The 144179-nt window shown below is 34.5% G+C and overlaps 1 pseudogene across 1 annotated transcript; it reads right to left on the bottom strand.

Annotated features, from left to right (window-relative positions):
* Window positions 1-23629: 23629 nt before the first annotated feature.
* LOC309961102 (UBX domain-containing protein 6-like) lies at window positions 23630-142367 on the bottom strand (annotated as a pseudogene). The gene is made up of 3 exons: window positions 142206-142367; window positions 26430-26551; window positions 23630-24704 (listed from the first exon to the last, which is right to left on the bottom strand). The product of its transcript is annotated as a UBX domain-containing protein 6-like (transcript).
* Between the last annotated feature and the right edge of the window lie 1812 nt (window positions 142368-144179).

Here is a 144179-nt window from a genome sequence, read left to right as displayed (position 1 = left end):
TTGAAATGGACATGAGTTTGGTATGCTTAAGAAACAGAAAGAAGGCTATAGTGTTTGAGTCATTTTATAGAAAGAGCTTAGTTGGTGGAAAATGTGGGACTCTATAGATATCAAAAAGAATTTTGGATTTCAGTAAACCTATTATGGAAAGCCAGTGGAGAGGCTGAGACAAGACAATGACAACATTTGATTCATATTTTTAAGGGATTCTTCAGCCTATCTTATGGAAAATAGCTTTGACTGGGTAACAGTGCAAGCAAAGAGAACAGTTACATGACTTATAGAAAGAAAGGGTAGAATAAGTGGTTAGTCTAAAAATATATTTAAAAGTTAAGGTGTTAGTTTTCTATTACTGCTTTAAAAAATTGCAAACAGTGATTTAAAACAACACAAATCTATAATCTCACAGGTGTGGGTCAGATGTTTGACATGAGTCTCATTGGGCTAAAATCAATATGTCAGCAGAGGTGAGTTCGTTACTGGAGACTCTAGAATCTACTTCCATGCCCAGGCAGGTTATTGGCAGAATTCAATTCATTGTGGGTGTAGGACTCAGATCCTGATTTTCTTGCTGTCTGTCTGCCAGGCATTGTTCTTAGCTGCTAGAGACACCCTGCACATTTTTGGGCCTAGCTCCCTTTGTCTTCAAAGCCAGCAAAGATGGGTTGAGTTCTTCTCATGCCCTCTGTTCTCCTTTCACTTTTGCCACATATCTCTCTCTGACACTTGTGCCTTTCTCCTCTGGTTTTAAGGGCCTATAGCTTATATTGGGCCAAAGATAATTCAAGATAGTCTCATTTTAAGGTTCACTGATTAACAACTTTAATTCCATCTTAAAAGTCCTTTTGCTATGTAAAGTAACTCATTTAAGTATTTATAGTAGTAACACCAATGGGTAAAGGTCATGGAGCCAAAACGTCCTGTCTATCACATTCGATCTGACTGGCAACTACTTGCAGATATTTGAACTTCTTTTTTTTTTTTTTTTTTTTTTTTGCGATACACAGGCCTCTCACTGTTGTGGCCTCTCCTCTTGTGGAGTACAGGCTCCAGACGCACAGGCTCAGCGGCCATGGCTCACGGGCCCAGCCGCTCCATGGCATGTGGGATCTTCCTGGACCGGGGCACGAACCCATGTCCCCTGCATCGGCAGGCGGACTCTCAACCACTGCGCCATCAGGGAAGCCCTGAACTTCTTTTAACCTATAAAAATGGCAATTTTATGCAGTTTTATCTAATATTATTATATAACAATATTCAGAATATTTTTATGATCAATCTTTCTGAATACATATATATGATAAAGCCTCAACTTTTATTGATAGTAATAAGAAAAAGAAGTACTAGCAAAGAACCATAGTTTATATATATATATAAAATTGCTTCATAAATCCATTTAATTTTCAGAACAACCCTATGAAGTCAGTACTATTGTTTCCCTTGCTTAAATATTTTTGTCTATATGGAACAATAATATTCTCATTCAATTTTTTTCTTTTTTTCAAGTAGTATATGTAATACGCTCTCAATTTTTCCTGGACCAACACAAAATACACTTCTTTCACACCTACATCTGCACTCCCACACATATCTCCTAGACAAGATTACATATTTATTAACATTTTGCCCCTCCATCCACAGTGTAGCAATATGACCATGAAACAGCTGCTCAGTCAGATCCTACATTTCTCAGCCTGTGCATATTGGTGGGTCAGATGATGAGTTATTGCTAATAAGATGCAAGATGTTGTGAAATGAAACATTTCTAGGCTAAGGCACTTAATGTGTATGTGTGCTTTCACCTTGTTCTCTTTTTTGGCAGATTGCTTATTTTGACAGTGGTGGAGGAGCTATGACATGGAAGGAATCTGTTTCCCCCAATTGCCTTGTGGGGTAAAAGTAACTGCTGGCCAGGAACATCAGAGATAAATAACCTTCCATTGATATTTTCTTCACTGCAGAAGCTAGGGCTACACTAACACAGCAGTTGATTATTTAAAGGAATGGTCTCTAAAAAAAAAAAAATAACCTAAAGTAAGTGGCATTGTCATTGGCTAGGTAGCTGGGAGGCAGGCAACCAGAAATAGGTGGTCCTGCCTGGGATGATGTAGACCTATTTCCTCCATTACCTTGGAAGGCAAAACTGGTACCTACTGAGACTGTCTCTCTCTAGTGGTGATGGGAAAGCCAACATGTTAGTGTGCATTGTTTGGTCTTTACTGCTGATAACAAGTTATTACATGGAATAGATCAACTCATATGGCAATTATTCACTTTGCTAGAAAAGACTGAAAGGAAATAGAGTGCAGAATTTTAAGGTCTCAGTTTTCCAATCTTAAGGGTCTCTTTGCATATAATAGCAAGAAAGAATACTGTAATAGTTGTAAACCATAAGATCCACTAAAATGTATCCATTTAAAAAAGGGATCCAGCTTTGAGGCAAAGATGATAAGGTGTAATCTTTCTATGAAACCCTACTGCTTAATATACCTACAATTTGAAAAGGAGAGGGTCATGAAGAAAAGGAGCCAAGTAAGTTAGTAAATAAGTAAGTAAAAAAGTCAGACATTAGTATTATGTCTGGAGAAGAATTATAGGTGCTTAGTGACACATGAAATGGCCTTTTCCTTCTGCCATTCTTTTATTATTTTTGAACATAGTAATTTTAAGATTTATGTAGATGATAAAACATCTCTTTATATTACATGCCTATAAAATAGCAGTGCAACTACTCAGCACCATATTCAAAAATTATGACATGGTATAAACTTTCTAAAATAATTTCTACTTTATTCAGAGTCAATCCTTAATCATCTAATAATGATTTGGTTTTTAGAGGCTCTTAACTGGACAATCCTGACATCTACTCTTTAAATTTTGATAGAATATCTAAGAATTAGATAATCTGGAGTGTATAATATTATTACCATAAAGGATGGGAATGCCAGGTTCAGCAATCTGACCTCTCATATAGCTGACTCTGTTATTGTACTCTATCGTATACCTAGAACAAGCCGACCAAAAGTTAGCTGTGTATACCAAAGTTGATTGGAAAAATACATTCATAAAATCTGTCTAACACTAATTCACTGAAAATCACATGCAAATTTTGTAACCTCCCCAAAATAAACACAGTATACAATTTGGAGTCGTTCTGAACTATACAATGGACTTCTGATTTATAAGAAGTGTAACATGAGAATAGTACTGTCCTCCAAATTGTCGTTATTTGTTCCCAAACTCAGATCTGGTTAAAATTAATGTTAAACAGGAACTGTCACTGTAGAAAGAACCCTCAGTAATATAATCAGCAGAAAATGATGAAAACATAATCACAAAGTATATAGCCAGAGGAAAAAGATGTGACAAAGCTGACAAGCAAGTGGAATACAATGTAATTCTTCTCCGTGAGTGGCTTACTTCCAGACAGATAACAACCAAGGAATAACAATGTTACCGCCTCCCTTGAGCAATATCATTGTCTTGTGAGTAACAAGAATGACAGACATTGACTGTATTCACAGATACATGAGGCTGTAGCGTCTGCTATGTGTTTTGAAAGGACACAAATGTGTAACTGACAGCATATGAACACTATATATTTGAGGGGGCAAAGGTAGACAAGCTTGATAATATATTTGCCCAGACACTTTCATGGATAAAAGTGAGTAAAATCAAATAAGACAAATAGCATGATAAGTTACTGGGGAATAGTTATTTAAAACTCTTTTCCTTGTGCCCATGCACAAACTTCCATAATCATGAACATTATCTAAAATGCATAGGCAATATTAAATGATTAGAGAATGATTTGTTCCTGGAGACATAAGGAAGATATATAATTGTACTAAACATGAATAGGAGATCAGTTTCCCTAAGTTACACAAGTGTACTATTTTCTACAATAAATTTACTGTTTTCATGTGCTGATGCAAAAATAGAGGTACAAAATAGAGGTAGAGAGAATGAGAAAATTTTTAGAAAGTAGAAAGCCATAAAGATTCTTTGAATTTTACACTTCTTTAGAAATAAAGTTCAAGAAGAATGGTTGAGTGCTTTGTAAAAGTTTTAAAAACTAGATTTAATTGCAATAATTCATTGGTGAATTGATATAGCTGCTTTGAAAATAGTAATTTTTTTTCTAAAATAAAACCTTCATGCCACAATAATGTGTGTGTGTGTGCGCGCGCGTGCATGTTTGTGTGTAATTGTAATCATGGCACCCGACATATAACTTATTGTTAAATCTATTGACATATTCAAAAGTTAATTCAACAATTGATTTATTACTTCATATTTAGACCTGAGCTAACTTATAAGAATCTTCACGTGAGTGTCTGTTTGCTGTCACTAATAAAAAGCAGAGTAGTTAGAAGTCTGAGTTTTAGTGTCAGGTAGCTCTAGGTACAAATTCAGGCTGATCTTAAACTCATTTTGTTTTACTGGACAAGCTAGTTAATAAGTTTGAATAGATGTATCCTCATCTATGAAATGTCTCTAGTAATACTTATTTAGAAAACACATTGTGAGGATTAAACAAAATAATTTAAGATAAAATCCTTAGCATGTTTCCTGTCATAGAATTTACACTTCAAAGAATATGTTTTGAAAATGTATATAAAAGGTGAAGATTCTTCTGCTGTGGTAGATGAGATTTTGTCTCCCATGACCTTCACTGCCAGATGTTATGCATGTGAATATATCTTCCACTGGAAAAGAGACCTTGTAGACAAAATTAAGGTTACTACTGTACTTCTGACTTATAAAACAGTGAAATAATAAATTTATGTGTTTTTAAACCACTAAATTTGTGGTAATTTGTTCCAACAATAATAGCAAACTAAAACAGCTGCACTTACATGCATACCTATGTGTGTACAGATATATAATCCCATAAATATGTTTTTGTTTAATTCAAGTACATAATAAATGGTATCCTAGAGGACTGAAAAAGCTAATTCCTCTTTAATTATTTCTCTCAGAGAGTATATTGCATATTAGAATGTGATTTAATTTAAATATTTGAGGCTACTTACAGTTTCATTGTTCATTAGGGTAACTGACTTCACATCTTCTGATGCTCATTTTGCTCCAGAGATGGTGACTTTGCATTACTCATGATTGCCTGCATTTATCTACCTTATGAGAATTTCAGTAGCTCTGATGGTGCGTGTGCATGCGTGTGTGTGCGAGTGTGTGCACGCATGTCTGTAGTTTAATACTCTTCTCTGTTTAACTGTAGAGATTACTTTGGAAACAGAATGAATGAAAACATTTTATAAACCTCTCCACTTACAGTGACTACCAACTAAATTTGTGAAGTAGGAACCTAAGCTGAATTTTAAGTATATTCTTAGTAATTTGAGAATGTTCACTGATATCATATTACACATAGAGAAGTAGTGAAGTAATAGAAAGAGAAAATGACAGTTTTCAAATAAGGTGTCATGGCTGAATTACCAAAAAATTTAGAGAGCTGTTATAGCACATGGGGGATGGTTAGCAGAGGATATATACAGAAAGTTTCAGAAAGGTTGCAAATAGATAAATATAAATAAAACTTTAAAATGTATTTTATTCTAAAATTAGTGACTTTATTAACCAAAGAATACATTTCAAAATTTTATTATTGTTTTATTAATTAGTTAATTTGATTATGAGGTAAATTGATGAATTTTATTGAATAATTATGTGATTCAGTAAATACTTTGAATGAATTATATTATTTAATTCCACAATATTTTTGTGAGGTATTTTTTTCCTATTCTCTAGATAAAACATGAGCAACAGGAAGTTTAAAAATTCAATGTAAATAGCTAATAATTGATAGATTCAAGCCCTGGCACTATGAATTCAGAGCCCACAAGACTAGCATTTGCTAAAAAATAGAGTACTATGTAAGAATTTTGGCATAAAGAGGGTCATTTAGTAGGACTGTGATGCTTTTAACATAATTCTATAACATTTAATAAAGTGAAAAATATACCATATCTTAAGGTGAATGTGATAGAAATATATGAGTAGTTTATAAACATTCACAAGCTATATAAACAATAAGATCATACTTTTGAAAAAGTGTTGACCATAAAAATTCTAATGTAATAATATTATATGAACTATGACAGAGTATAAAAACTTATATTCAACATATTTAAATTTTAAAATCATGTAAATATATACAAATATACATTTGGAAAGATTAATTTAAAAGAAGAAGGAAATATACCAAATGTTAACAATGTTTACCAAATGTTTATACTGAATTGTGGGATAATTACTGATTCTTTTCATTATATATTTCTGTGTTTTCCAATATTTTACATTGAATAGAGAACTGCTTAAGAGGAAAAAAATCCTGCTTATAAATAAACAAATGCAAAGCTGACATAATGTCAGCCTGTAGTTATTGAATGATTATTATGTACCAGATGCTTTACTAAGCACTCTATACAACTCATCAAATTTCCACAATTCAGTTCCAGTTCTTTCAGACAACACAGTCTATCCCAGAGAGGTTCAGGGCTAGGGAAAGGGACACATACAGGGATGAGGATGGGGGGGTGGATACAGAGAGAAGAATCTTATAGACAATACTGTAACAATTGAAATCATGCAAAAATAATAAAATCATATATAACAAATTATAATCACTATATATGAAAACAGTTGAAATCCTCATTTAAAATAACTTTCCCACTCAATTCAAGATTCTTCTGGTAACCATGATTTCCAGCATTGTTCAAAAAGTTTTGTTTCCCAGAAAGACTCTGATTTCAAATGAGTGCCAAATTGCAATCCAAACCTTAGGTTTGTATATTCCCTTATTTTAACATGTTCCTTTTTCCTATACAGACAGTCAGATACAGGTTTCTTCTTTCTTTTCTTCTCCTCCTTTTCCTTTTCCCCCTTCCCCTGCCCTCCTCCTCCTCTTCCTCTTCCTTCTTCTTCCTTATTTTGAATATGTGTGTTTGGAATAAGTTAGAGCTAAGAGGAATACAGGGAAAATTTTGAATACAATATTTAAAAAAACATAAAATCAATAGCATCTTAGAGAAAATCTAAGCTACATCACTATAGATTATGTTATATAAATACTTCATTGGTATATTAGATTGGATCCTACGTATGTTGGGTTGAGCATCACATCAACTATTTTTTTCTTAAATGGTTGAGAATAACTATGGACCTATGAGCATATCTCCTGCCTTGGCCCCTCACAACTGTCTTTTCCTGTCAGTTATCTAAATATACATCAGCCACTTGGATGCTGCATGCTGGCTCCATCTTGTACTCTTGATAAGGCAGAGTTGAGTTTACTGCTTACTGTGGTGAAAGGGAGCACAACTTCAGAGGCTTAGTAGCTTCCTAGAGTGAAAAGTGCACAGTCTGCATATTTATGATAGTTGGTGGTTTGGCTTAAACTGAGTCTTTCAGTCCAAGGGCTTGATTGGCTTTGGATAAGGATCATGATATAATAGTTTAGAATAGATTGTTATAGCAAGTTTTGGGACAAGGAATTTGGAGCATCTTGGTGTGTAAACAGTCCTTTGATTCTCTCTCTTAAAAAGTTGACAGTCTTAAATGGCTTATCAGGAATTCCTTAAAGTAACAATTAAGTTATTTTCATCAGTTATTATCCTGGTAAAGAGTTCCCTAAAATAGTAATGTCATATAGGAAGACAGTGAACTAGGACAATCATGGTACTAATTATGCTAATAATCAAGTCATATGACTAATAAGGCCTGTCTGTGTGTTTGTGTGTGTGCGTGTGTGTGATTTTTTGGTTCTCAATGTGAACAGCTAACTCTGAATTTCAGATTGACTTTTCCCTATAATTCAGCTTAAGCCAAATAAAATTAAAAGTGTATAACTTAGGAGAAAATAAAAAAAGATAATTTGGAGGATGAAAAACATGTTAATCATCCATGCTAATAGATGTATGTAATCTCAGAAAAGGGAAAGTTTATTGCACTTTTAATAGGCATCATATAATTTCATGACTAATTCTAAGGGATTTCTTTACAGTGCTGAAGTTAGGAAGTATAACAATTGCTTAATACACTTAAAGGATTTCCAAAGATGCATTTATCTTGTAATAGTGCATAATGATTATTACATATGTGCATGTGTGTATGCCTATATACATATAAATATACCACATGCATATATTTATTCTAAAAGAGTAGGAAACCTGAAGAAATATGCTTACAATTAAATGTTGTCTGGAAAATATATACTCTGAACACAGAACGTCATGTCCCTCTTGTCAGCTCTGTTATTTTGCTCTATCAACACTTCTCCTTTGCCACTACTGTGATAGAGTATGTTCATACTCAGAACTAGAGCTTTTCACTTTTTACGATTCAGAGGCTATTTAATTTTAATTGCTCCCCAAGCATAGCCGAATTCATGATGGCAAGAGCAGAGCAAGAATCCTTCACAGATACTTTGAAGTTTGAAGAGCTGCTATTCACACTGCCTGAGGCTTCCATTCTCACATTTGTGTGAAAATGAAAGCAGCTGAATATCTCTGTCATACATGCCCAGTGTTACTCTGAAAATATCTTGTGCAGATTTGTTTAAGATTTTTAAGCTATCTATATAAAGTTTAAAATAAGGATATTAAACAGATGTTGTTTTGCTATACACATTTAAAATGGCCCTAAAAATGCATGACTATGAAATAATAACTGTGCTTGAAGTAATTAAGCTAAACCGAATATACACACTGAACATTGTGTGTGTGTGTGTCTGTGTATGTGAGAGAGACAGAGAGAGAGAGAGTTGGGGTGGTTAGGGGTGGTTAAAGAATTGTAAATCATCTCCCACACTAAAGAATAAAATCATTAACCGCACCTTATAACTTTGCCTATTTAATATATGCAAAAGTATACTAAATAGCACTGATCTTTTTTTAAAAGAAACAATAATTTCTTAAAGCATTCAATTTCATGGTTTTTGTATAACACATAAAAAATGTGAATTCATTAGCCCAGGTGTTTCAATGTAAAACAACATGTAAACCACTTTCACTCTGTATTTGTGGAAGGTAGAAGCTAAAAGTAGGTAAATCCCTTCTAGGGCATATTAGAATAATGATTATTATTATTTTCAAAATCCATTTAAAAATAATTCAACAGAGGAAATTTAGACCAAGAAACATGTTAGAGGAAAATCTTTTGAGCGGTATTCTTTATTAATTCTTTCATAAGTGATCATTTTCAAATGGGAGAGTTACACTTGAAATTTGAAGACAAATTTGAGTGTTGACCTGGGAAAAAACACACAGTGTAAGAGCTGTGAGTTGAGTTTATTCAGTATCTTACTGAGGAGGATAGCCCAGGAGACAGCCTTTCAGAGAACTCTGAGAAACTGTTCCAAAGAGTTGGCGAGAGGGAGAGGTGGGGAGGTCAGTATATGTATGATTTTGGCAAAGAGGTACTTGTTATCAAGCATACGTCTTGGTAGAAGGTTACTGCTGGTAATGAGGAATAGATATCTCAAGTAATGATTTTAGAGCTTTTCTAAGTATGGGAGGATGCAAGAATTCAGGTTCATTCAAATTTCTCCTAAAATATGTAACTATCTGAAGGCCTGTTCTGTCTGTTTTCCCAGAGCACAGAGTGCCTCTTCCTGATCTTCACCCTGAATTCCTTCAGGGTGTGTTGTATGTGATAAATGGAATATTGCCTGCCATATCAGTAAACAAAGGATGTCACAGTCATCAGTAAACAAAGGATTGCAGCCCTCCACCAAGAGCCTGTGAGCCCTGAGGAAACTCAGGATGTGAAAACACAGGATATCCCTGGCCCCAGGATATCCCTGGCCCCAGATAGCTGAGGTGCATATCAAAGGAATGATTTCAGTGAGCCCAGTCTCTTGCATCTTCCCATATAGAGGAAGGCGCTAAATTCCTTAACTTGATATATCTGGTTTTCTTTAATTAACAATAATCTTTTGATGTTATGACTACCTGTCCTTTGTTGCAAAAGTTCTATATAACCTGGCTCCCCGCTCACCTCCTCACAGCAGGTCTCTCAGGGTTACTTGAGATGCTGCCTCCCAGTCTTGAAGTCCTAAAAATTCCAGCCAAATAAAACATAACTCTCAACTTTTAGGTTGTGAATATTTTTTAAGTCGACATGTCAGCAACTGTAATGGCTAATGACTTGATTCTTGTAGAATTGGATGGTGGGCAACATTCTTTGTTTTGTAAGAGGATGACAAGGAACTTACCATAGTCATTAGAGATTTTCCCTTGACATTAAATTCTAAAATGGTTTCTTTGCATTTCCATCTAAAGGATAAACTGGGAAAAATGAATCTTTAATATGCATATAAAGTAGTCAAGTAAACTTATTAACTCTAAAACTGAATGCTCATTATACTTCTAAAATACTTATAGATTCAGAAGATTTTGATTGAACCTTGTGTTAACACCTTCCAAGAGCTTGAGTTATTCACTTTTGGTATGAGATAATTAGAGAATTTTTTGATTAAACTTTTCCCTCAGTAGGATTTTCCCAGGTTATAGTTAAAGTCTTTGATTTAGAGATATCTAAGGCACATTTTTCCTCTTCCAGATTATATTGCAATTGGATATTCTATTAATTTTCTACTTTTAAGTTTAAGGAATCAATAGATCAGCCACTTATATAATGTACCTTTATGCTGCTTTGTATTTCTCCTCCTGATTCCTCATCTCTGCTCCCTGGGACATCACTGAAATTAACCACCTCAATTCAAGTCCTCTCCTTATGTTTCTTTTGAGGAAACATGATCTAATAAAAGGGACTCTTCCTCTCCAAAGTCAGAAATTTAATTTAAAACATGCTATGGGACTTCCCTGGTGGTGCAGTGGTTGAGAGTCCACCTGCCGATGCAGGGGACACGGTTTTGTGCCCCGGTCCGGGAAGATCCCACATGCTGTGGAGCAGCTAGGCCCGTGAGCCATGGCCGCTGAGCCTGCATGTCTGGTGCCTGTGCTCTGCAACGGGAGAGGCCACAACAGTGAGAGGCCCACATGCTATGTATACCTGCTTCAATTTTGAAGGAGATTTTTGTTTTGCTTTCAGTGATATTTTGTTGTAAATAAATGCAGCATAGCTAGAAATAAAATAAAAATGTGTAGCATTCCTCAAGGCTGTTTTCTGACAACACAGAAAATATTTCTTGTCTTCATATTCTATTCTTTCCTGTTGCTGATTTTTCATTCAGTTCTTTATTGTGCAATCAATCTCTTACACACAAAATTGAAGGTAGAGTCTTGCCACACTTTCCTCATTACTCATTTTTTACCTTTGGTCAAGCCTGTTAAAAGCAACAATGGATTAAACACAGATATTGAAAGAAAAGAAAATAAAATTACTAGGTGATATATAAGAAAAACCCCATTAGAAACAGCAAGGAACTATCTCTGCATACAAAAATGGGAGAATTTGGTTGGGGGAGGGCTTACTTCTTAGGAGTGGACATGTTTGGGATGAAATGTGAAAGAAGAGACCATATATCCAAACATCACTATGGGGTGATAGAAAGTTCCTCATATTGTAAAATATTTGAATTTGGCTGAGATGCAAAATACTGTGTCCTCCTCCTCCCTTCACAAACAACCTTTTCTTTTTGATCCTTAGAGACAGTGTATGAGAAGGATACTGTATTCCTGATTGCATCACTATAAGGGAATCTTTTTAAAGATATATAAGAATAAAAAAATAAGAGGGAAACAAATGAGGCTGAACAGAGAATGAAAAAATAATAGGGCAGCACGTCATAGGCAGGAGGTAACTATGAAGATGGATGTTACCCAGCACCCAACTCTAAAAGCCCCAAGTGAAGTTATAGAAAGGAAGTAGGATAATGTTTGTGCATGGAATAATATTCAAATTGATTTTATCATGATTGTTTTTGACAGTGATACCCCAGCTGAAATCTGGGTTAATATGTACAACATTGCCCAAGATTATTTATATTCTAGGTTGTCCTATCTGCATTTCAGGTTAAACCCATACTCTGTACTCTGATTCAGACTTGGATCCTCATCTGAACTGCCAGAGAAATAAGGCATGATTCAAGGGAATACCATGTTTCTGTCCTGTGCTGCGTCTGCTTTTGGGATTTTTACCACAAAGTTAGAATGATGTGGAGGATGCTCAGAGAGCAAGCTTTAACCTTTAAAGGGATGTGTTGAGATTGGATTATTCAAACAAACAAATAAGCAAACAACAATTTACATGCAGCATTCTGTGCTAGGATTTGAGTGATTCAGCCTGAGAAATGCCCTTATAAAGAGCCATGTGAGAAAGAAATTTGGATATGTAATAACAATGAATCAACAAATTATCTGGGAATGAGCTACTAAGAACTATGAAACATTCCTGATAGTCATAAAATAATATTTGAAAGGCACATGCACTCCAGTGATTAAAATAGTAAACTAGAGCAAAACAAAACAAAAAACTAGAAACACAAGTGACTTATTAACTGAGGAGTGGGTAAAACATTGTAGACTGTTTATACCATGGAATTTGATACAGTCTTGAAAAAAAGATGAATACAACAACATGAATCTTAGAAACATAAAGCTCAGTGAAAAATAAGTTTCTACAGACTATGTATGAAACTATCATTATGTTTTTAATCTTAAATAATATATTTAGGATTACATATATAGATGATAATTTAGTTCAAAAACTATGCAAAGGAATAAACAACAAAACTTCAAAGTGTGGAGACATAAGAATGAGATTTGGGCAAAGAACATAGATAGCTTTGACTGTTTTCATTAGTTTCTGTTTTTGTCTTGTTCATTTTATTGTTGTGATTTATAGCTTATTGCTGCATTACATATATTTTATTTTGCATGTATAAAATATTACAATGTAAAAAACCCAAATCCAAGCAAACAGTAAAGCTGAACTTCAGTAAAGGAAAAAATCAGGGTAAGTGCAAAGTAAAAATACCAAAGTCCCACTATATGCATTAAAAAGAATGATAGACAAAGCTGATGAGTATATTGTGTGCTGAGAGCTTGTGCCATGGCATTCTCTAAGAAGCAAGTGCAAGAGGCCAAAGAAATGTGAAGAGTGAGAGAAATGTTATGAAAAGGAGAAGAGACTAGCTTTTTTCATAAACATCTAAAAGAAAATTCAAGAGAGGAGAAAAAATGATGGAAAGGAATCCCCTGTAAGAATAAATAACAATAGTACTAATAATAATACGTGCTCAGAACTGCCAAGGGCTAGAGGGATAAAGTTGGAGACATCAAATGCAAAAAAACAAAACAAAACAAAAAGTTAAAATAATAATAAAAAATTAAAAGTCCAGAGAGTTTTCAGAAAGAAGAAAATTGTCTGAAATGTATGAATAATTAGATTAGTACCAGCTCTTTTTTTAGTGACCAGGTGATAAAAGATAATGTCAATTTTCCAGAGGACACTCTTTTACAGAGAATTCAGTGTCAAGCAAACCAAGCACTCAAGTCAAAAGGCAAAATGTATATTCATCCAGGCAAAGATTCCAAAGTTTACCATGTAATCTGAAAGAATTATTCACAACTCTGATATAATAAAAATGAAAATTGATTCAAGAAAGAGAAAGTTGTGGAATATTTTTTAAATGATGTTTTCACATCAGGAAATACTTTTGTATAATTTATAATATTAAAATTTGATTATTATACAACATGTAATATAAATATATATTTTCCAGGTGCCCTCAAAATATACATTAAATATAATATTTATTTCCAATATTCACTCAAATAATTAGTTATCAAAAGAAATTTCTCTACTCTGATAAACAGTATTTACTAGAGTCCAAAATAAAAATTTAGTGAGGGGGGGAAAATATATAAATACCTCCACTAACTCAACAGAAAGATAAAAATCTTAGCCAAGGGAAAGGTAAAAATATATATATTTATCAGGAGTTGTGTTTATCACTATCAGGATGTTATTTTTATGGAGATAATGCAATTATTCATCTTAAAAAACCCAGGGTGATAATCATGAAAATTAATAAGATGATACATGTAGTATTGTTTTTACAGATCTTTATCGGGGTATAATTTCTTCACAATACTGTGTTAGTTTTTGTTGTACAACAAAGTGAATCAGCCAAATGCATACATATACCCCCATATCCACTCCCTCTTGAGCCTCCCTCCCACCCTCCCTATGCCACCCCTCTAGGTCATCACAAGCTGATCTGCCTGTGCTATGCTGCTGCTTCCCACTAACTATTTTATATGTGGTAGTGTGTATATGTTGATGCTACTCTCACTTCGCCCTCTCATGTCTGCAAGTCCATTCTCTATATCTACATCTTTATTCCTGCCCTGCCACTAGGTTCATCAGTAGAATTTTTTTTTTTTGCGGTACGTGGGCCTCTCACTGTTGTGGCTTCTCCTGTTGCGGAGCACAGGCTCCAGACGTGCAGGCTCAGCAGCCATGGCTCACGGGTCTAGCCGCTCCACGGCATGTAGGATCTTCCCGGACTGGGGCATGAACCCATGTCCCCTGCATCGGCAGGTGGACTCTCAACCACTGCACCACCAGGGAAGTCCCCTGCCCATTTTTTAATTGGATTGTTTATTTTTTTGATATTGAGCTCCATGAGCTCTTTGTATATTTTTGAGATTAATCCTTTGTACATTGTTTCATTTGTAACTATTTTCTCCCATTCTGTGGGTTGTCTTTTCGTCTTGTTTAGGGTTTCCTTTGCTGTGCAAAAGCTTTTAAGATTAATTAGGTCCCATTTCTTTATTTTTGTTTTTATTTTCATTACCCTAGGATGTAGATCAAAAAAGATCTTTCTGTGGTTTATGTCAAAGAGTGTTTTTCCTATGTTTTCCTCTAAGAGTTTTATAGTGTCTGGTCTTACATTTAGGTCTTTAATCCATTTTGAGTTTATTTTTGTATATGGTGTTAAGGAGTGTTCTAATTTCATTCTTTTACATGTAGCTCTCTAGCTTTTCCAGCACCACTTATTGAAGAGGCTGTCTTTTCTCCATTGTATGTTTTGACTCCTTTGTCATAAATTAGGTGAGTATATATGAGTGAGTTTATCTCTGGGCTTTTTATCCTGTACCATTGATCTATATTTCTGTTTTTGTGCCAGTACCATACTGTCTTGATTACTGTAGCTTTGTAGCATAGTTTGAAGTCTGGGAGCCTGACTCTGCCAGCTCCATTTTTCTTTCTCAAGATTGCTTTGGCTATTCGGGGTCTTCTGTGTTTCCATACGAATTGAAAAATATTTCATTCTAATTCTGTGAAGAATACCATTGGTAATTTGATAAGGATTGCATTGACTCTGTAGATTGCTTTGGGTAGTATAGTCATTTTCACAATATTGATACTTCTAATCCAAGAACCTGGTATATTTTTTCATCTCTTTATGTCATCTTTGATTTCTTTCATCAGTATTTTATAGTTTTCTGAGTACAAGTCTTTCACCTCCTTAGGTAGGTTTATTCCTAGGTGTTTTATTTTTTTATTGCGATGGTAAATGGTATTGTTTCCTTAATTTCTCTTTCTGATCTTTTGTTGCTAGTGTATAGGAATGGCAGGGATTTCTGTGTATTAATTTTGTATCCTGAAACATTACCAAATTCATTAGTTCTGTTAGTTTTCTGGTAGCGTCTTTAGGATTTTCTATGTATAGTATCACGTAATCTGCAAACAGTGACAGCTTTACTTCTTTTCCAATTGGTATTCCTTTTATTTCTTTTTATTCTGTGATTGCCATAGCTAGGATTTCCAAAACTATGTTGAATAAGTGTGGTGAGAGTGGGCATCCTTGTCTTTTTCCTGATCTTAGTAAAAATGCTTTCAGTTTTTCACCATTGAGTATGATGTTTACTGTGGGTTTGTCATATACGGCCTTTATTATGTTGAGATAGGTTCCCTCTATGCCCATTTTCTGGAGAGTTTTTATCATAAATGGGTGTTGAATTTTGTCAAAAGCTTTTTCTGCATCTATTGAGATGATCATATGTTTTATTTTTCCCTTAATTTGTTAATATGGTGTATCACATGGATTGATTTTCATATATTGAAGAATCCTTGCATCCCTGGGATAAATCCCACTTGATCATGGTGTATAATCCTTTTAATGTGATGTTGGATCCTGTTTGCTAGTATTTTGTTCAGGATTTTTGCATCTATGTTCATCAGTAATATTGATCTATAATTTTCTTTTCTTGTGACATCTTTTTCTGGTTTTGGTATCAGGGTGATTGTGTCTTCTTAGAATGAATTTGGGAGTGTTCCTCCCTCTGTATTTTTTGGAAGAGTTTGAGAAGAATAGGTGTTAGCTTTTCTCTAAATGATTGATAGATTTCGTCTATGAAGTCATCTAGTTCTGGACTTTTGTTTGTTGTATGATTTTTAATTACAGTTTCAATTTTGTTACTTGTGATAGGTCTGTTTATATTTTCTAATTCTTCCTGGTTCTGTCTTAGAAAACTGTACCTTTCCAAGAATTTGTCTATTTCTTCATAGTTGTTTGTTTTATTGGCGTATAGTTGTTTGTAGTAGTCTATTATAATCCATTGTATTTCTGTGGTGTCAGTTGTGACTTCTCCTTTTTCATTTCTAATTTTATTGATTTGCATCCTCTCCCTTTTTTTCTTGATGAGTCTGGCTAAGGGTTATCAATTTTGTTTATCTTCTCAAAGAACTAGCTTTTAGTTTTATTGATCTTTGCTATTGTTTTCTTCATTTTTATTTCATTTATTTCTGCTCTGATTTTTATAATTTCTTTCCCTTTACTGACTTTGGGTTTTCTTTTTTCTTCTTTCTCTAGTTGCTTTAGGTGTAGGGTTAGATTGTTAATCTGAGATTTTTCTAGTTTCTTGAGGTGAGATTTTATTGCTATAAACTTCCCTCTTAGAACTGCTTTTATGTTTCCCATAGGTTTTGGGTCATCATGTTTTCATTGTCATTTGTTTCTATGTATTTTTTTATTTCTTCTTTGATTTCTTCAGTGACCTCTTGCTTATTTAATAGCACACTGTTTAGCCTCCATGTTTTTGTGTTTTTTACAGTGTTTTTGCTGTAATTGATTTCCAATCTCAAGTGTTGTGGTCAGAAATGATGCTTGATACCATTTCAATTTTCTCAAATTTTCCAAGGCTTGATTTGTGACAGATGTGATCTATCCTAGAGAATGTTCCATGTGCACTTGAGAAGAAAGTGTATTCTGCCATTTTGAGTGGAATGTTCTATAAATGTCAGTTAAATCTATCTGGTCTATTGTGTCATTTAAAATTTGCATTTCCTGTTTTATTTTCTGTTTGGATGATCTGTCCATTGGTGTAAGTGGGGAGTTAAAGTCCCCTACTATTATTGTGCTACTGTTGATTTCCCCTTTCATGGTTGTTAGCATTTGCCTTATGTATTGAGGTGCTCCTATGTTGGGTTCATTAACATTTATAGTTGTTATATCTTCTTCTTGGATTGATCCATTGATCATTATGTAGAGTCCTTCCTTGTCCTTGTAACAGTCTTTATTTTTTTATTTTATTTTTTTTAAAGAGTCCTTTAAAGAAGATGTTGGGGGTAGGAGTTAATTAATTAATTATTGCTGTGTTGGGACTTCATTTCTGTGTGAGGGCTTTCTCTAGTTGTGGCAAGCAGGGGCCACTCTTCATCACAGTGTGCAGGCCTCTTACTGTTGCGGCCTCTCTTGTTGCAGAGCACAGGCTCCAGATGCGCAGGCTCAGTAGTTGTGGCTCACAGGCCCAGTTGCTCCACAGCATGTGGCATCCTCCCAGACCAGGGCTCGAACCCATGTCCCCTGCATTGGCAGGCAGCTTCTCAACCACTGCACCACCAGGGAAGCCCAACAGTCTTTATTTTAAAGTCTATTTTATCTGATGCAAATACTGCTACTCCAGCTTTCTTTTGATTTCCATTTGCATGCAATATATTTTTCCATCCCTTCACTTTCAGTTTGCATGTGTCCCTAGGTCTGAAGTGGGTCTCTTGTAGACAGCATATATATGGGTCTTGTTTGTGTATCCATTCAGCCAGTCTGTGTTTTGGTTGGGGCATTTAATCCATTTACATTCAAGTTATTATTGATATGTATGTTCCTATTACAATTTTCCTAATTGCTAGTATTTTTCTTCTCTTGTGTTTCCCGCCTAGAGAAGTTTTTTTTAGCATTTGTTGCAAAGCTGGTTTGGTGGTGCTGAATTCTCTTAGCTTTTCTTTGTCTGAAAAGATTTTGATTTCTCCATCAAATCTGAATGAGATTCTTGCTGGGTAGAGTAATCTTGGTTGTAGGTTTTTCTCTTTCATCAGTTTAAGTATATCCTGCCAATCCCTTTTGTCCTGCAGAGTTTCTGCTGAAAAATCAGCTGATAACCTTATGGGGATTCCTTTGTGTGTTATTTTTTTGTTTTACCCTTGCTGCTTTTAATATTTTTTCTTTGAAGTTAATTTGTTAGTTTGATTAATATGTGTCTATTTTCTCCTTGGGTTTATCCTGTATTGGACTCTCTGTGCTTCCTGGATTTGGATGGTTATTTCCTTTCCCATGTTAAGGAATTGTTCAACTATACTCTCTTCAAATATTTTCTCAGACCCTTTCTTTTTCTCTTCTTCTTCTGGAACCCCTATAATTTGAATGTCAATGCACTTAGTGTTGTCCCAGTGGTCTTTGAGATTTTCTTCTATTCTTTTCATTCTTTTTTCTTTATTCTACTCCTCGGCAGTTATTTCTACCAGTTTGTCTTCCAGCTCACTTATTTGCTCTTCTGCCTCAGTTATTCTTTTATTGATTCCTTCTAGTGTATTTTTCATTTCAGTTATTGTGTTGTTCATCTCTACTTCTTTGTTCTTTAGTTCTTCTAGATCTTTGTTAAACATTTCTTGTATTTTCTCAATCCATGCCTCCATTCTATTTCAGAGATTTGGATCATCTTTACTATCATTACTCTGAATTCTTTTTCAGGTAGATTGCTTATTTCTTCTTCATTTATTTGGTTTTGTAGGTTTTTACCTTTCCCCTTCATCTGTGACATATTTTTTGCCATCTCTTTTTTTTTTTTTTTTTTGATGAGTGGGATTGTGTTCCTGTTTTACTAGTTGTTTGGCCTGAGGCTTCCAACACTGGAGTTTGTAGGCTGTTAGGTAGAGCAGAGTCTTGGTGCTGAGATGAGGACCGTTGGGAGACCTCATTCCGATGAATATTCCCTGGGGTCTGAGTTTCTCTGTTAGTCCAGTGGTTTGGACTCAGAGCTCCCACCACAGGGTCTTCAGCTTAATCTCTAGCTCATGAACCAAGATCCCACAAGCCATGTGGGAGGCAAAAAATAAATAAATAAATAAAGGAGAACAATAACAAAGTAAAAAATAAAATTAGTCTAGGAAACTAACAGATATTTTAGAAAGAATATACAAATAAAAATATAAATGAAACAACAATCAGAAGGTAAAACAGAATCACAATAGTAAAAAAAAGAGGAGGAGAAAAAAAAAAGAAAGGTGGAAAAGGCCTTGGTTATGAAGGGCAGGGCCTAAGCAAGGTGATGTTTGGGTGGTGGACAGGACCTATGCTTAGGACCCACAGGGCTGGAAAAGGCCCTGGGGGGTGTGGGGGCATTGGGCTTAGGATCAGTGGAACAGAAGGGGTCAAGGTGTGCCTCCTGCCTCTGGTCTCAGAGAGTAGGAGACCCCACCTGGGGGCCCAGCAGGCTTCTCTAGCTGAGTGGGTTGGGCAAATGCTCTCTGCTCCTCTCCTGTTCCTCTGGTCCCAGAGGGCCCCTCCTTCCTGCCTCTCCTTCTCTCTTCCAGCCTCCCTCCTATGTCCCCAGGACCTATGTGGTCTGGAGGGGGGTTTGGAGGGCAGGGGGACCCAGCCTGGGAGCTCAGCAGACTTCCCTGCAAATGTCCTCTGCTCCTCTTCTGCCCCTCCCATCCTGGAGGGCCCCTCCACCTGCTTCTCCTGCTCTCCCCCAGCCTCCCTCCTATGCCCCCAGAACCACGTGGCCTGGATGGGGCTTTGGATGGTGGGGGACCAGGCTGAGAGCTCAGTAGGTACCCGGGCTCGAGTGGGTAAGTCAAACGCCCTCTGCTCCTTCTGCTGCTCCTCTGATCCTGGAGGTCCTCTCCCACCTGCTTCTTCTGTTCTGCCCTGCCCTCCCTCCTATGCTCCCAGGACCAACACAGCCCAGAGCGGGTCTCTGAGGGCATAGGACATGGCCCAGAGCTGGGCAGACTTCCCCGGCCAACTTGGCAGAGGATATGCTGGGCATGCTCCCCCCTGATCTGAGCCCCTGAGGGTCCCTCCAGGCATAAGAACCCCTCGCCCCCTCAGCCACCCCTCAGGGGCTCCAGTCCTGTTCACCTCCACTTCTCTTCCTCCTTCAGTCCCCCCACATCCTACTGGTTTGCTTGGGGGTTCCTCTCGACCTCTTGGTTTTTGAGGTCTCCCACCATTGTTCTGCAGCATTCCTATTTGTGGGGAGATGTAAACCCCACATCTTCCCACACCACCATCTTGACTCCACCTACATGTAGTATTTTGGTTGCATAGAAAACAAACACATAATAAAAAAATTTAATGAATAATATAATGTTAAAAACTTAAGGATGAACTATGATGGATTTATAAGTGAAAGAATTATTATAAAAATTTTAATCATATAGAATTTCCTAATACATTAAGAAATATATCATACCCAAAATGGCAATATTTTCAAATTAATTTATAACATAATTAAATTCCAATAAACATGATTATTCTAAAATATATGAAACATACATTGGAACACAGCTAACTTCTTGAAATTTTCATCAGTAAAGAAAAATATAGCAGAAAAGTTAATATCTTTTTGAATAAAGGAATGAATGATAGGATACATGCCATACTGTACCATAAGTCCAAAATAATAATAAAAAAACATATCATAGACATAAAGAAAAGTGAATAATCAAGTGCAAAAGATTTGAAACCTAACAGCAGATGTTAATATATAAATATATTTATGTATTTCATATATGCTATAGAATGCAAAATACTCATATAAAAAAGTGGCATTGTATATAATAACATTGAATTTTAATGTAGTGGGGAAAAGAAGTGGTTTTAACACGCCTTAAAGATAACTGGCTAATTATTGGGGAAAAAAGTCAAGTTAGATATTTAATGTACACCAAGTATAAAAAACATTTTTCAGGTTTAAAATAGAAAAATATGTAAAATGTACATTTCTGGAAAGAGAAGAATATATTTCTGTAATTTTAAGATGGTAAAAATTGTGCAGATTAGTGCTGTACAATGAAACTCTCTGCAATTATGAAAAGGTACTATATGAATATCATTTGGGAAGTCTCTCATCATCTTCACACCCAATCTACCAGCTTACTTTCATCTATATATATATATCCTCTGCTTTCAGCTCTTTTACTACAGATTTGTGCTCCTGCTCCTGTCAACAACATCTGTTTTGCCTGAACTCTTGATCAAATCTATTTTTGCCTTCTCAGTTTATGCCCTCCGATTATTCTCTCTCATGCATTCTTGATTTCTCCCCCTCCATGCCATAATTTCCATCAGCATACAAATATGTACTAGAATCTCCAATTAAGATAAAAATATCTTCTGGCCTTATGTTTCCCTTCAGCTTTGACCCTATTTTTTCCACTCTACTTCTTAGCTGAAATTATTTAAATAATTGTCCATATTTGGCATCCTCATTTCCCCACCCCATATTCGATTTATGATTTATTCCAAAAGTCTTCCACTGACAGCACTCCATTTAAACTGTCAAGATTGTGGACCCCAGCTTCATCTTTTAAATACTTCCTTCTCTTGGCTTCCTGATGCCTTATTTTTCTTTCTCTGTCAGCCTCCCTTAATATCTGATTTTGGTACTTAGTCATCTGCTCAACTTCTGAATATTATTATTTGATCTTGGCTCAGTCTTGAACATTCTACTTATCTATACATTTCCTTAGTGATTCTATCCAATTGCCTAATATTAAATGCTATCTATATGCTGTTTCCTCAGACTGTATCTCCAATCTCATCTTTTCCAGAAAAATATAAACTCATAAATTCAACTACTTAATTGATATTGCAATTTTGACCCCTTTCAGTAGCTTAAAGGTAACTTGGCCATAGCAGAAATATTGATAATTCTCTAAATCTGCTCTTACTATGTCTTCCATATTCGTAAATGGCACCACTTTCCATCACTCAAGGCAAACATCTTGGAGCTATGCTTGAATTTAATTTCCTCACATCACAGTCCCTTTTTTAACGCTAGCATTAGTGACTCTTCTTAAAGCTACCATTAGAATAGAACCACTTTCAGAGAGATTCCTACTTCTCTCTGCCTTTCATATGGTCTTGGTCTGAGTCACCATCTGTTCTCACCTAAACTCTTTCAATTGTTTTCAATGCTAAGGGACTGAATTCTGTTTGGTGCCTTCACCCCACTCCCACACTTATCCTGTCCCAGTCATATTTTGAAGCCCTAACCCTCAATGTAATGATATTTAGTGATGAGGTCTTTGGGAGATAATTTGGTTTAGAAGATATCATGAGGGTGGAGCCCTCATAATGGGATTAGTGCCCTTATAAGAAGAGACACCAGAGAAGTTGCTCTCTCTCTCCTCTCTCATCCAGATAAAGAAACAGCTAGAAGAGGGCTGTCTGCAAGCCACAGAGAGCTCTCACCAGAACCAGACCATGCTGGCAACTAATCTTGCATTTCTCAGCCCCTAGAACTTTGAGAAATAAATCTCTGTTGTTTAAGCCACCCAGTCTACAGCACTTTGTTATGGCAGCCCAAGTTAATATACATTTTAATTGTATTTTCTTTTTTCCACTTTTGATTTCCTATTACCTTTCCTTTGCTTAGCAGCCAGGGTGATAATTTAAATGCCTATATTATACTTTGTATAAAACATTTCCAATGGCTTTCTTACCTTTAGAATAAAATTCAAACTTGTTATCCTGATCTTGTTCATATTTACCTTTCTGATCTCACGTTGCACTATATTATTCTCCCACTTTTCCACTATGTTTCAGCCACACTGGCCTTCTTATCACATCTTTAACATGGATACTGTCTCAGTGAGTTCAAACCAAAAATATTCCTCCTCTGATCTTTGCTTCATTGGCTCCTTTCTAGGAGCCCAGCAATTTAAGTTAGCCACTATCTCACTCTAAATTGTGAGACCTTATTTTAATTATTTTCTTTTTGTACATGATATATATTCTTATTTATTTAGCTTGTATGTTGTCCATCACTGCCTAAAATAAGGTAAACTTGATTCTTCCTTGTCCAACAATCTTTTTCAGTGCTTACTATAGTAAGAAATAAATATTCAGTAAAACAATAAAGTTTTGTGTAGAAATTAAATATGATGTTAATACCCACTGTTGCAATAGCGTCTGATAATCTTTTTTTGAGACTGTAAAACTGGCATTATCTGACAAGATTTAAAATGGAAATGCCCTTGAACTACTAATTCTACTTCTTTCAATCTGTCTACTTGCTTAAATCTATCCTTCAGTTATGGTCTCATAATGAATATATATATATATATATATATATATATATATATATAATTTTTGGGGGTATGTCAAGCCAACCCTGCTTTTATTTCAAGAGATTTTCTCCATGGCTGACAGGAGCTCAGGTTTAAGGATACAGGAGTTCTGCTCGGCGCCCACAGCCTTGAAGTCCTCTAGAAAGGCCACCCCCACATGAAAGTCAGGAGGGCTGAGGGCATCAGCCAACACTCTTTCAAGGCCAGGTTCCCATCCTCCAATAACTTGTGTGCTCTGGAAGCCAGCAGCTCCAATGCAGCCAGTCACTCTGCAAGGCCTCCAGGATGAATTCATGTAGTACCGTGAGCTCCCTGATGTGCCGTGATCTTAGAAGGTCCACTGGAGGAGGCAGTGGTCTGGGGAGCTGACTCATAGCAGCGTGTAGGTGTATTTTGCATCTCTCTAGCTCCTCCTTCTGCACTGCCTTGGTGCACACCACGCTCAGCCCCTCCTTAGCCTCAAACCTGAGCCTCTGCTCTGACTTGATCTTCTCTGCTGTGAGGTTGAAGAAGACCCAGCAGGTAGAACTGAGAGGCCAGGGGTGAGCACGGGAAGGTCCGGCACTGTGGGTCAGTGCTCCACACCGGCTCTGGGTGCAGCAGCTGCTTCTGGTGCCTCTCCAATTTCCAGGGCTGGAACAGGGCGGCCTTGCTCAGCATGCAGAACTCTTCAGGGCACTCTTGATTGGAAGCTGGAAGCATTGCCTTCTGGAAGCCACCAGCCTCAAAAACTTATGGGTCCTTTCCAGGCTGTAAATGCATTCCTGAAATGCCTTGTTCTATAGCTTGATCTCCTGGTACTTCTCCTCTGGATGCAGAAGGATATTGTCCAGGTATTGGCGATTCTGTCCATACCCAGCTTCACCCTGTTGCACAATTACTGGGTCAGTGAAAAAGTGTAGAGAGAATGATCCATTTGATGTGAGCATCCCTCTGGTCCTTCCTCACAGTGATCCCTGTGAGTGGGCAGGTGAAGTACACTCCAGGCTCAGCCATTGGTAGAGGATTCTTTGGGCTCAAGCACCATGTTGGTGCCTGGGGCCTCCAGCCTCCCATTCAGAGTTCCTTCAGCTCTAAGTTCCTTTCTCACCTGACTCTGAATGGAATCCTGTGTTGGGGGTCTCAGGGCCCTGAGTTACTTATGCTCAAGTCGACTACAGCAGCTGCTGCCACCATCTGCGCCTTATCGGTGGGTCCCCGGCTGGAGACTATAAAAGAAATGTGTACTAATGATATATCATTTATAGCATCATTGGTAATTGTGAAAAACTGGAAACAAACTAAAAATTCAGCAAAAATATAGTGATTAACCATACACTACTTGTGTCGCATTGCATAGAAGACATCAAACAAATGACACTGCTGATCATAAGTCATACCATTATATTTATAACATCAAGGGGAAAAGAAGCTCTAACCAATTACAATTATAAAATAAAATCAATTATAGATCATAAATAAACTTCAGAGATATAAAACACAAAAAATCTATATCTTAGAAACAATTAAATATAGTTTACCAGAGGAGACTTTAAAATACTGAATTGTTTCATGTATTTTGCAGTTGTTCTAAAATAGTTGGGTGTGTACATGCATGTGGGTGTGTGTGCACATATATGTATAACAAGTTGTGTGCTGCTAAAATTTTGAGAACTGACTTTTCCCCTGCAATGACCACCCCCCAAATCCCTATTTATAGTGTTTGTCAATTTCATAGTGTATATATTTCCACTATGCCTTATTTCAAGCTACCAACATGATGTGACTTATGGGGATTTGGGAAAAGATGCACACAGTTGGCTTTTGTAAGCCAGTATGAGACAGCTCCAGCATACTACTGCAAATAGTTATGGATACAGTCCAGGGCCTTTTTAATTTTCTATGAATGTATCTATGTATCTATCTACATGCATATATCTGTGTGTATTTATATATGTATGTCTAAATATGCATATGTATTTTTTAGAAAAAGTCTGTATATATGTTATGGAAGTTGGTATAAATTTGGAGTTGTTTTCTTGACAGATCTCTGTTTAACAGGCACAACACGCTAGGATGTCCCCTTTTCATCCATAAAATATATTGACCGTGGTTGCCCAAGGCAGCCTGAAAATTAGTGATTAGTAGGTTTCTCTCAATTATGGTCATGAACTTCTCCTCCCACCAAAAGAGTTGGGTACTTAACAACATTCTATTGTTCCCAAATCTGTTTAAACTGGTGGCACATTTTCTTATAATTGGTTCATTTATTTAACAATCAGACATGCTTATAAAATGTGAATGAAAAAGAAACAGCATTGTTGTTTCTCTGAAAACAAAATTAAGTAATTTTATGTAATCTAATGATGTCAAATTAAAAAAAAATCATTGCTCTCATTTTGGGAGGAGACAAAAATAAATAAAATTTGGGTATATATATATATATATATATATAAAATGCATATACATTATATGCATATATAAAAGTCTAACAAGATTCTGCATTCAAATTATTTTTAAAGGGTTCTTAAGTACTCACTTCCCTTACATCAGAAATGGAAGTCAAAGAAAATGTGCTTCATTCAAGAAAGTAATGATGTTAAGAACATAATAATAATCTCAAAGAAAAGACCTTGATTGTATATGGTGGCTTTGTAAAGTGTCAATGGAGTGCCAGGCTGTACTTGGTTCCTCAGAGTTCCCTTTCCAGTATGTTTCTGGTTAAGGTAGCCCACAAGAGACATTTGTGCACTAGGTTTAGAGGATTGAAGTAAAGCAGCAGCCATATATATATATTTTTTTATGCTCAGAAGTTTGGGTCAGTGTCATCAGGTACTTTTATAGCTGACTCAAATTGTCAGTCATTTGATGCTTACCTTGTCAGCATGGGGTTGCTGCTGATCCTACAGCTGTTCCAGATGTACTTTGATCCTCCTTCAGATTCTGACTCTTGAGTCAAGGGTGGGGTTAGCTCCAAGATGAAGGATGCCAGCTTCTCCTGAAGGACACCCACATCAGCAAGGTTAAACTTAGTGAGAACTGACATGGCCTCCAATCCTTAGGTGAATTCCTGTATATGCTTGTAGGGTTCCTATTGTTCACACTTATCTTCTGTTTCCAACAGCCTGCCTTGAAGAAGTCAAGTCCCAGAGTTAGACATGAAGACAACTGGTATACTGTATTTCTAAATATGATATAACAAACTCAATTTATTTACCTATGATTCCCATTTTAACTGTTTTTTTGTCTTATTTAACTGAAAACCACTGATCATTACGACACCAGATAACACAGCTTCTATATATACTCTAATACTCAATAAGGGTCATGTCAAGTTGGAAAAAAAAAGCTTCACTATTACAAAGCTGAAGATTGTACAAATTTTATTGAGAAAAAAAAACTTTTATAACACCAATTTGGCAGCATATATCTTATCTTCAGTCTTAAAAAAACTGTATCCTAAAATCTAACACATTTCCACTATTTAACCTAAAAGGATAGTAATGCACCTAAAGATGTGTGATTTAGGATGTTCGTTACATTACCCTCAATTAAAAAAAAAATAGAAACATCTATATTTCTGATAAAATAAGAAAATAGTTAAGTAAATTAGGATAAGCCTGTATGATAAAATATTTAGAATTTTTTTTTGCGGTATGCAGGCCTCTCACTGCTGTGGCCTCTCCCGTTGTGTAGCACAGGCTCCGGACGCGCAGGCTCAGTGGCCATGGCTCACGGGCCCAGCCGCTCCGCGGCATGTGGGATCTTCCCGGACTGGGGCACGAACCCGTGTCCCCTGCATTGGCAGGCGAACTCTCAACCACTGCGCCCCCAGGGAAGCCCAGAAATTATTAAAAGAAGTGTCTAAACTGTAGGAAAATATCAGTGATATAATTTAATTAAATCATTAATTTAATATTTTAAATGTCAGTACTATGATCATTTAAAGAAGGATATCAAACTGCATTTATGGATATAATAACAATTTGTATATATATGTGCACTTCTGGGTTTAAGTTTGTGAATGAATAAAAGGCTAAAAGAAAAATATTTCATAATATCAAGATAATTTTATCTGTGAATGAGGAGATAATAGGTGATACTGTTGTATGTAAATTCTTCATTTTGTAATTTTTTAAATTTTCCAATTCTATATCTCTATTGTGTTTACGATAAAATGTGTCAAACAATTTTTCAAAATATACTAGAATAAAAGATACAACATAGAGATAATTTTTTGTTTGTTTTATAACAAACCACTGTCATGTGTGACACAAAATTATTTTATTATTTCTTCAGGCCTAGGAAGTATTATGAAATGTGGATAGTTTAGCATCTCGACAACCTCATTTTTTGTTGTTGTTTTTTTTTTTTTTTTTTTTTTTTTTTTGCGGTACGCAGGCCTCTCACTGTTGTGGCCTCTCCCGTTGTGGAGCACAGGCTCCGGACGCGCAGGCTCAGCGGCCACGGCTCACGGGCCCAGCCGCTCTGCGGTATGTGGGATCTTCCCAGACCGGGGCACGAACCCGTGTCCCTTGCATCAGCAGGCGGATTCTCAACCACTGCACCACCAGGGAAGCCCAGCCTCATTATTTTTTATTCATACTTATAATTATTGTCCTAGGAGTATACTTCTTTGTAAATTCACAGGAAAGATAAAATACCCTCAATTTATTAATCTACATATTTTTTTAAACTCTGGATTAGTCATCCCTCCATAGAATTTTGGCACATCTCTCTAATCTCTAATCATCCCTGCCTTAACGCAAAAAAAATCTATGCCTCGTGTAACACTGCATCAGTGAAGTGCGCTTCCTCTCTTCATAATCATGCACTGTGATGGCTAGACCATGTACCTCAAACTCAAAACACTTGAACTTCCAAATTGCATTTTTCAGTCATATTCTCTTTTTCCTATGCTCTGAATCCAAATAGGTCAGATATTAGGTCATACCATTTTCTCATAGTCTACTGAGACCTTTTGGTTTTATGCATTTTCTTTTCTACAGTAAGACCCATGATGCACCACTTCAATATTAGTTTGGCAATATTTTGCCCCCTCTTCTTCATGCGTTTTCTACTCAGACTATAGGTCAAGTAAATCATCTTATCTCTCTGAAACTGTACCTAAATCATTCATCCTGATGCCTCCATTCTACCCATCCTGCAATGCAAATATATTAGCCCTAATTTCTGTCTTGCCATTAGCACTTCCTGACAATTATTTCTCTTGTCTGTAGTTTGATCATTCCCAAATTCTCTTCAAATTTCTTTTACTCAATGTCAAATTAATTGTTTAAGCAGAAGGGCTTTATCTCCTATTTTCTCAAGAAAATATAATCAACAAAGTATAATCTCAAACTCAACCTCCAAATTAATAATAGTCTACATTCCTCTCATCTCAGGAAACAAATACCACATCTCTTAACCAAGACCAATCTGACCAATACTCTTGCTTCCCCTATAAGCTCATAACTACACAAATGTATTGCTAAATGTCCATCTCTCCCCATCTCTACCAATAATTTATCACTTCAAAACTTAACCACTTATAACAACACACTTTTATTGTCTTGGTTTTTGTGGTTCAGAAATCCAGTGTGACTTGACTAGGTGCCTCTTGCTCAGAGTATCTTGTGAGGCTGTAGTCCAACAACAGTAGAGCTTTATTTATCTCCAGGCTGGATTGAGTGAAGATTGGCTTCCGAGCTCACCCTGCTTTCTGAGTTATTGGTTTTGCTCTCAGAACCATTTTTTCTTTCTCATAAAAAGATGCATTTGACACTGAGTAGTTTTCCCAGCCTGCATTCTGACTGTAGAAGTTTTGGGGGTCCCAAATGTCTTTTTTTCAGTTCAATTGGGTGGTGATGTTTCTGTATATAAATAAGTGTTTAAAGGACGTTGTGGGTCTTTTATAAATCTTCTTGGGGTTCACTCTATTAGACAAATCTCTTAGATAGAAGTCTATCTCTACTTTTGATTCCTGTTGAGAGGCTGAAGGGCAACCCCTTTAGAATTCATAGAGTCCCTATTGTTTGATTGAGAGTATCTTTGTAGCACACCATTAATCTCTTTAAAGGGCCTTTTATGTGACTGAACAGTACTCTGAGGCACCACCTTTGATCTTTCTGAGATCCTAATAAAAGATTTTACAGTCACACCTCTAGCTTCAGCTTTATACCATATTTTCCTCATAGTGCCCTAGATTTGATCTTTGCTGGAGACTTTTTTAAATTTTAGCACTGAATTTTAGCACTTTTTTTTTTCAAAGCCATCAAGTTCTAGATTCTTTTTTTAGCAGTATTCTCTCAACTTATTTCTTTCCTTTCACGTTTTACCCTAAATAATAAGAATAAACCAAACAGCACCTACCACAATGGGCTTTGAAATCTCCTTAAGTAGATTGTCTAGATCATTAGGCACAAGTTTTGCTTTCTGCATAAGTGCAAATGGCAGTGTTTATTAAATTTCTCCCACTATAACAATGATTGCCTTTTCTTCAGTTTTTAGTAATATTTTCCCTACTCATCCACAGGCTCCTTCAACATCTTAAATTCTGTGAGCAGTGTGTTTGATACCCTGTAAGCCTTCACAAAACTCCCTCAATATTTACTGCCTGGTTCCAATGCCATTTCTACATAGAGGTTAGGGGAGCATCCCAATTCTAGGTACCAAAATCTGTATTAGTTATCTATGGCTGCATAAAAATCACCCTGATCTTATTCTTAAAAAAAAAAAAAAAAAAAAAAGAACATTTGATACTTCATAGTTTCTGTTAGTCAGGAATCTGGGTGCAGCTTAGCTGGGTGGCTCTGTCTCTGATCTCTCAAGAATCTGCAGTTAAGCTATTGGCTGAGGTTGAAGGTATCTCAAGAGTTCTCTCAGCTAGATTTTGCTTCCAGTTTCAATCAAAAGCTGTTTATAAAATGGCAGGTGGATGGCCATGAAGTAAACGGGCAAGAGAGCAAGAGAGAGCCCCTAAAAGGGAAACCACAGTCTTTTTATTATATGATCTCATAATTGACATCCCATCCTTTCAGCCAAATTCTATTAATTAAAAGCCAGTCAATAAAGCCAGCTCACACTCACAAGTAGGAGGACAGTATACAACCCCTCCTTTTTTTCTTCTGTCCTGGTCCTGGATGCAGGAGTCTGGTTGAAGGGCCTCAGCCTGATCTGAGTGTAGGAGCCTGATCACCTCCAGTGGGCAGAGAACTCAAATTCTGGTTTTGGTCTGGTATATGCTTTCTGGTTTCTGGTAGGACTGAGTTCCCTTCCTCCCTTCCTGGAAGCCCAGGGGAAAGTTCTGGGCAGCTGCAGGTGGCAAGAGACATCTGTAAGGCCACCCGTTTTGTCCCCTCTCCTTCCCCTCTTCTTTCAACCTGGCCTCCTTCCCTCCCTTTGAAATCTTTGAAGACCTGAGATATTACCACTTACTCTGTTATTACTCAGATCTGAAGTCCTGTGTCTCTGTAGGAGGTTTTCTGAGAGACTTCAATCTTGTATTTAAGGGAGTGTCTGATTAGGACGGCCAGACCTGTGTGTGTTTTATACTTTGTGTTCTGTGTTGTGATTTGTGATGGCCATTCTGCCTTGCGAAATGGGATAACCTTGTGTGGTCACCATATTGTTTAGACTCCAGAGAAAGTTGGTTTAGGTAAAACTCTTGAAAACTGGTTTTGAAAACTAGTTGTTTTTGCATATACAGTTAGTAAAAGCAAGCTTGATCAAAGGTCTTTTCACAATTCTGATTCTGATGGAACAAGTCCTACTAGGAGAACTAGATTTTCTCTCCTTGTGCCTTGAGACCAGGGCTCTCAGGAACACTTAACTAGGCCATCTCTAATTCCTGAGATTGAGGAAAAAATGGGAAGAAGCCTTTAAAAATTTTACTTATTCAAACTGTTATTTATAAACTAGTGAATTTTATATTGTGATATCTGATTCATGACTAAGTTTATAAAATGAAGCTGAATCTCTCATTGTGTCTGTCTAGATATATGTATGTCTCAGTCTATGTCTCTGTCTTTGGATAATATTGCTGAGGTTAACTTGTAAATGAGCTTTATTTAACAGGCTTAAAGAAAAGTAAGTGCTTAAAAATCAAACAATTCTAAATACAAGAGGAATTAAGCTAAATGAACTGGGAAATATTCAGTATTAAATTAATACCTGGTATAAATGTTTCAGTTTGTTGATCTAATTAATATAGACATCTTTAGAGTCACCAACATTAAGTACAATACTTTTATTGTACCTAGGTTTAATAGAAGTTAAATAAGATCTTATTATATCTGCTGCAAGTTTGTCAGCAAGGAAAGTAACTCAATGTGAAGAAACTTTTAAGGAAGGAAAATGCAAATGAGATTAGAGCTTTGGGTAAACTTTTTAGGAATAAAATAACATACTGAACCATTAATTACTGAGCATTGGCTTCCTTTTACAGAGAAACAAAAGGTTTAGAACTATTAATAGATATGTTTGGCGCCACACTGAGATATTTTCTATAAGAAAGCACATTTTTCAAGAAATTATTTGGATTTATGTTTACCAATCTACAGAGTGTTGATATAAAGGATAGTTCATGGTTGCTTAAGGAAAAGAGGATGTGTATTTTTAGTAAAGAAGGTAAGGAATGGAATTGCATTTTATTAAGGGAAAAGGAAGTAGGTCTTACTTACAGGTGGCTGTTTCTGGATGGAAAAATAAAGTGATGGATACAGAAAGTGATAAAAATGTTTGTGGAAAGTGGACCCCGAGAAAAGAGTTCTGTGCATGGTCAGGATTGACTAAGTTTACAATAAATTTAATTGAGTAACGGAATTTTAAAAGTAAGCAGTTGCAAAACTTGAATTTGGCTTTTCTCTCTCTTAGGGGGACAAGATTTCTTAAAATGTTGAACTGTGTTTGATAACAGATTTCAAGTTTCTTTATCTTTTAAGTGATCTGTTCTGTATTTGCCTTTGAAATACTTATTGTTACTTTGGTTAAATGAATAACTATTATTTCATAGTGACCTCTCATTCTATCTGACTGAGTGTTCAAAGCCTTTTTGATATTTTATTGACAAAACTTCCTAAATCAAATTATAATGAAGTCCTTTTGACCTCTAGATAACTTTGGGATGTTTCAAAAAGCCCCTGAAACAACTCAAAGAGAAATATTAAACTAATTAGGTTCATTTGGTAGTTAAATTACATGGAAAGTATTGTCAAATGAGTAATAAATTTTCTTAGGTTATCTAGTATGGTAAATGTTACTAATATAGATATCCTAGAAATTATATGGAGTTCTTGAAATTCCGATATGTCCTGGTAAAATGTTATCAGTCATAATTCTAGTTATTATCTTAAAGTGTTGTATGTAACAGCAGTAACAAAGTTTCTTTGTCAATTGCATTGTAATCAGATTTAAATGTGCCTTCTTAAGTCTTTTTTCATTATAGACAGTTACAGTTTCACTCTAATGCCTTTGCAAAAATGTTTCTTCTTCAAGAAGATTTATAAAAAGGACTTTAGAATAAATACAAGTTTCTGACTTTCAGACCATAATGCTGAACTGGGTAAGAAACTGAAGATTTCTAATGAAAAAACTGATGGTTTCATAAAGGTGTTAACAAAAAGGATTAGTTACATAGGACTGAGTGAACTGGTGAATATGTTATAATTTTTATGACTTCTATCTGAAAAATTACCAGTTTAAATCTGTTTTTTCCAGGTATGTGGAAACCTTCCCCTCAAACTCATTGTGCCTTACAGAAATTTGGTAAATTATACTTTTGTAAGCAGAATTGAAGCATTTATCTTTTTCTCTCTATCTGCTCTCTCCAGAGATTGGAAACTCTTAGGTTCCCAGGAGCTTTGTCAGGTAAATTAGGAAGGCTACCACACTAGCAGGTACAGAAATCCCAAGGTATTTTGGAGACATCAAAAGGGAGGAATTCATCTGCATCTGTTATGCAAAAATCTGTGAGAAGCCCTTGGTGTGACTTTCCTAGCCCTGAGAGGTCTTTTAAAAGTCCAAAGAGTTTCAGTGAGTAAAACGTCTATATGATCAATTATAGTTATATAAATCATCAGGCCAATTATTGAGATCAGACTTATTTTGCAAACAAATTAGTCTTAATTTTGTTACTTTTGGTAGAAAAGAGGGTAATTTTAGAGAGAAAAATATTATATTTCAAAGAATGTTAAAACCCAGTTTTGTTAACAGAGATCTGTATTTACTAAGACTCACCTCCCAGATAGTTCTTTCTTGTTATGTTATATTAATGTAAAAGTTAATTGAAAGACATTCTAAGTTTGTTTCTGAAGATTATTTTAGTAATCTATCTTTGGATGAAGATCAGATGCCCCACGACCTACAACCGCGGGATTATGCATACTAGAAAAGACATAATTTAAAAAACTATCTCCAACTTGGACCGAAGGACCCTTGTCAGGTACTTTTAACTAGCTCATGCACAGTGAAACTGAAGGAAATTGACTCGGATTAATTTCCGCTCACAAAGGCCCCTGCACTGGACTGGCCTGTAGAAAGGACAGCTGGCCTCAAACTCACCTTAAAACAACGCTCAGAGGAGAAACTACACTCACACTAGGATGAGAAGAAGACAACATCAGAAGTAGACAGCTTGCCCAAGATCCTCTACCTGACTTGTATGATCATTTATAATGTTTTCTTGACTTCTTGGACCCTTGCATATAAATCAAATGTTTTCCTGTCATGAGCACGATCCTATGCTAGTTTTAAAATCAATCCAATTGTTGGTTTTGTGGCCAGTTACCTGTGTCTAGTACTTCAGGGTTACCTTGGTGAATTTCTCCACTCCAAGGCTCTTATTGTTTGGCCCTGAGGAAATTTACTTTAGAAGAAAAATTATAGTCATGTTCAGGTAGCTATTGATATTACTAGGTAGAATCCCCTCACCTGGCCAATTAATAATGCCTGCTCTCACCCTGCCCATAAATATGAGTTTTCTTCAATTACTCAAGCTCAATCAGAGCAACAAGCAAAGTTTTAACCAAGGAACAAGACCTCTCACAATCATGGGATGGATTTATGTAGTTAATACCAGGCTATGGTAATTTAAGTTTAAAGTCATATCTATGTTGGGAACAATTAAATCATACTAAGGATAGTCATACTATCTTACTAGTATTCCTAGTAATACTAGGAAACTGGGTTGGGTGCCTTATGGGAAATGCCAATATATAATTTCTCTTAAGAGATAAGGATTGGTACAGAACAGACTAAGTCAGACAACGTGGGATATACTAGGCTGCACCTAATGGAAGTTCTTGACTTATATTCTTGCTTATGATCTTATTAATCTGCTAGCTATATATTTTTTTTATATTGCCTGTTTTACAAAATTGTTGTTTCTTGCATTACTAAATGTGTGACTGAGCCTCGGATAAAATGATGATATACAGTTCCATGTAAGATTAATGATGGTAATAGTGTAAGTCTAGATATGGGAAGAAGCAACAAGAGGGAATATTTTCCTGGACCATAAGAGACTAGATTAGACAGGTGATCCTGAGACATTTTGCCTACTCGTAAGGCCTAGTCCAATAATAGCAGCACATTGAGTGGCCTGTCAGTGAAATCTTTGCCAGACCTGGAAATAAGCATTCCTAGCACCGTGGGATGAAATGGTCATGAAACACACCCCAAACTATAGTCAAATTCATGACCCTGAAGGGGCTCTGCCAACTGAAAATTGTCATCTGCCTCTGCAAGTATTAAGTCAATGGCCACTGCTGCCACTGACCTTCAACACCTCCTGAAAGGGATTCAGGGTGGAGATCAGGAATGAGACACCCTGTGCTCTGAGAAAACCCAGTAGAACAGGCCTTCAGATAGTGAGATATTTTCAGGAGAAGATTTTATGAGCCCAAACTCTTGCATGTTCTCATACCTAGAGAAATACTAACATCATTAATGGTGACATCTGCTTTGGCTATTAAGGAGAAAATTACAATTAAAAGTCAAAATGGAGTAGATATGGTTCAATCATCCAAGGAAATAACTAGGTGACACTATGGGTGTGATTTCAGACAAGTCCTTGTATTGCTGAAATTCACACATCTTGTAGCCCTCACCCCAAATTTTGATCAAGTGGAGAGAGACTTCTCTATGAGGCAGGACTACACCCACTCTCAGCAGGAAGTAGTTATGGAAGAAAGAGACCTCCGCCCCAATTCCCAAGAAATATCTTTTTTTTTTAAGTTTTTTAAAATATGTAAATTTATTTATTTTATTTTTGGCTATGTTGGGTCTTCATTGCTGCATGTGGGCTTTCTCTAGTTGCAGCAAGCAGGGGTTACTCTTCGTTGCAGGGCACAGGCTTCTTATTGCGGTGGCTTCTCTTGTTGCAGTGTGCAGGCTCTAGGCATTCAGGCTTCAGTAGTTGTGCCTCTCCAGCTCTAGAGCACAGGCTCAGTAGTGGTGGTGCATGGGCTTAGTTGCTCCGTGGCATGTGGGATCTTCCCGGACCAGGGCTCGAACCCATGTCCTCTGCATTAGCAGGTGGATTCTTAACCACTACACCACCAGGGAAGCCAAACCAAGACGTATCTTGATTATGAAGTCTCTCAGGGGGGAGTTGTTAGGGGAAACACTGACCTAAACCACTCTCCCTGGTGAGGCAAAGGCAGTAACAATTTGCATGAGTTATTTTATGACAGGAGATCCTGGTAAGGAACATGGAACTAACAAGCCACCGGCAACCAGAAGAATACAGGAAAGGTCAAAAGGAGAGAGGAGATGCCAGGCCACATGTCCTACCAACATCCCAGAAGCCTCCTCGCTAGACTCCATCTTGGCTGAGCAGTTGCGCCGCCACCAGAAAGGGCCCTAAGTCAGAATGATTGGCCAGAGACAACCCAGAAACTAATCCTATCACCACCATAAATCCCGAGACTGTGAGCCACATGGCAGAGCAGTCTTCCTGGATTCCCTTACCCTCCTGCTCTCCTCCCGGGCTCCCTTTCCCAATAAAGTTTCTTGCTTTGTCAGCACATGTGTCTCCTCGGACAGTTCATTTCCAAGTGTTAGACAAGAGCCCACTCTCGGGTCCTGGAAGGGGTCCCCCTTCCTGCAACAGTTTTATTTTTATTATTTATAATACAATATTAAATCTTCAGTGTGTATAATTATTGATACATATAGAAAAATATATATGTACATATTTTTTTCTCTCTTCCTAATGTCTTTGCTTTGATTATACCGTGACTGTCTTTATTTGTTTACTTATTTTCTTTACTCTAGGAATATATTCTGTTATGGTGTATAATTGTTTGGTCACCTACTGCAACATTGGCTCACATTATAAAGATATTTGATCATTAGTCCATACAGTTATTTCATGCATGAGAATTATCACTTTTAATTTGGCAGCAGTGAACCAACATCTCAGCATGTGTTCAAAATTGCCACCTCCAAAGAGCAATAAACAGAGTTGACTAAGTTGATTAAGACAATAAAACTATCAGAACTGCTTCAGGGCTAACAAAAATGCTTACATCGACTCATACTGTCTATAATTTCTACTATTTTTTTCTATTTTTCTTAATGACAGTAGTGCAAACTACTAATTCAGGTTGTAAATTAAAATGTACATAAAGTGATAATGTAGTTAATAAATTTAAGAAATTTTCCATAAAATTTTAATTATCAAGATATTTCAATGTAAAATGCTCCATAATAAGATACTGAGCTAAATATATTCAAGTAACAGGCGTTCAGTCTTCATATTCAGAATACCACGACTATTAGGAATGAAAATGAACTGAAAATGTAATTGGCAAAAAAATATACAAGTTATAAAAGTACATTTTGCCTCTTAGCTTCAAGGACTGTTATCTAAAACTACACTCCCTTTTGGTAGCATTTCATAGTACAGAGTGAAGTAGGAACTTTGTGGTTATCCAGTAAACGTAGTTTATTTTCAGTTAAATTACTCAGTTCAAGGGGGAAATTGGCATTTCTCATTACAGTTATGCTTAGTAATACAGTTTTGATTGACTATTGTTTATTGATTATATTTGCAAATTTCAGTTCTTCTTTATTATTTTTATTTTTGATAAAGAAAATGTTAATATAGTACACACAAAGTTTAGAAGATCAATTTAAATAAGTATAAAAATTGGAAAAAATATTTTGCTCCATGTATACCCAAATATATTAGGAATTCATCAAATTTCTTTTTTTTCCTTCTTTGTAAACTGAAATAATTTTATAATCAGTATAATAGTAATAAAATTAAAATTAAATGAAGCAACCAGTATACATGTTATGGAAGTTTCCAGTCAAAAAACACAGCATGATAATTCTATTAAATAGAAATGTGACATCATTTGTAAAGAATGGTTATTAGAATAATTTGTTTTGCTTTAGTTGGTCTTATTTCTAAACCATAGTTCTCAACACTGACTATAAATTCAAATCACCAGGGAGATTTTCACTCCCTTTTTTCAAGTTTTATTGAGGTTCAATTGACAAACAGGAATTTTATATATTTGATGTATACAACCTGATGCTTTGATATTTGCATACATTGTGAAATGATCACCACAGTCAAGCTAATTAACATACCTATCGCCTCACATAGTTGCCATTTTATTTCCTTTTTTTTCTTGTTGTTGCTGTGAGAACACTTAAGACCTACTCTCAGCAGATTTTATGCATATAGTACAGTATTGTTAACGGTCACCTTGCTGCATATTAGATCCCCAGAACTTATTCTTCTTGCATAACTAAAACTTTCTACTGTTTGACCTGGAATGTTTTTAAATCCACAGATACCCAGACCACTAAGACCAATCAAATCAGAGTCTCTGAAAGGAAAGCCCAGACATCAATAGAATGTCTATCAGAAGCTTCAGAATAGAATGTCTATTAAAATCAATAGAATGGCTCTAGAAGTTTCCCAGATAATTCTAATGAGCAGCTATTAGAGATAGTTTTTTGCATAGGCTCTTCAACTTTTCAATATCCTACCATCTGTGTATTAATAAATTAGATATAAACTTAATTTTGTATGAAATAATGTGAAATCAAGCATTTAAATATTACTTTTTATATTTTCTTTTAGTTTGTTTTTCTCTTATCCAAAATTTCTTTTTACGTTTATTTTAAAAATGAATGACAAATCATATATATATTCCGTAGTTCAGCTTTAATTTTTTATAATTTATAGTTTTGTTGTTTTCAGCAGTGGAACAGATACTCCAAGATATTTGCATTAAATGATATGACCAGACATTGATGAAATCAGATGTTCTGATACTCAAACATAAAGATTTTTCAAAGGTCCTATAAGTTGTGAGCTCGGTCTTTGAAGTATCTGAGGCTCTGGGTGATATACCTGTCAACTCAGAGAAATTTTTGTTTAACGGGGAAAAGTGGCTTCTGTGCACACAGGTGAGTTTAGGTGAAAATTTAGTTTCTTTTATTTATTTGAAGTGCTAGTTTCTTCCGGGTTACTAGGATTGAATCCAGCTGAACCTGGGTGAATTCAAAGGCCATACTCAGCAGAGGCCATAGTTTCTGCTAGAATTACAACTAAAAAGATATAATATAGTAATGTAAAACTCTCATTTTTAGGACAGAGATGGTATAAAATATTTCTGCTTTGTGATTTGCACCGTAGTTTGGAAGCAGGTGCACAATGTTTGGAATATTCCTGCTGCTGATTCTTCTTATTAATTTTAATTAGGAATAATGCAACATTTAGAAAGTTGGGGATTTCTTGAAATAGGAATTGATTTATTGTGAAAGATTTTTGAACACAAACAATATAGCTAGTTCATATTTGTCCAGGTATATTCCATAATTGACATATAATAATTTCCTTAAAGTTAGTAATTGGAAAGTGACACAAACACAGCTGAAGTATTAAAACATATGATTTTAAAAGAGAATAAGAAAATGAACTCATCCATCCCAAATATAAAGTGTACACTATGTTGTAATAAATCACAGTCCCTAAGGGGTTAAATAAAAACTAGTCGTTGTCCTGAGTTGTTATACTTTAGTTGGCACACAAAGAAGAAAAAATAGGTCTAGGACATAACATGCTAACTGATGCTAGAGAATTAGGATGCTTATTTCTATTTGGACTATATTTCTAAGTTTAAATCTATATGTAGCCATATTAAGTGATTGGGTTTCAGGAAGCTTTTATATACATATTTGCAATTATTTATCTGGCTAAGGCCTGGAAAAAAATACAAAGAATGTGACAGCCATGATGATAATTTATTTTTCCAAATTGTGATAATTGACAATATTGATTTTTTTAGCACTGACCTCTGTTACAGAGTGGATGGAAGTAGGCTACAAAAGTAAGTGCAAGAACTATAGAGATCTTAGAAACTTAGTGAAATAAAAGAAGTTGTTTGTTCCTGTAATTGTTGATTTTGTAGTACAAATTTAAGTTTTATTCGGGTAAAATATCTTACATTTCATTCATAATCTGAAAGCTTTGGACAAATGTTTTTAGTGTTTTACCCCCATTGCCTGGGCAAAAAGCAAAAAAGCACACTATTGGTGTATTTTGAATTAATAAATACTGAATGTATTAATTTGGCTCCATAATTCCTCTTTTCCAACAAGTTAGTACTGTTCATGTAATTACTATAATGATGTTGTAACCTCAATGTTTTTACCTTATGGTTAAAGCCCCTTTTGTTGAAGATGGGATATACAGCTTTCCTTTAAGGCCATAATGACCTCTTTACTGAGTAGGTCATATGATACAGGCAGGCATCCTTCTCAAGCTTTGGTTGTGTAGATGTGGCTAAAGAAATCCAATTTTATTCAGTCACTGGAATGTGAAGTGCATTCCAGATGGATGAACCTGGAGAGCAGAACGTCTTTTTATCCCAGTACCTTTTTGTTTTGTTTTGTTTTGTTTCGGTACGCGGGCCTCTCACTGTTGTGGCCTCTCCCGTTGCGGAGCACAGGCTCGGGACGCGCAGCGCAGGCCCAGCGGCCATAGCTCACGGGCCCAGCCGCTCCACGACATGTGGGATCTTCTCAGACCGGGGCACGAACCCGTGTCCCCTGCATCGGCAGGTGGACTCTCAACCACTGTGCCACCAAGGAAGCCCCCAGTACCTTTTATATCTTACTTTCTTACTATGATAATTCAATCTCTCAAAGACAAAATTATTTTTTCTAGTTATGAATTCATTGCTAAAATCTTTCAGGCCATTGGTAAGAGAAAATAAGCTGGAAAACTGCACAGTTGGAGGATAACAAATATTAAAATTTGTAGTCTAGATTTTCTCATCAAACATTTGAATGGCTACTTGACATTTAAAAATCTCTGGCTGCAAAAATGTTGACAAAACACCCCAGTTTATATAAATATAGGCCTCCTAATTTTACTTTATTGATTTTGCCTCTATTCTTGAGATTGTTATAGTAGAATCTTTCTTACCTGCCGCCCATCACTTGAAGCCTGTGTACATATTGCCAAGCTGTCTGAAGTTATAAGCAAACCCAAGTTTAATACCACATTAAGAATCACAAGGCTTCCCTGGTGGTGCAGTGGTTGAGAGTCCACCTGCCGATGCAGGTGACACGGGTTCGTGCCCCGGTCCGGGAAGATCCCACATGCTGCAGAGCGGCTGGGCCCGTGAGCCATGGCCACTGAGCCTGCGCGTCCAGAGCCTGTGCTCCACAATGGGAGAGACCACAACGGTGGGAGGCCCGCGTACCGCAAAAAAAAAAGAATCACAAAATGATATTTGTGTTTATAATTTTCTTCAAAACTGACTTAAATGTTTTTATACAATTATTAGAGTTTAACTCCTCTAACTTGGGAACAAACAATAGCATTTTTAAAGATTAGATGTGAATGAATTCATTCATTTGATCAACAAATATTTATTGAGAAACTATTTTAAACCAGGCTCTTTATTTAGTACTAAAGGTAAACATCTTTAAGTAGTATGAGTGTCTTAACAATCATACTATTAGTCTGGAAGAATATTTTATCAAAAATGACCCATGGACTGTCTCTTTCAGAATCCTGTGATGTAATAATTTAAAACTGATGATTTCTGTGTTGCACCTGAGATCAAATGAGTTATATTATCTGCTCGTAATTCCTAAGAATATGCATTTTAGCAAACACTCCAGGTGCTTCATGACATAGGAAGAAAACCTTTTTGTTTTGGTTCCAAGTTTGTGTGGTTTTGAAAAGTAGGCTCATATTAGCCTAGGGCCTTATTCTATATTGGAAAAAGACTGGACCAAGAGAAGAAATAGAAAAAAATGGCAAGCTCCTGACTTTGTTAAGTTTCATTTAAATATTTCTGTTTCAGGCTTCACAAACAAAATACCAACTCTAGCATTGGATCTTATTTTCTTCTTTGGATATTATTTCCTGTGAAAGGGTTCTGGACTTCACTCAGGTTTCTTCTCCAGTTTTTAATGTATGTGAGTTCTGCAGGTGAATTATTTTACTGCTAATACCCAAGCCCAGATTGATCCAGTATGGTCCATTACAAATCCTTAGTAATCATGGAGTAATTGTTCAGCATATCATTAGATTTTGTTTTCATAATTCTAACAATTGAAAAATCTCATCAGTTGATGCCTACCAAGTATTGCAGTGAAATTGATACTAATTGCCTACCAAATATTGCAGTGAAATTGTTTTGTAGTCCTGGGGAAGCTGAAAGTTTTATGGGTTCTAATGCTCCTCAATGAAATAAAATGACATTTTAAAAGAAGGGGATCCAAGTATGCACAGTAAAATACCCTTACCATATAGTTAAATGAAATTATGTGCTCAGTGAATATTCACCAGAAAATTAACATTTTCTAAGCAACTGACCAACTTGAAGGAAACAATTTTATTTTTAATGAAAATTGTGGTTCATGAGAAAAGTATAGTCAGGGAATAAGGGGTGTTTGTGTGTGTGTGTGTGATATGCTTCTTGAACACAGCAAACAGTTTGACACATACAGAACATTCTGTTTAGTCTTAAGGCACAAGAAATGACATTAGAAGGATGACATTTTCAGGCATAACCCTTTAGATGTATGGGGTTCAGAATGAAGACCAAAGTATACACGTTCATTTTTATTGAAAGTTAAATTTGTTTTAAACCTGTTGTGTAATGTAATTGTAGATATTCAAAGATGATTTATTAGATGCTTCATTCATACAGCATGAAAGACAAGAGGAGGGAAACAACTCATAAAGACCTTCTAAGTACTGCTTAGTGAGCTCAGGTTACTCCTGGTAATCAATCCCGATGCCTTCAGGGACTTCATGACCACATAAATATGGACTCTGTTGGATTATAATGGCTGAGTGGACCACCAATGCAAAAATAGCCTTTGTTCTGTTCTATAGTATAGTTCATCAACTGCCAACAGCCATGACTGACCTGGTGAATAGCTAATTATTTATTAATTTCAGATTCTTCCTTAATTATACTCCTTTTATTATTCCATCTCTAAGCCTTTGGATACATCATACTCTTCAATGTATATTTATTTGGTTAAACTGTTAAAACAGTTTCTTTCCTAAAGAATCATCCTTTGCATCACTAAATTCAGTCCAAAAAATAATTTATTGACAAAACACTTCTTTTTCACCTAGACAAGACTTCAAGTAAATAAAGAATAAGATAGTGAAGAAAATTATATTAAAATTATTTGAATATTTGTTGGCTTTTTATAGTTGGCTTAGTAGTTATTATGTATAATTTGTTTTCCTACTTAAAAATCCCTGTGTTTCTAAGTCACATAACTGAAATTTTTAGAGGACTGTGTCTTAAGAAGGTTATTATGTAGGTGACCTAATTCCCCAAGGGAATGAAATTAATGCAAAGACCAGCAAAATCTTTCTCAAGCAATTCTGCAAAGCAAAGAGCTTTATAAACCTGACATATACAAATAATTATAGTAATAATTACAATGGTAATAAAAGTAGCTAACTCTTATTTAGGTCTTAGTATGTCCCAAAGAGTAATTTGCATTTTTAGATGTGTATACTTTATTTTTCACAGCAAAATCCACAAGATAAGTACTATTATTATCGCCATTTCACAGGAGCGAAAAGTAAGGCATAGAGAGGTAAAATATTTTACACAAAGTTTTACACAAAGTCAGACATCTAGTAATTGGTAAGGCTAGAATTCAAACCCAAGCTATCTGGCTCCAGAATAAAATTTCAAATATTGGATCAATCACCATTTGTGAGAGAGGAATCCTGGAAAAAAATGAAATAAAAAAAAATGAAATAAAATAAAGGTATTTGGTTCTTGCTAAATGGCAAAGACTTTGAATTCCTTTTGAGTTAAATACAAAAATTACATAGTGATTTATAATTAAGAATTATGATCTGTCAGCTGGTAAATTGGTTAGGTTCTCCTGTAATTTTGACAAAAGCAAAGAATTGCAGACATTTGAGTTGTTAAATATTTGTTACCCAGTCATTAGGCTCATTCACTCTCATAAGACTGATACCAACATTTAGAGCCCTCACTGAGAAACAACGGCCCACAGGAAGATTAGGAATGGTGGTAGAAGGGTAACTGTAGAAGAGGAGGTGAAGAAGTTTGAGCCAAGTGCATGAGTATACTTGGGCAGATCAAATTTAGGAAAGAATATCTGGGGGAAGTTAAGGATCTTCACATTTATTCCATTAAAGCTATTCATGTGTCTATATTTATCCTTTGGAAAGTATTCATGTAACCTGGGTAGTGGAGGTGAGTACAAACAAGTAGTCTAATATAAAAGTTGTTCAACAGAAGTTTCGTTTTCATGTGGCTTCTCCATCACCACATTAAAACAAGTTTTTTGTAATCCTGGTAACCAGGATAGGTCCAGGTGTAAATTAAACTTTGATGTGATTTTTTTCCCCCCACATACCATTCATGTGTATCCTTGATCTGTTTTTTGAAGAGCCCAAGCCCTTCACACCCTCTGCTGTTCTGGGAATTAATGGATTAAACCCCAGCTTCAAAGGAGAATACATGTTATAGAAATTTTCAGCCAACTAATCATTGTACTAGAATTAAAAGTCATGATTTGTTTTGAATTTTTCTCTAAATAGCCTTAACTTCAAACAAATATTTATCAGTAATGAGCTAATTGTTTTTAAAGATTTCTACTGCAAATATAACAATAATTCTGAATTCAGAAATCATTTGTTACTGCATGATAGTGTAAAAAATGTTTTTCATTTATAAAATGGGTTATAATAATACCTAACCATAGATTTGAGAAAATGGAAAAAAAAAAAAAAGAAACAAGTGTGTCCATCCTAAATTCCTCCTTTAATTTTCATGCCCATGCTATAAATGTGAAAAAAGGAGAGGCCCAATACATGGTGTAGAAACAGATGTACTTAGGCATAACTCTGGTAAAGGAAGTGGTGATTTCTGTTGAAATTAAAAATTTGAATTTCTATAATATTTCAGAAAACAGTGTTTTCTCTTCACATGATTTAGAGTTTTGGAAATCATCTGGTCCAAACTCTGCATTTTATAGATGAGGAAAATGAACCTCAGTTCAAATAGCAATTTTGTACAGAATAATTATAAACATATGTCTCTGGATTCCTGAAAGATCTGCACTATCTTATAAATATTTTTATCATCTCTGAAGATATATATGTATTTAAGCAATATAAAAAGCAAATAAAAACAATGAGATACTACCACGTATCTATTAGAATGGCTCAAATCCAGAGCCCTGACAATACTAAATGCTGGTGAGAATATGGGAACAACAGGAACTCTTATTCATGGCTGCTGGGGATGGGTAAGTGGAGCACAGAGGGTTTTTTGCAGTGAAAATACTTAGTATGATGCTATAATGATCAGTACATGTCCATATACATTTGTCCAAACCCATAGAATGTACAACACCAAAAAGTGACCATAATGTGAAATATGGATTTGGGGTGATTATGATATGTCAATGTAGGCTCATCAATTGTAACAAATGTACCACTCTGGTGGGGAATGTTAATAATGGGGAAGGCTATGCATTTGTGGGAAGGAGAAATACACAGAAATCTCTTCATTTTCCTCTTAATTTTGCTATGAATCTAAAACAAAACTGCTCTTAAAAAAGGAAAATATCTTAAAAAATTAAAAAAATAATAAATTGTGTCCAAAACTTATAAGGAATTCCTGAAAATCAATGAAAAGACCAAAAAAAAAAAAAAAAGGAGACAAGGATATAAACAAAAGGGAAAATCTAAATACCAATAAATAACTTAAAATATTAAAATATTTAATCTCTCTTGACAATCAGATAAACATATTAAAACAGTTGTTAGAAACTAATCAGGTTAGCATATAGTATATTAAAATTAAATTATATTCAATTGACTTTGAGAAGGAAACTTTTTTTTTTCATTCCTATTATGTCTGGCATGGTTTCAGGTGCTTTATCCTCATTGCCTTTCTTCCTGAAGTCTTAGAGTAAACTAATGAATGAGTTTTGTCATCTTGATGATACAGATGAGCAATTTGAAACTCAGAACAGTTAAGAATTTGCCAAAGAAAACACAGCTTAAAATTCTAATCAGTTTTCAAAAATTATGTTGAACTTCGGAGTCTAATTTTTCTGTTTGGACATGTGTATGTATATGTGTTGGCCAAATGGAAAGGTACAATTTGGTGAAAGAGAAAACTTTGAGCCCATATCTTGTTTTTTTTTTTTTTTTTTAGAACAAGCACTATTTATTCAGAGCTGACTCTGTTCAGCAAGGTAGTCAGCCACAACCACTTGCATTTGGCAGAGACTCAAAGGCAGTTAGAGGAGTAGGAAAGCTTTCTGATGGTAAATAAAAGGAAGACATATGATCAGAGGTTGTGAATTGTGGAAGCTGGAGGTAGCTGTATCTTGTTAATTCACAAGGATACAGACTGTGTTGTAACCACCTTCATATTCCTAGAACCTGCCATAGCAACAGGAATAAGGTTAAAAATTGAATAACCCAGAATTGAAAGACTGGCATCGTATTTTTATATTTAAAATTTGTAATATTTTTGAGAAGATGTTCTCAATTTTAGAAATATATTACCTGATTCATCAAAAGTAGTTTTAACCTGCTAAAATGTTTGGCATACACAATACACACACACACAAACTAGAATACAGCTCTCCAAGCTAGTGGTTATGAAAATAGATAAGACAACTATATCAATGTAAGTGGCATATTTCTTCCAATATATTTTGACATGTAGCTATTTTTACCCCAAATAATTATATCAGAACAAATCAAGTTTCTAGCAGCAGCTCTTATGCAAAATGAAAACATAGCTCATTCTTTCAATCAAGCCTTCATCTTGGCCTTGGGGGGAAACACTATTGAGAAAGCAGAGCTGTTAAAAGGAACATTCTTCTGTTGTATTCTGACTATTAGAAACCAAATCAGCAAAACATCCAGAAACCATTACAAGTAAACAGACTTCATGCAAGAAGCCAGTTTTGCACATTGAAGACAATAGACTTCTATAATACATGTTCCAAAATTTGAAAGGAAAATATAAAGAAAATCTTAGCTATCAAAAGAAATACTGGATGAGGGGTAATTCTTGGAAACAATACCTAGGTCAAAAGATATATTCAATTGCTAAAGACACCAAAGATGTTTATACAGAATAATATTTATAACGAGTATAAAATTTAACCCAATTCACTGTCACATTCCTGTTCGGTAAGAGTATCTTCTCACTTATTTTGCTTACGTAGCCCTTGCTGGTGATAATAAGTTTTAGTATACTAATAAATTGATTTAGTCAGGGTTCATTAAGGAACTAGATGTCACACTCAGTGAGTAGTTTGAGGAGAGTTTAATTTAGGGTTTTTTTTTTAATGTCAGCAGAATTTAAAAAACCAACAAGGCATATTTTGGTACACCAGGGCTAGCCGAAGAGGACAAAAGGAAAGGAACTTTTGGAGAAGGACATAGCCCACAGAAACCTAGAAATGATGAGATCTGAGTCTCTGGAAATTACTTTGGGTAAAGAACCAAAATCTTATAAACCACAGAAGGATAGAGTATTGCTTTCTCCATTGTACAATCACCCAGCAAATATCAGCAGGTCATCCTGGGAGAGCTGGAGAAAATTCACAATGTTTACCTGAGGCCATGTTGCAATGTCTTATCTCAAAAAGACCCAGGTTCCCCTGGGTCAAGGCACTCCAAATCTGTGAATTGGTTTATACCTAGGAACTGAGTAAGAGGCTATGAATATTCACTGCAGTGAGTTGAGTTAGGTTGCTGCCCACTTGATGTAAATATATTTTTGCTATTATATGCCAAACAGCATATTAGTAACTGATGGTCTATTTCATTTCTAGCAGTCTTGTAATGAAATAGGCAACACCATACATGTAGGCACAGACACTGACCACCAATTCCTCTTTATAATTTAATGTGATCATTTCTCTCACCTTATCTCTGGTAGTTAAGAGCTGTCACCTGCTTTTACTACTTTATTATCTCCTTAATTTTAGTGAGATCAGGAAATTCAGTTTTATTACATCATTCCCACAGTCAACCCCGTTACACAGAAGACAGCCACCAGTGAACATTTCAAAGATGTTTATAGCTGTCTCGTCAAAGCATTTCTTAATATCTTCTAGGTAGTAGCCTCTTGTTATTTCTGTTGGTAAAAGAAGGGAATGTCTTAACAGGTTGAAAATAACATTTTCTTTCCCCCATGCCTTGAATTCTTTTCTAACAGCATGCCTAGATAGTTCTGGCATTTCTCTCTCATTGACTATAAGCCATTAATTAGTGTAGGCTTCATTTAGTACTTATGCTACACCAAAGCTAATACATTACATCTTGAATTTGGGGTTTGTGAAACCATGTCAATAATTTCAACCCAATACAGCATTATGTTTTCCTTCTTGACTCAATACCTTAGAATCCACTTCTATGCATGCTTTCCCAAGTCTGACTAATAGAAATTGGGAAGTTTTTACAATTAGCTTGTCCATGACCTCCAAAAATAGATTGCAATTGCATGTCACTGGTTATCTGTGATCCCTGGCAAGAAAGCTACAAGTGCATCCCTCAAATATATGAGCAATCCAATCCCAGAATCCCATCATGAAAATTTGTTTCCTGGGGACACTCTTAAGTACTGATTGTTGTATCAATCAGTATCTTAGCAGGTAGCACTTAAACTGGGTAATTCTAGATGAGTGTGATAAAAAAATATTACAAAGGAATGAGCAGAGTCTATGAAAATAAAGAAAAAATGCGATATTCTTGGATTAATATGGTAGCTTTCAGATTGAAAAGATGGTCATCCTCAGTTCCTGCAGTTCTATGTGTACCTACCACACCTCCCATTGAGATGAAGTATATTTTATCTTCCTTTGATTTTGGACTGGCTTATGACTTGTTTTGACCAAGAGAACATTGTCAAAGTGATGTTGTGTCATTTTTGAAACTACCTCTGAAGAGGTCTGGCAGCTTCTGCTTTCACTGTTTTGGATCCCTGAGCCACTATGTAAGAAGCCTGGCTACCTCCTGGAGAGAAAGGCTTATCTGGGTTGCAGCCTTTCCTGCTACCCTAGCTAAAAACCCAGCTGAATTTTGCTGCAGGTACTACCCCAGCCAATGCCACATGGAGCAATAATAAATTGTCCGAAAATCCCTGACACAATTGATGGTCCATGGGCAAGTGAATGGTTGTTGTTGTGTTAAATTACAAAGTTTTGGGTCTGTTTGTTATTCATCAATATATAACTGAATCAGCTAGTAAGAGTGGAACATTGTAATACCTTCAGATCTGAAGGGCATGCTTCATGTATACCCTTCTAAGCTGAGCATAAGTTCTAGCTTCTCTTTGAGAGCCTATGCAGAAGTAATCTATAAAACTTCAAGAACTCTAAATAACTTATTGTCACCATCCTTATATCCTTTATATCCAACAGCTTGCCTTGTAACTCCTTTACCCAATCTTTTCTTGCCAATTACATTATTAATTTTTGGTGTGGGAGATCACTATTTTTTGACTCTTGATATTGCTATAACCCCTGGAAAATGTCTCTCGGAAAGAGTAGGCATTAAGATAGAGAAGACTTTGCACAAGAACACATGACAAGGATGTTTATCTAAGAGTGGTCACAATATTTTTAAACATGACTTTAAATTCCGTCAACAGAATATTAATTAAAGTTAATACATTTATATATTCAATGACCATTAACAGTTAAAGGGTAACTACTAAATTCATAAAAACTAATAATTTTTCTTTGTACTATTTAATAATTGCAAACTACTTTCCCAAAGAATAATACACCTCTTTTACTTATATCACTGTTAAAGACACTATTCTAAGAGATTTACACAGGATTCATAAATTTTACTGAATCACTAATGGCCATCTGTACTATGTATCATATTGTAATGAAATGCAGCTTTCATAACTGTTATTTGATCCTTAGTAAAATAGCACCTTTGATATGATGAATAAATACTCAGTTTGGCATGATAAAGATAATCATTTTTAAATCTGAATAGTACTTACTATGCACCAGGCATTTTTCTAAGAGCTTAACCATATTAATTCATTTAATCCACAGAGCAGTCCAATGAGTAATATTATTAATGTCTCCATTTTACTAATGAGGACACTAAGGCACAGAGAGATTATGTAAATTTCTACATATGTTGATTGAGTACAGAGTCAATTGAGAGGGTTATTTTCCATAAGGTTCCAATAGCTATGTGGACACACCTTGAAGTACAAGATATAAATGTCCCTATTTTGTTATGAATGTTATCTTTGAGTTACTGTAAAATGAGCTACCACAGAAGCTCAGTGGTATTCATCCTCTTCTCTACTTCTTGGCTTTTTGTATCATTTCTTCCATTCCACTTGGAAAATGATATATATTCCCAGAAAGTGTAGAAAGACAGCTCAAGTCTCTTAAAATTTTCAACAAACATGTTAACAAATTGCATCTGATATATACAAACCTGTTTGTAACTCTGGCAAGAAGATTAAATGAGTTCACACTTTGTTATGATTTAGATAAGTTGAACTCAAGATGATCATGCTCAATAAAGACAATCTTCCAACAGAAACACAAGCCAAGTAGAGGTGTGTGTTTACCTGGGGAAGGAACTGCGGAGGGGGCAGTGCTCCCATTTAAAAGGTTACAGACCATGTTATGGTTTCCCCCATACCCATTAGAATTCAATACACTGAAAATTAGGATCTAATTTTCCTGTACATGGTTAATTGAGTCAAGATTCAATGCAAAATACCATAATGATATAAAACAAATTTAAAATGTCCCATTTATCTTTTTTAAAATAAATTGAGTCATGTGTCAACAGGTGTTATTTTTCTAATGTGAATATATTTATGGAATCCTGGCACAGATATAGTTTTATAGTATCTGTAAAGGCAGGTAAATATCATTTGTTATTTTCATGCAAAGATAGAAAGACAACATTCCAATTCCAGTGCATTAAAAATGTTGATATTCCATAAAAACAGCCACGTATACATGAATAGTCTATAATAATGTTTTTACCAGCTAGGTAATTATCACTCTTGGAGTTAACACACTCCATTCAATTGAATGGAGAAGATGTCTAATTATGATAAGCTGGAATTATTTCCATTTGGAGGCAAGATTATCAATGAATGGTAACAAAAATTTTTCATCCTTGAAACATATAAAGGACTTTTAAAAATTATGTCCAAAATTGTTATCTATGTATGATTTTTGTGAGATCTTGAATGACTCCTGTTTCCAAACGTCTCTGATACTCCTAGTGTGGGTACACTGAATGGGGCCTATGCAGCTGATTCTAATGCAGAATTTGAGGCCAATTTTGTCCTTCGGTAACTAGGCAATCCAATCTAGCACCAGATTTGTTCTTCTTCACATTCTGTTCTGTTGTCCAAATTCTGTTCTGTTGTTCAATTTCACTTCTACTTGGTGTCCTAATTCTTTTATGACTAAAATCTCCACTGTGTATTTTATTTCTCTGGTATCAATAGGTTTTATCCAAATACCTATTACATGGATTCCCACCCATGGCCTGGTCATATGCTGGTAAAAAATATATATATATACTACTGATATCATTACAAAAGTCAACATGAGGGGCTTCCCTGGTGGCGCAGTGGTTGAGAGTCCACCTGCTGATGCAGGGCACACAGGTTCGTGCCCCGGTCCGGTAAGATCCCACGTGCCGCGGAGCGGCTAGGCCCGTGAGCCATAGGCCACTGAGCCTGCGCGTCCGGAGCCTGTGCTCCGCAACGGGAGAGGCCACACAGCGAGAGGCCCGTGTACCGCAAAAAAAAAAAAAAAAAAAAAAAGAGAAGAAAAGTCAATATGAAACCCTTACATGAATTCCTATCTATAGCTCTTATGTTTGACTCAAATGAACAAGAAAAACAGTCCTCTATATTCAAATATAGAACTTCAGTCAGAATAGAGTTAAGCAATGGGATTAGGCAACAGAATTGCATGACTAAGAAACTGATTAAGACTTAAATAGACTTAAAATATATAAAGAAAATGAAAAGATTCCCCATGGGTTAGTTTAGCAAGTGAAAATATTGTAGGATGGTAGCAAGGTGGATAGAATATAAATCACTGATATCCTTCTTATTGGTTGTGTTCCTTTGTACTTGTCAATTATACTCTCTGAAAATTGGTTTCCTTATTCTAAAGTGTGCAAACTAATACTTACAGGATTATTATATAGACATAATATCCATCTTTAACCAGGTCTATCTTAAAGCCTATATAGAGCAGACATTCAATAAATTGTCATTACTGTCATTATTATCTTAAATATCAATAATAATATAATTATATAATAAAATATATTTGCATTTTTATAAAATGATGACTGTAGATAATAATATACCACTAATAATACCTGAGTCTCTATTTCAAATATTTTTAGCAACATATAATTAAGGAAACCCCTGTCTATTAATTAATTCATTAATAGATACTAAATATGTTATACATGTTGTTTATCCAGTGGAATTGGTCTTTAATATCATGGGTATTTCATTCTGATGAAGGTAATCATAAATAAATAGTAATACATAAGTAAAAAATAAATAGATTAGAAAATATTAGAAAGCAGTAAGAGTGGTTAGGAAAAGGCTTTACAAAGGAGTGATGATGTGAACTAATGTCTGCCTGATGAAAAAGATCAAGTTAGGCAAATGTCTTGACACTGGGAATATAGTTCACTTAAAACACTCTCTAATATATTTCCTAACTTGTTTAGGTTTGAATATTTTAGACAAATATACAATGAAGCTAGATTTATTAAGTATTAGTAGTGGTAGGTAGTGAACCTATTCTCACTAATGACACTAGACTTATCTTAATTGGTATTCATTCTTTCATTTTGCTAATATTTATGAAACACTTATTTAACATTCAACTTACATTTGTTGTCTACTGTCAAAGAAAAGTGACAAAGTAGCTAGGAATTTCATGGGTACAGCTGACTTCCTACATTTGTTACATCTTCTACAAAGAGTCCTGTGACTTGGATAAGTTGTTTAAAATCTTTATATCCTCATCATTAAAAATATGATAATAATAGTATGTATATTACAGTCTTTTTGAAATTATATGAAATGATGTATATAATCTACTCTCAGAACTTGGCATGTATTGATATCAATGGATTTATTTTAACTAATATGATTTAAGAAGGTGAGGGAAAAGAACTATGTCACTCATTTTTTTGTAGTCTAAGAGTTACTGTGATAAAGGTATGTAGTGCAATGAAAGCACTTAGAAGGATCCTTAGCTATTCCTGAAAGGGTCAAATGAAAATTCATATGAAAGATTTTAGACAGCAATGAATGAGAGTGGTAGACATACTACTCACACTTGTGGTGTTCAGAAAGCTGTTGCAAAGCAGATGCCACTCCCTAAAGTAAACCATGAAGCTTGTACATTGACTTTTTTTACTGAGGTTAATCACACATATCCTGTTCGAAGCTATCAGCCACTAAAATAGGAGGGAAATTATGAAATATGAACACAGTATATATGGTTCATTCTAATGTTTCCTTCTGTGCAGGAAAATGTGTAAAGACCATTACTTTCTAAAGCAAAGGGAGATGATGTAAGAAAACTGTCACTAGTCCAAGCCATTGTACAGACTAAATTCTCATTTATATTACTTCTAGATAAAGGTTAAAGCAACTTATTGAAAGACCTGAACTTAAAGAAGAAGAATTCAGAAATATATCTACATTTAGTGTTTCTCTTGTGCCTTGGAGTAAAAAATAAAATCAAAATCCAGATGGAAGCCTATTGAGGATTTTCTTGAATCAAATTAGGTATTCAAGAATGGACACTGTGTGTCCATCTTGTAGGGAGAAAGATGCTATGAACTCTTTTTTCACTATAATTCTTATTTAGAATTAATTAAAATAACTTGTGTCAAGTAAATCCATTGTTCTAGCTCTAGAACTGATCCAAAATTAATGGAAACATTTATACTCCATTAAATGTGTACTCATATTTATAGCTTTAATTGTTGAAAGCAATTCTCAACCTAAGCAAGGACATTCCAGTGCACTCATCAAGTTGGTCTTAAAGCTGATCCTGCCCTGATACTTTTCTAACTTTGGTATCCTGTATCCTAGTTCCCCAATTGCTCTATGTCTGCCTTATAGCATAGTTTCAAAGCATGGGGTTCTCATTGTATAACTCATCTCCTTTGTTGCAGGAATAACTTAGTTGAGAGCTTGAGTATCTTGTGAATAAAATTCTACTGTCAAACTGAATACTACTAATAGCTGCTCCATATTCTCTGTCTTTTTGCATAAAATTCTATATCTTATACTTGGCTTGGACCATTTAACTAATTATGTACTCATTTTTATGTAGTGAATGCCTACCATGTTCCACTGACTGTAACATCATATCTTTCCTATCTGGAGTGATATTCCATTCTTGAACCCACATTGTGGCTCAAACCTATTTTCTCATCATTCAAATAACTGCCCCAGGGCTTGTTTCTTAGTGAACTCAATAACATTTTTGAGTTGGGGAAACACAAGCAAGCCACCCACAATCAAGTCTCATGATTATAAAACATAGTATTTGATTTATACTATAATAATAGTATTTGGAATCATTTTCATATAAAGGGAATATTTAAATCTATGTTTCACATTCTCTAAGTGCTATTCTGGTTCTTTTTAATTTCAGCCACTGAGTTGATAGGACTCAAAGGAAAACAAAATGGATTTATCCATCACTGAACAATTAATTGTATATTGGCTTCTTTAGGAATGGAGTTAGATAAAATGACTTAATCACAATTTTTCAGAGGAAAATTATAAATAATTAACTACTTTATGACTCCGATAAAAGAAAGTGAAATTCAGCACATCCAAGCAAATGACAATCAGATAAGGAAATTATTTACAAGGATTATTTCATTATTTTAACTGATTCTTCCCCATATAGCAATACTTACTGGCTAAGGCTATTATGCTTTAATATAGAACTATATATAATAAGCCTGGAAGTCAAGTTGAGCTACATAGTTGCACACACAGCTAAATACATTACAAATACCTCTATTACATATTAATATCGCTACTTTTCATTCTTGCACATCTCAGAAAACTTTAAAATGAATATGAAACTACATTATAGTTAAATCACTGAAATTGAAGTTTTTATTTCTGAACTCACTGCAGGGTATATGTTGGACATAGCCATGGAGAATTACTTGTGCAAAGATTTGTTAAGTATAGCTATTTTTTGGTACAGTTGCCTCAACCTGAAAGCTTAGAGACCCATATTCTGTAACATCATGTCTTTCCTATCTGGACTGACATTCTAGATAGTAGATACATGCCTCCAGTTAGATGTAGTTCTGTGAGACCTTGAAGGTAGAAGTGTGGTGGTGATCCTCTTCCTGCAGGATTTGATTGTTTTCTTCTTGTATGAAAGTACATATATATGGTGGGTCTTCTTGGGGTGTTTATTCTTCCAATATTTATTCTATATATTCCTGGATTCTTAACAAGAATTATATAATCTATATATTCCTGTTAAGTACTTCAACACCCATTCTCCAATATCCTGACAATTGTAGTGGCAATGACTTCTTGTTCCTGACCTAACTCCAGAATTGGCTTCAAATGGGGCATCACCCATAATAAATCAATTTGAGAATGTTCTGGAAATAATTCCAAGATATCAATCTAGAATTTGTTTCTTCAGCTCTTTCTATTGTCTCAGAGACACCTAATTCCTGTATTAAAATTCTTATTGCTTAAAATACTTGAGTGGATTTTATTTCCTGCACTGAGTTCTCATTTATGCTGATGTAAAACTCTTCCTCTCACAATCTCATTCTGCAACTATATTCTGCACTCTCTATCTGGAAGATTCTTCTTTCCATATTTATTTTGGCTTATATTTATCTCTTCATCAATATTTAGATTAGAAATTATCCTCTATATATACTTTTAATATCCCAACTACAAGATCACAGCTATAGCAATTTATCTGGGATAATTTTATAGTTTTATAGTTTTATAAACTCCCATCCTGGAAAAAAACAGACACTGTTGGAATGAGATTCTCCTGGACTCCGTTAACTGAAGTGTCAGTATCATATAGAATAGAATTCCAAAATGAGTGTGGGATAAAACTCCTCCTTTATAAGAAAAATTGAAACAAGAAGGTAAAGAATTTCTTCTACAATGTGTTGGTAACTCAGATGGATGACATACCATGGGATGAGAGGGAAAGAAAAGAGAGAGCTGTTGCCATGTGGTGTGTGTGAATCTCCATCTACCCTTTGGGAAAGGGGGAGGAATATGCTACAGTCTAATATCAAACCTACTGAAAGAGGTTTCACGAAGAGCACCTGACAAGTTTTAAAAATGTTCTCTTTAGGTGAGAGACACAGAGACTGGAACCTTACTTGCATCTACAAAAAGTAAAGTAGACTGAGGCAGAAGGTCTGACCCCTACCACTGTAATATAGAGTGAGAAATGGTGCCTAACTGCCTCAGTAACTATGAACAGAGAATGATGCATGTTGGGAACAGAGCATTTTTTCAGATCTCGAGTAAACTAAACATGCATGGGTGTTCCCCTGAACCAGATGTAGGCCTTTTGCCTTGTAAAAAGACAGTGTGCATGGTTTTCTTGGGATCTAGAGGGGCAAGGAAATATGAACAGAAAGAGGCCAGAGGTGCATCACTAGATACCAGGGCTAAAGAAGGATTCATGAACCACCATTTGGAATAAGGATGCTTCCACCCAAGTCAAGACAATTGTAGTAGAGAGAAGTCAGACACCCTGCTAGAGCCAAGATAAGGCAGAAACTTACAGAAGTTTCCTGGGGAGAAAGGGTTATATATAAGCAACTGTTAGATTCCAACACAGCAAAGATAGCTTAGGGAATTTCCTAATTAAATAAGAACTGCCCTGACTCCATTTCTCTCTGCCCAGCTGTAGGTGTGAGGAATTTGGAGTTTTGTTTATTGATGTGGAATTAGACATTCTATTTTCGGAATCAAGATTGCTGTGCTTATTTCTAAAAGTATCTTTAGGACAGTATCTTTCTTAAGAGCAAACAGTAAAACCTTGGGTCCAGATAAAGTTGTCATGCAGAAACAAGAGAAGCTAATTCCCTGAATCACATTTAAGTAAAGGGGAGTAGATGAAAATATGCTGCTATTTTTATTACTTTATGAATTATATATATGCACATAATGAAAACACAAACATAGCCATAATATAGATAATCCATTTCTTTCCAGATTTTCTCTATTTTTCTACTCCTTTTTTGTAGGCAAACTTATTCAAGCCGTTATTTGCTTGTGTTTTTCTAATATCTTAGTTAATTCTTCAACATATGATCTTGCTTCTTACCCACAATTCCCATTCAGTGCTATTTCCAAAATTTTCAACAGGTTTAATGTTCCCAAATGTGATGGACACACTTCTTTACTTACATAACTCAGTCATTTAACAACAATTAACACAGATAGCCATCCTCTTATTCTTGACAAATTTTCTTAGTTCTCTTAATTTCAGAGGCCATTCCTTAATCACCTTCATTTTTCAAATTTTAAATGTTGCTATTTCTATAGAGAAACTTCCAGGGCTATACTCCTGTCTTTGTTTTCACTCTTTCTATTAGAATGTATCTGTTCATTCATTTATGTACCCTTTGTTGATAAATTCCATCCTATCTTCTGAACTTCACAACTACCAGTCTACATCTACAAGTGTTTTATCTCAGAAACATCTCAAATGTAATGAATCCCTATCTGGATTATTGATTTAAATTATTGAAACCTATTTATCTGCCTTTTTTCATACCATTAAATTACATCATCATCAAAACAACCCAGGATATGTAAATTCAGTCCTGTCCCTAAACACAGACATCCAATCATATGCCATGTCCTATTAAATGTTCCTTTAAAGTGTGTCTCGATTTTACCTACTTTTCTCCATCTCAACTGTTGCTACAAACATCTCTCACTAGAACAGTGGTAGTCTTTTTTGAACAGAAATCATTACTTTCCACTTTTATTTGACATAATTTATTCTCCGTAAAGAATGCCTATAACTTTTGGAAATGTAAATCAGAACACATTGTTCCCCAATTAAAAACTGAGGGCAGGACTTCCAGAATAGAAGATGAGGTATTTGGGAAAACATCTATTAAACTGATCAACTTTAGGCAAAGACAATCATTCAAGGTATCTTGAATGAACAGATACTCCCTATCTGGACAGAAATTGACAAGCTTTTCCTAAAATTCATCTGGAAATGCAAGGAACTCAGAATAGCCAAAACAAACTTGAAAAAAAACAAAGTTGGACACATACTTCTCGATTTCAAGACTTATAAAAGCTACAAGACAATAACTTACTGGCATAAAGGTAGATATATACATCAATAGAATAGAATTGAGAGTCCTAGAATTAAACCCTTAAATTATGGTCAACTGATTTTCACCAAGGGTGCCATGATATTTAAATGGGGAAACAATAGTCTTTTCAACAAACAATGCTAAGACAACTGGATATCCACGAAAGAATGAAGTTGGACCTCTTTATCATGCAATACACAAAGTTAACATATAGACCTCAATGTAAAAGCTAAAACTGAAAATTTTAGAAAACCTAGCAGTAAACTTTCATGCCTCAGGTTAAGCAATGGTTTCTTATACAAGACATCAGAAGCACAAGTGATAAAAGGAAAAATAGATAAATTAGTTTTTTTTTAATTAAGAATGTTTGTGCTTCAAAGAATACCATCAAAAAAAGTGAAAAATAAATCTACAGAATGGGAAAACAACACGTGAAAATCATATACCTATAAAGAAATTGTATCCAGGATATATAAAAAATACTTACAACTCAATAAGATAAATAAAATTTTTAAAATGAGCAAAGGATTTTAATAGACATTTCTCCAAAGTTATGTAAATGATCAATAAGCATATGAAAATATTTAATAAGCACAAATCTCAACATTATAAGTCATTAGGAAAATGAAAATCAAACTCATAATGAGATAATACATCATATTCACTAGTATGGCTATAATAAAAAAGACAGACAAATCAAGAAGTGTTAAAAAGTATGCAGCATTATTAATAATAGCCAATTGAGGGACCCAAATGTCCATCTGCTGATGAATGGACAACAAACTGTGGAATAGCTACCCAACAGAGTATTATTCAGCATAAAAATGAATGAAATACATAATATAAATGCTAGAACATGGGAACTTTGAAAATATTATGCTAAGTAAAAACAGCCAGTCACAAAAGACCATATATTGTATGCCTGCATTTATATGAAATGCTCAGAATAGGAAAATTTATAGAGACGAAAAGCAGATTAGTGGATTAGTGGCTGTCTGTGTTGCAAGGGAGTGACTTGGGGGAGAGTGACTGCTTGTCGGTACAGTGTTTCTTTTTGAGGTAATGAATAAGCGTAATCACCATGTGATCTTCATTCACCTCTGCATCCAGTGTCTTGTATTATATCTGACGTGAAATAGGTTCGATTATTACTTGTTACATAAATACAAAGAAAATCACATCTACTGAGTTAGCCATACCTACCTAGCGCATAAATCTAACAGTGAAAAAAGAATTCTGGGCTAATTATTAGAATGAATAGTAATTCCACTGTCAGGAGATACTGGATAAATAACTTTGGAAGAGGTTTTTGAAGTCCATGTTGTCATTTTTCTCCACTCCAAAATAATAACCTTGTTACCTGGTCCACCTACAGTACAAGATGGATAGAAGTTTCAAATAAGATAAAAAAGTCAGGCTTTTACAAATCATAAAATGATGCTTGAATAAAACTGATGTCACAACAATATACTGAAGTACTAAAAAGCAATTTTAATAATCCTTACCTTGTTATCAGTGGATTTTTTTCCTCTCTTAGGAATTTCTTGGTCATAGATGACAATCTGGATCTCTTCTGTATTACTCTACTTCAAAACTAAGGTTAGCACTGGCTAGGCCATTGATTTTCTTTTAAGAACACTATTAACTTTCCAATAGGTAATTATCTCCATCCACCCTATCTATTTATCATCAGAACTGTTAAGTCTTTTGGGAAATTCATGAGTATAGAACAATTCAACAGTTATTTTGATCATTCAGTTTTCTATCACAATTTTTATAAAGACTTATTTTCTTCCTTTCAACCTATAGATTAAAATGTCTGAATGACAATGTCAATCATATACCCTTATCACTATCTATAATTATACAAAGGATGGTTTAGAGAACACTTTCAAATACTTTATAAGATTTTAACAATAACTTTTATTTTTTCTTTACAGATGATAACATTGATGGTCAAGAATTTTAACATTTTTGCTTGGATTCGCAAATAAAGTAGACTGCACAGGATTTAAACACTTAATTTTTTGACTCATAAACTGCTATGAAGGAATTAAAACAGACCCCAGTTTTCCTAGCTTCATCCCTTGCCTCCTTTCCTTTCCTTTTTTCTCTCTTCTCTTCCCCTTTTTTTCCCTTCTAATCCCACTTTCCTGAAACTTAACTTGCATTAGATAGTTTACAGACAACCTGCAAGTCTTACAAAGATAGTTCTCAAAGTAACTGTTCTGACAGCTACCAAACTAAGATTGTACCAAAGGTTCTAAGCAAGAGACATGAAAAACAAATCATCTCTCAACTGTACCAACCACAGCTTTGCATCAGTTAAAGAAAACAGCAACCTGAGGAAAAAACCCCAATTCATAAAACCTTCTCTTCCCTCACAGCGTACAACTCCAGTCCCACTTAACTCTGTTTGCTCCAGAAGTTACCTGGGTTTAGGTTCTCTCTCAAGTTTATCAGCTGATCAAAGCCTTCAACCTCTATCTGAGTAGTTTTACTGTTTTTTTTTTCTTTCACCTTGACAATCCTTAAGGGAATAAAACATAGTTCATTTATTTTTGCATATCATTCGCACTCCCTCAGACCTAATCAAACTCCCTTGTTCACAGTAGGCTCTCAGTAAGGTCAGAAAGTTTCATAATCATTTTGTAGTTCAATGAAACCAAGTCATAATTCCATACCTTGTGCATTTTCCAAATATCATTAGAAACTAGATAGAATGAATTATTACTTTACATGCTCAATATATTTTCCATATTTCTCTAGATAATATATATCAGTATAAGCATCTGTGTGATCTTCTGTGACATTCTTTTGCTATTACCTTTCTCTGAATTTAAGAATATAAAACCTTGACTTGAATTCCCCTTTGAAAATCAGTTACTGTCCTAAGAGTGTCCCTGAACACTTCTGAGGTAGGGTATGTATTGAAACCTCAACTTCTTCATAAAAGTGTTATTATTATGGTCAGATTATATAATTTATGTAAAAATCCATAATTATTTTGTAAAACTCTGAGTTATATAAATCACAAAGAATATGATTTATAATTTTTTTTTTAAAACTTCATAAAATAGGGTGGGGAACTTGTCAAAAGATTATGAGAATGACAATATGCAAAGAAAAGGACCTGAAACAAGTGGATATTCATGCTTTTAACTAATCTTAGTTTTGTGTGGTAACATTTAAGAATATTAGCCAAGATTGAAAGCTTAACCCTGAATATGTTCTAGTATTTATTATTTATGAACCAGCACAAAATGCAGTTATTTGAAGATACAGTTAATTCAATTGGGTTCATAACCATATGGAAGCATTTTTATAACTTAAGTATAAATATTCCTATAGAAAATAGAAAAGCTTTATATTAGAAGACTTAACCAAAGTAGTGATAAGAAATAATTTTCCAAAGAGATCAGAGTCCAGATTTCTGGAGAGATTAGAAAATAAAATACATTAATAATTATAATGGATGTCTGAAACTTACTTAAACACCTTAAAATTCTTATTCAGTTGAATTTATGTAGTTTGTTTTTGTATTGTGAATATGCAGAAAATATATATTTAGATAGAAAATTTATTTTCAATATAAAGATGCTCCTTGAAACAAAATCTTTAAAAACAAGTTATAAAAGTTTATAAATCTTATTTAAAAATACACATATATGTGATTTACTTTTAGATATATTTATGAAATTTAAGTAAATAACTACAAAATTAAACACACAATTAATTATATTCATAAGCATAGTTGATAAAATAAACATCATTTAAAACATACCCGTAGTTCTAATGTCACTTAAAACAAAAATAAGGGGACTTCACTGGTGGTGCAGTGGTTAAAAATCCACCTAACAATGTAGGAGACACAGGTTCAGTCCCTGGTCCAGGAAGATCCCACATGCCAAAGAGCAGGTAAGTCGGTGTGCCACAACTACTGAGCCTGGGGTCAAGAGTCCATGAGCCACAACTACTGAGCCCACATGACACAACTACTGAGCCTGCATGACTAGAGCCTGTATTCCACAACAAGACAAGCCACTGCAATGAGAAGCCAGCGCACCACAACGAAGAGTAGCCCCAGCTCGCTGCAACTAGAGAAAGCCCACACACAGCCAAAAAAAAAAAAAAAAGAGTCAGTATTAAAAGTCTACAATTTCAATGTAATGGAAAAAAAGCTATGCATTATGCTGCATCTGATAGCTATGTGAGCCTGAACAAAGATAATCTAAAGCATACTTTTTTCAGTTTGCATTAATAACACCTCTTGTCAATTCACAGAAATTAACTACATTACCTAAACTACAGATTTAGTTAAGTACCAGAATGAGGATCCCAGCACTGATGTGTATGTTCCAGGGTTTGAGTATTGGTTCAAGGAAGGACTTTAGTTTCTATTTGAAAGGAGGAAGAAATCTAAACTTTTAAAAATAATTTGTTTTTATGATTTGAAATATAAGCATGTCTTAGTCAGCTCAGGCTGCCATAACAAAATACCATACTGGGTGGCTTAAACAGCAGAAATTTACTTCTCTCAGTTCTAGATGCTGGGACAGCCAAGATTAAGGTGACAGCTGATTCAGTTTCTGGTGAGAGCTCTCTCCTTGGCTTGCAGATAGCTGCTTCTTTGCTGTGTGCTGACATGGCTTTCCTCGGTGCCTGCACAGGGAGAGATCTCTCTTTCTAGTCTTATAAGGCCACTGATTCTGTCTGATTAGGACCCCACCCTCTGACCTTATTTATTCTTAATTACCTCCTAAAAGCCTTATCCTTAAATACAGTTGCATTGGGGATTAAGGCTTCATTCAACATATGAATTTGAGGGGGGACCTCATTCTACCCATATGAAAGCACACACTTACTTTTGTCACCACAATATAATCTCTAAAAAGATTCTGTTTGGTAGCTGGAGAAATTCCTGGAAAACATATGTATTATCTTACAATAATAATTTTAGAAGATTACATTCTTCTTACCAGAAAATCAGATAAGACAAAGTTTGTTATTTTTAGATAAAACTGACCTTTCATTGCAAAATGAATTGGCACTCAATGGTCTCTTATGTAAAGTACAGCTAATAAGAGGAAAAATGAAGTGATTAAGGAACACTTCAGAGTTAGGACTTGGACCATAATTATCCACAAGTCAAGACCAAAACTATGAATAATGAATATCATATAAGAGAGGTTAGAGATAATGCTGGAGGAAAGTGTCATCTGACTTAATTAACAGTACCAAGATAAAGAGTTTTCAATGGGAGAAAGATTTGAATTTCTCATGGGCTGCAATATCTTCTTCTTTGTTAAAGTATCATTTTACTAACATGGTAGCTTCTACACTAAGAAAATTTTCATTTCTTTACTTATTTTTTAAAAAACAAACATGTACATAGGGGTAGACAATTGGAATTATCAATGAAACAGAAAATGTAATAATTGGCCTCTACTAAGTTAGAATGTGTGAATTGGAAAGAAGTCTAAAGTTTGTCTCACTGGTAGTTGCAGTCACTCAATTTATTTCCTGTGTGAATGTGGAAACATCATTTTAACATTGTACTTTAACCTCAAATATCTAATGAATGTCTCTATGTTTAAAAATGCAATATATCTATACTATGTAAGGAAAACATCTTTTACATTATAATTCCACTGGAAACATAGTGATTGAGGAATATTTCCAACAAACTTGAAACAACAACTAAAGTAAAATAATATCTATTAGTTGTTCAAATAAAATAAAGAAAATATTGTCAGGATAAGAAAACAATATTTACCATAAATTTTCATTGACAACACAGCATAGAACCCACTAAGTCTGTATACAGATGTAGCATACAGCAGCATGGAACCTTCAAATTTAATTTCCATTTAGAGTGATCTGAAGTGCTATTCCATAGTGACATGTGATAACACATTTGCCAAAATGCCTCTCAATCTGTTTCAACAGATGTTCAAAATGAGCTACTGTATTTCTAGTTTTATAATATGTGTGTTGGAGGGACAGTTCAAACAATTTTATTATCTGGCCTGAAGAAAAAGGAAAAAAAAATATAGCAGAGACTATACAGACTTGGCACTGTATTACTCTCAAATATTCATTGAACTTACAAAATGTGCCAGTGTTGTGGTTAATACAAAGCAATAGGTATTCTAAACAAAGCAGCTCCATCTGGCCATGAATTGTACTTTTGCTGAGCACCTAAGTGTCTGTATTTTATTACACCTCAAACCAAATTATGTGATATTATCTTGGAAACACTACTTTTCCATATTTCAAAATGCTTTGAAATACCTCTATGTATCCTTGGAACGGAGGACTTTTCTAAGACTATCATCCAAAACTTTTACATGTCAAATAGTATCTCTCAAGAAAGACTCTTAAATGGCACTGTGATTAAAAAAAAAAAAATCTTAGAAGACAAAGTCAATATTGGGAAAATGCTTGTGCATAACAAGCAACATAATTCTAAAAGTCAAGTCTCTCAGCCTGTGCTAATAAGAAAAATCCTTCAGATGAACTATTTAATTGGGTTTAACAAGGCTGTTAATAGCTAATCCTAAATGCACTAATAGGAAACTGAAGGCCTATAATCAATGTTAGTTTTGCTCCCTTTAGATCTTCCTCATAATTACAGTTTGGTCTTTAATTATTCTGCTTCTCATTTTCAATTTATGATTAAGACCAATAGCATGCCCTGGAGACTGAAAGTGCTGAGGTGGACAGGAATAAAACAGAGAACAACAATTCCTTTAGCCTGTTGGTCCAGGTGGCCAAAACAGATTCTTCTTTAGTTTTCTTTTGTTTTTAAACCAGTTGTTCCAGAATACAAATGAAGAGAAAAATTTCAATGGAAACCAATGTATATCTTTTCAAAGGCAGGCCAGAGCAACACTTTCATAACATTTTAAATATATTTAATTGCGATGCTACCAGTGAAAAAGTCCTTGGATCCTGGGTCCATAATGCAATCTAATACCAACTCTGTAATTTCCTGGTTTCATGACTTTGGAAAAGATTCTTAAGCTGTCCATGGCTTGGTTACTGCACCTTTAAGAATGATAAAATATGGCACTAGGTGCAAGAGTTGTTTTGTTTATTAGCTTAGTATGTACAAATCATTTTGAACACTACCTGGCATATTATAAGCCCTCAAATTTATATGAGATATTACTTTTGTAATTGATCAAAATACTTTGGTGATAAAGAGAAGATCTCACTAACTACAAATTGGAGATGTTTTCAGTTGACGTTAACACTTTCCTCCAAACAGATAGAGCTTAAAATTATATAGTCAAATATTTTAAGGATAAAACTGAGAAGTTTAAGGAGACTTTTAAAAATGCTTTTAATTTTTAACTATTTTTAGTGTGTTTATTCAAATAACTACTTAAATTCATGGCATACTTTATAAACTGCCTTCACATCCTAAACTAGAAACATCTCTCTAAACTCTGCTTTAAGCAAACATCAGTTAATTGTGACAAAAGAGAAATGAAAAAATCCCAACAAAATATGAAAATGTTATTAGACTCTAAGAGTAGCACGTACGCTTGACTCTTTAGTGATATGAATAATGAAATGGGTTTAAGAGACTAACAAAACCATATAAAGCAGTGAGGATAAAGCCAGAATCTGTTGAGCAGATGATGTTATTTTAATTGTCAATCAGGGCAAACAGAAATAGCCAGGGCATGAATCAGGAACATTTACTGAGTCATTTATTTAATTATGTGGTCTAAAGGATTAAAATGTTGAGCATTAGTTATTCCATTTAATAGACTCATGTAGGTCCATTCAATGTCCTAACTCATGTTATCGTGGAATTTGCAAGCTTTCTCTGGTCCCCTTTAAGTGTTCATGTCAGTCTGATGTGTAAATTATGGATCTTTCTAAGCAAGCCCTGATTAAAAAATCTAGTCTTTCTGTCTCTCCTGATGTAGTAATACCCCAATGGAAGTAATCTTTCCCTTATCTAAATTCTTGTTTCATTAGATCCATGAATCTCTCAATGCCTCTCATTATCATACTCTAGAGATTTATGTAACACTGTTTGCAACCACTATGCCACTGGTCCGCATAACCTTTGATAGGAATAAGGCATGATGAACTAAGTTAACTCAGATTGAATTGGCACGTTATCCCAAAATGAACACTGTTGAGCCTCATCTTTCTCCCAGAAAAGCCCTAAAGTACTTTCGGAGTCCTCCGCCCTGAGTCATCGTGGTGCCAAAAAGCCCAGCTGTCTGTAGCAGACAAGAAGTGGTGAGCGTCTTCTTAACACATATTAGTGAAAGAGCAGTCATATATTTCCCTAATGTATTACAGAATTTAGTAAGAGTTGTTGCTTCAGTTTTTGCTGATAGCCACTGCACCCTCACAGCCTCAGCAACTATACTAATCACACATGTTGATTGATAACTTGCTAACTTACTTTGTGCCAAACACTGTTCTAAGTTCTTTCCATGGATTATCTTATTTATTCCCAATCCATACCTTTTCAGCTAAGCACTATTATTTTCACTCCCTGCCGCCTTTTATAAATGGAGAAACTGAGCCTCAGAAAGGTGAAGCAGCTTACCTCAGGTCACATTCTTTCAAAGTGGCAGGGCCACAATTTGAACATAGGTGGTCTGACTCCAGAGCCTGCAGTCTTTAAGGAAAGAGGGGGTTGAACTTGGAGCAAATTGGAATATCAGACACTCTACTCAGAATTTTTTTCTTCTACTAAGTTTATATTACTAGGTCCATCTTCATGATCAATATTTATTCCATTAGATATTGTCCTAAGGACTCAGAAACTGCAAATAGAGATATAACTAATGATAGTCCATCTTTTGTCCAGACCTCTGAAATTTTATGACTTATTTAGACTCAAATAAGACTTCTTCTAAATCAGGAGTTAGCAAAAAATTGATGTGAACGACCAGATAGCAAATATTTTAGAATATGCAGGCCATACAGTCTCTGTGGAAATTACTCAATTCTGCAGTTGTAGAAGGAAAGCAATACAGATAATATGTAAAAACAAAGCCTGCCCTAGCATGGGGTTGAGTTAAGGGTGAGGAACCTAGTACACACAGTTTAAGGAGGCACTCATTTATAGTCATTTGAGTGCTGGACCCTCGAAGTGAGTGCCTCTGGAAAAGTTGTACCTTTGAGGCCCTACTTGCTTCATCCTAGTCCTTTTCCTGAGTAAAGGAACGGGTATAGCTGTATTCCAAGAAAACTTTATTTACAAAAAGAAGTACTCAAGACTAGATTTGGCCTCTAGGTGGTGGTGGTTTACAGACCTCTGCGCTCTACACACAAAATTTCACGTAGTCTCTGACAGGCTACTCATTACTCCAGTAAATGATTCATACCTGAGTCATCTTATATCACTTAGATTACTTAAAAGAGCATCCCAAACATGATAGAAAGTCAATCAATACAAATAAAAGAATGTGTCTGTACAAAGGCAAAACCTTATATAGCCTTTGAGCTTGTTCAGCTCTTAATCCTTAACAGAAATACAAGAAACTCTAAGTTGGAGATCTAAGTTGGAAGAAGGTGAGAAACAGGCTATGTTGCTTCCTATGTCTCAGAGTTTTCGGCCTATTTCTTGTTCGGAAGATATTGGAGAAGGAGGGAGAGAAAATATTACAGCTAGGCTTTAGGAAAAAAAGTAGAAAGAGGAGATAACTTGAATTTCAAAGATAAATGGTTGGAGGAGAACACTAACTTTGGGTAAAATCAAGCACAGAGTTAGGAATTCTAAACAGAACTCCAGACAGCCAGTGTTGGTTGTCCACCAGAATATCCCTCCTGTACACTTAGACAGGGGTTCAAACTTTAACATAACACTTGTTCTACCCAGGAATCACATATTATCTCTTATGTTTGCCAGGTTTAGGAACAGTCTTACAAAGAATTTGTGAAGCATTTTCCCCCATTGCCATGAGAACACAAAATGGATAAAATACTGTGAGGTATTTGGCACCTGAAAGGGGAATCACACATCATTGCTGGTGTCCACCATTAGCAGCTATAGGAGATCGTGTTTATCCAAGGACGGTGGGAGTAGAAAATAGCATTTCAGGTACAACCGCGTGAGGGGACACAAAAAAGGAAATGGTAGATGCTGCGAAGCATTGGACATAAGTTACATGTTATTACATGTTATCAGGGATTTCCAGAAATAAGTAAAGGGGTAGATCATCAGAAGACATATTTTCAATAAGCATCTGAGATCAAGAACCAGGAACTGTAGGTTTTATAATGACAATCAAATGATGATTCAGTTAAAACCATTTATGTGTATCTATTCTGTCAAATATTTTTAAACTATATGAAATAAAGAAAAAAATCATCTCCTCTGAAGCCTCTTACAGTAAAAGGTAGATGATAGACTAAAATATATTAAATATTATTGTCAATACACTTCACTTATCCCCCATTTTCCATCCAGAAGTGGCATCAGTGTCTACTTGAGACTTATACCTTCTTTTAGTGACTTGAATTTTAAGGATGTCAGAGAAATACTCAAAAATACAAAGACTAAGAGAAACTTTGGAGTCCTTCACATTGAGTCCAGTCTTAAGATAGAGGGTGCAACAAGGTAAAAGTTGGGAAAAAAGAATCCTTGGTAAGTCATTATAGTTTGAATAAGCATAAAAATTAAATCTCACTTACTATAGTTAACAAATACGTTTTAAAAATTCTGCCACTGGGAACTGTCTATTTTAAATTCTGAATAGTGCAGCAAATTCTGAGGGAAAATAATCAGAAGAGAACATCTATACTGTAACTGTAATATACCTTATTATATTAATCAGTTCTAATAAGGAAACATTATAATTCTACTTTTCAGTACATCTGCCCAATGATTCTCACAGTCATGATAAACTTGGATATCGGAAACACTAGACTCTATTTTGAATCCTTGGAAGAGAGTAAGACAGAGTTTGTCAATGTCATTTGACAATTTAAGAATTGTTTAATATATTTGAAATTAAATATGTAAGGGCATAAAAATAGTCTTATGCATTGTGTATATGTTTTAATTCTCCCTGAAAAACCCGAGTTAGAGTCCAGATTACCTTGGGTTCTCTCATCTAGAATTTTAATTGAACCCAATAGTTAACTTTAAGTGAATCCTGTGAACAATCTGATCAACTCCCATTAGCTGCACCCTAATGATAATATGATGAATTTGGAGAATATCTCTCATTACAGCCTGTCAGAAAGAAGAAAAAACAGTGGTCGAGAAGTCATCTCACAAAAATAAAAATGCAGAGGTGAGATGGATTTTGATGTCTCCTAAAAAGTTGTTTTCATTTTCTTTCTTCTTCAGAGCTGACTACTTCACCCTCAAAGAACTCACTCTTTCTTTTTCAAATTACATTTTGCATTGTCTGCTTTTTCATCAGTTGCTTAAATTTCATGTCACTTCTTGACTGGCTAAGAGAGGGTCAAAAAGTGGTTCATCACATACCCCGCACACAATGTGCTTTCTTCTTACTTTATTTACATTGGTTTATATATTACGAGGAGACTCAAGTGACCTTATGCAGAACAAGATGACCATTTCCCTTATTAAATCAAAGAGAAAGTCTTGCTCGTATAGTAAGGGCTTTTTGGAAAGTTTATTACAAATTTATATCCTTGTTCTTTCTAATAGGCTTAAAATAACTGGTCTCCTTTATAGTTCTCCTATTTTGCCCTTACTTCTCTACTCACTTAACTGGTATGAATGTATAGTGTTGGCAAACTCAAATTGGGTCATATCCCATAGGAACTCAAGTTTAGAACCTTTTTTTTTTCTTTTATATCATCTGTGTTTTATGATGGGCATAAGAGAATTGATAAATGTGCCTCTTCCTGGGATGGAAGGCTACCATGATACAATCTTTTATTTAATCACCTATATATTAGAAATCACAGCAAAAAGTAGGATATATATCATATTTACCTGAAAAACCTGACCACTTTTAAAATCTTGTAATATAGTTAAAACACAATTATAAGACTTTTACAAGTTCAAAAGAAAAACACATTCTAGCAATGGCCTCACTAAATAGCATTGCTCCAAGGCATCATCTCCCTTTAACTCTACCCAACCACCATTTCTGTGAGGAAGTCAGTTGACTAACTACACAGCACGAATTGTAAAACCTCATAGCCAGCCCTGGGGTCTGTGAGCCAATCCAGGCAGGAATCACAGATCCAAAAGGGACTTTGCAGTTCGTTGAAAGGAGGAAGGTCTATTGACTGCAGGTCTATAATTGGCTCTGTATCCATCATGATCTTAAGGTGGAAATCTTAAGAAATCCTTGGAGATTTAATGAATCAAAATATTTTGTGGGAGTGAGGATTCAGGGAGTGAAAGGTATTTGATGGAAATCAAATGTGCAAGAGAATGTGTATAGGAATAAACAGGAGCAGAACCTCGAAGAAGAGATTCTTACTACTTTTTAAGTGGTTGAATTTTATCTGAGTGCAGAAATGAATGAATTTTAGCTTTTTTTTTTTTTAATGAAAATTTCAATCCTAAGTCTACCTGAGGTTGATTTATTCATTTGGTATGTATTTATTGAACACCTATTTGCTAAGACCTCTAGGGATTCAAATATGAACAAAAGCCATGATTACTATTTGTGCTTCAGGTAGCTTATGCCCTTGAGCAGGTGAAATATTAGTCAAATAATCAAAAGAAAAAACATGATAAGTTCTATGAAAAGAACGTTACCTGTGTCATGAGATTATCTAACAGAGAGTTTCACCTAACTGATGAATAAGGGAATACTTGGTAGAGAAAGTGACATTTGAAATTAAATATAAAGGACAAATTAGAAGTTCAAATGATGCATTAGAAATAAAGGAAAAGACCACTCTAGGCAGAGGGGAAAGTGTGTAGTAAGAGAGGACAAGGCACATTCAAGGAAGTGAAAGAAGGCTAGTGTAGATGTTAAATGAGGAGTGGAAGTATAGTACAAGATGAAGATTGAGAAGTAGGGAGGGGCTACACCTTCAAGTTCCTTTGGAAGACATTTATACCTTCCTCTTTATACCAAAGGCAATAAAAAGACACTGAGTGTGGTAGGTAGGGATGGGTGTAGCACTGGAAGTGGGAATTGACACAATCAGCATTGTATTTGGAAATGATCACTTTGTGGAGTAGGGACATTAATTCTACAGCCCAGATAAAAGATAATTTTTTGGACAAGTGGGGGTAGGTGACATCTAGGGAACTAGATAATCCTGAAAACTATTTGGGATATAAAATGGACAGAACTTGATGACAGATTACAAATAGTGGGGGCAGGGAAATATGGTTTCTAGGTTTCTGGTTTGTGAAAATGGTTGTACATTCATGCTGTTCAATTGATATAAAAGATTCTGGGATGGGACAGGATCAGGATGCTAGACTGTAGCAAAAAATAAATGGCAACAAAAAGATAAAAAGATATGTAGGAAAACATGTGCTGTTAACAAAGTAATCTGCATAGTGCTCCTGAAACTCTTTAATATATAGCCCATGAAAGACATTTTATTATCTATATGTTGAATAAAAAAATAAATAAGTCTAAGGTAAGTTACACAGTGAGGTTTAAAATCTAGAAATGGTGATCTCAGATTTAAGTTTTTAATAATTTATAGCTGACTCTGGATTTTGAGGGTAAGATCTTTAAAAAAAAAATCTATGAATAAAATAGCCAGGTGCCACTGAAGCTACCTTATATACTTGTATAGAATGATCTTATCTCCAGATTCATTTAATATAGTTGCCTCCCAAGTGTGGAAACCTGAAAATGATTTTATTAGAACTTTGAGAATAAACCAATGGAATGTCTCAAAACTTTTGAACCCATAAGTTCTCTATTTAATATCCTCTTTTTCTCCCCCTGCTGGCTTCCAAAGCATGTTTATCGTCATCTCTCATCTAGAATGCTGAAATTCTGTCCTAGCCAGTCTCCCCGTCTACTCGTTACTCTCTCAAACTCTTTCTTTCCTGACCTACAAATTATCCAAACTCTCTCCCACCATCCAAACCCTTCAGAGCCCCTCATTGCTCTTAAGACAATTATCCAAATTCTTCTCTGGACAATTTTACCTGTGGTCCTGGTGTAATTATTAATAGCTCCTCCTTTAACTCTTAAAAATGCAGCAATAAATATATTCCCAGCCTACCTATAAGTTCTTGCAGGGTTTGGCCTCTCCCTATATCACCATCCTTATCTCTTATCCCTCTCTCCCTTGCTGAATATACCCACTGGAGTTTACATTTCTCACATGCTCCTTCCTTTTTCAGAATACTTGGGCATACTTTGTCTTCTGTCTTCCGTTCCTTCCGACCTGCCTCTGAGGCTCATATTTTGTGAAATTAAACACTACTCAGCCTTTAAATATGAAATCAATAATGAATTTTTAAATAAAGCAAAATAAAACAAATTTATTTGACTTGTTACGTACTCCTCATATTTGATAAAAACTGGCCCTAGACTAAAGCAGATACCACTGACATGAGTTCTCATAGTTCTCAGTATGAAACATAAATAATAAATCACATAAATTGTCCTCTAATAGGTTTTTCTTTCACAGAATATAAACTCTATGAGATCAGAGCTAGGTCTGTCCTATTTAATATTTAACTTCCTTAATAGAATAAAAACTCCTTCAGAGTAGGGGTTATCATCTCTTTCTTCTTTACTCCAGTTTTTTCAAGGGCTTGATACCACTCTTGACAGATGGAAGCCTATCAGTAAATATTTGCTAAAAGAATAAATGAAGATGGATTCAAGGAGAGATCGGGACACTTGGTGTCTCAAATTAGGAAAAGTGAGTTTCATTTTGAGTCAGGAAGTTGATGCTCCCATTTTCAATTTAGGGAAAAAAATGATGGGATTATTTACTAGGCAGTTCCCAGAGTATGACACATTGCAGTGTAAAATGGGCAAAGTTTTTCTGGTGCAACTTACAGTAGAAAGCTCAATAGAGGTCCAACGAAATAGTGCTGAGCAACTCTTCAGGCAAACAGCAGTTGAAAAATGAGGTGACCAGCAGACAAAGAAACCAATTCTACCAATAGACATCATTGTCTGAAAGAAACTGATAGAAGGCATTATTGAATGGAGGTCTGGAAGTTCCCTCTAACTTGTAGTACATTGGAGAACAATCAGAATCAGGCTGGGACATGTTCCTACTTAAAGGTTTATGCTTATCCTATTTCCCCAGTCTTAGCTAATGTTGTTATTTTATTTATTCTCAATTGGTATAAATAGATAATTTTCTTTCTGTAAACTCATTTGTTTGTCGGAGTCCATAAAGTAATTTTCCACCTGGTAATTGGTGCAGTTGGAGAAATAGCATCTCTTGATGGGATCCCTAAGGCAACACATAGCACACGTGGAAGGGGCATTACACCTCTTTGCAATGAGCTGTCAAATACTTAAAAGTGTTTACATTTCAGAAATAGAAAACCTAACTATAACATAGTTTTAATTATATATTACAAACCATTCTGATCAGCTCTTTAATATGAACATTATGGTATCCAATACTTCTCAACTTTGAGCTTTTTTTGAAAAATACAACTGTATCATCAACATCATCTACAACTCAGATTTCTATTCACTGAAGTAGCCTAGAAGCATAAGCCAAAACATAACGTAGCCAAATGAAATATTTGTGGTTAGAAGAAATGAGCTTATAAAGCTATACACACACACACACACACACACACACACACACACAATGAGATACATGAAATATTCTTTTGTAGTTTCTTCAAATTATATTATTTTTTAAAAATACATCATTCTGAAAGTTACAAAATATGCTTTTATTTGAAATGTAGAAATTCCCTACTGCTTTGATAAAAGTTGTATTTCTATGAAAGATACATGATTATTGAAAGATGTGAATATATTTTAACCTTCCAGGGATGAAATGGACAGTAAGAAATAAAATATAAACAAAAATACATTGTAATTCTTATCTTTGGTAAAACTCAGAGCTTTGGGAAAAAGACTTTTTTTTTAATAATAAATGTTTATATCCACCAAGATTTAGCCTTTGGCTAGTTTTTCCTACTCTAAATTGTTTGAGAAACTTTTTCATTTTTATGACTTCAAATTTACTTCTATATCTACATTATATAGTAAATATAAAATATATGATATTAAATATATACATATATATATATGCACAACTTGGACTTTAAAATATGTGTCTCTGCCTTATTATATCCAAATGCCAGCTAATGATTCTCACTAGGATTCTTTACTGTCATCTAATTGCAGCATATTTTAATCATCATCTTCCTCCCATTCTGACTTATCTATTCCTGATGAGCATAATAGTCACTTAAGTTTTAAATCCTACTTTTTTTAAGCCCTGTCTTTCACTAACTTTACCCCCATGCCTAATAAACCTGTAACATTAGATTCTCTCTATATTAAACATCTTTGAAGCAAGGCAAATTACAAATAAGTAAAGAAACAAATGACTTTATCAATAAAAGCAAAATTCATTTTTGTATCTTAATAAACAGGAATTAAACCTTTTTGTAAATATATTCTCTTCATTAATCCTTGATTAATCCTCCATAGTGACCTGAATCCATCACTTTCATCCTTGTAACACTTTCTTCACTATAATTCACAGCATCACACCTCAACCACTCAAGTCAAATCCTCATCTCATTTCTAAACCACACTCTATACCACTGATGTATTCATCTTACCACAAAACAGAACAAGACAATCAGACAAAACAAACAAACAAAAAAGAAAACAAAGCAACTGAAAACAACAGCAACAAAAACAAAACCTTTATTTTGGCCTCTATAAAGTGTTCGGCAACTTAGCATCTTGCTTACTCTAACTCCAAATTCTATCTTTTTTGGACTTTATACTGCAGTCACACTTGTAGTTCCACAACTAACTGTGCTTTTATTTCCTTGCTCTTGGGTCTTCATACAGCTTGTTCACCTGACCTAGAGCAGTCTTCTCACCCTCGCTCAACCACCAAGACACTTAAGTAATACTCATCCTTCGATTCTCAAATTAGAGCTGGATTTCTCTTCACATCCTTGTAGAAATAGTTACTGATTCAATTCAGTACCACTCCACATTTCAGTACACTTAGTTGTCATTTTTTTTCTCTCTTATACACTCCATTTAAACTAATTGAGGGTGTTGATTAACATTTTTATCTCACTATTGCATTACACATACATAGTAATTTCATGCTTCAAACTATATTCAATGACAGAGATTATCCAGCGGGTGTCCTACCAGCTAGTTTTCTGCTGAAGTGTTTCACTTGGTTCAAATTATTCTATCTGTCCTTCATGCTTTTGTTTTCCACATGTACTATAGAGAAATATTTACCATTTAAACCCTTTCCTTATTTCCCTATATCTCAGAAATCTTTTCAACATTTGGACTCAGAACCATACTAACTCCTACTTGAATTTTTCTATTAATCACAATTATATGGTGATCTACACTTCTATTCAGTTAAAAGTTTTCAATATTGAATTATATTTATGCTATATTTTCAGGTGATTGTGTGTTTGTCTTCATATAAATTGCAACCTATTTGAGGTCAAACACTGGGTCATAAATAGGTATACTTTTTGCGATGTCTTTCTGTTATCACAAACAAACCTGTATAAGTTGTGTTTCATTTAGTATGTGATTGATATAGTTTTCTTGATTTTCAAAAGTTTATATTTATTTTTTTAAGTTTATATAAACCATCTACTTGCCTCAATAATACGGTACCTTATATTGAAGGAGCACTCTCACTATAGATATCTAATGACTAGATAGCTTTAAAAAATATATAAAACAAATGATGTAAGCATTAGAAATGCAGTGACTTCTCATATAAATGCACTTTCTGGGTTGCTGTGCAGGGAAAGAAAACTAAAGCAAAGAAAATGATCTTGCTGGGCAGAGAAGAAAGAGACTAGGATTCAAGGTGGCTAAAGTATCTGAAATTTGCAAGGCAAAGTACTGGAGAAAAGACAATTATACAAAAAGCTTTAGAAATATGTACAAGTCAATCTTTCAGAATGATACTCTTGATAAGGGAGAATTCTGTTCACTGCATAAGTTTTTCCTATTTTGCTAGAAGAGACAGTGGCAGAAACTGGAACTAAAAAGTGAAAATTTGCAGTATCCATCTGGACAAATTTTAATGCAACTATTTGTAATAATACTCCCATAATAAAGGAAAAGTCCAGAGCAAATTATGGATTTGGACCACAAGTGTGACCCCAGTCTGTTTGTGCAAGAGAGTATATATGCTCACCTATAAGAGTATAAGCCTCAAAGTAATCAACAATAAGAAGAGGCTTAACAAAAAAGGAGGGGGGGAAGAAAGAGTGGGGGAAGGGGAAGGGGAGGGAAGAAACAAAGAGAAGGAGAAGGAGAAAGAGGGAAAAAAAGACCGTATGAGAGAAAATAAAATCTAACATTTAGATGCCATAATGAAGACAGAGCCTCTAGAATGAGTGGGACATCACTACTTTTTTCCAAGTCAAGTTAATTTTGTCCTGCAATGTGGAAATCTACTATTCACAACTAAATAGATGTAAAAAATGAGATTGTGATCATCAAATAGTTTTTGGATTATGTTGAATTGAATCCAATTTTAATAAAGGGGAATGGCCAGGATCATACAATGAAGTTATTACATATGAATAGCAACAAAGGAAATGGGAAGATTTGCTTTGTAATAAGAGTTGCTTTTAAACATTGGAAGGGAATGAGTTAAACTTATACTAAGGTCTATCAAGGGATTTAACTAGGGGAAAAGTGGAACACTAAGAGGAAGTCGATTTCAGTTTCACTTAAGTGACACTTTTCAACAGAAAAGTTGTTTAAAATAATAGGTACTGCCATGGAATGCAATAAAATTTCAGTCATCAATATGCCCATTTATTTCTGTATCAATTAACATTTATGGAGTGTCAACTGACAGACAGGCATGATGAGTAAAGTGGGCTGTCCTGACCCACCAGAAACTTATAGTTTAGTGGAGGATATGACCATCTAAAAAGATATTCAAAAATGAAAATTAAATATGTGTGCAGGACAGTATGCACGGTCACTTTGTAGCCAGATGGCTTGGTGTCAATTCCCAGCTTAACCACCTGTTTGCCTTTGGAGAAGTTAAAAAATTCCTATAAGCTTCTATGTCTCATCTGTATAACTAGGATAAGAAATTTATTATAAAATAAAATGGTGAAATTTTAATGTGTTTTGCACAGAGACTGGGATTTAGAAAGCAGAAATCAGCACCTATTTTCTGGAAGGGAGAACCACTGAACTGAATCGTGAAGGATGAAGAAAATTGAGCAGAAGATTAAGCCTTTTAGGCAGAGGAAGCACCATGGGCAAAGGTATGGAGAAATGAGAGCTCATGTTACACTGAGAAATAAAACATATTAAATTATCAGAAAACTATGGAAAGACCATCTATACCTCTAACTTACATGTAGCATTTTAAAACAGCATACATACATAAGACGACATTTTCACAGGCACAGTCATCTCTTAGTATCTGCGGGGTATTTGTTCTAGGACCCTCTGTTGATTTCAGATGCTCAAGTCCCTTATATAAAATGACATAGTACAATGAATACAGTCAGCCCTTCATGTCCATGGATCTTGAACAAGTGGATATGAAAGGCTGGAGGGCCAACTACATAGGCTATAATTTAGGCAAGTTATATGGGAACATAGAAGGGTTTTCTCTTACAATATTAGGTTGATGTGTTGCTTAACTTCAATTGTCAATGGTGTGTGCAAATTGCAAAGCAAAATTTGTAAAGGGATTGTGGACAAATTTTGAGATGCTTTGGTAACGTTCAGGAAACCTTAAACACAATCATGAAATCATACTTGGTATGAATACCATATTGTGTACTGATATATGCTCACCAAATAATTACACTTTAGGAGCTGGACAATTGGCATAAATTCAATGATGCAAGTTTAAAACAAACCAATTCAAGAACGTACGCATACAATGAGTAATTAATTTACAGCATTTACTATTCTAAGCTAATAATTATTACAATAATAAACACCATTTCCTATGATTTTACTATGTAATTATTTAATGATATACAATTATATATGTGTATGCATATATGTATATGAATGGCAGTAATAATTCAGTATGAAAATAACCTGTGATATATTTACTTTCAATACTGGCATTGGTTATACTTCCATGAATTCAGGTACTCTTTACTTCATTCACCACTCTTTCCTTATTGTTTAAAACAGACCCTGGAATTTTGCAAATGCCAAGAAATATTTGCTGAATGAACAGTTCAATTTTTTTTTTTTTTTTTTTTTTTGCGTTACGCGGGCCTCTCACTGTTGCAGCCTCTCCCGTCGCGAAGCACAGGCTCCGGACGCGCAGGCTCAGCGGCCATGGCCCACGGGCCCAGCCGCTCCGCGGCATGTGGGATCTTCCCGGACCGGGGCACAAACCCGTGTCCTGCATCGGCAGGCGGACTCTCAACCACTGCGCCACCAGGGAAGCCCAACAGTTCAATTTTATAAAGAGAAGCCATCGCTTAATTCACCCCGAATCTGATCCAGGATGACAATTCCCAAGTTTCTACCAATGAAGAATTAATGTGCAAATGGTGCCCTATGTTCAGCTTAAATTCCTGTTGCATTTGGGAAACTGGCAGAAGATAAACTTTTCTACATTAAATTTATATGCATTCCATAAAATAGTATCAATTTTAGGTGTTAACCCAGAAGTTATTCCTGGACCCACAGGATCCACTCAATGTATTTTTAAAAATATTTGAATATGATGGTATCCACCTCTGATGTGGCAATTTCTCTTACAAGTTGAAGTAAATTTGGGAAAGAAGGATGAATTGAGTATTGCAGGTCAAGGGAATTGAGTATTGCAGTTTTCTGTTAGGTTGACTGTCTTACATATTAACTCAGAGGAGGCATCATTATTTTATTTTTTAAAAGTTTTTAATGGATTATAGTTGATTTAAAGTTGATTTACAATATTGTATTAGTTTCTGCTGTACAGTGAAGTGAATCATTTAGACATACACATATATCCATTCTTTTATAGATTTTTTTTCCCATATAGGTCATTACAGGGTATTGAAAAGAGAGTTCCCTGTGCTATATAGTAAGCCCTTATTATCTATTTTATATACATTAGTGTGCATATGTCAAACCCAATGTCTCAATTTATCCCTCCCCCTTTTTCCCCTTGGTAACTATAATTTTGTTTTCTACATCTGTGACTCTATTTCTGTTTTGTAAATAAGTTCATTTGTACCACTTTTTAAGATTCCACATATAAGTGATATCATATGATATTTTTCTCTGTTTTAGTTACTTCACCCAGTATGACAATGTCTAGGTCCATCCATGTTGCTGCAAATGGCATTATTTCATTCTTTTTTATGGCTGAGTAATATTCCATTGCATATATATATATATATATATATGTGTGTGTGTGTGTGTGTGTGTGTGTGTGTGTATATACACACATATATACACATACACACCATATCTTCTTTATCCGTTCATCTGCCAATGGGCATTTAGGTTGTTTCCATGTCTCGGCTATTGTAAACAGTGCTGCAATGAACATACAGGTGCATGTATCTTTTCGAATTATAGTTTTGTGTGGGTATATGCCTAGGACTGGGATTGCTGGATCATATGGCAACTCTATTTTTAGCTTTTTGAGGAACCTCCATACTGTTTTCCACAGTGATTGTACCAATTTACATTCCTACCACTGGTGTAGGAGGGGTCCCTTTTCTCCACAGTCTCTCCAGCATTTGTTATTTGCAGACTTTTTGATGATGGAATTCTGACCAGTGTGAGGTGATACCTCATTGTAGTTTTGATTTGCATTTCTCTAATAATTAGTGATGTTGATCATCTTTTCATGTACTTTTTGGCCATTTGTAAGTCTTCTTTGGAGAAATGTCTATTTAAATATTCCACCCATTTTTTTTGATTGGGTTGTTTGTTTTTTGATATTGAACAACAAATGGTATCATTGGTGTTAGATGTGAAATTGAGATTACCTCTCTTTTCCTAATGATTAAAATCTCAATAGTGTGAACACAGAAATAGCTAAAGAAAGGTGGGCATTTTTGTTGTTTAGATAAGAATGAGGATGTTTTAAGATTCCATTCCTATAGTAATAAACCTCTACAACTGAGACACTGATTGACCATGTTACAAAATTTTTATTCATGGCACCAAGCTAACATTGTGGGAATATACTATGTGTATAATAAAGAGAAATAACTAGTAAAAGGAAAATAACTGACCTAATCAATCTCCTCTATTTTTGTAGAGAAAGCAAAATCAACCAACCAAGTAACTAATCAGCTAAACAAACAAACAAAATACCCTTGTCCTATAGGGGATGAACCAATTGTTTCATTCAACCAATGGTGGATGAATGTCACTGTGATCTTCAGTGGAGGCTGGATTTGAGTGGTAGATTCTGAGCATCCCTGTGTTTAACAACCACTGTTTTAACACCTTGTAAGGGACTATTAAGGAACATGGCACATAAAACACAATTTGACTTTAAAATCAATTTATAAAATGTCTACACCATTGAGTTCCAGAATAGATCACTGAACCAGACCTTTATCCTCACAGAGCATGATATCCAACTAACACTTTCTCTCTGTCTTGTCTTGTATTTAGTTACTCTAATGTATGATGAAAGCTTGATTTGGTTGTCTAGTATAATAATTTTTAAATGATGTAAAGAGGTCTAAAATTTATGATCCTTTTCCAGACAATACAAATTTAGAATAAGCTAGAAAGTGAAATGATCATATGCTGTATATGGAAACTAGGAAGATGTAACTCATCAACCTGTTTCAATGAGCATTCAAGTCAGTGCAAATCTTGCTTAATATCTTTGTATTTTACTCCTGATTATATTAACTTTAGTGTTAACTTTATATAAACATTAGGACTTTAAGGATACTACTTATATTACTCAGTTATACCATCTCATAAGTCTTCTAGATGCTATTAAATTTCTGTTTCCCATTATTGAAAAATTCTTTGAAAGAGTTGTCTAATCTCACCACTTTCAATCCTCGCATCCCATCCTTTCTTGAATCCATACCAGTTGGGGTTTTTTGCTCATGTCTCCACTGAGACTATTCTGAAAGATATTGATTCTGAATCCTACTTGATTTCAGCAGGTATGATTGGCAACAGTTGTTTGGATCCCCTCCTGAGACACTCTTTTCTCATGGCTTACAAGAACCCATGCTCTGCAAATTTTCAGTCTTTTAAGAGTCTTTTTCAGTCTCCTTTGATCATGCTTCTTTCTTACCTCTGACTATCAAGGAGCTCAGTGGCTCAGACTATGTACTATTTCACTAGTTTATTTACATTCAGTCTCAGTTAATCTTATTTATTATTATGGCTCTAAACTCCATTTGACTGGGATGATTCTCCATAGCTACATTTGTAGCTCAAATATTTCTTCTTAAATACAGATACATATATTTATTTCCATTTAGTGATAATAGTTATCTCAATTTTAATATATCCAAAACCAATGTGTTGTTTTCAGTCACCAAATCAATTTTCTCCAAGTGTTCTCCATCTTAATGAAAGCTAACATCACTGATTTATTTTGCTCTGCCAAAATTTATTGTGTCATTTTTATTCCTTGCTATGTTATCCAGTCTTAAATAGTTCTCTTGTCACTCATTTTTCTCTTGTCACCATCTTTTTTTCTGATCTATATATGTCAATACACTTGTTACTACCAGCTTAATTATATATTTGTTAGCTTATTGATGTACTATCTATTAGATCTACCCTAGAATAAAATCTCTATGAGATCAGAGAGGTTTATTTTCTCTTTGACTATTTTACCAGTGCCTAAAGTATTATGGAGATTGACTATTTTTTTTATTTGAATAAATTAATATGCTCTTGAGGCATATGAAGTTTTTATTCTGTAGCATAAAAATACCCTTCATATTTTGAGGTAATCTACCATTATATGAACCTTGGTAGGAGGCAGGACCTATATTCCTGTTATGGAAACTTAAGATTACAGATTCACCTTCTTAGCCTGTGAATCTAGTTGCCCAATCAGTTTCATAGCCCAGAACTTTGAAATAAAAGGAAATAACAATCACAGTTATTTGAGAAATCATTGCCTCTGCAGAAAAATTACTAATTGTACACAATTGTGTTAGAGGTACTGAGGTTTTGGCAGGGTTATCAGTGGTCAATGGCATCAGCTGTGGCTGCACACTGACCTGCTATTTTCCTGCTACCTAGACAACATTGACTTCTGCGTATTCTCTATATCTAATTCTTTAAACTTCTAAGGACTGCTACTTTTTTCGTAAAGATAGATGTATCATTTAGAATAAGATACACTGGTTATTATAGGAATGTATATGGGAATGTTGGGGTTTCAACTTTTAGAAAGTGTGAAGCTGATTTTATTTCCTTTGGCTATACACCCAGAAGTGAGATTGCTGGATAATTTTAAATTTTTTGAGGAACCTCCATACTCTTTTCCATAATAGTTGTACCAATATTTACATTCCCAACAGTGTACAAATATTCCCTTTTCCTCACATCCTCACCAACATTTATATTTTGTCTTTTTGGTAACAGCTATACAAAGAGGTATGAGATGATATCCCATTGTGGTTTAGATTTGCTTTTCCCTAATGATTAGTGATGTTGAGCACCTCAACATACCTACTGGCCATTTTTATATTGAATTTTAGAATACAAAATAAAATATCTATTTGCAGCATTATTCACAATTGCCACATATGAAGATTACCTAAATGTCTGTCAATAGGTGTGAATGGATAAAGAAAATATTATATATATATATATATGATGGTATATAATAAATATAATCAGTCTTTAAAAAGAAGAAAATTCTACCACTTGCTACAACATGGATGAATCTAGAGGACATTATGGTAAGTGAAATAAGCGAGACACAGACAAATACTGAATGCTCTTACTTATATGAGGAATCTAAAAAAGTCAAACTCATAAAAGCAGAGAGTGAAATGATGGTTGCCAGGCACTATAGGGAGTGGGGAATGGAGAAATGTTGGTCAAAGTGTACAAAAGTTTAGTTATGCAAAATGAATAAGTGCTGGAGATCTAAGGTACAGCATAGTCAACAATACTGTGCTGCATATTTGAAATTTTCTAAGAATATAGATATTAAATCTTCTCCCACCCCACACACATGCACACACAGGGCAACTATGTAGTGGTGATGGATAAGTTATTTAGCTTGATTTGGTGATCCTTTCACAATGCACCCATATATGTAAAAACCGCCAAGTTGCCAATCTTAAAAATATCTCAGTGAAGTTGTAAAAAAGGTTTGATACAAGGAAATACAGTTAGTCCCCTACATATGAAACTTCAAGTTGTGAGCTTTCAAAGATGCAAACGTGCATCTGGTTCCAGCAAGGAACCAGAACCTCTGCCATCAACGTCAGTCATGAGTGAAATTGCAGCTTGACCTGTCTCCTATTGCTGAAAATCCTTCAGCTCTACCATCTCCCACCTCCTCTCCCTCCTCCAGTCAGTAATTCTTGCCTATTCACTGGATGCCAGCCCCTGGATGCCAGCTGTTGTACTGTACTACTGTACTTTTCAAGGTACTGTGCTATAAGATTAAAAATGTTGTTTTTTTGTGTTTGTTTTTCATGTATTATTTGTGTGAAAAGTATTATAAACCTATTACAGTAGAGTACTATATAGCCAATTGTATTTGTTGGATACCTAGGCTAAATTTGTTGGACTTACAAAAAAATTGGACTTAGAAACTCTCTCTCAGAAAGGAGCTCATTCGTATGTAGGGGACTTACTGTATGTCTTTTTACATTCTTTTATGTGATAGCTACTTCAGGTTTGTGTCAAAAATCATTCCATGTTTAACACATAACAAGACTAGCACATATCTCAAATAATTAGAACTATCATGTATTATTTACTGTCTACAAAAGTCTGTGTTAAAGGCTTTTCATGTAAATACCTCAGCTGAAAGTATTAAATAGTATCTCACTATAATCCTCCATTTTGTAGGTGAAAAGAATGAGAATCAGAGTGAACAAATAATATTATGAGGTTGGTAAATTGGAGTATGAACTAGGTTTTTATTCCAGAATGTCAGTACACCTGATGTAAAAAACAAATGAAGGCATGCAATGATTCTAAGAATGTCTCCATGGCAACAGAGCTTTTCGCTCTCCAAAATTTTACAGATCACAACACATGAAATATCATAAAGCAGGGAGTAAACTAAATCACATTTTGTGCTAGAAGTTTGTGGTAGAGTTTATTTTCTCTGAAGTCTGGACGTCAATATCACCAGTCAGGCCCATTCACACCTGCGAAGCCAGGGTTGCCATATGAGTTGATACACCTTCTCTCTAGGGTTTGACAAAATAAAATAATTCTCAAAGTAAATGTCTAGTTCACGATCTTGCTTTCACTCAGATATATCATTATTGTCCCTATTTATTAGAAGATTTTAAATGACTTGCTGAAGTTACACAGGTGATGGGAGGAAGGCATGGATATTTATCCAGGACATAGATGTACAAAGTACTTTCCTACCGACCACACTGAGGAAAATATTTTTACTTTCATTTTAGTTATAATTGTAGAAGCTGAGGCTCAAAGGGCTTGGAGGAAGCTGTGTAAGCTTACAAAGTGTATCAGTTGTGAAGCCTTAATTTGATCACAGGTCTTTCTAACCTGAGCCCACACACTCATAATTCATCTCCAAGAAACAAATTCTGGTGACCTCCAGCCCCACACGACAATCTCCAACCGTCCGCTGAACAGCACAACCATCTGAAAAAGTACCCGAATTAAATCTTCAAATCCTGGCATGTATAAATTTGAAAATATCATAGATAGTATTTTTTCTCATTTACAAAACTGAAATAGACTCAGACGTAGACTTGTTGAGTGGGAATTCAACAGCTTATTATTTCTTTGAGGCTATTTTCTTCCTAAAATTTTCGTCACTGTTAAAACTGAGCAGCCTCGCAAAATGCTGACATTAAACAAAGGGAGCCAATTTGAACTGTTTAAGTATTCCAGGGTAGCATTTTTCTATCAAAGTGTAGAAGCTATTTTCAATCCATAGTGTTTAGTTAGAAGAAAAGAAATGTGCAGTACCTAATACTAAGGTTAACGGCATTTGAAAACATAGTCTCCAAAAATTCTGAATAAGATGAATTAGACCATTCACCACATTTGCTTTTATTAACATCACAATTATTGCTTCTGCTTTCATTTATTTTTTTCTTTTTCTTTTAAACACTTTGGTTTAAGTGGTTAAAGAAATATTATATTTTACATACTTGGAACAGTGTCTAGCATAAAGTATATGCTCAATAAATATTAGCCATTATTACCTTATTAGCCCTCATTGAAGTATATATTAGTTCTGCTGAAAGCCAACTTCCTTAGGATTTTAAGATTACTAATATAATATTACTATAATAATAGTGATGCCATAATAAATAAATAGAAAAAAATGTAACAGGAGAAAATGAAGCTTGAATTAAGCCAAAGATATTCTGAAGCTCTTTGTGTAACCAATATTATAGGCCATTATAAACTGGAATCACTTTCATCTGTGAGTCAGGCATGCTGAATATTAATATGCAATTAATTCCCTGCAATTTGGTTCATTGATCCACAGATGGACAATGATATTTTTGGAATGGCATTGTCTTAAAGTATATCCATAATGTTCCTTTGAAAAGGAAGAAGGAAGGCAGAAAGGAAGAAAGGAAGGAAAAAGGAAGGGAGGGAGGGAAGAAGAAAGGAAGGGAAAAAAAATTCCACCACTCCAAAATGTATCTTTTGAGACTCCTTCTGATTTAATAGCTGAATTTTGTCTGCTAACTTTTTGTCTTATAGTCTTCTAAGGAAGGTTTGGATTAGCTGCAACAGACTTAAACTCTACATGTGCCCTTTCTTTACCTTAATTCAGCCAGAACTCCTGACAGAAATACAAACTATTGAAATTTTATAGTTTTTTAATATGGAATAATTTGCTTTATGTGATTTAGAGCTTTTGATCCATCAGAAAAGACCAGATATTAAAGAACTAATCTATATATTTCAAAAGCTAATGATAACAGTCAAGATAACTAAAGCTCAGCTGGTACCTTACTATTTTAAATAGAGGGGTTTTGTTAGGAATTGCTCACATATAACCTTAGTCTCCTTTGATGAATTAATTTATAAAAGAGAAATTAGCTATGACTAAACTGTGTCAATCTCCACAATTTAAGACACATTGAAATATAGATGAGGATCAGTGATTAGATAATGAAAACAATTTAAATTGCAAGTAAAGTAAATCTATGTAACATTTACAGATACATAGTGGCTACAAACATATGAGATAATTACCCTTACAGATATATTCAAAGATGTAAAAAATTATATTGCTTAAATATTTTCCAAAAATGAATACAGGAAAAAATCTGTTAGTGGGAAATACAAGCTGATAATCAAAGAACTGAGACTGTTTTGAACTATTTTTTATCTTTCATTGCTGGCAGAATGATTCTTTATCCCATGAATCTTCCTACCTCCAAATGATGCCTGCCTCATGGTCTGTCTGTTGTAATCACTTCCCTCCTACTTAGTTGTTTAGCACAGTTTCAAAAAACAATTCATCCCATCCTTGAAGAATTTTTTCTGCTTGTCTTGCTTACAAAAAGTCATTACAGAGTACTTTGGAGCAATCCCAAATTTTCAGATATAATGAGGGAGAACAGGTGCACAGAGAATGAGAAGAATTCATTATGCACATTATTGGATTTTTTGGGGGGAGATAGGCTGAGTCTAATTCATTAAATCCATCAAAATAAAACCTAGTATCATATTAAAGGACTTATCTCTACATATTTAAAAAGGTGAAAAAAAAAGCCTGGATGAGTGAGTCAAGCAACGAGCTAGAAGCATCGGGCCTCTGAAGTATTACCTCTGTATTTACTCACTGGTCTTGTGACTTAGGTATGTGACTAGATATTCCGGATTCCATTTCTCTTAATGTGCTCAGTAGAAAGAAGGATTTCAACATATGTGGTGAATGAAAATGACCTAATAAACCCAAAATACTAGTTTTAATTAAAGTACTGTGATAAACTATGATGAACTTTTCTTTGCAGAAGTATGTTCCTCTAAATTATGCATATGCAGGTAAATTGATGGATTTGTGTTTGTTTTATAATCTCAGTTACTACATTAAGTGTTGTATCAATATGTATTTCATGAATAAATACAAAATATTTTATGCAATGTATCAGAGACAATATAAAGATATTTTGGTATTTGTAACTCAGTTTTATATTTATTTTATGAAGTAACCTAAAACTATAAAACTATCTTTTTAAAAATTTTATTCCAGTATAGTTGATTTACAAGGTTGTGTTTAATTTCTGCTGTACAGCAAGTGACTCAGTTATACATATATATATTCTTTTCATATTCTTTTCCATTATGGCTTATTACAGGATATTGAATATAGTTACCTGTGCTATACAGTAAGACCTTGTTTTTTATCTATCCTACATATAACAATTGGCATCTGCTAATCCCAAACTCCCAATCCTTCGCTCCGTCCCCACTGGCAACCACAAGTCTGTTGTCTGTATCTGTAAGTCTGTTTTTGTTTTGTAGATATGTTCATTTATGTCATATTTTAGATTCCACATATAAGTGATATCATATGGTATTTGTCTTTCTCTTTCTGACTTACTTCACTTAGTATGATAATCTCGAGGTCCATCCATGTTGCTGCAAATGGCATTATTTCATTTTTTTTAATGGCTGAATAATATTCCATTGTATACATATACCACATCTTCTTTATCCATTCGTCTGTCAATGGACATTTAGCTTGTTTCCATTTCTCGGCTATTGTAAATAGTGCTGCTATGAACATAGGGATGCATGTTCTTTTCAAATTATAGTTTTGTCTGGACATATGCACAGGACTGGGATTGCTGGATCATACAGCAACTCTATTTTTAGATTTTTGAGGAACTTCTGTACTGTTTTCCATAATGGCTACACCAATTTACATGGCCATCAACAGTGTAAGAGGATTCCCTTTTCTCCACATCCTGTCCAGCATTTATTATTTGTAGAATTTTTAATGATAGCCAGTCTGAATGGTGTGAGATTTGCATTTCTCATATTCATTGTAGTTTTGATTTGCATTTATCTAATAATTGGTGATGATGAGCATCTTTTCATATGCCTATTGGTCATCTATATGTCTTCTTTGGAGAAATGTCTATTTAGGTCTCCTGCCCATTTTTCGATTGAGTTGTTTGTTTTTTTATTACTGAATTGTAGGAATTGTTTATATATTTTGAAATTAAGCCCTTGTGCATCTCATCATTTGCAAATATTTTCTCCCAGTCCATAGGAGGTCTTTTCATTTTGTTTGTGGTTTCCTTTGTTGTGCAAAAACTTATAATAAAACTATTGTATGTATTGAAATGTCAAATGTACAAACTACTCAAATTATTAAGAAAATATTGTCTATTATTATCTTCCTTAAATGTACACACATACTTTTATTTACATTTGATTTTGGCTATCTAAGGGTGACTTTATAAAATAGAGAATTGTTAGAATATCAATTAATACTAATGAATTTATACTGAAAATGCTCAAATATATATTTGGTAGAATTTTACATATAATTTTCAGAAAAAAGTACAATGGATCTCCTTAAATATATGAACTTTTGCCTTTTAATATTCTGACTATTCATTACCATATGATTTTGTCCTCTAATCCACAAAGTCTAAGCAAAAATAAAATAATTAATTTTTTACTTTAACCTGGTACTTCATGTACACTTTAAAATCACAGACTGTAACCCAGAATGTAAAAGCTATATAAACATGCAGGAGCACAGAGGTGAAAACCAGGTGTCTGGAGCCCTATTGCCTGGTCCAAATCCTGGCTCTGTCACATATTAGTTATATGATCTTGGGCCTCTTGCATAAATTCTCTGTGCTCCAATTTTTACTCCCAGAAAATGTGATAATACTGTCCTCATCGGGTTATAATAAGAATTAAAGTATATAGTCCACTAGGGTTGAACACAGGGTCTGGAACACAATAATTATTCAATAAATATTAGTTACTATTATTAACCATGACATTTGGCACACTCTCATTCTCATATTATTTACCCAACAAATTATTTTCAAATAAATATAATATTTTCTATTTTTATACATAAAGGAAGTAAATGACTTGTTCAAGATAAAATTTTTTAATATAAATTTCTGTAACTGAGCCCAAAAGTCCAGATTGGAATAGTCAAGAAATTTTCTAATTATCATTCTTTTATTTATTCATCCATCCATTCACCTGCTGACTCATTTGTTCAGAAATATGTTTGATCAAATAATGCTTTGTGATGGGCACTTTGATAGGCCCTGGGAATACATGATAAACAAAATGGATATAATGTCTAGAATCAATGGAAGGTGGGAGAGAAGGCAGGCCTTAAACCTATAATGTAAGTGGGGAATTAAAAGGGAAAAACTTCCCGTTAGGCTTAAATAACCAAATCAGAGATAAGAAAAGTAAACCTAGGAATAAAATTTAAGCTAAGACCTGTGGAATGTCCCATTGTTAGCAAGATTATTAGCAATAATACTATTATAAAAATCAGGTTTTTTAGACTCTTCCCATGTTCTAGTCTCTGTGCTAGTAAGAAGCTGGGCCAAGATTTAGACCATCATGTTTAGCAGTAGTCATCAATCCAAGGGAGGCAGAAGCAGAACAGAGAGCCCAGAAAACCCAGGCAGAGGAAACAACATGTGGGATATATGCAAGGGACCCTCTGAGCCAGGTTAAGAGGTTTGAATTCTAACCTAAGGGATATGGAATGACAAAGTAGAATTTAAAGTAGAGGACTGCTAGTCAGGTTTGTGGTTTCAGCAGGTCACACAGATCAGATAGGAAAGAGGAGGCGGGAAACACAGAATTTGAGGTTAGTTATGATCAAACACCACCTACAAAGACTGAGATGAGACATACTATTGCAATGGTGGCAGAACTGATGAATACGAATATTCAACAAAGAAACAGTAGGAGTAAGGGAGAAGGTAGAGCCTGGTTTAGACTGAAATAAGAGAAGGAGGATGTTTGAGGAAAATGCAGAGGAGAAAAAGAATTTTATTTTGAGTATGTTGAGTTAAATATGTATTTAAGCTACGTAGGCAGAAGGCTTGTTATCGTTATGTCAGTGTTTATGATGTTGAGGTGGTGATGATGATGGTGATGATGTCAACATTTATCTGGGGTGAACTGTATGCCAGAGTTTGTGCTTTACATGCATGCAATATATAATTGAGATATTCCACTGAGTACAATAAATAAGTTTAAAAAAACTTTATGGAGAACACAATTCATGCTAAGGTTATTAGTCCGTCAGTCAGAAAATATTAGAAATAAATAACTTGATGGCAGAAAAAAGTTCTATGCTGAAGATAAGAGTGTAAGAGCTTAAACTAGTAGGTTAAACTTGTAGTGTGGAAAAGAAAACAAAGAGAGGGTCTATCAGGAGCCAATAATAACACCAATATTTTTGTGAAAGATAAAGAATGAAGACCCTGAACATGAGACTGAGAAGATGCTGGCACCAAGGAGAGAGTGTTTTAAGAATAAACGAGTAATCAAAATATTCTATACGTCTATAGATTAAGGTTTAAAAAGTGTTTGTTGGAGAACAGTATGAAGGTTCCTCAAAAAACTAAAAATAGAGTTGCCATATGACCCAGAAATCTCACTTCTAGGCATATACCCAGACAAAACTGTAATTCAAAAAGATACATGTGCCCCTATGTTCATAGCAACACTATTTACAATAGCCAAGACATGGAAACAATCTAAATGTCCATTGACAGATGAATGAATAAAGAAGATGTCTTTTTTATATATATATATATATATATATATATATATATATATATATATATATATATATATAATGGAATATTACTTAGCCATTAAAAAGAATGAAATAATGTCATTTACAGCAACATGGATGGATCTGGAGATTATCATACTAAGTGAAGTAAGTCAGAAAGAGAAAGACAAATACCACATGATATCAATTATGTGGAATCTAAAAAAAAAATGATACAAATGAACCTATATACAAAACAGAAACAGACCCACAGACATAGAAAACAAACTTACAGTTACAAAGGGGAAAGAGGAGAGGGATAAATTAGGAGTTTGGGATTAACATATACACACTACTATATATAAACTAGATAACTGGCAAGGACCTACCTACTGTATAGCACAGAGAACTATACTCAATATTTTGTAATAACCTATAAGGGGAAAGAATCTGAAAAAGAATCTCTTGCTGGAGAGTGTGTGGAGAAAAAGGAACCCTCTTGCTCTGTTGGTGCAAATGTAAATTGATACAGCCATTATGGAGAACAGTATGGAGATTCCTTTAAAAAGTAAAAATAGAATTACCATATGACCAAGCAATCCCACTACTGGGCATATACCCAGAGAAAACCATAATTCAAAAAGACACATGCACCCCAATGTTCATTGCAGCACTATTTACAATAACCAGGTCATGGAAGCAACCTAAATGCCCATCAACAGATGAATGGATAAAGAAGATGTGGTATATATATACAATGGAATATTACCCAGCCATAAAAAGGAATGAAATTGGGTCATTTGTAGTGATGTAGATGGATCTAGAGACTGTCATACAGAATGAAGTAAGCCAGAAAGAGAAAAATAAATATCACATATTAACGCATGTATGTGGAACCTAGAAAAATGTTACAGATGAACCAGTTTGAAGGGCAGAAATAGAGACACAGATGTAGAGAAAAATTGTATGGACACCAAGGGGGGAAAGTGGTGGTGGTGGGGGTGGTGGTGGTGGGATGAACTGGGAGATTGGGATTGACTTATATACACTAATATGTATAAAATTGGTAACTAATAAGAACCTGCTGTATAAAAAAATAAATAAAATAAAATTCAAAAATTCAAAAAAAAAAAGAATCTGTGTGTGTGTCTGTGTGTAACTGAATCACTGTGCTTTACACCTGAAACTAACACAACATTGTCAATCAACTATACTTCAATTTTTAAAAAAAAGTGTCCATTTGATAAAGCAACAAACATTATTTTCTAAGGACTTATTGAGTAGATATAACATTGTAGTTGGGAGAGAAATGGCATAAAAGTCAGCTTTTGAACAGCCATTCAAAAAGTTTAACTTTGAAGGGAACTTTTTCAAAACTAAATCAGAGATAAATTAACATCTGGAAAGGAAACAAAGAAATATAGGGTTGAAAGAGTTTGGTTTTACATAAGAAAAAAATTGGGCATACTTACCTATCACTGGAAAGAAGCTGAGGAGACTGAGAATCTACCAAAAAGTTATTAATTTATAAGGCAAGGTATCTGAATTGCACGGGTGGAAAATGGTATCCAGTAGAGCAGTAGTTCTCAACTGGGAAATCTATCTGCCCCCATATCTAGAAACACTTCTGGTTGTCACAGCTAGAGGGGGTACGTTCCTGGCATTTAGTGGGCAGAAGCCAGGGATGTTGCTAAACAACTTAAAATGGAAGGACAGCCACTGGTAACAAAATGACAATAACACCAAGTTTGAGGAACCATGCATTAGAGGCACAGGCGAAAGAAATGGCCTTATTCCTAGCAGAGGGAAGATGAGATGTAGCATCTTTGGGAGATGATGGAGTTGTTCAGGACATCTAATGACATTAGTGGTATAGGACTGTAGAAGAGAGACAACTACAAATGAATTTTTAAAAGAATAGAAAAATAGTTAAAGAAATATATGAAGATTAGCAGGTGATACTGAATGTCAGTTGTTATTCATGAATATACTGGCAGCAATCTTAAAGTTTATACATATTTTAAAACTACCCAGAAATCCTGATGGGTGATTTAAAAAGGCTGGTGGATGGGGTTTGATTTGAAAATTTTTTACAGGCCTTAAAACGAAGGCTAAGAGGGTGAAACTAAGAGTAATCTTAATATAAAGTTAAGCCATATAGATAGCAAATTAAGGTAAAGAGATAACTGAAAACTGGGAAACAAGTCAAGTCAACACACTGGGCATTATCAAACTGGTATACTGGGATTAACTGGTGACTTACTATTTAATGTTTACAGCTTATAAATAACTACTCTGTAGATTGTGTTATGCTTCCAAAATTTTTTTTATATAATGTGATTTATCAATGATTTGGCTCATTTTGTTCATTCTTATCATGTTCCAAGTGACTCATGAAATATTATGAAATTTATATTTTATATGAAGTATATATATTTTATATCATACAATTTTACAGTAATAAGGCAAACAATTCAGTCAAGATTGGTAAATATAGCCTTTAGCATATATACCTATATCAATTATTCAAATGCATTTTGAGTATTCATATTATACAATTAATGTTAGTCAAAAAAGTTAAATAATGAAAAGATAAAAACAAAATAATTTTTTTTTTTTTTTTTTCGGTACGCGGGCCTCTCACTGTTGTGGCCTCTCCCGCTGTGGAGCACAGGCTCCGGACGTGCAGGCTCAGCGACCATGGCTCACGGGCCCAGCCGCTCTGCGGCATGCGGGATCCTCCCGGACCGGGGCACGAACCCGCGTCCCCTGCATCGGCAGGCGGACTGTCAACCACTGCGCCACCAGGGAAGCCCCAAAATAAAATTTTTAGAACAGGGGATTTTTTTTCTTTCTTTCTTTTTTGTCTTTTTAAAAATAATTTAAGCAACAAAGAAAATTTGAATAAAATATACCTGGAATCGTCAGTCAGGAGGAGGGTGTTGAGATACGTAAGCACTGACCATATTCAAGTGTCCTGATATATTGTCCTTCAACTTTTCTTTTGGAGGGTTGAATATCACTTATATTTTAGATCCTTGGGATACAGCAATGAATGTGAAACAGAAAGTACCTGCCCAAATAGACTTTATATTCTAGCCAGGACAGCATATAATAAGCAGATATGCAATTGGATATATAACATGATTTCAGATATGATGAATACTAGGAAGGGAAATGAAGCAAGATAAGGAGATAGATTATAATAGAGTGGGGCCTGCTGTTTCAGATGGTGGTCCAGGAAGGACTTTCTCAGGAGTTAACATCTGAAAAGAAACCTGACTCATATGTGTTGAAGATGGGAAATAAGGAACTATTTGTAGATTCACAAGGTAGTTTCTTTTAGCATTTGCCTATAAAGCTACAAAATTTCTCTACTTATCTAGAACCACAATTTGATAGTGTCTTTTTTAATATTTAAAAGTACTACAACTTTAGTAGTAGCAAATAAGACACATGGCAGTTATCATTAAATTGTTATCTGATTTTGAAATTTAGATTACTCTAAGCTAATGGAAGAAATTGAAAATAAATTTATTTAAATAGATATTTTAAAATATGAGACAGTAGTATAAATTTGATAGACATCAGTTTTTTTAAGTCTGTACAATTTTTTTCTCATGGAAATCACAAAGAGTGTGTGTGTGCATGTGTGTGTGTGTATGTGTGTGTGCTTTCTAGTTTTTCTTTTTAGTGCTTAAAATTTTTTCTTTGGAAATTCTAAAAGCCATACTTAATTTCTAACACCTAGTAAAAGTTTCTGAAAAGTGATGCCCATTAGAGAAAGAATGATAATCCAACGATCATGGTAGCAGGTGGTGCCATAATGAATTCTCCTTACAGAAAAGTACATTCCTAATTATCATTTGTCCTTAGAGTTCCATTATACTATGAGAAGTGAGAGTAATCCTCTCCAGAAAAAGGAAACGGTTATTAAATAATTCTTCATCTCCAGAAGTGGCATCTATATTTGGAACTTTTTTTTTAACATCTTTATTGGAGTATAATTGCTTTACAATGGTGTGTTGGTTTCTGCTTTAAAACAAAATGAATCAGCTATACATATACATATATCCCCATATATTTGGGATTACTAAATGAAGCAAAAAATAAGAATAAGTCAATAAACTTTAAAAGCTTATCACACTTTCAAAAATAAAGTTCTGCATATAATCAAAATATTTTTCCCTTTTCAATTAGTCAAGTTGTGGATAAAATGTCTGAATACATATTGTTCTGTAACAGAAGAAGAAATGAGAAAAACTAGGAGGATGCACAGGAGTTTGTACAATGGAATACGTAATATAGAAGAGTTATCTCTGGCTAAGTGGAATTAACTATGTATAATATCAAAACAATAGGGAAAAGTATTTCTAGAATCCTTACTTTGTGCAAAGTATTGTGATAGTTACTATCTGTACGTTGAGATACGGTCCCTGTTTTCATAAAGTTGACATATTTCTAAGTGCAGAGAAAAGGTTTGAAGATGATTTAAACAAATATATGCACAATTTCTACTTATATTTAAAACATCATGATAACCCTACTCTAAAGGTTGAATTATAAGGAAGGTTTTGTGTGTATTTGCGAGGGGATGGGATCCAGGAGATTTTTGGAAGGTAGATAAAAGATGTTTAATACAAGCTAGAAACAATAGGGCCCTAGGCTAGTATAGTGGAATAGAAATGGAAGGAAGTACATGGATTAGAGAGAGATTTTTGAGGACCTATTAATGATCAGTGGAGTTAATGGAATTCCAGAGATAATGAGGGATCAGGAATGGATTCTAGGTTTTAGGTTTGAATATAAGGTAGATGGTTATGCTTTTGATTAAATATAGAAGATAGAAGGAAAGAGGTAACTATTAGGGGGATGAAGACAAATGTGGTTCTAGTTTTGAAATATGCTTTTACAGAGTAAGTGAGAGAAAGGGGTTGGAAGAAATAGAGTGGAGTTGACAGTTGTATCTGTGGAAGAGGAACTCTGGAGGTACACAGCTAGAAGCTGAAAAACCTTTTACTGCTATGTGACTGATTTTTAGCCAGTTTGTTTCCAGGATCATCTGTGTAAATCTCTCTAGGGCAAAATGCTCATTCTAAGGACCTACCAAATCGAAATCAACAAGTCTCATGAGGGTAATAACAAAAGCTTGTTAATTAGGAATGGGAAAAACTGGCTACTTGTAAGCAGTTAATCCCCTTGGAGCGAACTGTGAGCTGTACTGTGAAAGATGTTTTCAAAGTCCGCTGTTAGAAAATCTTTCAAAATATTGAAATCTGAGCTCCTGTTGGTTTGAATAGCAAAATTTAGACTTAAGACCTGTCACTTTTGTGTTGCTACTCTCTAACAAGTTTAGTGTTCAGTAGATTACTCAGAATGCACTTTTGTGAAAATAATTACCCTTTAAAGTCAAGATAACAGGAAAGTTTAAAAGAGTTTATTTCTGGGTATTATTTCCACTTATTTCTCATTTGTTTCAAGTTTCAACTTGTATGGACTGTTCATAAAACAACTGACTTTTATGAATATACAAATCATTCCTGTTCTCCGAAAACCTGAACAGCAAAAACAGCCCGTTGAGGCTCCAGGCTATATCAAAGATCGAACGTCCACTTCAAATGCCCCGACATTTTTATTTTTATCCATTAGGTTATACTCTCATATCTCAAAACTGTCTCTCAGGGAACCTTTCTTGTCTGTGTGGTCAAAACGGAAAGATCATATAACTTTCAGAGCAACAGCATCCTTCATTTTACTGAATCATCTATTTCAACAGTACAGGAATTTATACAATAGGACATGCTTTCACAAAGCATGATCTCAAAACGTGGTTAAGTGTACCTTAAAAGTAAAGCAAGTCTCCAAATTACAACTAAATAATAAAGCAGAAACATAATACGAAAATTATCCTTCCTCTTCAGTTTAGTTTTTAAACAGCTAAACAAATGGTTAGGACCATGGTTTGAATCTCTCTGAGAATTTATAGCCAAATTTCACTATTGACATGAAGTAGAAAATATAAAATAAAATAATTCCTATTATGTTCTTTTATAAAACTGTAATCCAAGCAAAATCTCAACGTACAATGTGCTCTCCATATATTATGTTCTCCATTTTAGGTGTGAGATTGTTCATTTCCTAGGTAGATATAGAAATAGAGTCATATTTTAAACTTTGCTATGCCCCTGAAAAATGTATTCACTCCACAGTTAAGAGTTACTCCAGTCAAGCTTAATTGCTGGGCATGTTATAAATAATATTGCTTTAATTTACTTCATTGAAAATATGCCCACTTAGTAGGACAAGTGAGGAATCTGTTAAACAAGAAAAAACAATATGAGTTAGTTAATCTTTTATTTTTGATTTCCCAAGATTGCCTTAGATTGTACTTTTCTTAAATATTTTATTTCTGTGTTTTATTTGTGGCACTTAGCAGAGTGTAGGAATTTGACCACTGTTCGTGATAATGGGGACTTCCTTCCACTTAATAAATCCCTGAGGGGGAGTAACACCACCAATTTGATAAATGATGTGACACTATAGTAGTTAAAGATTAAAGAGAAAAGATTATTCCACATGATTTACCATATTCTATCTTCTTATTGAAAACATATTTCACTTTAAACAAAAATGATCACTTTAATTTGGAAATATGTGCTTCAATTAAAAAATCTTGTGAATGAGATATGTTCTCAGATGTGTGTGCAATTTTTTTGTTGTTGTTTATGATAAATTATTTGGAAAAGACAATAAGATTACTTGAGAGGCACATGTTGGTGCTATATACTATTTGACTTCTGAATTGTAATTTGTGCTTTCAGGAACCAATATTAGGCCTCTAGGTTAAGATAATATTCATCTCAATTGAAACATTTCCAAACTATATTATGAGGATATAAAATATGGCCCATTAACTTTCTAGTAATAACAGATTTCAGTTGGCAAAGGAATATCCTTAAGTATGTTTTTTCACCCCTAACATGTTCCCCAAAGCCTGTGCATTTCAATTCTGAACATTTCAGAGTTGAGTTTTTAAAAATGACCTACCTGGCAGCTGTTGCTATTACTGTGTCAAATAACTCATCCATTGTCTAGATCTCAGTGGATGATATGTGGGAGGTCCCATAGTTTCTTTCCAGCTGTTACTTAGTCTGGGATAATGTTTTTGGTTTCATAGAACTCACAGTGTGCAGTCTTCCCCTGACAGCCTCAATAAAATTCCATTTAAGCAAAATGATTTAAAAGTTGGTGTGAACAAAGTTTAGAAAGAAACAATTAAGAACTCCTTTTGAACTGGCTTATGCCTTGTAAAGTTTCATCTTGAGGAAACCTGTCACCTTGCAGGATAAAATACCACAGGCAGCTTTGCAGTAGCCTGATCCTACCTTTTGCTTTTTTGAGCAAACTCTTAAAGGAGTTAGAAGAGCTTCTACAGAAATAGCTGGAGCTTAAGAGCTGGCAGCATCTGTTCAGTATGATAACAGCAGCAGCCTTCTTGGCGGCAGTCTAAACCCTAAAATCCCCAAATATACCCCAGACCTAGAATCAGAGAAAAAAGATTGTGTTAAACCATCATTTTTCAAACATTCCAAAGGGAATCACATCTGAGAGCTGCAATTCGCTCTCCCCGAATTCCTCACCCCCTCATACACACACACATACATACATAAAGGTGCACACAGAATAAACAGGGAAGATAAGATGGTGTAGAAGAGTCAAATGTGAAATGAAAATGAAAAGAATAGAGTGTGTTTTAGGAAACTGACTAATGGGAAGACAATGGTTGTTCACTGAATTATTCAGTAATGATGACTCATGGATAATCAAAACAACATTGGACCATCAATACACTTATAAACATGTTGCCAAGAAATCTTAATTTTCAACAAGCTTTGCCTACTCTTAGTATATCTTAAATAGGCGCTGCAAATGTGTATACATCATACTGTGTATTGTTTCTTACCTGTGCTACTAATTATACAACAAGATTCCTTGTGTTTGAATCTCAACTCTGTCCCTTATTAGCTGCCTCTGTGCCTCAACTGGCTCACCTGTAAGTGAAGATAATTATAGTACCATCTCTTATGGTTACTATAGGGATTAATGAGTTAATACACATAAAGATCTTAAAAGAGTGCAGAGTACATAATAAAGACATACAAGGGTTTGTTATTACTATATCATCTATCATTTTTTCTAATAATTTCTTTTGTTCATTGGTATCATAGACTTAGATGAAAACATCAGCAAGTGAGCTGCAAATGACTAAAGTACATACACATCTTATTGTTTCCCTTTAAAATGATGCTTTTGTTCAAATAAAATAATAATCCTATTAAAATGGGAACGCACTGACACGTCCCTAAATGAAACTATTTACAGAACAGAAATAGAGTCACAGATGTAGAAAACAAACTTATGTTTATCGGGGGAAATGGAGGGAGAGAGATAAATTGGGAGATCGGGGCCCACACAAAGAATACAAAAAAAATACTATTCATAGTGTTTAGCTATTTTAACAGGTTTCCTGGATTTTTTTCATTGTTTAACCATTAGAATATTTAGAAACTAAAGGATGACTAAAAAAATGCCAGTTTCCCCAAAGGTTGGCTGCTTTCAGTGGCAGCTTTCATACTCAGTAAGCTATAATTACTGAGTTCCTTTGTTATACCAAAAATTGACAAGGAAATATTCTAGTGTAATTAGTTAAAAGGAAATAGACACAGCAAAATTTTACCTTAAAAAGTATTCTTTTTCTGAAAAGAAAAGACATAAGATAAACCGATTGAAAAAAATACCCAATATAGGGCTTCCCTGGTGGTGCAGTGGTTGAGAGTCTGCCTGCTTATGCAGGGGACACAGGTTTGTGCCCTGGTCTGGGAAGATCCCACGTGCTGTGGAGCATAAAAATGGGCTTTATTGTTTACTTATGTCTAATTGGCTTAAATATGATGCCATTTAGGCTTTGAAATGTGAGAAGAGGATGATGGCCCTAATTTATATTATTGTTAGTATTAAACTAGTAAGATTATTGATGTGAGGGGTTTAGTAGAGCCACTTTGGCCCGGGGCTGCGAGAAGGCAGCCGAGCTGGTGCTCCCCTGCCGGCAGGGGGCGTGCGAGGTTCTTGAGCTCCAGGGTCCACACACAAAATTCTGCAGATGCTGAGACGAGCGAAGACAGCCTCCAAGAGCCTTCCTATCTGTGGTCCCTGTGTTCTTGAGGAAATTTTGAAGACTTTCAGAGCTTCGTGTCTTTTGCATTTTTTTCCTTAGGTTCTTAGCAGCTGGATTTGAAATGTTCCGTTTGTAAATATCCAAATGTCGATCCAGGAGCTTCAGCACTTCCAACCAATGAAGCTTGTGATAAGGCCCTATTGGCAGTCACCATGCAACTCTGATTGCCTGTTCGAGTATTTAGTTTGTCAAAAAATGCCTTTGTAATATTATATTTTGAGCTCTCTTTAACTCAAAAGTCCCCTATTTTGAATGACAAATTGCATGGTTATTCTACCCATTGAAATTTAAAATCTTAGCAGTTATAATATGCTTGTGCTTCCCTAAAAATAACCTTTCTTCCAAGCAATAGTCCATCAAGGAAGACACATAGTTACTGAGTTCCGGAGCTCCTTTAGCTTCTCGTGTTAGTGCAGTGAATAGGACTAACACATTCTCTTACATTGAATTGCCCTGTATCATATCCCAAGCTCCTTATTAATAAAGATGCCCTGTCATCAACCTCATTCTATGGCTAGGGAACTTGGTCCTCTCACCTATCTGTGCCTTCCATTTCTGTAACTGTCGCAAATTCTCCATACTAATTAAATTCCCTATAATTGTCTAGACTAGGAATGTATTCGGAGAACATACTTAATAAAATTTGCTGAAGTCTTTCTGTTTGGATGAAAGATCAGGAAAGGAAAGAGGAAGTGCAAAATAAGAAGGTCCCATGACGCTGATCTCTTTTCTTCTCTGGTATTTTGCATTCTATAAGTTGTTCTCAACTCTTTTCCCTTTAAATTTCAGTTTATTCTGTTTTTGTCAAATTTAGACCTCAATTTTAAGTTTGCCTCTATTCACTCATTTAATTCTAACACCTTCCCCTCTAATTCAAAAGGGGAAAAAATGTAGACTGTTTTTGAAAAGAGTAATTGAAGAATACTGGATGATTTTGAATAGCTTCTTTTTACAGGGAGATTATCAATGGAAAAGTAATGTATCACTTTAGATTTCACCTGAACAGATGACATGGGACACCCCAAAATGCCCTTCTAAACTCTTATAAGGAAATAAAAATATCTTTGGATTTAAAAACATATTTATAAAAGTATATGATTCTCTGTTGTCTATCAAATTGTGTATGCGTTTTAAATTCAGACATTTAATGTGTTCCAACATATTATCTTGAAAAATAGTGTGGCTTGTGAATGAGAAATGTTGATGGAGGTCCTAAAATAATGGTTTGCTCATTTCTACATTTAACCCTTCTTCCCAGGTAACTTACAGTATAGTTCAGTGTTTTCTATATCCTATTGTAAACATATTCTTTTATTTTATGGCTTCTATGCTTCTTCTCAAAGTAATCTCCTGCCTGAAAATGCCACCATTGAACTTTTAGCTAGTGGTAGAAAGACTATCCACTCTTCACTTCCCGTTTCAGTATTCATTGTCTCCAATATGCTTTTCTCGATGCCCCAGAAAATCGGATTGCTGATTATTTTATACATATATCAATATAATGATTTTCTGAAAATATTTTTGGGCTCCCTTTGGGGATCTAAAATTCTTTGAAGGCAGGGGCTGCACCTTATTAATCTTTGCAGTGTGCAGATTGTATAGTATGTAGAAAATTGTGCAATGCAGCTTGTAAACCAGGTATTTGTTGAATTGAATTAGAATTTTTTTATAGAAAGCATATAGTTTGGGGCCAAGCATTTTTAAAGTAGCCTATCATGTATAAAAATACTGTGCATGATTTATAGAGCAGTATAAACAATAGCTGCATACCATAATAGATGAATTTATCTATATCTATACAATTTTATTAAATGTTTTATACTTTTACATAATTACAATGTCTCAGAGTTATTCCTTTGCCTTTATTCTTTATTTTAACTATTCTGTTATGAACCTGATCTTAAGTTTTCAGGCCAAATATATGATTTCCAAAAATATACTTTTCTTTTGAGAACAAATGCTTACCTGTATTATGAGACATATCCTAAGAAAACAAATATGAAAAATCAGGTAATTGTCGTGTTTTCTTTCTATCTTCCTGAAAGTCTCTTATCTTTCCTGAGGATAAGAAAAATTGTTTTTTAAATAATTATAATTGAGATTTGTATAAAACTATTTTTTCAATAAAGAGATTTAATATAGTACATAATTAACAAAATTTAATGTTCATATATCTCTTTTATACTTTATATCCTATTATAAAATAATCTGACTTAAAATTATTTAACCTAAGTATTTAACCTAGGTTGTTGGGCACTTAAGCAAATGCTTCTTCCTTAAAGTGGTTGGTATTTATATCTTCAAGTCTCTTTCCTAGGCTTCATCTGCCTCTATATCTCCTTGTCTGTTTATTTATTCAAGTTGGAATGAGAAAAAAAACAATTAGTTTTCTTAAAAAAAAGAACTGTGATTCTTATATTTTTCAAAAATGTATTTTCAAATGTGTTGTAGATAATGTATCAGAAATATCTTTAAAACTTTATTGGTTCAGGAAAGTTGTGTACTACCAAATTTATCCTGGCACCTGTAATGAATTTTTGATGTACCAAATGTTCTTTAGAAGACTCATCTTGTGTGTTGAATGCAGCATTTTCACTTTCCTTTGAGAGTTTGAAGAAGAGGAAGTGAAGTCATTAAACAGTTTTTTAGAGGTTAAATTTCTCAGTTATAAAAGTAAGCCTAATTACTGCTTAAACACAAAATGTACTGAACAAACAAGACACTTTGTATGAGTAGTCCAATTTGTGAAAAACAAAATAGTCAAAGCTTTATTGTCAAGATTCCATAATTGGGAATCTCAAACTGGATAATCACCTTGTATAGAAATGAGGATAATTTAAGCATGCAAGATTTTACCTATATTCTAAATATTATAGCCATAGAGTACACAATTATCTTCAGGTTAGTGACTGAAGTTTTAGATTCACTCTGGCAAAAGATAAGAATGAAGACTCATCTGAAGATGGTCTTAAAAGTTGATTTAAAAAATATCTACCTACTCGCTTTCTTATTAAGATTTTCTGATACAAGTTGGCAAAGAAAATTAACATCATACATATTATATGGGCATGCACATAAGCACATATGATGGAGATAAAATCATGAAATATTAAGCTGATATTTTTCCATTTCTGCAGCAGACAGATCAGATCCCTCTAAAGCCATCAAATATTATAGCTAGTGCAAGTGGTCAAGGGCAAAAACTCCTTCATGAAAAATGAGAAAATGATATAACAAAAGTCCTGCCTACTTGGAAAGACAAATAAAACACCTTTTATATAGGAAACTATGAGAACACAAAAAGAAGAGGTGAAGGAATAAAGTAGTTAAGCATGAGTATTCTAGCTTCCTGTTCAAATACACACACACACACACACACACACACACACACACACACAAAGATTGGGAGATTATAAAAGATATGGAGGTGAAAGGAATTTAAGGTAAACCCCATTGCCCTTCTGCTTTTCTTGAGAAAGTCTAGTGTCATGGATAAACCCTCTCTAAAATAAGCATGAGGTGAGTAGGCATAGAAAACCCTCAGCTATTCTCACATGCCTCCCTCAGCTACCACCTTGTGTAGTTAAAGTCCAGAAATCACAAGTATTTTGTGACAAACATAGAAGGGGCTGATGTGAGAATCAGTGCCTGGGGGGCTGACTTGGGCAAGAGCCAAAAGGCTTACCAGTAGCTTGAACATCTTAAAGGAAGAACCAGTTAAGAGAATGAAGGTGTGATTCACAAGAGTTGTGCAGTACCGTGCAGAGCTAAGGTTTGACTGTGCCAACAAACCTTCTATGCTTTAACTAAGAATAATCCCTCCATACTTCAAAAGTGAACTGAGGTAGAGCCATCAGTGACTAGTTAGATTGGAGGCATCTCCCAGGGAGAAGACCCAGAAGACAACATATAGCTGCTCTCACCCTTGATGATGGAAGTGTGACCCCATTTCCCCATGTCTACAAACCTGAAGCCTCATTTTTCCCCAGATATGAAATGTCACATGTATCCAACCCTCCATATTGTTCACCCATCCTTGTGTAAGCAACACTGCAGAAGTGAGAGATCTTGACTAATGAGGAAGATTTCTTCTCTAGGTATATTCAGTAGCCTTGGTTCTTTTATCTTGCTGTTCCTCCTTTCCTTAAGCACTAGGGTGCTTTCTTCATCTGCATGTTTGAAACAAGTTATCAAATCATTATGCTTTCTAGCTCAAAAGGCGGGGAAATGAGGAATTTGTGGTTAAACAATTTCCATTAAAGAAAATGATGCAGAAATTTGCACACATCAGTCTGTGCACAGCTCAGTAGAAAATCCAAATTGTAAGGAGGCCACAAAATCTTGTTCCTAACCTTGGTTTCCATGTTCCCACTAAAACTCTATTTTCATGAAAGAAAAAAAAAATTTGAGAAATTGCTTGTCTGCCACACTTATGATTTGTCAAAAAAACATTGAGTTTGAAAGAGATTAACTTCCTACTCCACCACCAATTCTGTACCTCTTCTATTCCTCACTATCTATCACGATGAATAACATAGAAGATAAAATTGGTTATGTAAACTAAAAAGAGATACATGTTATTTGCTGATTTGATTGGAATAATGAAATGGTGTAAGCCTATTACATATATATTCTATTGACTTGCATGTTTAAATTAATTTGGATTTTTGGAGAATGATGTGTTTTTGCTAATTTAATATCATTTCCATACCATGATCTGAGATACTTAAATGATTATGGTTCTGTAAATTTCTCCAATATCATCTCAATTCACTCTCCAAATTGTTCTCTCAGATCCAGGCAAATTGGTCTTCCTCTCTATTCCCAGAACATGCTCATCTCTTTCCTTCCTCTAAAGTTCTACAGTGTTTATCTCCTCTATCTTTATGTTCTACTTCTTCACCCACCTGGCCCCTCCTTTTCCTTCAGCTGTCCTACATACCACCTCCAGAAAGAGGCCTCTCTTCTTTGACTATCCAATATAAAGCCATTCCTTCCCCAGTTACTCAGTCAGGTCAACCTAGGTATTACTTTTCTTCACTGAACTTTTCACAATCTGTAATCATCTTACTTATCGATTTATTCAATAGTGCATTGTCTCCCACACACAAATGTAAGTCTCATAAGTGTGTAAGGATTCTATGTCATTGTAACCTCACTACCTTCTCACCTATTGCAGGAGTGCCACAAAATTGGGTTTAAAAATGTGTGCTGAATGAATGTATGGTGAGGATAAGCTCTTTGCAAAACAAATATACAGATGTGTGTGTGCTTGTGCAGTGTGTGTACTGTGAGCTAAATCTTACTATTCCTCAAAAAGCAAGCTAAAAGAATCTCATTTACAGAAATCTCAGCCAATTTTTTCATAGTAAGTACTGATAATATATGACTATAGAATACCATGTTGTTGCCCTCGAGATGTTATGAAATCCAGCCAATAAATGGATTTTTGGTGACTAAACCAACACTGTTTCACATTCTGCTCCAAACTCCAAATAGAACGTGTGTCATGGTAGCCCCTGCTTTATGTAAATCTGTGTTGTTTTATATTAGTTCTTTGACTTTATTTTTATGTTTGTGTAAAGGAGTTTTAAGGACAAAATTTCCATAAAGATATGGCTTGAATTACTCTAACAGCAGTAAATACTCTGTAGACTACATGATTAACAGCATGATTGCAGAGAAGTTTTATTACTTTGTCTTATGGGATAGTATAGTATAGGATTTTCTAAAGAGTCCTAGAGGCAGATGTGCTATATTTTTAATGACCTTGGGCAAGTGATGAAAACTCTACAGACTTCAGTTTTTGCATCTACAATAGTGGAGATAATATCAGCTTCAATATCTTAGAATCCTTGTGAAGAACAAAAGTGATATTTTGGGTTGGCCAAAAGTTTTGTTCGTTTTTTTCTGTAAGATGGCTCTAGTAGCAGCACTAAGTTGTCTTTAACTTCATTGGAAACATTTTTGTTAGATTGTATGTGACAGCTGTCATATCAGTGTGCCTTTAAAAAAAAACATCAAAATTGGTGAAGTTTTGAGTAACCATTTTAATATTGAAGATGGAAGAAAAAAAGCAACTTTTTTGGCATATTATGCTTTCTTATTTCAAGAAAGGTAAAAATGCAACTGAAAGGCACAAAAAGATCTGTGGCAGTGTATGGAGAGGCTGATGTGACTGATCGAACGTGTCAAAAGTGGTTTGCGAAGTTTCGTGCTGGAGATTTCTCTCTGGACGATGCTCCATGGTCGGGTAGACCAGTTGAAGTTGATAGCGATCAAATTGAAACAATAATTGAGAACAATCAACGTTATACCACGTGGGAGACAGCCGACATACTCAAAATATCCAAATCAAGCGCTGAAAATCATTTGCTCCAGCTTGGTTATATAAATCGCTTTGATGTTTGGGTTACACATAAGTTAAGCCAAAAAAAACCTTCTTGACCGTATTTCCGCATGCAATTCTCCTCTTAAACGTAATGAAAACATTCTGTTTTTAAAACATAACGTGACGAGTGGTGAAAAGTGGATACTGTACCACAATGTGGAACAGAAGAGAGGCAAGCGAAGTGAACAACCACCAACCACACACCAAAGGCCGGTCTTCATCCAAAGAAGGTGATATTGTGTGTATGGTGGGATTGGAAGGGAGTCCTCTATTATGAGCTCCTTCCAGAAAACCAAATGATTCATTCCAACAAGTACTGCTCCCAATTAGACCGACTGAAAGAGACACTCGATGAAAAGCATGCAGAATTAGTCAACAGAAAACACATAATCTTCCATCAGGGTAACACAAGACCACATGTTTCTTTGATGACGAGGCAAAAACTGTTAACAGCTTGGCTGGGAAGTTCTGATTCATCCGCCGTATTCACCAGACATTGCACCTTTGGATTTCCATTTATTTCTGTCTTTACAAAATTCTGTTAATGTAAATAATTTCAATTCCCTGGAAGACTGTAAAAGGCACCTGGAACAGTTCTTTGCTCAAAAAGATAAAATGTTTTGGAAAGATGGAATTATGAAGTTGCCTGAAAAATGGCAGAAGGTAGTGGAACAAAAAGCTCAATAGGTTGTTCAATAACGTTCTTGGTGAAAATGAAAAATGTGTCTTTTATTTTTACTTAAAAAAACGAAGGTAATTTTTGGCCCACTCAATACCATGTTTGGAGATAATACATAGCAGAGGGTCTGCCACAGAGCAAGGGGTCAATAAATCTTAGAATATTACTGATGACTAGCCAGGTATTCCCCAGATCCACTTTGCTAGTATGAAAGTTGTCTTGCGTAAATCTGCTAAAATCTATGTAGATTAGAAATTGTGATTTTCATCCTACAGATTAGAAAATTGTAGCCAGAAATATAAATTCCCTACCGTCACACAGGTTGTGGGCAGCAAAGCCAATTTATTTTCAATTTACTTGCATTATCTTGTCCTTAATTAATAACCTACCTTCAGAGGTCTTTCATTTCAGATAACCTGGCAACAAGAATGAGAAAATAAATCTTTGAATTATTCTTTCTTTTGTTTGAAACTGTTGGTGTGTGGATAGTTAAGCAAGAGTGGGTGAAGATAAGAGAAAGTGAGAAAAGAAAGGAAGAAAATAGCAGAAAGTCAGAAAATAAAGTCTAAAGTGCTAATGATAGTGTATATTTTAAGGAAACTAGACAAATACGTCATTTTTTTTCTTTCTTTTTCCTTAAAAGTGCCCCAATAGTAGATTCTTAACTAAGATCTTTAAGATGTAGAAAGAAATCAGATCTTTAAGATGTAGAAAGAAATCAGAGGAGTATGTGAAAAAATATATGCCTTATTATATTATTCTCTTTTAAAAGTTTAAATTAAAAACAGTGTTTCAATTCCAAAGATGTGAAGTGGGGCAAAGATTTGACTGTTCTACTCTCTCACTTTAAAAAATATATTCTGGAGCACAATTTAAAACGTTCTATGTTGCCCTTTCTATGTCTCTTTCTACAAGCACTTTTCTCCCATTCTTTCTGTCTCACTCAAAGGCAAAATTAGCCATTAGGAAAGAACGTAAAGTTTTGAGGGCATCAGAGGTGGAAGCTATTCCAATTATTGTGCTGCTCTGACATAGTTTCAATTATGAATCAGTTTGTGAGTTCATTTTGTTAATTAAAAATCCTCTCTATCAGAAACACAATCAACATATTTTACAAATCACAGACCCAGGGTACACTAAACATTTGAGATAAATGGAAATTTGATCCACGAAAAACCACATTTGAGATTTTTCTCTGTATTAGTATTCTCTCCCTTTGGCAATAGGACAGTGTTCTGTTTCATTTAAATATCATCATTTAAGATTTAATAATATCCATCCTTTCTTGGTTTCTCCTCTCACATGTTGGTGTGGAAATGAATTACTCATCTCTGGTCCTGAAACCTCTCTAGTCTAAGCTCCCTGACATCACTGTGTGGTTTCTTTTTACGAATTAACTGCTTCAGTTTTTTTTTGTTTTTGTTTTTTTCCTCCTGTCCTTTAGTTCCCAAAGGGCACCAGAGGCAAACAGAACCTTGAATTATCAGAGATAAATAATTTATTTTACAAATAGTTCTCTCTGGGAACAGGAGAGTGTGCTTCTTACATTTATGTGAAGGGCTTATGACTGTGTTACTCTTTCAGCACTTCCCACAGAGCAGTCCTGGGTACCAGCAGATCCTCCTCATCCTCTCAATCAGCATGCAGGCAAAGTGGTCCAAAATCAAACTACTCACATGCTTGTGGGGGGCGCACATGTGTTCGTGGGACATGCCCTTAGCCTATACTAGTTGGCTGTCTTTGAAGAAGTTTTCTAGGATCTTCACTATTTTTTGTCTTCTATCCTTTTTTTTTTTTTTTTTTTTTTTGTGGTACACGGGCCTCTCACTGTTGTGGCCTCTCCCATTGTGGAGCACAGGCTGCAGACGTGCAGGCTCAGTGGCCATGGTTCACGGGCCCAGCTGCTCCCCGGCATGTGGGATCTTCCCGGACCAGGGCACGAACCCGTGTCCCCTGCATCTGCATCGGCAGGCAGACTCTCAACCACTGCGCCACCAGGGAAGCCCGTGTCTTCTATTCTTAAGACTGAATCAGCTTATTGCTAAGTTCTGATTGTTAAATTTATATATTGTAAACCAAGTCTCTTTAAAAATTGGTGTTTTTTTAAATCATTTTTAAGTAAATGTAAGTAGGACATCACAAAAGCAAGTACATTTTTTTGAAAACTGAACTGAAAAACCAAAAATGCAGCTAGTCACAAAACTTTCTCACTGTTCCATTCCCAGTCTCTGAAAGTGATTTATCTACAGGAAAATAATTCTGGGCATCATTTGTGTAAATGAGAAAGGAGTCATGGGAAAGAAGATTTACTCCAGTGTGTCACCATAGAATACAAACATAATCACCTACAAAGAAATCTCAGCTGTTAAGATTCCCCATACAATAATAACTTACAATGTGATTGCACAACTCACCAAAAATGTCCAAAATCACAGCACTAAGCTGCTCCAGGCTCAGCTCTAGAGAGGAATAGCTCGTTGTTTTTTTGCACAGATGGCTCTGTTGCCTCCTTGAGGCTACATTCATAAAAGCCTTTTGATCACACTCTGCCTATCAGAAATATGGTAGAACATATGCTAATGAAAAGCCAAGATTGGGCTGTGGTGCTCGACTTATCTGGATTGGATATCCAGCTCTGTCTCTGATTAGCTTGTTTCCTTGGGTTACTTATTTTACCTTTCTAAGTCTCAATTTTCACATTTCTAACTTAAAAATGGGTTTACCTTATAAAATTGGCGTATTCTAGTGATTTTAAACAATGCCTCCATGTAGAAAGTGCTAAATAATTTGTAACTATTATTATAATGTAAGTTACAAATTCTAAATCATTTTTCTTGTGTTTTTGGTGCTTATTTGTTAGAAATGTAATGACTGTTTTTTTACATTTTAATTCATCAAATTTATTGATTAAGATTATGTTGAGAGGGACCAAGAAAAAATAAAATAAAATAAGAGCAGCTAGTAATAATATTCTTTTAGTTGAAGTGCTTTTTTCCCAATTCATAGAAATTAAATACAGAAGAAGCAAATTCAGGACTAATGTCACAGCTCCTAGAAGGCCAAGAATTTTCTTCATTATTACTCTACTACCTTAAAAATATAACTTCAATGATAGTAATAGCGAATATGTTTTCAGTGCTTCCTATGCATCATGAATATAGCAGTTTTATTTGTACTTCATTTAATATCATTACAATCATAAAAGTATTTCATTGTTATACATGAAGTAGCTGAGGCACAGAGGTAATACATGAATTGTCCAATATCACACAATCCCAACAGTTGTCTTGCCTAAAGCCACCACAGCTGCATTCAAGGAGGATGGACACAAAGAAAGGCATGATTTTCAGGACACTTCTTAGGTGTTGCACATAAAACTCCACTTTTATCCCATTGGCCTCAACTTAGTAATGAGGAATACTTAGTTGCAAGGGTTGTTGGGAAATGTAGTCTTTATTTTTAGAAACAATGTACCTATTAAATATTGGAAGTTCACCTATTTCGGAAGAATGGGTATTGAGGGACCACAGGCTGTTTCTGTTACACAGATGCTTGCAATTCTGTTGAATTTTATCCCCATGGATATTTAGAGCTATAGCTTCTGAACAAAGACACACTTTATTCAAATCTACTTTTTTTTCTCTCCTCTCTGTGTCCTGGAAGTATCCTTCTGCTAACAGCAGATCTTAGACAACCATTCCCAGAACGTGAAGCCATTGTATATTCCATACAAAATATGTTATCCCTCAAGACACATCTCCTTCAAAATCTTTGCTGCCAGTAATTGTATATATTTTAAATTTAATCTAGAAAAGTTAGTCTCTTACCTACAAGTTCAGAAACTTGGAGTTTCTGATCAGTCATCATATATTTTTAAAGCATATACTATTTTCCAGGAACTTTTTCAGCACTGGGCTTGTAGAGATAAGTAAGACAAGTCCCCATTTTCACAGATGTTACACTTAGGTGAGAAAAAAACAAATAAAAATGTAAGATAATTTGAATTCTTATATTATTTACTGGATGATTGATATATAAGTTACATCTACTACTTTTGCATAATTTAAAATTCATGTGAGAAATAAATATACCCATAGAATTGCAAACTTAATCCTATGTTATTACTAAATAATGTAAGTGACAATCATTGTGGATGGCATCAAGAGCTATGAAGGGTCTGAAATTTTATCCTACTTGCAAACCAATAAGTTAGGCTGCCAGGGTTTCATAGATGCTGGCTGAAGATGCAAGGTTCCTATATCAGAAACAAAGAACAGCCCTCTTCACAGCATGCAGCATGAGATGCATCTTCATGTCAATTCTCCTTGCTTTCCAAGTCCCATGAGGTTGATATATAGTGGTCCTGATGGAGGCTGCCCGTACAGCAGATCTGTGTCCAACTGAGTAACCCCAAGCTTAGGAAGCCTGGATTCTTTCAAAGGGCCTGTTAGGAAATCTGCTCATGTTCTTTCTTGAAAGGGGACATTATGTTTATTATACCAGTTAGGAAACAAACCTTCCCTCTACCCTGAAGAGAAACACTATCTCTATCTTACAAGGCAGTTTATTATCCGAACTTCCTTGAAAAGATAGTCCAGAACAGCAGCTGATTCAAAATGTGCAAAGACATCATGGAGAATTGTCTCTCGGCATACATGTAAGACCACAAAGGTAGTCATTGAGCTGGGTTTCCACAAAATTATTAGTGGTTCATGTTTTCAGATAACCCAAAGAAAAGACCACTACTTCAGTCCAGATGCATAGAGTAGAGATCTTTATGGTAGATTATAAGAGTTGGTGAGGATAAAAAGTAAAATAAAGATATAATTAAGTGCATTAGAGAAATCAGACTTTATCCTGGGGAATACAGAGAGCCAGTTAAACAAGAAAAATGATGTTGAAAGAAAAATTCTGGGAAAATTTTATGATGAACTTGCTGGAGTGGGATCATTACCACGGATCCTGGTCAGAGACATCTTGCACAGGGAAAACCCACTGATCAGATAAATAGGGCAAAGAAAAGGAATACATCCAATACATTTCCAGTACTTTAAGCCTAAATAATGATGAGAATTATGGTACTACAGGAGAGACAAATACATCAGAAGAAGTTGTTTTACAGCTGGGAGAATCAGGTTGATTTGAATTACATTTAATTTGATTGAGTCTGAAAATATCCAAGTGGAAAACCTCCAATAGGATATGGGAGACTTGCGATTAGAAGACATGTTGAAATCAAACCTTTGACGGATATGAAAGTATACCAAACTCACTTGTGAACTTGCAAGAAAAAGAGTCTCAGAACCTTCACAGTTCCTGACAAATTGTCAACCTTGGATGGGGAGGGGTACGAGTAAGTGTAAGTGATATCAAGAAGGATATTCTGTATAAATTGAGATCACTTTATGACATAAAATAGTTTTTTCTTCTAACTGTTAATAAGTTTCTATATTTCACAGACCTTAACTCCAGTTTCAGTCTGAAATAAATAAAATCATACTTCATCCAGTCTGGCAAGTATGGTACTCAGTTTCTTGTTGCCCAAGAGCATATAAATATGCTGGATTCAGTTAATTAGTAAACTAAATCTTCCCTGTCTAAAAAGCCCCTGAATATTTCTTCATTGCTTTCTATACTCTGTGGAGTTGTATCATAATTTGAGGAAGATTTAACTGTAATTTGAGTTAGCTGAGTGGCACGGAACACTCTTTGACTTTTCCCTCTGGCAGTTCATTTATCCATTCCTTCACCCACACATTTATTCATACAACATTCTTCTTTATCAGCAAATTGTGGCAGTACATTTCTCTAGATATTGTCTATTAAACAACAATGAATCAGCACATTTATATCTCATTTCATGTGAAAAATCCTTGCACTGCACCTCAGGTCTAGTCATTGAAATCATTTGGTTGTGCCTAAAAACCTCATCAGGACTACCTCAAGGAAGATTCTTAGTTACAAGTCGCATCAACTTACTCTTGCTGACTTAAGTAGAGAATACATTTTTTAAAAGGGAGGATGCGGACTGCCATGCCACTCTGGGAAGCCTGCTGAACTAGTGTCAGAACATGGGCAGAAACAAGGGACCCCGTGTGGTCAGAGCCATATGATGGCTTCATTGAGGACAGTATATTTTTCTTATCTATATCCTGTTGCTTATCCCCTGTCAAAAGCCAACCACATAGTAATACTAATGGCCAAAAGCTCTACGTATGCATTTGTACATCATGTTGCAGGACATCTCTTGTACTCTAACCTTTTACCCAAACACCCACTTCCATCCTCTGGTCACTATCTCCTGATGTGTTCCCACTCCATCCTTTCACTGTCTGATCCTCCCCAGCACTGTCCCATGGGAACCCCTCAAAACATTAGCAGGAATAGAAGACAGTTAACCACCCATGAACAAATCCAACGTCTAGATATTTTCTCTTACAGTCCTGAATTAAAATAATTTTAAGTAGTAGTTAACCTTTTGCATATAATTTGGAGTGTCTAATAAACTCTTGGGCTGTAATATATGTTTTAGGTACCAAAACCCAAAATCACTCTCCTTGCCTTCAAGATAGTCACTGTCTAGGAGGAAGAAGCCATATAAAATCTAACTGTACTATAATGGAATAAGTGTTTTCATGGATTTTTCTGTGTTATAAGAACACAGTTGAGGGACTTCCTGTGGTGGCACAGTGGTTAAGAATCTGCCTACCAATGCAGGGGACATGGGTTCGAGCCCTGGTCTGGGAAGATCCCACATGTCACGGAACAACTAAGCCCGTGCGCCACAACTACTGAGCCTGCGCTCTAGAGACCATGGGCCACAACTACTGAAGCCCATGTGCCACAACTACTGAAGCTCACACACCCTAGAGACTGTGCTCTGCAACAAGAGAAGCCACCACAATGAGAAGCCTGTGCGCCACAATGAAGAGTTGCCCCCGTTCACTGCAACTAGAGAAAGCCCGTGCACAGCAACAAAGACCCAACGCAGCCAAAAATAAATAAATTAATTTAAAAAAAAAAAAGAACAGAGATGAGACACTAATTCTGCCTGCAAGTAGTCAAGAGAAGTCGCAAAAAAAAAGAGTTAAAAACAGTTATTAATACACCGTTTAGGAATGAACATAATTTCTCTACTTGCTCAGGGTGTGGATCTTCAACTGTATTTTCAATCAAACATAAACATTTAATTTTCTCTGCTCCACAGGTTTGAAGTAGTAAACTGTACCTCAATGAACAGAATTTGGCTAGCTTCAAACAGCCTCCCCAAATCTACAGTCGTATAGCATTTTGGTCCTATCCTCTCAAGGCCCTGGGCTACACAATAAATTTCCTTAATATTACAGTTGTTGGCTGATAAGGGAAAATAACATGTAACCAGAAAATAGAATTTTAAAAGCTGTTTTCAATGTACCAAGGAAATGTATTCTGGAAATGAATTCTTTATCTTTGAGATTTAATCTGCCTGGGGTACATTCTTGGAGTGAGAGGAAGACAAGGTAAAAGTAGATGTAAATGGAAAAGTATTCAAAAGTTTACATTTTAAGCTTTCCATTTGATACTTTAAGGTGTCGTAGATATTTTTTTGAGCTCTCTCTGTGTGAGCTGAATCCATCAGCCTGCTTGTCTGAGGAATGGTGCAAACAGCTCAGCACTGCTCTAAGTAAGGATCATGCAGAGTTTGGTGCCACAATCCCTAAAATGCCACCAAACTTTGGCACTTACATTAATAAGGAGGTGTTTTATTTTATTTTTTAATTTCACAAAGTGGAATTCCTGAAATAATGGCTTTCTCAGCTTGTGGACAGACTCCTGCAGGAACTGGGCCCCTGCTTCAAACTGCCTCACTGTTCAGCTCACCTTCTTACTCTGAGAGGGTATTGGACTTGTTCTTGTCTCAGGGTATGAAGTAGTTGACTCTTGTGGAGTAATTCCTGGTATTCTTTACGTTCCATTAAAGGGAAATGCTGATTTTGCTTCTGTTGAAAATCATTTCTTTGGTTTATAGAATTGTTTCTAAGAAGACACATAGGTATATGAAAAAGTATATGTATATATATTAGATATTAAATATGTATATATGAAAAGTCCAGTATTCCAGGAGGTAGCACTTTTCTAGAACCATTTTACTCACCAATAAATTACGTTATATACACCATTAGAATAAATCCAGGAATGGATGTGTGATTAAATGGATAGATGAAAATTAGTTGGCTATAAATTTAGATAGCAAATCAGATTTCTATATTGTAAAGATTGGAATATTCCTAAAGCAAGGGGAATTTTCCAGAAATAGTAGGCTCAGAGAATGCATCAAAATTAGAAGCAAGCCAAGACACAGATAATCTGTCTACAGGAAATGAGTTGAATGAAAAAAAAAAATCCCCTGATTTGACAAATACATACTGAAGGATTGACAGTACACTGTGTGTGCGCATGTGTGCATGTGTGTGTGCGTTTAGCAATAAGCAGCGCCAATGCATTTTGATTGCAGGTGTTAGTCCCCGAAAGGCCGTGACCAGATCCCTGCAATCTCCAGTTAATATTCTATTAATATATTCAAAAAATGCTTTGTTCCCTTGATTTTCCTAAAATGAATTTTACAAAAACACCATCATGATGTTAAGGATTATCTTGCAATTCAGATGAGTGTGTACACTGATGATTGATTATTTGATTAGCTTTTTGAACCTGATTTCCCTTGTTACAGAGAGAAGATGCTGAAAAAGTCCAGGATTGCAAATTAATTTTGTAGGACGTCCTTTATAACTTACTCATTCAAACAAAAAGCATAGGTTATTTAGGCACCTTCTGTGACACAAAATAAGGGGGTTATGCAGCTGTACAAATTCAAATTGGCCTCAACAGGGTTGGAATTATTTTCCTCATCAGAATGAAGTTGGCTGATAATCTTTTCTTTCAGGCCACATAATCCTTAGTCCTTGGGTAGGGAGGGTAATAGGGAAGTGGGGGATATTTTAAGTTGTAGTGAGGACATCACATTTGAATGAAAATGATATTTTCATGATTGTACAAGTACTAAAAAAGCTGTTTTACTCACCAGTTCTTTAGTCAAAACTCCCCATTAATCATCATTTCTTCACATCTTTCAGTAAAATGACAATGTTAGACTTAATGATGGCTCTAATATATTGTGAGACCATAAAAATGCCTTCTGTGTTATCATGGCAATGAAATAATTCTCACCATGGTTTTCTCATTGATTATATTTTATTGTAAGTTTAGGAAAATTACTGGTTCATATATCATACATATGATAACTTCATTAACCCTAAGATTAGATTAGAAAAGAAATTTCATTCCTCAGCCGTGTGTGCAATAAAACAGGAAATTACTGTAGAAGCAGCTAAGTGTATATGTGTTGCTTCCATGGGTGAACAAAAGAGGTCAAATAGAGAAACCTACTGAAGTTTACTGCTGTCTCATAAAGAGTGTATATAGCACTCATAAAGAATATGGTAGGAAAGTAAATTATTTACTGTGAGAGCCTTGGCTGTGAAATCATTCATATACCACTAAGGGATTTTGCATACAGAGGAGGAAGGAGAGCTTGAGAATAGTATTTCTAGGCATCTTTTTAATTCTTCCATCTGAGAATAAGGCAATAAGCTTCTTAGATTTTAGGCACACAATCAAAATGTCTATCATAAATTTTCTGGGGGATAATTGCCTGAAGGGATTTCTGACATTGTAAAATTTAATTGTGGTTTTCTTTGTTCTTTAAACAGTATATTGGACTTTCTAGCACTTTTAGTGTGCTTTAAAGTGTATTATCAGGCAATTTAAGTGCATTTTGTGTAACCTGACATATTTATTAAATACCTGCCACTGTGTTCCTTAGAGAATACACAGAGAACCACCTACATAAGAAACAGAGAGAAAGTCCATGCCCCTGGGAGATAGACTGTGGGTTAGGGGAGTCTTCCTTACACCACTTAATGATAGTATAAAATCAGTCCCACACTCTTGGAGAGTATTCGGAGGGAAAAAAAAAAGATCAAATGACAATTAGATTAGATTGTCTCTTCACTGAAAAGTGAAATGTCAAATAATTATTTGTGCTTTTTAAAGCCACTAAATGTTAATATCTTGGCACATTTGAGAACTAGCAGCAAAGAAACATAGGTTTTAAATCCCATCTTTTTGCACAGCACAGTAGAGTTAACAAAATAATTCATCTCACTTGTTTGAACCTCAAAGTAAACGCTGGAATTAAACATAAACATTGTTCTCATTTTCACTTCACAAATGGAAAAAAAAGACTCAGGAAGGGAAAGTGGTTTTTCTAAAGGCAGAGAGAGAGAGAGGTAGGGGAAAACTGGAATAGAACTGATTTATTTCATCCTGTGCATTGTTTACTTGGTAACAGTTTCACCCCTGCCCCCCGGCAATCTGCCCTGAGTGCACAGAGATGAGTAACTGCTGCCTATCCCCACCCTTTCTGTTAGTATAAAATCTCACCTTTTTTGTTAGTTTAAAATGTCCTTGCTCTTGGGTTGCCCCAAGTGGGTGAGAAATTCCTGAAGTGATTTATTTTCTAAAAAAAATTATATTATTTTTCACCTACGACTTTAGTTCATCAGTTGTCATGTTATGCACAACTGTTCTATGGAATTTTTTTTTTTTTTTGCGGTACACGGGCCTCCCACTGCTGTGGCCTCTCCCGTTGCTGAGCACAGGCTCCGGATGCGCAGGCTCAGCGGCCATGGCTCACAGTAGCCGCTGCATGTGGGATCTTCCCGGACCGGCGCATGAACCCGTGTCCCCTGCATCGGCACGCGGACTCTCAACCACTGCGCCACCAGGGAAGCCCTATGGAAATTTTTAAAAAATAAGATAGCAACAATTTTGATTATACATAACTAATATCAGAATAGCAAAAAAAAAAAGTTGTACGTTTTATTCTGCCTTGGTAGTAACTGGGTGCTACTCACAGAAAAAGTAATTCCACATAAATTTCCAGATGCTTCTGTCTTCACAACTGCAATATAGAATGATGATATTTAGGTGTCTTGATATTAGTCATACTAATGTGTTTGAGGGTATCTCTCTCTCTGTGTGTCTCTCTCTCTGTCTCTCTCTCCTTCTGTCTTTCTCTCCCTCCCTCCATCCTTCCTCCCCTCTCTCTTTCCCTCTTAAGCCAGACAACTTTATTGTAACTTACTGCAGTAAGTGTTCTGCTTTCCCTTTAATTCTTATGATAAATTTTTTTTCACTTTTTTATTGCCTGCCATTTTCTCAGGTAACTCCAGAGTATAAACTAAGATTGGAATTATAAATGTTAAGGTTGCACTGAAAATCGTTAAGCTAGTTAGGAAGCATACTCATAGGTGATGTGTTGTAGACATTTTTTAATTTCACACATTAAGAGTGGTCTAGCAATCTTCATGAGGTCATGGGCCAAGTTAATGGTATACCTTGGGATTGACACCCAGTCTCCTACCCTCTAGGAAATTTCTTTTCTTTTCTTTTCTTTTTTTTTTTGTACTATGCAGCCATTTATAATTTGCTTAATTGTAAAGTCATTGAGCACAAATTGTGTATAGAAGGGGGTTTGGGTCAGAAAGTAATTATTAACCCAAAAGAAGGAATTTTGAAGGGTTACTCTGAAAATCATCAGTAAGTCTGGTGAATGATGCTCAGAAAACTGCTAGGAATCGTGGTAGCTAACATCCCGAATGACATCAAAACCATATGCCAGGCATCTATGAAGACACAAGCCCACTCCTGCCTTTTGACACTGGATGTTACTAATGACACTCCTTCCCCAAAAGGAAAACAATACGCTGGATTTTTGGTTTTAATCATGAAAGGGGCTTGGTCTCTTCCTAAAAAAAAAAAAAAAAAAAAAATTCAAGTGCTATGCTCCCATGAAAATAGATGATAATTATCTATACATTAGAGCTGTATCAACAATTAAAAGAAATATTCAGTTCCTAAACAATTGAAAGATTTATTTGTGTATTTATATAAAAAATGTGTTGCATTTACATATTAAAATTAGCATTTTAATATAATTTTACACCTTTAACTTATTTTTTCTTCTCAAAGAACTCCTAGTAGATACAGGAAATAGTTTTTCCTCTTTTATATAAATAAGAACAGTGATATTAGAATGTTCTAAAAATTTGGGCAATTTTTGACTGAAAGTGATAACAAAGAAATGACCAGAATCTGCAAATCATTTTGACATATTGAAAAATGAAGGCACAAATGTAGAATCAGTCTGTAGAATGTGATGGCATTTTATCTCAATATTTCTTAAAATGAAGTATGCAAATAGGCATATTAAATTCATTGTATGTTTTTAGAGTTGCAGAGTCATCAAAAATTCAAGTAGTTGTCATTAGAAAAAAAGATGAAATAAAAATCGCTTCTCCTATATCTTGTCTATTTGCTTTTCATTCTCAGATTGTTGTGTACTTTTAGGCTATACTTCTTTCTAATTTGTGCTACAACAAAAAGAAGACATTTGCACATCTTTTTTGGTAATCCTTTAGAAAATATCAAAAGCTTTCAGTTTGCATTGCTATTTTCCAAAGTCGAATGCTTTGTTTGTAGATAAGGATAAAACTCAAAAAAAAAAAAAAGAATTTGTAAAATTAGCTCCAATCACATACTATAGTGTTTCTTCTTAGCACAACAATTTAATATACTCAATATATAGCTGTGTATATGATTATATTAAATATTTGGAATTCTGTAGTAACTTCTTCAAGACTAGCAGTGAATGGGATAATCTTTATGAGAAGTCTTTTCAAATAAAGTATTTTTTAAAAGTTACATTAAATTAAGTGCAACTTAATTAAATAAGCAAAGTAAAATTTATACTCTTACTTTCTTAGGTGTAGATTGCAGCAGGAAAAAATAGAGAGAGAAAGAGAGAGAAGGTGTATTAACTTTCACTTACCCTACTCCAGTTACTGGTCTCCACTCCCCTGTAAATGCTCACTGACTGATGCCTACAGCACACCACTCTCCAGGAGAAGGCCAGTCCTAGGCTTGCAGAGTCAGATTTTTGCTTCCAAATATGTTGAAGCCAGTTACATTTGTTATTGTGATGAAGCAATTTAATTATAATTGTGTAAGCATATGAAATATATTTGAAATGAAGATGATCCATTTTAAACTCCACGAAACAAAGTTGAAAGGTTTTAGAGGACTTGATAAAGGTTAAAATGGTTTGCCAATGAATTTTTGTGGGAGACAACTGTAAGAGGTTAGAAAATATACCAACTGGAAAGTTTCTACTTTCAGATTGCTTTATAATGTGTAAGTCCTAATGCCGCTGAAAAGACATTTATACTAGAAATGGTAGAGATGCATTTGGGGCTGAAGTTTTTGCAAAATTGTTATAATCAGGTTAAAATAGGGAAGAGAAGAGCCTTGTTTCCATATTTAAACATTGGTGAATAAAAGCATATGTATGCATTTTATGTGAAATTAAGTATTTAAGATATCGTAAAACGGCAATGTTTAGGTTTTATCTTTACTTAAGTCTTGATAATCTCGTACAAATTTAAGCTTAGTTCTCTTGTGAATTCCAACAAAGTAGGTCACCCTCACCTACTACTGCAGATATATGCTGTTTCCAAGTTTGTTATGCATTCCACACGTGCCTTGGACACTGTGGAAAACTCATGCATTTTGTGAAATGAATACATGTTTATTGAATTTTAATTTCTTTAAACTTAGGATGACAATAATACATGTATAAATTATTTATTTTTAATAAAAAACAGATATAGTACATTTATTTAGTATAAAATAAGTTTTCTTCAAATCTGGAAAATAATTTAAAATACATAACATTGCCTCTTGAAGACAAAGCTAGAAATGTGTCACATTGGGCACACATTGGGCACACACTATGTGCTTATTATCTACAATTACTTTTACCTTTACCTTTAAAACTGTTCATATTTGACTTGTCCATGATATATATAGTAGAGTTGATATTATATATATATATATATATATACACACATGACTTGAGTCTAATAGATTTTGAAGTGTACTAATTTATCACATACATTCTTCTAAGTGAATCCTGAATCTTTACCTTTAAATCTGCAAGCTAAGTTTCCCTTTGAAAAAAATGTTCAGTTATATTTCTGAAACAAATATCATATTTTCTGGGAATGAGTATTTACTGCAGTCTACCTGTTTTGGTGTTGCTGTATGCCTCAGTGTTGTAGAAAGTCTTATTAAATATGCCTTGGTTTGATTTCTGGGTTACTTGGCAAGATAATGGTTAGGATCTTTCTTAAACTCAAAAATACCTAATTTAATTAAATATAAATGTGGTATTGTTCAGGTCTGTTGTGCTTCAAAATGCAACTCAGTTCTGTATCTAAAAAATTCACAAACACAGAAGACTTGGAGAACATTGAAACTAGGAATAATCATCAATAGTAGAATTGATTTCAGCTCACCAAACATGTACAAATATTCATCAAATAAAGTAGTCTCTCTACACTTAACATAATTATTCAGTTGCAACATTTTACAAAAATGAAACAGTTAAGATCTCCTGCTATTTCAAATAACAGTATGAATGGAAACCAATTTAACAGTAAAAATGAAAAAAAGAAAATTTATTTTCTCTTTATGTCTTTTACTTCAAAAATTTGGTGCTTTAAAGATTCCATTTGCTTATTATTCATTTTAAAGGATCAACTAGGGAATTTGGTCTTAAATATGCAATAAATGAAAATTGGTGAAAATCTCTTGGGTGGCCAAAGTCAGTATCTGAGTGTGTATCTCTTGAGAAAGGCCAAGTGACTGTATCCCCAGAGCCTGAGTGACTATACCATAGCCTAGGTTGTTGACCATCAGTATTTCAGGGCTGAGATATGTCGATTTGCCAAGGGTAGACTCACAGGGATAAAATTCATCAGACTGGGGAGAAAATAAAAAAGAAAATTGATTCATTTATAATGATAAATAGAGCCTCTAAGGAAACACTCTTGGATACAACAAATTCATTCAATATGTGCAAGATGAATTTGCATAGTTCTCCTGTGGTTTATTATGTATTGATATGAAAATGTAAGTTTTAAGGCCAGTTTACTCATTTCCATATTCTTCAGGAGATCTTCACTAAAGCCTCTCTCTCATTCCCCACAATGTAACATCCTCTTCTTTCCCCTCCCCAAAGGGGAATAAAAATCAAATATTGCTGACACGTATAAGGTCTATCGAACCAATTTTTAAACCTTTATCTATTGTGAGATCGTTCAGCCAAATTTCCATCTAAAATGAATTTAATTCTGCACTTACATCTATTTAATTTTATTCTGACTGACAGTCCATTTTATGTGGTCTGTGTGTTTTTTGTTTGTTTGTTTGTTTGTTTTAAATTTGAGCTGCATTGTCCCTTATAGATGCCTTTATTCCAGGGCACAGAATGGCTGCTCAACTTCCATTATGTCCCTTCAGAATCTCAGCTTCTCTTCATGTTCTGGGGATGATGTTTCTCACCCAGGGCAGCCATGTCATTTCCCAATATAGAGGACACATGCTCCTACTTCCCACCTATTTTTAAAAATCTTATGGGAAATTTATCATCTTTATTGATAAAGTTTGAGATTCTGGACCAGTTCACATTTAAAGTGCCTTCTTTCTATTTTATTTTAAAACATTGCATGTTCTCAAAGCAGAATCAAATGTGTTTTCTTATTCTTAAATTTTTTCAACAGCATTCTAGTTTAATGAATGTCTTTAATAAAACCTTTTGGTTTGAGAGGCAACAAAAAAATTGACATATTAGTGGGCTTCCCTGGTGGCACAGTGGTTGAGAGTCCGCCTGCCGATGCAGGGGACATGGGTTCGTGCCCCGGTCCGGGAAGATCCCACATGCCGCGGAGAGGCTGGGCCCGTGAGCCCTGGCCACTGAGCCTGCGCGTCCGGGGCCTGTGCTCCGCGGCGGGAGGGGCCACAGCAGTGAGAGGCCCGTGTACCGCAAAAAAAAAAAAAAAAAAAAAATTGACATACTATTAAGTTCATAGTTTGTCCACTTATGGACATTAAAAAGTTCAACTATTTATTGTTCCTCATGAAGACATCTTGTTTAAAAATCTTGTCATGTTTCTCTAATTAGTTGACAAGGTTTGAGAAAAATGTTGAAAATTATCAATAAGTTTTTTGTTGGCATTGTATGGCCAATAGTAGTTGGAGAACAACACTGGCAAACACACTGCCATCTCAAATACAAATATTTTTCATTTATATCTAGGTGTGGAGAAGGAGATTTTGACAATGCATTCAATAAAGCATTTAACACTCATAAAGTGTTTCCATTTTTTTACAATGAAATTTTTAGAGCCTAAAATGCAAATTTAGTTCTTTTACAATATGCTAAGCATGTTCAAGATGATATAAACTTAGTATCAATGCAGCAAACCTGCACTAACCTCATAATCAATCCAATTGCAGCTGATATAGAGAGAGTCAATATTACCTCAAGCAAAGTTTTTGAACAACTGGAAAAAAGGCATTAAAATTGCAATTGTACATCCTATCAGCTATCTAATGAAGAATTTTATTGCAATTAGGATGAAATTATTCTAGGGATATAGGAATCTCTAACTACATAGTTCTCAATAAAATAACCTTTCCCCATGAGTTCACCCAAAGGGAACTATAGGCAAAATAATAGAGGCAGACAAAAAATAAAATAGACTATATTATTAGGAGACATTACTGCCCCAGTCATACTATAGAATCCTATTAAGTTAGACTGGATCATGTGAAAGATTCTTTTGGCCCAACCTAGGTAATCTAATTAGCCCAGTATCAGAGTAGGCTATTTGCCCAGACAAGTGCTGTAGGACTTCCTAAAAATGCTTTAACATTGTTCTCAGAAGAACTTTCAACAGCTGTGCCATTCCTTTAGCACTTCCTCAAATGTATAGGTATGTCTCTGTCTGGGGATCTTTGCACTATGCTGTTCCTTCCCCTGTCTGCCCCCTAGTTTTCTTTATGTCTTAATCTCTTACTTTGTTCACATCCTGATTCAAATTTCCCCAACTCAGAGAGTCTTTCCCTACCCATTCTGCTTACATTCACTCTGTTCTCTACCTCTTTAAATTTTTCTATTCCCACTCTCTTCCTTTTCTCATTATCAGTTATATTTTACAAACGCCTAATACATCATATATTTCACTCACTTATGTTTTAAATCTCCTTCATCTAAGATGATCTCTTTTAGACAAGGATGGGGAGTCGAAGGTATATCTCCAGATAATACTGTATACTAAATATTAGGATTTCTATCTAGGACTCACCTGAGTCACTAGCTTGTAGCTCAGTCTTCACAGTGTGTGGCACATAATAGTTATTCAATAAATAATTTGTAATTCATGGATAAATTGCTCTCTTTTATTTTTTTAAATAGGTTTATTGGAAAAGTAATTTATGCATCTTTATGAAAGACCTTTTTTTCCCAAAGAAATCATATATGCTTTCAGAATCACATATGTCTTTATAAATGTATATGAATATGTATGTGTGTATATATATATTTATAATTCTATACACAAATGGGAGTGTTCTAAAATAAGGTAGCAGTGTATCTTGGAATTTATTCTATTTTAACATATAAATATCTATCATGTTTTTTATAGCAACACTATGTCTCATACTTCATGTGGATGTATCATGAATTGTTTAATGTCTCTAGGAGTCCTTTATGAATATTTAAAATAGTGTTACTAATAAAAAATGCTTAACTCTTAGATGATTTCAAACATAATAGCCCTGTGTGCAGAGGCAGAGAATAGTGACAATTTTAGATGGAAAGGTGAGAAGAGACTCTCTAAGTTGGTGATATCTGAGTTAACATCTGAAGGAAGGGAGGGACCAAGATAAAAAGGAGTCTACAAAAGCGGAAATAGCAAGTGCAAAGACCCTGAGACAAGAAAACATTCCTGTTGTGCTTTAAAAAGATCAACAAGAACAGGGTGGCTTTTACCAGTCTTCTTGAGAAAGAAGTTGGACCAATTCTAGGAAATTGTAAGGCATGTTTTTTGGAGAATGACATCTAAAAAAAAAACAAAAAAGATAACTTGGCTTAGGAAAAAGATACAGTTTTTTTTAATTACTCTGATTATTATAGGTTTTTTTTTTTAAGATAATACAATATACTGCTTCTCTGCGTCCACTCTATTACCTTAAAAACATGCAATATTTTGGGCAAAATGGTCTCTGCAGTCTCCTCCATAGCTGATATTATATACATTAATAAACATATTCAGTAAAGGGATATAGATTTCTCATGAAAAGAAAGTGAAGAAATAAACTACCCAAGTTCACTGTAGAAGTTAGTGGAAGAGAAGAGATTCAGACTCAGAGGTTTCTAAGAGAAGAATCTGTGAACTCTATCAGTGGTACATTATAAGAGCATTTAAGACTTTGATTATAATTAAAGGTATCCATTTCTACAAGAAGGAAGACAAATCATCCTTGCCACTGGATGGACACTGCCAGATTTGCCTTTAAGAATCTCTAATTTCCAAGTGCCTGGGGCTAACACATTGCCCCTTTCTTTTTCTTCTTTTTTTTTCAAATAAAGATGTATGAAGTTGTTTATTTATTTATGTATTTGGCCGCACATCGTGGCTTGTGAGAAATTAGTGCCCTGACTGGGGATTGAGCTCACCCTGCTGACAGTGAATGCTGAGTCTTAACCACTGGACTGCTAGGGAATTCTCAACACATTGTCTTCTGTGAAGCATGATTTTTCTACCTTTTATTTTTTTTATTTTTTGGCCAGGCTGCTTGGCATTCAGGATCCCAGTTCCCTGACCAGGGATCAAACCTGTGCCCCCTGCAGTGGAAGCACGCCACTGTACCACCAGGGAAGTCCCTTTTCTACCTTTTTAAGTGGACATTTTGCCTGGTCACTACAAAAGACTCAGACATGTGACTAAACCAATATCTACCCAGGACTTTTCTATCAGGTTTCTAAGAACAAAAGTGCTCTTTTTGGGGTGAAGTGGTGAGATGTGAGTATTGAGGGACCCTCATGACTACTATACATACATAAAGTCTGTGCAAAGAATGGAGATACAGTCCTATGGTGTTGTTGGAGCCACCAGGCCCAGACAACCCTGAAATCTACCATATGGACTTTCCTGTTTCATGGTCAATAAAACTACTTCACTGCATCATTTCCTTCCTTCCCTCCCTCCTTCACTTCCTCTTTCCCTCCCTCTCTCCCTTCTTTCCTTCCTTCCTTCCTTCTTCCCTTCCTCCCCTTCTTCTTCTTCTTCCTCTCTTTCTCCTTCTTCTTCTTCTCCTTCCCTTCTTCTTTTCCTTCTTCCCCTTCTTCTTCTTCTCCTTCTCCCCCTCCCCCTCCTCCTCCCCCTCCTCCTCCTTCCCCTCCTCCTCCTCCTCCTCCTCCTTCTTCTTCCTCTTCTTCTTCTTCTTCTTCTTCTTCTTCTTCTTCTTCTCTCTCTCTCTCTCTCTCATTTGGCTTAAGTTATTTTAAACTGGATCTTTGTTACTTGCAACCAAAGTGTCCTAAATACTAATTTACTAATCTGTCTAATATTTAATTTTGTCTCACATCATGTGAGACATGTGCCTAGAATAGTATCTAGGAAATAAATATTGCTGAATAATAAATGAATTTACTGAGGATACAATCGAGTCTTAGTCATCTGCATGTATTTCTTCCCCTTTAATGTGACTTTGCATAACTGTTTTGATCTTAACCTCAGAAGCCCATCTTACTCCTCTTATTACAAAGTTCTTGAGAAAATAGTCACTGTAAACAACAGTTTGATAACATTGATTAAATAATTCATTTGTGCCTAAAAGTAATATTTATTACAAAAACTTTATGCAAAAGACCCTATGCTTGGTGCTGAAGATAAAAAGTTTTAGACTTTGACCTAAATGGTTTTGTCAGTGTTCCACTGAGTTTTTTTTTTTTTTTTTTTTTTTTTTTTGCATTACGCGGGCCTCTCACTGTTGTGGCCTCTCCCACTGCGGAGCACAGGCTCCAGACGCACAGGCTCAGCGGCCATGGCTCACGGGCCCAGCCGCTCCGCGGCATGTGGGATCCTCCCTGGCCGGGGCATGAACCCGCGTCCCCTGCATCGGCAGGCGGACTCTCAACCACTGCGCCACCAGGGAAGCCCCACTGAGTTTTTTTTTAATGAAACTATTAGAAAGTAATGTAGACAGACAGACTGCTGTAATATAAAGGAGGGAAGTTTATTGAATAGCTGTTGGGATATTGTTAAATTGCTTCTAAGAAGGCTAAAATGTTAATTTCTCCATCACCTGACATTACAGCCATAGGACATGGGATAAAGTCTCTTAAGATAAATGAAAGATATAAACACAGGTTTACAGAGTACTTTCTGGAAACAATCTTTACTGTGTCTACTGCATTCCATATCCACTGTCTACAGCTAATAATGTAGAGGTTAATTTCTTACCAATAGGAGGTTATAAGTGGTCTTCTCACTTCCATTCATCAGTCATTTCTCCCTAGTGCAATGATAATAATATTTTTAAAATACAGATGTAAATCTATCACTCCTCAGCTTAAAGCCTTTCCATAGCAGGATGGTGACCTCAGGATAAAGTCCTCATTCCTCTTCCCTGCCTCTTCAGCCTTTCTCTCACCATCCATTACCTGGCATTGTGCCATCTCAAATACTCCATGTGTCTTTCTTCTCCAGACTATGAACACATCTTTCTTTGGTCTGTAACATTTTTATGCTTCTCTCCTCCTGGTCAAATGTCTTTCATCATTCAGGACTCTATTTACCATCTTTTTTCCCATCTCAAAGCTTTTACTCATCCCCTGTGGGTTTCTTGATGACAAAGGTTTAGAATAATGACCCTGGATCTCCAGTACCCAGCACTTAGGAAACACTCAATTAGTATTCGTCGAATAGGTGAATTGGTGAATGAGTGAATGAATGATGACTGAAAAGGACTAACGACTTTCATCTCAGACCTTGATTCATCTCTCTCTGCTGTTTTTAGGTTTATCCCTGATTAGGGAAAAATGACAAGATTAAATAACTTTCTGAGGCTTCATTTAGCTTTTGCCTTGAAGAGTAAATTATGTATTTCTTTGCTTTGCTAGATGTCAAAATGGCTCTAATCACACCTGGAAAGAGCAGAATGATTATCTATATGCCTCAAAATAAAATTATAAAAAATTCTGGCTCTTTCCTAATCTGTGTTTTCAGCTCAGCAGCAGAAAATGCAAGCCTTTTGTCTTCACCAGTTTCTGTCACTGAAGATAATATCAATGCTTGGTTAATGGTTCAAGGAAAATAAAATGAACCCACTGAATTCTCTGTTTTATTTATTCTATTATGATATTTTATAGTATGCAATTTCATTTATGGCACTGTTTATCATTAAGTAATATGTCATAAGTGATGTGACAGGGCTTGAAATAATGAGAACATATAAATATAATATTTTAGCTGTTTTAACTTCAAATTTAAGATTGAAAAGCATGCTAAGCCATCTGAAGGTGCAATTTCTAGGGGATACTGTTTCAAACAAACACACTGGAAAGTTCTAGAAAGAAAACTTGTTCTTAGGTGCCTTTAAGCAGGTTAAACTAATAACCATATTGTCCACTCTGAGTAATCTTAAAGGATTTAAATGCATTTGCTCAAATTATATAAACAATTAATGCTACTTTCTTCCAAAAACAACTTTCAAAATATTCCTTTGCCATCAAGCATTTTGAGATTACTGTTATTTCAGCATCTTTAAAATATTGATGGTTTTTATACATTTATTTTTTCTTTTTGTTGTTCACATGAGCTAATGGAATAATCATTTTTCTTTACAATTAGCTCTCTGCATTTCCACTCATGTTAATTCTCAGATTGTCTAGTTTTCTTTTTATACATTCAGTTCACAATGTAAAAGACATTACTTTTCCTCCCAGCCCCCTCATTCTCTTTTGAGAACCAGCTAACTGCACAAGATGCTCTATGACCCAATCTGGTAGGTCATCTGCTAGGTTTACTTTGGGGCTGCCTTGTCCACATGTAACACTGTTCCTATACAGCTGTTATGAGGAACCAGCACAGGTTGTCTCTGTTGATTGACCAAATGCAGCGATTTTTATTTTCCTGTACATTTTTTTAAAAAGGAGAGTAGGTTTAATCAGACTGGACATGATATCTGTTCTTTTTTATAACCATATTCCAATTCTGCTTCTCTGGATCACAGATTCCTAATCTGAATAGGGGGAAAATAAATTTTATTGCTATAAAAGGGAAAATTAAATGATATAACATACCAGGGACATAATAGACACCTAATATGTACTAATTGCCTCTGCAGATTGTGTCCTAGGGTAACTGTATCCAACAAATTGTAAATTTCTATCCACAAACTGTAAGTTTCAGCGAGTATCTTTAGAATATTATTTCCTGTGATGAAAAGGGAGCAGAGTAGGAAAAAACTATATAAATGGATGTGTGTCAACTTCAATGGGCCTGTCCTTCTTTTGTGTCTTTATTTAGCTCTCCATCCTTAAAGCAACTTTTTCTTTAATTCTTGCTGCTTGATGCTGCCTTAGCAGCTTAGGCTTCCAAGCAATGTAGTAGGATTTGGATGCATACTCTTCACTTCTCCTAATAGATGAACTTTAAGACTGTATGAGAAGAGAAAAAGTCAGGAGTTTTGTTAGATATCGATTAGAAATGGAGATATCTAGTAGGGAATTTGATAAATAACTCTGCCTTAAAATACAAGAGTGGATCAGAACTCCAAGAGAAGCAATGCTTTAAGACAAAATTAGGAGCATCTAATGGAGAAAGCTCAGTCTTGATGACTAACCAATGGAGGTGATAACCCTGAGTTGAGGGCATGTTAATTGTACCTCCCAGTTCCACCATGTAATTGAGTGGGACTTCATATCATTTCCCCTATAAGAGTACTCTTAGTAGGTCAAGAACAGATCTGAAATGAAAATCCAGTTTTTGGGTATTCTGGGAAAATGGCTTATAATTTTTAAAAAGTCTTTTTATATTCAAATAAGATCTATTTGCTAATAGCTATGTGGCAGACCGAAGAAAAAAAAAAAGAAAAGGAAAAGGAAAACTCAACATTTGTCTTTAAATTGCCTCACCAAGAAACAAGGTTCTATAGCCTGGGTTTTTACCTGTTTTGAATGATTATGCTAAGTACAGTCTGAATAAATACTTTTTAAATATATTTTAAAATTTGCACTTAATTAGAAAATAATCTTTTTTTAGAGAAATACATTGATAGTTACTAACCTTCACTTAAAAAGTAGCTTGCAAATTTTTAGTTTTGTTTGTTTTCTTTTATAGCTAACTTTAGAGTATCAATTAAGTGAATCTCATTTGCAGGTTAGTTTAAAAAGAATGAGTGACAATGAATTTACTGGCTCATATTTATAGGCTTAAGATAGTATAGCCAGATTTATTAACTCAGAAATTATCATTTTATTTCCTTCTCTTGGGTCTTCTGCCCTTTGTCTGAGTTTCACATGCTTCTCACAAATCTAGGTTTCATATTCATACCCAGAAAAATGATTATTCCAACAATCCCAGCAACAATCATATTATATATTCCTAATACTTTTTGGACACATGTCTGTCCCTGAAGCAAAGATAAAATGATCCACGGTCAGACCTGAGTCATTAAAAGGAGCATGAAAGTATGATGACTAGTCTAAAAAATAATGTTTACGACAGATAAAGTGTGTTACTGCAACACAATTTTGTGCCTATAATTTAAATGTTTGTGTGTGTGTGTGTGTATATATATATATATATATATATATATATATATATGTTAAGAAACATACTATACTCTTAGAAATATGAATAATTTGTGGTTTTCTTACTAAAGCAGATGTGTGCCAACCACACTGTCCCAATTTACCCTAAATGTGCTTATATAACAACATTTTTAAAAAATCACAATGTTATTTTTCCACTGGGTATCATTAGAGAGGAGATAAAAATTTCTAAATTATAGACAAGAGAAATAAAACAAAACAAAAAACTCAGAGACATTGATTTACATATGATCAGTTCTTTGGCAAGTTGCTATTATCTAAACATATATCTTATCATGGCGTCCTATTCAAAAACAACTCTAGTGAAATCTAAAGAAAATGTAATATTATTGATATTCATTTAATTTTCAAGTTTATTCTCTACCAGAAAATGTGTTTTAATAACAATGTTATGCTAGGCTTAGAGTTTTTAAACCCTCTTTAATGAAAAAATGGATATATATTTCCTATTGTCTAATGATAGGTTTCTGAAAGACAGCAACTAAAATCCTCTGCTGTATAATATACACTTTACAAAATGTATTTAGAATATTTTTTTGAGGAAAATAATATAATATATTAATTAAGAAAATGTGTATCACCTTCAACAAATTGCAAGGTGTTTGGTCATTCCAATTTTGTTCAATTAAATTTTATTTCTTATAAACCTATATTTAGAGCAAAATCTTTAATTTCCTTATATATTTTTGTATTAGATTTTAAAGGATAGGGTGTCAGGTTGGCATAAGTAAAATCTTTGATTTAGAGTGCCCAGAATAAATAAGATAACAATCAAACATTTTTTTATATATTCAAAAATAAATAAATAAATAAACTGTTGCAAAGGTTAAATGGTTCTATAATTAAAATGTTATTATTTACTGAAAAATTTGCAATGGAACAATGGATAAACAAATATGAATACATAAATGAATTTCTCTCATTGGAACTTTAGAATACGTGAAGCATTGGTAAAAATGATATCTTCACCCAAGGATATTCCCATCAGCTGAATGGCTAAATACAAACTTGACCAAGATTTTACATCTTCTAACAATGCAGTAATAAAAAAAATAATGAGGTGGGATACAACAGGAACACTCAGAGTCCTTCACAGAACAATTTAGTGCACTGTAAGTACAATGAAAATAACCAAATGCCATGGAGAACATTAGCATTTGCAAGTGCTCAGTTGATATTTAATTACTTGAGAGCATTCAAATGAATGTCAAGTTTAAGATTAAAAGCAGATGACTTTATAATGAGTTCACAATAAAAATATTTAGTTGACAGAGTTTGCAGTATGTTGGTAAATTATTCCCTCATTCTCAAAAGGAAATCACAATCATCATCATCAATGCTAATTTAACTCATGGGTATTTTATTTAAATTTAAAATAAGCTTTTAAAAAAGAGAAGTAATATAACTTCCTTATCATCACAATTGTCAGAATGCCTAAAATGTATATATTTTTTTCACCTACCAATAGAAGTATGAGAGAAGAAATCTTTCAAAAGTTTTTTTGTTTTTAATTTGTCAGTATATGCATAATAATGACAGATTTTTTAAAAAATCAAAAGTGCTTCATTTATAAACATTCATCAAAATAAAGGACAGCTGATGTAACATGCAGCTGTTGGTTGATCATCTGGAAGAATAAAAGGATATATTTATAGAAGAAAAAATAATGTGTTATTTTCCCAACCCATCACAGTTTCATATTTTTATTTATTTATTTTTGTTTGTTTGTTTGTTTTTTTGTGGTACGTGGACCTTTCACTGTTGTGGCCTCTCCCATTGCAGAGCACAGGCTCTGGATGTGCAGGCTCAGCCACCACGGCTCACGGGTCCAGCCGCTCTGTGGCATGTGGGATCCTCCCGGACCAGGGCATGAACACATGTCCCCTGCATCAGCAGGTGGACTCTCAACCACTGTGCCACCAGGGAAGCCCAGTTTCATATTTTTAGAATTGATGTTTATAACCTGCTGGGTAATTTTGAAAATGGTTATGATTGTAAATAAAATAGCAGTTAAATACAGATTATATCAAGTTAAAATTATTTTGCATGCATATTGAAGTTATATAATCTTTTTAATATGGCTATGGTTATAATATTATAACTATTAGGTCAGTTAAGTTAAAATGTAATATTTAAAAATATACCCTAAATTGACTATTATGCTAGCTCCTATCTCAATATAAACTTTAATCAGTAGGTGTGAATACCATGGACTATTCCTTTACATTCTTTTATATACATTTACTATTGATTTATGCATTTTTGCATACTGAATCTCCATTCAGTATGCAAAGGTCAAATTAAACATAAAGCTAAGATAATCATAATCAGGAAGAAGAGATCAAAAATTACTTATTGAGTAAATATTTAAATAAGCATACTTTTAGTCATCATCAAATAGTTTCTATTTATAACTTTCAAGGCTATAACAGTTTAAACTTTTATTTCTTATAAAATATGTTCATTCAGATAAATGTCCACTTTCCATATTTAAATAATTAAACTCTTGTTAGGAACTGATGGGGAGGTCAGAGAAGAAAATTGAACATGTGTGGTAACACTATCGCCAGAATTAAAATTACACAATTACTAACATGGATTTTGGGTGTTTAGGAAAACTCCTCTTATCAATATCTTGTGACTAATAAAAGGTTGTTTTCTTGTTTGTTTGTTTTTTAAATAACATAAAGTGGAAAATCTTAGTCAATGATACAAAATATACTAAAAGATTTTATTTTAAATTCACATATGAAAATGTACTTCCATTCACAAATATTTTAATAGAAAAATAAGGACTTGTCTCTTAGAAAGGTAAAACTTGAATTTAAAGCCACACTGAAGCATGCGTTGTGACTTTTATCTTTTTATTCCAGTTGTTTTCAGTGTCTTCCCCAAACTTCACTCTAGAATATTTTAATAACTTGTCTTTATCAAGTCTTCCCAAGCTTCTACTTCCTGTGTGAGTCACCTTAGCTCCCATCAGATGAAATTATTTGTTTCTTCTCAACACATCATACATCTTAACATCCACGTTCATCAAGTTGTGATGATCCGTATTCCACAGCTCCATATATCCCTGAATCCAGTTCCGTCAGTAGTATAAATTTGTTGGCTAATAAACATCACCCTTTGTTCTCCCTTCAATTTCTATCATGAACTATGTAATTTTAAAAATTGCCATTGGTAGAATATTCTTACCAGCATTATTAACTGATTCTACTTTCATTGTTTTTATAACATACTATGTTCCCATAACCATTGCTTTTAATTTTAATCATTAATGCACAGGTCTCCAAACACTTCCCACCCTCAACTCCCATAAGTCAGGCACCGCTAGTTTGTTGTGAAGGGGTTTGCTTGCTTTATACTCACCCCTCCCTTCTTATTTGTGCCTCATATGAGCCTGTTTTACAGTGGACAGAAATGGAAGGCAAAATATTTTTTTTGTTTTGTTCACTATCATCAGTGTCCAGAAAAGCACCTTGCATATATTAAATAGTTAATAAATATTTACTTAATAAATAACATAAATGAAACAATAATCTAGTTTTATCATAATCCCTATGAATTATCATTATAATTGCTTATGAATAGGGAGTTGCTTAACAAATAGTCCACTGATTCAAATAATTATTATTGTTCCGTAAGACAGAAACATTTTTGATGGCAAATTACTTTTCTTTCTTTCCATCATCTATCTTTTTCAGTACTAAGAATTATATTAGATGACATTTCAACTGATGACAAAAAGGAGAGCTTCATTATTGTGTTTAGTACAAACAGAAGGTTTATATCAACAACAGGATTGCTGTAGTGTTAGACTTATGATAAAAAATACACTCAAGAAATTCACTAAATCTTTTTTCAAGGTTCATTGACATTAAACAATTAATTTTTTTCTTTAAATATTTATATTTACAGCATTTTCCTTTGTGTTAATTAAGTAGTTACAGCGTAAAGATTGCTGTGAACTGAATATATGTATAATAAATTCATAACAAATAAACACTTTTATTCCTTTAATTCATTTCTCTTGGGATGCAAGTGGAAGTCACACATTTAATAAAGTCCTGACTTCTTACAACTACAATAAAATCAAATTGGAGCTTATAATCACATTCTTTAAAAGATTTATTTCACATGCACTGAAAACAAAATCACCCTTAGTTACAAATGTTGATGTGTAAATATGAAAGAAAATGATGTAATAAAGTTTAAGCTTTGAAGTAAATGGAAACATATGAGTTAAATAAAACTCTCTTAGTGACAGAGCCAGTGAAGCAAATAAAACCCATTACTACTCTATGTTGTGACTTCTTTTTAAGGAAAGCAGAGAAAAGAGTCACAAAATAATAGTGATAATGCAATTAGACAACTGAAAAATACAGAAATATCAAAAAGTGATACACTATTTAAGGATATGCTAATATTTTATAATCTTTTTACCATATCAGTATGATCTCTAAAAACAATACATTTTGGAACATATTAAGTGATGTACATTTTTCCATTTGAGTATGACTACAGACACTTTGTTCAGAATAGTAACCAGATTTATTCTGTAAGTGATTATAAGAATAAAAATGAATGAAAAGTAAACAACTTGACTATGTATACATAAATTGTTGACCATCTTTATAGTTGCATCTTTTCTACACTCATGATACATATTTCTTTATATTCAGAAATGTGTATTAATAAATATACATTATCTATTAAAATATCTCTTTTAAAATGAGACAACTGTATTTTATTATGGAAAAATATCTCTAAAAATACAGTTCTGTGATACTGCAAGAGTTTAGTTAAAAAACTAAACAGAGCCATAGATAAATAACTGAACTGTTTATCTACAGGATTCATATTTAGGTTGAATTGGGAAGAATATTCCAGTTAATACTGAGAATAATACAAAAAAGTATATTTAAACTCAAAATTAAGTAGCTTATTTGGTATTTCCATTAGCCTCATACTAAGGATCTGATAAAAAACTCAGTGATTTTAATAAAGGACTCTGGTTTAAGAAAGTTTATAAAGGTGAAAAATTTCTTCAAGTTCATCACATGTATGTTTTTGCAGTATACACAACATGACAAAAGCACTTGCAGACTTACTACAGCTGTAACTTATTACTTTTATTATTTATATCATTATTATTTTAAAATTCAACAAAATTTTCTGAAGACTATGTATTCAAACATACAAAGAAACCTGTCACTTGTCAAAAAAAATAACTTTATAATAAATCTTATTCCCTTACCTTATATGTGGATGAGAAAATTGGTACTCAAGTGGTTACTTATATTAGTCAAAGCAAGATTAGAATAGATAAGAAGACTCCTATTGATAAATAATTGCACTTGACACTATTTTTGCCTGTGATGATTGATAGTCATATTATGATATCCATTGTTTTAGAGTCCATCACACAACTGAGCAGTAGAAAACTGGAGCAAAATTAAATAGAAAAAAATGTCTTTTTGTCTGTATACATAGAAGGAAGAACTCCATTTTCTCAGAAAATAAGAGAAAGAATCAACATATCACAATGTTCTATAATGTTTCTCTCTCTTTAAATGTGCATAAAATTCACATATATTTTAATAATATTTAATATACCATAATAAAATGACTGAACCATCTTCCAGTAAATGTTGTGGCATTGCAGGACTTCATATATAGATATTGGTATAGAGGATATAAATATGAATATATAACATTTCAAAAATGGAAATTAGAATAGCCACTTTTTGAAATATATCCTTTGAGGAAGCATATTATTCACAAATTCCTTTCTGACCTCTCTTCTGTAATCAAAGTAATGTAATATAGGAATAAGCCCATACGTTTAGAACAAATAATGAGGGCAATCAATGAGGAGGTGTTTCAAGAAATTTCAGACTTTTGCTTATAGCATTACCATGGTAAATATTTTTAGAAAGATGTCCAACAGTGAAAATCTTGCAACTGCTAGATTAATTACACTAACAGAATAAACAAAGACTGCATAATTTCAAATCAGAAAAAAAAGGGAAAAAAGAAGAAAGGAAAAAAAATCCAATAGAAGAGAAAATTAAAACTGAAACAAAAGGTATGATCATATAAATAAATTCAAATATACACATAAGCAAAACAAATGTAAATTTATTAAATTAGTCAGTTAGAAGACAGAGAGTATCAGACTAGGTAAAGAAAGAGAAAAAATAATTACCTAAATGTTTTCTAGAAATAAATGTTATCAAAGAAGCTAAAAATAAAATGTCTAGATAAAATGTTTTATTGCTAAACAAAAAACAATCAAAGAAAAACTGAAGTAGCTTTGTTAGTATCTGGTAAAAGGGATTTTAAGAAAAACAAGATTTTTTAGAACACATAGTTATTTTATAATATAATCTTTCATTCAGCCAGACAATATGCTAATTCTAAACTGCAGTATGATTTAACATATTTGAAATATAAATTTGTAAACATTCCTTCACAGTAAACAATTTTCTCAGAACAATTTTCATTCTTAAGAATGTGACATTGCCTTATCATTAGAAAATTTAATGTAGATTTATACATTTAATACATATTTATATTTTTTGAAACATGTTGACACATATCCTAACAATTACTATCCCTGGTATAGTGGAAAAACTAGAAAACTCTTTAACCTAGAAAACTTTAAAATTGTACAGAGAAAGATTTTCTAGAATAATTTTATGATGATAAGTAACTGAAATCAATGTGAGTTTCTGTTGGCAGTAAATCCAATGAAATCTATTGCAGCAATGAAAAAGAATATTCTAATGATTCACAAATAATCATGTATGAATTTCAAAGTGAAAAATCAAGATTGAGAAAATATTTATGACATGTTTCCCTTTATATAAATCCCAAGCACCTATAAAACTTAAAAAAAGTATATTGTTTAGGGATACTTATATATTTAGTAAACCTATAAGAGAGAAATATCCTTTAGAAGAGCTCTGCAGAAAGTTTCAGAGGGAAAGTCATGCTGTATTTTTTAAACTATGCATGAAATAAATATGAAAGAAAAGGATAAAGAAAGAAAGAAGGTACAGGACAGTGGATCTTATCCAGAAATAGAGTAAAACAAAATCCTGAAGAAACAGCACTACACGGAGGCTAGAGAAAAACCAATGGAGAGAAAAGTTAAATAGCTTTTAGAGTACTATCTTCAGGAGAAAAGGAATCTGTAATGGCAAGATAAATTTGAGCTATGTTAAAGATACATTATTCTTTAATTAAAGAAAACAGTAGGTACTTATAAACTCAAGGAAAACAAACTAAATTCTCATTTTTCATAATGGTGAGCCAACAGTTTTGTAAAGAATGTGAAAGAAGAAAGAAAACAATAAGTGTATTATTTACAATGACGTCGGCAACAACTGGAGATATTTAAATAGATATTAAAAGAGATTTCTCTGGGAATGAACAGAGAAAAGAGAAGTTTCATTGTATTTTTATTTTTTATATTTTGCAATTTCAACCTAAAAATTAATTACTTTATTAAAAATGAAAATTTAAATGATAAAGCTGAGCTTCATTCAGAATACTGGAAACTAAATAAATAAAAAGTTATATCCCCAACTTAATCTGCAGATTCAGCAAAATCTCAATAAAAAGCCCAGGAAGATACTTCAAGAACATAAAAATACTGAAGAAAAACAACTGAGAATAGCCAACACAATAATGAAGAAGTACAAGGTCACAGGAGTAACACTACACAACTTCAAGTCTTACTATAAAGCCACAGTAATAAAGACAATGTTTATTAATGGAAAAATTGATAGATTAATGGAACAGAATAGAGAACCCAGAAATAGACCAACACAAAAATAATACATTGATCTCTGCCAAAGGAGAAAAGGCAATCAATGGAGAAAGGATTGTTATTTTGAATGCCATTTTTTGTACTTAGTCAAATTGGCTGACACCTTAACTCATTTTTTTCTTCTTGTTTTTTCAGAGATATCTATAGATTACCACTTTCATTGTTTATGCTAAACTTAATTAATGGAATACATATTAAATAATCTTTTTTTTGTTGTTATTAACTATAGGACAATTCTCACTTGAAATTTCCACTACTTTGTTTAACAACCATTTCTGGAGCAGAGGCTCCTTAAAAAACTTACTTTATTTGTCTTGGCTCTTTATTAACGGCATCTACAAACTATCAGTCATTTATTCTCATTGTCTTTCCTTCTCTTATATTACATTTCCCAACATTTTTCTTACGTCCAAAGATGAAGAAAATGCTAGTGCAGAGGCTAGAAAAATCACACTGCTTTTAATAAATTTGGAGTTTATGTTTTACTTATAAAACTTAATATATAATAATACATGAAGTAGGAATAATTAATTTTTCTTTTGAGAAAACTGAGGGTTAGATTCTTTAATATTCATCTCAAATTCACACAGCTTGTAAGTAAGAAGCTGGCTTTTAAATTCTGCTGGCCTGAACCTAAAGTTCAAATTATATCTCCTGCATTTTATTCTCATTGTGCACGGTGTTGCTAATGCTCTTTCTGTCTTCAATATTCTACAGTTCAAATGTGGTCAGTAAACAATGGAAGAAATTGTTGGACATGACCCATGTTTTTAAAGGGTTTACAGCTAATCATCTGCTTTCTTAAATATTTGTGGGTCAAAATAAATAAGATACAAAAGAAATTTTCAAATTACAAAGAACTTTCATCAAACAAGAAATAAATATCAAAATGAAAGATTAGATATGGGAGCCAGAATCTCTCCCATTAAACAGCCTACACACACATAAACATATACACAGAGGGAAGGAGAGAGAGATGGAGAGTGAGAGCAGAGAGAGGGAGTAAATAAAATATTTTAAAGTTAGTCATTACTATCTTTGAAGGTCATCAAAAGGTACGAACTTCCAGTTATAAGATCAGTATGTCCTGGGATTGTAATTTACAGCACGGTGACTAGAATTAACAATACTGTTTTTGTATATTTGAAAGTTGTTAAGAGAGTAGATCATAAAAGTTCTCACCGCAAGAAAAAATTGTGTAACTATGTTTGGTGATGGATGTTAATAAATGTATTGTAATCATTTTGTAATATATACATATATTAAATCATTATGTTGTAATCCTAAAAATAATACAATGTCATATGTCAGTTATATCTCAGTAGAAAAATTAAGGTTATAAGGATGGCTCATGGAACACAAGGATGGCAAGAAATAAAAATTAAGACTCTCAAAAAAACATTATAAGAAAAAAACATTATAAGGAATATTCACAGTAACACAGAATATGTGAGACTAAAGATAGGACCTCAAAAATAAATGATATATAATAAAAAGAGAAAGACAAGGAAAGGAATTCTAGAAACAACAGACACATAAAAAAGAGGCCAGCAGCAATATGGGATATAATACAACAGGAGAAAAACATAAACTAGTAAAAGAACTGACATAAGCAAAAATTCATTAGCAGCAACAGGCAAGGAAATTAGATAAACCTCATAGTATTAACCTCATGACTCTGGACTACCTAGAAATGTCTCCACTGCCTTCCCTCACTTCCTCCCAGAAGCAAATGAGGAAGGAGCTGATTAGATAGAATCACACCAGATAGAAAAGTTACTTAATTTGTACTACATAGAAAGTAATTTTCAGTTTTCAAAAGTCAGTGGTCAATAAGTAAGTAAATTTTAGTTTTATTTAATTGTGCTTTCTAGATCCTGTTGCTTTCCTAAAGTGGCCTTCATATTCTGGTATGATTTGGAGGATAAGAATAAAAGTAGCTATCATGAAAAAAGGTGGTGTCTTGAATATATTTTTTTAACCTGTACATTTCATTTTGATCTAAAGTTCACTAAAGTGATATCAGCATTTTATTTCTGCTAAAAATGGTTCAGTATTCCTCCTGCATCAATTTTCTTACACATTCTGGAGGTTTTTTTTTTTTTAATGCCAATTAAGTTCTAATGATGGGAATTTGATGCCACGTCCCCTTTTATCTGTTCTTAAATTAGCCATTTTTCCAAATAAATTAACCTTATAAAACCAAAAATGTTATCTTGCTTTTAAAATAAATTTAATATTTTTCTGGTTATTTAATAAAAGCCAGATTAACTAAACCTGAATTGATAATGTTTATTAATTATTTTTTTCTCAACTAAATCATCGGAAATAAAAACACTTGGAATAAATTCTTTGGGAAGCCTTTATTCAGTACATACAAATTTAGACCATTCATTCAAAAGGTGACTTTAATAGAACAATCTGCATCTTACCCAGCTGTGTATATTTAAAATAAGCACAATGCAAAGCCGATTGGGTGGAACTCATGCTTTGCACCTTACTATGGTATCCAGCAAGTCCTCTATCCATGCTATCAACAAATCTGGACATCAAACTAGTGCGATAATACTCATTTTCAAGTGTTCTATTAAAAAGATCTACAGGCTGGATATTGCCCAACCTCAGGTTAAAACGAGGCTCAGATAATCATAATCACATTTTTATACAAATAAACCATTCGTAAGTTGGCTGATTATAGAGGTTATGTAATAAGTTACATGTTGATCATAGAATACTCTAAAACGGATTCCCAAACCCAGGGCCGCCGCCGGGTACCGGACCCGGGCCGCACAGCAGGAGGTGAGCAGTGGAGGAGAGAGTGAAGCCTTCATCTGCCATCCCCCATGCTGCACATCGCTCAGCATTACTGCCTGAACCATTCCCCCACCCTGCCCCATCCATGGAAAACTCATCTTCCATGAAACCAGTCCCTGGTGCCAAAAATGTTGGAGACCACTGCTGTAAAAGATCTTGCTGAAGAATTATATTGCCTTGCTGTGTTTAAAAATGTTTCCATAAATGTTTCTTCAGCGATTGAAAGAAAACTATAATTTTAGAAAGTTATAACAAGAGATTTAAATAGATCTTTCCGTCAAATCATATGAGAATTATACTTTCTATATTCAGCTAAAATGATTGAAAGAGATGTTTATGTATAGCAGCCCACTTTGATTTGGTTTTATATGTTTTCTATCTTATTTTCCACTTTTCATCTTTAGTATAAGCTTGCTGAATTCATTATAAATATTTATACAGAACCTGAATGTTGATTCTTTAACTTATATGATTTCCTCATCCTCACCCTTTGATCCAAGTTTTCACAATGAAATTCCATCCTTGCTTTCACCAGCTAACCATCATTTCCTCTATGATGTATTTCTCTCTCCTGATATATCATCATGCTTCACATACTTAGTATTTAACACAAATATTTCCACTTTAACCACATTAACATGAATGCATATATTGATATATCTTTTTTCATAAGCTGTGCTGAGGACAGAATTAATTGCTTTGTTTCTGGAGGCACAAACTACTTTGTAAAATATTCTGTGCACAGTAGGTGCATTAATTTATTTGTCAAATTGATAGTGTTGATACATGTGAGTACTTAACTGTTCACTTACCATGCTATATGACAAATACATAACATAAAATAGGAATGTCCTCTTAGCCTTGTAAAATAGCTCTTTAAAAGGATCCCTTTGTATAAAAACTGGATCTTTTGGGGAAATGAACAGTTTTTATTTAGAAATTACTTATAAACATTTGTAAACAAACTCAATATTTGTTGACACTGATTTAACCTAAATTTTTTTATGAAATCATTCAAACTAGAAATATTAATCAATGGGAAATATTTTTGAAATAATGAATAAAGATTAATAGCTTTCAATTTAAATATTACAACTTTAAATAGAAAATGATTCAAAAAGATATATTATAATTAGGTGATGCATACCCATGTTCTATTTGTCAATATACAGATTAACAGAAGACAGTTTAGAAGATGGATAAAGAAAAAAATAATAGGCTTTGAAGTAAAATCCAGTGTCCTACATATTAGCTGTGTAACTTTGAGCAAGTTATAAAAGTTTTCTGATTTTTGGCTCCTTCTTAGGAAACTGACAAATATTTCATGAAGTTTTTAAAATAATTTTTATGGAGATGTAATTGTACATTGTGTGAGTTTAAGGTGTACACCCAGTTGATTTGATACATTTAAATATTGCAGTGTGATTCCCACCATAGCATTAACTAACACCTCCATCACATCATATCATTATCATTTCATTTTGTGGTAAAAACTTAAGATCTTGTCTCTTAGCAACATTATAGTATATAATATATCATTATTGGCTATAATCACAATGCTATACATTGGATCGCCAGAACTTAGTTATCTTCTAGTAGCAATAATGTATCCTTTGGCAAACATCTCCCTAACTCCCATAACCCCCACCCCTTGTAACAACCATTCTATGTTCCTAAGAGTTCAGCTTTTTTAGATTCCACATCTTATTAGTGATATCATACAGTATTTGTCTTTCTCTGTTTGACTTATCTCACTGAGCATAGTGCCCTCAAGGTACATTTATGCTATTGTAAATGACAGGATTTCCTTCTTTCTCATGGTTGAATAATATTCCATTGTATACACATACCACAACTTCTTTTTCATTCATCCATTA

The sequence above is a fragment of the Leucopleurus acutus genome (genome assembly GCF_964270905.1).
Source record: "Leucopleurus acutus genome assembly, chromosome: 4".
In the NCBI taxonomy this organism is placed as follows: Eukaryota; Metazoa; Chordata; class Mammalia; order Artiodactyla; family Delphinidae; genus Leucopleurus; species Leucopleurus acutus.
The sequence above is the reverse complement of the archived record's forward strand: the minus strand, read 5'-3'. Positions and strand labels throughout refer to the sequence as shown.